Here is a 144,179-nt window from a genome sequence, read left to right as displayed (position 1 = left end):
TCTACAGACTTCAACATACCTTCCTGATAAATGAGCATGTGCTCCAAGTATGTCTACAGACTGTATCACGCATTCTTGATAAGAGGGTGTGGTTCATAAAAGAAGCCCTAGGCTGGAGTATGATGTGTACATACAACAGCACACTTAACTGATATACCCAGTTTCATCCCTACATGCATGAGCTCACAAATACAGTACCACCCAGAAGTAACGTTACAATCCCTCGCGAGTGCTCAAATCCAGGCCACGACTTGACACGATGCATGTCTGGAATACATCACATGCGAAGGCATGCGGTTATTGGAGCAGCCACCCGATGGAGCTTGCCTATCATGGCTACAGGTGGTGAGTTAGCTAGTGCACACATGCCAAAGAAATTACGAGTTGAAAATTGGCTACATGAGTGTCAACTGCTCGTGAGCGTAACGTTACCTTTGGGCAGTACTGTAGCTATAATAATATTATTGCATGGTCAAATTCTTCATGTCATGTGGAATTAGCTACGTGCTTAGGCTACTAGCATCTGGGCTATATATGGTCACCAATACCATAATTAACTCTTGACTATAGTTTTCATCCTTTCAACCACAATGACCAATTATTATTATAAGGAAGTCACATCAGTCACGCGAACAATTACATCTTATTGAGTCAGAAGCCAATGCATGCACGCCTTCCTTTGTGAGATTGTGCCACTGGGTCACGACTGTGCTTTTGTTTGAAGCCTTTTAAACATTTAATGCATAACAGTACGTTCACGATTCATCGTCCTCACAGCTGCCGTGACACACCATGCCTTCAATAATAGTCAGGCACCACGAAAGAACGAAATTTTTTTGTATAGCTAAATCCTAAATCTGTTTTATAGCAAAAGGCGCAATCCTATCATTTAATGATCAACGCCAGTTCTTGTACAGATGAGCTAATACAGAAAAGTCAATCTGACCACAACGAAGCCGCCGCGACACGCCCCACCATTGTGCTCCACCCGCAAATACACATTCAATTTACTGGTTAGCATGAGGAACTAACAGCTATATAGAGTAGTAACGGCGAAGCTCACCTTTAATGAATCAGTACCTCGTTCCACCGGAGGAGCACACTGCATCCGCAACTATTCACAACTGTATTCCAACACTTTAGTGCATACGTATATCCACAAAAGGTAAAGAATGTGAATGTGATTACGTAACATCCGGTATCAGAATACACATCGGTCACTTGCAAATAGTGGTTGGAAGTAGTCTATGAATGGGAACTGTAAGTAAAACTGACACTAACTGCAGCTGGTATAGCTATAGCTATACCAGCTGCTAGCAATAGCTATCAGAGTCTAATAGCTAGCTATGTAGTACAAGGTACAGATTGTATAATGTCATAGCTAAACATCATATACTTCATGATGTTTAGCTATGATATTATACATTCTTTACCCTGTACTACATAACTAGCTATTAGACTCTACATGCAGGTTACAATTGCATGGAGACCATTTTCTGTCACTATGCACATATAGCTATATAGATTACAGTGTATAAGCGTCTCTTCACACTATCCATCTTGTTGTCTGGCAAAAAAGTTGTTCATTCCAGAAATTTTGGTTTGCCAATTTATTGACAAGTTCAGAACGGATGCATTATGTTCATGCAAAGACTTGATTAAATAAAGCCACGTCACTGTGGCCAATGCTAACAAGCTGCCATCAAATTCAAGTCCCTTTTCAGAGTAGATGTTTAGCTATAATTCACTTAAAATTTTTGATTGATAAGCTTAATGTATAGCTAGTTCTTTAGCAGAAAATAGAAAGTCTACGAAATTCAGCGATAAAATAAAAGCCAGAAAAAGTTAGGTTATCAGGCTCGCTGCTTGCTTTTATTCTTTCTAAGCCAGCAATGTTATAAAGAGTGCATATATTCATATGTGATATGCTTCAAATGTGTTGTACATAGCGTACATTCCTGTGGCATATTTGCTTCATTAATAAGCAAATGGGAACTAGCTATCATCTCCTACACATCACACATGCTATAATAGCTACCTAACTAGTAGCTACATTATTTTTATGTACATCACATTTAGAGCTCATCACAATATGCACAAATGTAACTAAACCTGTGTAAAAGAGGTTTTATAACCTTTCTAATTGTATGTACTTAACAATCCATAACTTGACTTGTGAGTATGGCACCAGCCTGCAATTTGGTCACTGTACACACCTAACATAGCACTATTCCTGGAAGTAATTGTACATGCAACAATAGCTTAAACACATGATGAGTTATGACTCGTCAAACCTGGAAATGTAGAAAGGCTATAAGACCTCTTTTTAGAAGATCTGGTCACAAATACACATTTTATTGTAGTGCAGTTCACAACTGTAAAGTGGTGACAGTCTACATAGCTTACTACAACATGGCAAAATACATGAATTTAGTTATCTTAATGAAACAAAACCCACAATATAACTAAGGAGATGCAACCCATAATTAAATCATTTCTTGAGAATTATTGAGGAAGTTGTTTTGCGGAGCAGTGTTGTTTCTTTCTTCTTTTTTTGTCATAGGTATTATAGTCTATAGACATAGTTTGCTAATAATATAGACAAATCTACTTTTGTTGAAATATAGCTAACTAGCTATACTGGAAAAGTGCCATGGATTTAATGTTCATGCAAGTAAGCATAACTACCAGAAGCTCTTGCAACTCCAAATGTTTAAGGCAAAGGCTAAAGATTGACATAACTGATGATCTGTCATGTTAAAGATTTTGATTGATAACTTTTATTCTTAATGTAATTGTTTATTGTAATGAGCAGGACTCACAGGCATAATGCCTTTCTCTCTGTATTTAATAATAATAATAGAGATGTATATTATTCATATATGGCTTTAGTTAGGTGTTTGATGTACAAGCACAGTAGTCTTCTTGGGGTGGAATGCCAGACCCTCAGCAATCTATAATTATGAGGGTAAAATTGTTGTTAGTTATCACTAATTGATTCGACTGGGTTTTAACAAAACCAGACTTCCACACACACCCAACTCATTGAATTTACTCAACTGAAACTTGATCTCACAACATGCTACAACATAATATTATTGACCTAGATACTTTGCACATAATTGGTTATTATGTAATGACAGCTCAAAATCAAATTTGAAACTGTATGGCATATCCTACATTGAGTTATGGTCCTACAAACTTCCAAAAATCACTAGATTTGTGTGTGGAAGCCTGATTTTGTCAAATTCAGTAACAATGATATTATCGTTGACATGCATTACATTTTTGTACAAACATTGCATGCATGTTGGTCATAGGAGTTAATTCAATACCCTTTATTATTATATATTATGTACATAGAATTTTCTAACATGGCATGTTGTATGCCATGACACACCAGGAGTGTCCTATGGACAAACAAATAACTTGTTCATAGGATTCAATGTGCTCCTGTATAATGTATACGCAATTACTGTAGTTAGATCACTGGCACACAATTGACCTCAGCTAACAAATTGCAGCTGTTAAGTATGGCAAGAAATTATACAAGAGATGTAGCTGGTTATCCCATGCAGAAAGTACAACATATAACTTCCAAATATGGTTTTTATTCAAATTTCATATCATAAACTATAGCATTGACAATTTTTGATTAAAAGCTCACCTGCTGTGTTTATAGCACTGAAGGTATACATCCAAAGGCAGCTATATTGCAACACCTACAAAAAAGGAGTGCAGGATAGCACCTGCTGTTGACATATTTTTGACAAGTCATGGATTTAATTAGTTGTAGTGAACTTTGTTCTATGAAATTAAGCTATTGTACTCTCGTATTAAACCTTGCTTTACATTTAGACACTGGCATTTACCGTATAGGCGTGTACCCTAAATATTTTGAGGGAGAAAGGTTTTCACTGATTTCGAAGTTTATGGGGCCAGCAGCAAAAATTTATCCTTATACCACCATAATCCATTATACTCTAAAACATTTTGGGATTGTTTGCAAAATATTACCCCTCGAAATATTCAGGCCATATATATCTAATCAAAAACAGCCAAGCTGTAAAAAAAGATGCGGCCCCCATAAAGGCCATGGTGAAAAAAAATGTGAAATCCAAGGTGGCGGCCAAGAAATGGCTGTGATGGTAGGTTAATGGTTACATTTTAATAACAACAATTCAGGTGAATTTGGTGCCAAGACCAAGTGGCACAAAATTCACCTGAATTGTCGTTATTAAAATGTAACCATTAACCTACCATCACAGCCATTTCTTGGCCGCCACCTTGGATTTCACATCTTTTTTCACCATGGCCTTTATGGGGGCCGCACCTTTTTTTTACAGCTTGGCTGTTTTTGATTAGATATCACTTCTTTTTGTATTTGTATACTACAAAGCCGGCCTATGGCTGGCTTTGGGGCTTTTTTAACCCATGTATTTTTTTCTTTACTACAGGAAGAAGAAAAGAACTTAAAGAAGACTTTTAGTACTTCAATTATTTTTGATTTCATTAGTAATTATACAAATTATATACATATATTTATTACATGCCCATTATTCCCCACAGGATATTTTTTCGCAGCTGATCTCTCTACTGGGTGACTTGAAATGTAGCTGAACTATATACAGGATGGTTTCTTTGTAGCTGAACTCTCTACAAGGTAACCTCTTCTAGCTGGTCTCTCTACAGGGTATTTTGTTTCTAGCTGAACTCTCTACAGGTGATTTGTTTGCAGCTAAACTCTCTACATGGTGGTGTCTTTGTAGCTGAACTCTCTATAAGGTGACTTCGTCTAGCTAAACTCTCTACAAGGTGATTTTTTTGTAGCTGAACTCTCTGCAGGGTGATTTGTTTGCAGCTGAACTGTCTACATGATGGTTTCTTTGTAGCTGAACTCTCTACAAGGTGACTTCGTCCAGCTGATCTCTCTACGGGGTGATTTGTTTCTAGCTGAACTCTCTACAGGTGATTTGTTTGCAGCTAAACTCTCTACATGGTGGTTTCTTTGTAGCTGAACTCCCTACGTGATGGTTTCTTTTTAGCTGAACTCTCTACAAGGTAACTTCTTCTCTACAGGGTGATTTGTTGTAGTTGAATTCTCTACAAGGTAGTTTGTATGAGGCTGAACTCTCTACATGGCGGTTTCTTTGTAGCTGAACTCTCTACAGAGTGATTTGTTTGCAGCTGAACTCTCTACATGATGGTTTCTTTGTAACTGAACACTCTACAACGTGAATTCTTCTAGCTGATCTTTCTACAGGGTGAATTGTTGTAGCTGAACTATCTACAAGGTAACTTCTTCTAGCTGATCTCTATACAGGGTAATTTGTTTGTAGTTGAATTCTGTACAGGTAGTTTCTTTGTAGCTGAACTCTGTACATGATGGTTTCTTTGTAGCTGAACTCTTTACAAGGTGACTTCTTCTAGCTGAACTCTCTACGGGGTAATTTCTTTGTAGCTGAACTCTCTACAAGGTAACTTCTTCTAGCTGATCTTTCTACTGGGTGATTTGTTTGCAGCTGAACTCTCTACATGGTGGTTTCTTTTTCTGCTAAACTCTCTATAAGGTGAATTCTTCTACATGATCTCTCTACAGGGTGATTTGTTTGTAACTGATCTCTGTACAAGTGCGTTTTTGTGGGTGATCTCACTGCAGGTTGATTTGTTTGTAGCTGAACTCACTAAAGGGTGATTTTGCTTGTAGCTGAACTCCTTGCATTGTATCTAGTTTCTAGCTGATCTCTCTACAGGGTGATTTGCTTGTAGCTGATCTCTCTACAAGTTGATTTGTGTGTAGCTGATCTTTCTGCAGGTTGATTAATTTGCAGCCGATCTCTCTACAAGGTAATTTGTTTGTAGCGGAACTGTCTGTAAAGTGATTTATTTGTAGCTGATCTCTCTGCAGGTTGATTTATTTTAGCTGAACTCTCTACAGGGTGATTTACTTGTAGCTGAACCCCTTACATTGTGTCTAGTTTCTAGCTGATCTCTCTACAGGGTGATTTGTTTGTAGCTGATCTCTCTACAAGTTGATTTGTGTGTAGCTGATCTTTCTACTGGTTGATTTGTTTGTAGCAGATCTCTCTACTGGGTAATTTGTTTGTAGCTGAACTCTGTACAAGGTGCTTTTTTGTAGGTGATCTCACTGCAGGTTGATTTGTTTGCAGCTGAACTCACTAAAGGGTGATTTGCTTGTAGCTGAACTCCTTACATTGCGTCTAGTTTCTAGCTGATCTCTCTACAGGGTGATTTGTTTGTAGCTGAACTCTCTATAAGGTGATTTATTTGCAGCTGAACTCTCTACATGGTGGTTTCTTTGTTGCTGAACTCTCTACAGGGTGTTTTGCTTGTAGCTACTCTCTACAGGGTGATTTGTTTCTAGCTTATCTCTCTACAGGTTGATTTGTGCGTAACTGATCTCTCTACAAGCTGATTTGTTTGTAGCTGAATTCCCTTCAAAGTGTTTTGTTTGTAGCTGACCTCTCTTCAGGGTGATTTGTTTCTAGCTGATCTCTCTACAGGGTGATTTTTTTGTAGCTGACCTCTCTTCAGGGTGATTTGTTTCTAGCTGATATCTCTACAGGGTGATTTTTTGTAGCTGACCTCTCTTCAGGGTGATTTGTTTCTAGCTGATCGCTCTACAGGTTGTTTTGTTTGTAGCTGAACTCTCTACACGGTGATTTGCTTGTAGCTGAACTCCTTACATTGTGTCTAGTTTCTAGTTGATCTCTCTACAGGGTAATTTGTTTGTAGCTGATCTCTCTACAAGTTGATTTGTGTGTATATAGCTGATCTCTCTGCAGGTTGATTTGTTTGTAGCCGATCTCTCTACAAGGTAATTTATTTGTGGCTGATCTCTCTGCAGGTTGATTTGTTTTAGCAGAACTCTCTACAGGGTGATTTATTTGTAGCTGAAGTCCTTACATTGTGTGTAGTTTCTAGCTGATCTCTCTACAGGGTGATTTGTTTGTAGTTGATCTCTCTACAAGTTGATTTGTGTGTAGCTGATCTCTCTGCAGGTTGATTTGTTTGTAGCCGATCTCTCCATAGGGTAATTTGTTTGTAGCTGAACTCTCTATAAGGTGATTTGTTTGTAGTTGATCTCTCTGCAGGTTGATTTGTTTTAGCTGAACTCTCTACAGGCTGATTTGTTTGTAGTTGATCTCTCTACAGGGTAATTTGTTTGTAGCTGAACTCTCTACGTGGTGGTTTCTTTGTTGCTGAACTCTCTACAGGGTGTTTTGTTTGTAGCTGATCTCTCTACAGGGTGATTTTTTTGTAGCTGACCTCTCTTCAGGGTGATTTGTTTCTAGCTGATCTCTCTACAGGGTGATTTTTTGTAGCTGACCTCTCTTCAGGGTGATTTGTTTCTAGCTGATTGCTCTACAGGTTGATTTGTTTGTAGATGAACTCTCTACAGGGTAATTTACTTGTAGCTGAGCTCCTTACGTTGTGTGTAGTTTCTAGCTGATCTCTCTACTGGGTGATTTGTTTGTAGCTGATCTCTCTACAAGTTGATTTGTGTGTAGCTGATCTCTCTGCAGGTTGATTTGTTTGTAGCCGATCTTTCTACAGGTAATCTGTTTGTAGCTGAACTCTCTATAAGGTGATTTGTTTGTAGCTGATCTCTCTGCAGGTTGATTTGTTTTAGCTGAACTCTCTACAGGGTGATTGCTTGTAGCTGAACTCCTTACATTGTGTCTAGTTTCTAGCTGATGTCTCTACAGGGTGATTTTTTGTAGCTGAACTCTCTTCAGGGTGATTTGTTTCTAGCTGATCTCTCTACAGGTAGATTTGTGTTGATTTGTTCATTGCTGATCGCTCTAAAGGTTGATTTGTTGCAGCTGAACACCCTGCAAAGTGTTTTGTTTGTAGCTGATCACTCTAAAGGGTAATTTGTTTGTAGCTGAAATCTCTCCACAGTGACTTGTGTGTAGCTGAATTCTGTGTAACTGAATTCTCTAGAGAGTGACTTAATTGTAGCTGAATTCTCTACACAGTGCATGACTTGTTTATAGCTGAACTTTCTTCAGTGTGACTTGTAATGTTCTGAATCTCTATAGTGATATATTTGCTTAACTCTCCACATGGTGACTGTCTTCTTGCTGAACTGTCTATAAGATTAACTGTTTGCAGCTGAACTCCCTACAGAATAACTTGTGATGTAATAAAATTCTATAATGTAGTAAATAAATTAGCCGAATGCTCTATTAGGGTGACTGTTCTATTAGAGTATCTCGATCTCGCATTTGCTACACGAGTTTGCTTTCGAATCATAACTCAGTGGTTTGTAATCGGATTCTTCTGTACTACTGCAAGGACTTTCTATGGAGATTATTCCAGCTATACACCGATTTTCAGCTCATTGCTCTAAGCGGTTTGCCTAGTAGGCGTGAAAACTAATACTTTTTTATTCAAAAGAATCGATCGCGTAATTGTGACACAGGTTGGGTTTTGTGTCATATCTCCGTGGTCTTTATCTCGATTCCTTTCAAACCACCAAAAGGCACTCCTACGATGGTTACTCCATCTACATAGCAATTTTCAACTCATTCCATGAAGCAGTTTACCCTGTAGGCGTGACAACAAATCGATCTTGTTTTACGAGAATAATCAGTCATAACTCCTGAACCATTCATCGGATTTGTACTAAATTTGATGCTAGGATTCGCCGTTGGACTCCCTTTCTGTGTGCCAAATTTCAACGCGATCGGAGTACGCGTTTGCTTGTTATAGCAATTTTTGCAAGTGTGCGAAAAGACGAAGAAGAATAAGAAAAAAAAAAACGAAGAAAAAAAACCAAACTTTGGCAGCTCGTATCTCGGAAATGGTTGGAGCGATTTCCTTCAAATTTGGAATGTAGACTCCCTTGGCTGGCGGGCAACTGTGTAGCAAATTTGGTTCCAATCAGATAAGTGATCACCGAGATACAAAGGTGTGAAAATGACGTTTTCGTTCTTCCTGTCAATATACTCACGGTGTGGCGAGCCGGCTTCTTGGACCACACGACACACTATCGTGTGTCTTGATACAGTATTATTTTGAACCCAACTTTAATACAGACAAATATGGCACAATATTAATAATATGACCTGTATATATATAATCTAATAAAAAACAGCCAAGCTGTAAAAAAAGGTGCGGCCCCCATAAAGGCCATGGTGAAAAAAGATGTGAAATCCAAGGTGGCGGCCAAGAAATGGCTGTGATGGTAGGTTAATGGTTACATTTTAATAACAACAATTCAGGTGAATTTGGTGCCAAGACCAAGCGGCACAAAATTCACCTGAATTGCCGTTATTAAAATGTAACCATTAACCTACCATCACAGCCATTTCTTGGCCGCCACCTTGGATTTCACATCTTTTTTCACCATGGCCTTTATGGGGGCCGCACCTTTTTTTACAGCTTGGCTGTTTTTGATTAGATATCACTTCTTTTTGTATTTGTATACTGCAAAGCCGGCCTATGGCTGGCTTTGGGGCTTTTTTAACCCATGTGTTTTTTCTTTACCACAGGAAGAAGAAAAGAACTTAAAGAAGAATTTTAGTGCTTCAATTATTTTTGATTTTATTAGTAATAATACAAATTATATACATATATTTATTACATGCTCATTATTCCCCACAGGATTTTTTTTGCAGCTGATCTCTCTACTGGGTGACTTGAAATGTAGCTGAACTATATACAGGATGGTTTCTTTGTAGCTGAACTCTCTGTAACAGGTGATTTGTTTGCAGCTAAACTCTCTACATGGTGGTGTCTTTATAGCCGAACTCTCTACATGATGGTTTCTTTGTAGCTGAACTCTCTATAAGGTGACTTCATCTAGCTGAACTCTCTACAGGGTGATTTTTTTGTAGCTGAACTCTCTGCAGGGTGATTTGTTTACAGCTGAACTCTCTACATGATGGTTTCTTTGTAGCTGAACTCTCTACAAGGTGACTTCGTCCAGTTGATCTCTCTACGGGGTGATTTGTTTCTAGCTGAACTCTCTACAGGTGAATTGTTTGCAGCTAAACTCTCTACATGGTGGTTTCTTTGTAGCTGAACTCTCTACAAGGTAACTTCTTCTCTACAGGGTGATTTGTTGTAGTTGAATTCTCTACTAGGTAGTTTGTATGAGGCTGAACTCTCTACATGGCGGTTTCTTTGTAGCTGAACTCTCTACAGAGTGATTTGTTTGCAGCTGAACTCTCTACATGATGGTTTCTTTGTAACTGAACACTCTACAAGGTGAATTCTTCTAGCATGATCTTTCTACACGGTGAATTGTTGTAGCCGAACTATCTACAAGGTATCTTCTTCTAGCTGATCTCTATACAGGGTGATTTGTTTGTAGTTGAATTCTGTACAGGTGGTTTCTTTGTAGCTGAACTCTGTACATGATGGTTTCTTTGTAGCTAAACTCTTTACAAGGTGACTTCTTCTAGCTGAACTCTCTATGGGGTAATTTCTTTGTAGCTGAACTCTCTATATGATGGTTTCTTTGTAAATGAACTCTCTACAAGGTGAATTCTTCTACCTGATCTCTCTACAGGGTGATTTGTTTGTAACTGAACTCTGTATAAGTGCGTTTTTGTGGGTGATCTCACTGCAGGTTGATTTGTTTGTAGCTGAACTCACTAAAGGGTGATTTTGCTTGTAGCTGAACTCCTTGCATTGTATCTAGTTTCTAGCTGAGCTCTCTACAGGGTGATTTGTTTGTAGCTGATCTCTCTACAAGAGTATTTGTGTGTAGCTGATCTCTCTGCAGGTTGATTAATTTGCAGCCGATCTCTCTACAAGGTAATTTGTTTGTAGCTGAACTGTCTATAAAGTGATTTATTTGTAGCTGATCTCTCTGCAGGTTGATTTGCTTTAGCTGAACTCTCTACAGGGTGATTTACTTGTAGCTGAACTCCTTACATTGTGACTAGTTTCTAGCTGATCTCTCTACAGGGTGATTTGTTTGTAGCTGATCTCTCTACAAGTTGATTTGTATGTAGCTGATCTTTCTACTGGTTGATTTGTTTGTAGCCGATCTCTCTACAGGTAATTTGTTTGTAGCTGAACTCTGTACAAGGTGCTTTTTTGTAGGTGATCTCACTGCAGGTTGATTTGTTTGTAGCTGAACTCACTAAAGGGTGATTTGCTTGTAGCTGAACTCCTTACATTGTGTCCAGTTTCTAGCTGATCTCTCTACAGAGTGATTTGTTTGTAGCTGAACTCTCTATAAGGTGATTTATTTGTAGCTGAACTCCTTACATTGTGTGTAGTTTCTAGCTGATCTCTCTACAGGGTGATTTGTTTGTAATTGATCTCTCTACGAGTTGATTTGTGTGTAGCTGATCTCTCTGCAGGTTGATTTGTTTGTAGCCGATCTCTCCATAGGGTAATTTGTTTGTAGCTGAACTCTCTATAAGGTGATTTGTTTGTAGTTGATCTCTCTGCAGGTTGATTTGTTTTAGCTGAACTCTCTACAGGCTGATTTGTTTGTAGCCAATCTCTCTACAGGGTAATTTGTTTGTAGCTGAACTCTCTACAAGTTGATTTGTGTGTAGCTGATCTCTCTGCAGGTTGATTTGTTTGTAGCCGATCTCTCTACAGGGAAATTTGTTTGTAGCTGATCTCTCTACAAGGTGATTTTTTTTTGTAGCTGACCTCTCTTCAGGGTGATTTGTTTCTAGCTGATCTCTCTACAGGGTGATTTTTTGTAGCTGACCTCTCTTCAGGGTGATTTGTTTCTAGCTGATTGCTCTACAGGTTGATTTGTTTGTAGATGAACTCTCTACAGGGTAATTTGCTTGTAGCTGAACTCCTTACTTTGTGTCTAGTTTGTAGCTGATCTCTCTACAGGGTGATTTGTTTGTAGCTGATCTCTCTACAAGTTGATTTGTGTGTATATAGCTGATCTCTCTGCAGGTTGATTTGTTTGTAGCCGATCTCTCTACAGGTAATCTGTTTGTAGCTGAACTCTCTATAAGGTGATTTGTTTGTAGCTGATCTCTCTGCAGGTTGATTTGTTTTAGCTGAACTCTCTACAGGGTGATTGCTTGTAGCTGAACTCCTTACATTGTGTCTAGTTTCTAGCTGATGTCTCTACAGGGTGGTTTGTTTCTAGCTGACCTCTCTACAGGTAGATTTGTGTTGATTTGTTCATTGCTGATCGCTCTAAAGGTAATTGATTTGTTGCAGTTGAACACCCTGCAAAGTGTTTTGTTTGTAGCTGATCACTCTAAAGGGTAATTTGTTTGTAGCTGAACTCTCTCCACAGTGACTTGTGTGTAGCAGAATTCTGTGTAACTGAATTCTCTAGAGAGTGACTTAATTTTAGCTGAATAGTACAAACAAATCACCCTGTAGAAAGATCAGCAAAAAAAAATCACCTTGTAGAGAGTTCAGCTACAAACAAATCACCCTGTAGAAAGATCAGCTAGAAGAAGTCACCTTGTAAAGAGTTCAGCTACAAAGAAACCACCATGTAGAGCGTTCAGCTGCAAACAAATCACCCTGTAAAAAATGCAGCTACAAACTAATCACCCTGTAGAAAGATCAGCTAGAAGAAGTCACTTTGTAGAGAGTTCAGCTACAAAGAAACCACTATGTAGAGAGTTCAGCTACAAACAAATCACCCTGTAGAGAGATCAGCTAGAAGAAGTTACCTTGTAGAGAGTTCAGCTGCAAACAAATCACCTGTACAGAAGTCAGCTACAAACAAATCACCCTGTAGAGAGATCAGCTAGAAGAAATTACCTTGTAGATAGTTCAGCTACAAACAATTCGCCCTGTACAGAGCTCAGTTAGAAGAAGTTTCCTTGTAGAGAGTTCAACAAGCAAATCACTCTGTAGAAAGATCAGCTAGAAGAAGTCACCATGTAGTGAGTTCAGCTGCAAACAAATCACCTTGTAGAAAATTCAGCCACAAACAAATTGCCCTGTAGAAAGATCAGTTTGAAGAAGTTACCTTGTAGAGAGTTCAGCTACAAAGAAACCATTCTGTAAAGAGCCCAGCTACAAACAAATCATCTATACAGAATTCAGCTACAAACAAATCACCCTGTAGAGAGATCAGCTAAAAGAAGTTACCTTGTAGATAGTTCAGCTACAGGCAAATCACCCTGTAGAAAGATCAGCTAGAAGAAGTCACCTTTTAGAGAGTTCAGCTACAAAGAAACCACCATGTAGAGAGTTCAGCTGCAAACAAATCACCCTGTAAAAAATTCAGCTACAAATAAATCGCTATGTAGAGAGATCACCTAGAAGAAGTTACTTTGTAGAGAGTTCAGCTACAAAGAAACCATCATGTAGAGAGTTTAGCCACGACGAAATCACCTGTAGAGAGTACAGCTACAAACAAATTACAGAGATCAGCTAGAAGAAGTTACCTTGTAGAGAGTTCAGCTACAAACAATTCACCCTGTACAGAGATCAACTAGAAGAAATTACCTTGTGGAGAGTTCAGCTACAAACAAATCACCCTATAGAGAGATCAGCTAGAAGAAGTCACCTTGTAGAGAGTTCAGCTACAAAGAAACCATCATGTAGAGAGTTCAGCTGCAAACAAATAACCCTCTTAAGAATTCAGCTACAAACAAATCACCCTGTAGAGAGATCAGCTAGAAGAAGTTACCCTGTAGAGAGTTCAGCTACAAAGAAACCATCATGTAGAGAATTTAGCTGCAAAGAAATCACCTGTACAGAATTCAACTACAAACAAGTGATCCTGTAGAGAGATCAGCTAGAAGAAGTTACCTTGTAGAGAGTTCAGCTACAAACAAATCACCCTGTAGAGAGATCAGCTAGAAGAAGTCACCTTGTAGAGAGTTCAGTTACAAAGAAATCACCATGTATAGAGTTCAGCTGCAAACAAACCACCCTGTAGAGAGTTCAGCTAGAAACAATTTACCCTGTAGAGAGATCAGCTAGAAACAGTGATCCTGTAGAGAGATCAGCTAAAAGAAGTTACCTCATAGAGAGTTCAGCTGCAAAAAAATCACCCTGTAGAAAGATCAGCTAGAAAAAGTTGCCTTGTAGATAGTTCAGCTACAAACAAATCACCCTGTAGAGAGATAAACTGGAAGAAGTTGCCTTGTAGATCGTTCAGCTACAAACAATTTACCCTGTAGAGAGAGCAGCTAGAAGAAGTCACCTTGTAGATTGATTTGTATTTGAAAGTATGTAATATACATACAGTAAGTTCTTATTGGGTAATATGAATAGAAGTGCTCCATCCCTTAACTGCTACAGACACTCGGGGGACATTGCCAATCACTAGTGAAGATTAACATAAATATTTTTGATAATAGATTCAGTGGATGCAGTTGCATCAATAGAAAAGGAAGTTGCACTCTCAGCCCCATGAAATTTAACTTTAAACCCATACTGCACCAATTACAGTATATGCTGTGACCAAGAGCTTAAAAAGGGGTTTAAAGCTAGTCATAACATAAGTGACTATGCCTAGGGTGATCGGGTAATCAAATCAAGATTTATAAGTACATGCCTGCACAGAAAGAGTCATGGCCATGTGAGGTGATCATCATGATCTGGATCAGCCTGTATAATTTGATCTGGTGAACCCTGTTTATACACAGTATCCTATTTTTCATTATTTTCTAAATTTGATTCATGTAGCATTAAATTTAGCCTTACAATCCAACTTAGTCATATGGTGTACTATTTGCTACTTTTCACTCTCTTTACACACCTTAGAACCTAATAATGCAATACAGTGTAGTTCTCCCTTGTTTCAATACACTCATCACTCTGCATCACTATAGTTTTCTCTTATTCAGTTTACATACATGCTCTAACTACTGTAGTTTCCTTAAGGAAGTTTTTGAAAAACAGCCATGATGAATATGGTTCTTGAAGCTGTTTAAATCAAATTAATATTGTACTGATAGATGCAATGGTTTCTAAATACATGTAGAAATAAAATCTGAAGCAATAGCTACAAGGAAATTAGTGGAGGAATTTCAAACAAGAACTACAACTTTAGTCATGGTGAATAATCTAGGGTTCACTGAAGCATTCATTGAAAGTGAAGGGTAACCTTGCTCAAGCATCTCATAATAGGTTACGTAAGTTCCTAAAGTACATCTTTGAGGGTTTCTCAGTGGAGAAAATTTGATCTCTCAGTTTACATCTCAGCACTTTAAGAATCCAGAAAGGTAGCTGACAGATAAGTTATATCCCACTATTAAGGAGAAGAACTGCTACTAAGACATTGCAACAGTTTTCTGAGTGAACAAGTATACTTGGTTACACCTCTAGAGGATGTAGAGAATTAGCTAACAGTTTATTTTTAGTATGTTATATGTTGTGATCACATGTTTTAGGGAATTATTTACAGTATTGGAAAGTACATTTGGTGAATCATAGTCAATTAGCTACTTCAGTGAGCAAGCCATACCAACACATGTACAGATATCCCAGATAATTCTTTTAGAAGTTTTACACGGTAACAATAATAATAGCTCAGCCTGCAATGATGATAGTAATTAGATATCTTTATTACATCTTACTATATATGCAAAATAATACTTTATTGTACTGTGTAACAGCTAGGCTAACAAATTTATTATTATGCCTTATTCATTGGACAAGTAATGGTCTGTCTATCCATTCAGTTGGAATCTGAGTGATGTACAGGACACCTTATGAGTGTTAGCAGTGACCATGAATGTAGTTTGATGCATTAGCATTCCTGATATTGTAAATCTAGACAGAATCACCTCAAATAAAATTGTTTCCTTGTCTACGTAGACAATAGGTGAGGTGTAAGGAATCTCTTCATTGTAACTTATTGAGCTTCCTGTATTATCATTGTACAGGTAAGAAGCAAAAATGTAATAATGTTAGTATCAAAATTTTATGATGTGTAAGAAAGATTATTAAGGTGTTAGCTACCTATGAAAGAAGATTAGAATGCTCTCACAAGGCAATACATAGCTCATTCTATAATGATTGTCCGCTAATCAATTCACCACCAAACAAAACCCACCCAAAACGAATATTTTCCAATCTTAAAGCGTACAGGGAGCAAAATGAACTAATGTACTGTTCTAACAGTATCCAAAGTAACCTGACTGCTCTATTAGATTATCTTGATGTTCATATACCCCAGTCTCTCATGATCATTTAGTTTCTGTTGTTTTTCCTTTCTAGACATTTCCCTCAACTACTACAATGGTAGCTAGCTATGCTAATGAATTGATAGTCAGTAATGTCAGTTACAGGAAATCAAAAGAGAGATAAATTCACAACAACACACCTTTGTCAGAATAATTACAATCTGTAAAATGAATTGTAGGAGTGAATTTATTAAAACCTGGTACTATTGGATGTAAATTCATTGTAAGACTTCCTGTAGAATGAGCATCTAATTTCCAACAATAGATAATCCATTTAAGCACTTACTACAAGCTAGCCTACTGGTGAAGAATTCTTCACGTATATCAAGTACATGAAGTTTGTTAACATCAGTTACGTTCAGTATAATCTGATGCTATGGATAACATACAAGTTTTATTAATAGTTGTAATTTTGAACTACACACACTAAATTGAATACCATTCCATTCCTTCTAGAATCATCTTATGGTTATGGACAACAGTTTCCTTGTTTGCTAAATTACATATTAAGGTTTGAAGAATCTCTTCAGGTGTAGCTAACTTATTGGTGGTTGCAGGTAGTAAACTATTGATTTAATGGCATTGACTTCATCCTATTCCTATTTCTGATTACAAGCATTGTCACACTTTAAAACAGTCACTAAACAACAGTGCTTAATATATTTGCCAACAGCAACATTGATCTGCCACTAAATACCAGATATTGCTTTTTATAGAAAAAGTAAGGAATGTATCTTTGGCTTGTACATACCAATATCAACTTGCTCCTCCACTGCCACAAGCTCTCTCTTCACTGTTAAGACATTTCAATTAAAGTTTTCTAATCAGGTCACTGCATTATAGCAAATAGGAGATAACAAAGTTTAATCAAAGAAATCTGATGATTTCTGGGAATGCCTGAAATGCATTAAGCTATGGTGTAACAAAAATATACTCACTCATAGTAGGGATACTGTATAATTACGATCTTCATTAGACTTACACAAGGAAGTTTTTGAATTGCAGCCATTATAGTGATTATGATTTTTGAAGCTATTATAATCAAATTAACTGTATTGATAGATGAAATTGTGTCTAACTAGAAGCAATATAAGAGAATTAGTGGAGGAATTTCAAATAAGAACTACCATTAGTCAATCTAGGTGCAGGATTCACTGAAGTCCTCATTGAAAGGAAGGATAACTTTGTTCAAGTCTCTCATATCAGGTTATTTAAAGTAATTATAAGAAAACCTGAATTACATCCTTTGGAGGTTTCCCAGTGGAGAAAGTTAGATCTCTTAGTCTACATCTGAGCGCTTGAAGAATCCAGATGAAGCTACATCCCACTATCAAGGAGAAGAGCTGCTACTAAGACATTGCAACATATTTCTGAGTGAACAAGTATACTTGGCTGCACCCCTAGAGGATGTAGAGAATTAGCTAACAGTTCGTTATTAGTATGTTAATATGTTGTATGACTTATCTGATTCAGTGCATATTTTCACTTTTAGGACCTTATCAGAAGAAGTATATTGGTGAATCAGAGCCAATTAACTACTTCAGTGAGCAAGCCATACCCAACACGCAATACAGATATCCCAGATAACTTTTTAAAAAGGTTTTATACAGTAACAATAATAATAATATCAATAGTATTTATAACATTGAACTAAAAATAATACCTTATTGTGCTATGCAACAGCTAGGCTGACAAAGTTACTGTATCATGCTTTGTTCATTGGACAATTAATGGTCTGTCTATTCAGAAAAGCTTGAATTTGCTCATGCCAGATCTGATAAGTGAAGTAGAGTATACCTTAAGAGTGTTAGCAGTAACATTGAATGTAGTTTGATACGCTAGCATTCCTGATATTGTAAATCTAGGCAGAATCACCTCAAGTAAAATTGTTTCCTTGTCTATGTAGACAATAGATGAAGTGAAAAGAATCTCTTCATTGTAACTTATTGAGTTGCTTGTATTATCATTTTACAGGTAAGAAGTAATGATGCAATAATGTTAGTATCAAAATTTTCTGATGTGTAAGAAATATGATTAAGCTTAAGTGTTAGCTACCTACGAAAGTAGATTAGAATGTTCTGACAGTGCAATAACTCAATCAATAATAATTGTCCCCTGATTAATTAACCAACTCACCACCAAACAAAACTCACCTAAAATGAATACCCCCCATCCCTTAAAGTGTGCAGGGAGCAAAATTATCTAATAATAATAAGATTTCTGAACTAATCTGACTGCTCTATTAGATTATCCTGATGCTAAGCAGGAATGATCATATACCCCAGTCTCTCATTCATGTTCATTTAGTTTCTTTTGTTTTTACATGTTTATATCACCACAACTACCACAAAGGTAGCTAGCTATGCTAATGAACTGATAGTCTATCAAATAAATTCACAATAACACACCTTTATCAGAATAATAACAATCTGTAAGAGTGAATGTATTAAAACCTGGAGCATATCGATGTTAACTGAATGTAAGACTTCCTAGCCAGGAGATGTAGTGAGCAGCTAATTGCTAACTATAGGTAGTCTATAGGTAGTCACTTACTACAGCTAGCCTACTGGTGAAGACTTCTTCATGTATATCAAGTACATGAGGTTTGTTAACATCAGTATAATCTGATGCTATGGATAACATACAAGTTTTATTAATAGTTACAATTTTGAACTACACACTGTAAATTGAATACCATTCCATTCCTTCTAGCAGAAACAGAATCCTTTCATGTACAATAGTTTCCTTGCTTTCTAAATTAAATTTATCACACAAGGTGTGAAGAATCTCTTCAGGTGTAACTTATTGGTGGCTACATGTATCATTGAAGGTAAGCTATTTTTTAATGGCATTGACATCATCCTATTTCTATTTTCTGGTTATAAGCATTTCACACTTTAAAAAGGTTGTTAAACAACAGTAATAATATTTGGCAACAGTAACATTGATCTACCACAATAATTATGAAGTAAATACCAGCTATTTGCTTTTTACAGAACAAAGTAAGGGATATACTTTTGACATACCCATACCAACCTGCTCTTCCACTATACTTTATCTCACAAGCCCTCTCTTTACTTAAACTGTTAAGACTTTTTAATTCTGATTCAGAATTATGAGAGTACGGGGAATTGTACTAATTCAGCATCAAAGGAATTTGTGATCGGGCCTGTGAAAATAGGGAACGTGGGCACACAAAAACTGCCTACTTTCTCAAACTTTGATGCATCATAACTTTGTATTCCATTATTGCATGGCCATGAAATTTTCGAGACATATTAAAAATTTAGTTGGCTTTAAAATACAAGTTACAGAATGAAAATATTCTATCCTAGTAGCTACCAGGATATGAGATATGTTATGTGGCAGCTGCAGGGTGTAGTTTGTGCCCACATGCCCTATTTTCACAGGCTTGGTCACATTTGTGGTCATGGCTATAATAGTGACCGGATTTGCAAAAAGGAGTCTTCCACACACATCCAATTTACCAACTTTGACGATTTGTAACTTCAGATTGGAAAAGGCTATTGACTTGAAATTTGGTCAGAAGTGAGTACCAACATGGGTTAATCAGTGGAAAATTTCAGGTTTACATGTTACTTGAGTACCAAGTTATGGTTTCTTTTAAGTTCATGGAATAGGATGCGCGTGGAAGGCCCCTTTCGCAAATCCGGTCACAATATGACTGGGTCTGGAAAAAAACAGTTCTATTGCCCATGACAGTAAATTTGATTTTTTACCAAGAACACTAAGCCACATTAATAAACTATATCTAATCAAAAACAGCCAAGCTGTAAAAAAAGGAGTGCGGCCCTTGAAAAGGCTATGGTGAAAAAAGATGTGAAATCCAAGGTGGCGGCCAAGAAATGGCTGTGATGGTAGGTTAATGGTAAAAATTTTAATAACGACAATTCAGGTGAATTTTGTGCCAATTGACCAAGCGGCACCAAATTCACCTGAATTGTCGTTATTAAAATTTTTACCATTAACCTACCATCAGTCATTTCTTGGCCGCCACCTTGGATTTCACATCTTTTTCACCATAGCCTTTTCAAGGGCCGCACTCCTTTTTTTACAGCTTGGCTGTTTTTGATTAGATTCACTTATCTGAACACTTGTGATTCAGCTGACACACAGGTGTTCAGATATTGGAGGTCCTACTGTATTCTTACTCTACTGTGTACAGATTGGAGTTGTACATGTACCTAAACACATTAAGGGTTTACACATTTGCACACTGCTAGTTTCAGTTTGGAAACTGTTCCAATACCAGTAATATAAAAGTTATTTCGAAATGCTGCTACTCAGAGAACTTCTCTTAATTATAAAGATAATAATAATATCAGTTTTGGCTACAAACTTTATACTTGGGTTGAACCTTTTCCAGATTAAACTATAAATGTGACAGACCACACACTGCCACTGTATAAGATACCTTTAATTCTACTTGTATTGTATTTGAACATATGGTATATACGTAATCCTGATATTATGATGTTTGTCAAAATATTATGATCAAAGTACACCTTAAATTCCAATTTTCCAAAGGACTGAGATGCTGTACAATAACTTATGGTATGAATCAGAAATTCCATGCAATTTTAAGTTTCCCTCCCTGGTGAAAATAACAGAAAACTCTTTGAAAGTAGTTGCAACATAGATTCAGTAATATCGCTGGCTGTGATTTCAACTTGTATAATGTTAATAGTATCAATTGTGACTGGATTTGCAAAAGGCTACCTTTTTCACTCACAAAATTTGACCAATTTTTTGAACAACTCTTTGATCATATAATATAATTGGCTGATACTTTCCATGAGTGTAGCTACAGTATCTGGCTACATTTTGTTAGTAAGAGCAAGTTAATTAGTATAAGGAGTCAAGTGTTACATCATTTTGCTTGCTGGTATGTAAAATGTGTGGAAAAGGTACTTTTCACAAATCCAGTCACAATTTAGGTTAATAAAAAAATACATCCTACAACTTCTGGAGGATGCCTCCTAGACCCCTTAAAATTTAACTTTGTATTCAAACTGTAATAGTGCAGCACTAGTTATGTTGTGCAGGGCTGCCAAGGGGGAGGGAGGACTGGAAACTTCACCCTGGGCCTCCCGGCTGTTTCTCCTCAAACCCTGTTTAATTATTCAACCTTCAAGTCACTTGTAGCATCAATTGTAAGATATGCAAATTGCAATTATAATCCTACAGCTTCTGGGGGTTGCACCCTCAGACCCTGCAGCTACTGTATACTATAACATTGTTAAGCTGTTCATCTTCCTTGTATTAGAAATACTCCCATTGCTATTATATCCTGAACAGCTGTTAAGTTGCTTACTAACTGTCTACTTATTTCTAATACAGACCAACATGGCTGTAATCTCTGTATTGTTAGAGTCTGAGGGCATGATCCCTTAGGAAAAATAATTGCTAATGCAGATCGACCTATATAATCTAAAGGAAGATTACACTTGTCTATCACACTGTGAATGTTTAGATTGTACTGGATAAAGGCTTGCACCTCTACATCCCAAATAAAGTACTCCATTTATAGCTGAGCTAGTTACTATATACATTATACATAATCAAGTAAACAATAAACTGTAGAGTCTGTCCAGCAGCATATTGAATTTTATATAGGGAAGATCAACAGTTAGTTCATGTAACGAATTCCAGTAATTAATTACTTTGTTACTACAACAATTAGATCTTGTGAAGTGGCAGATCCAAAGGTTGGGGGCACAGAGAAATGAAAAACAACAACAACTTTGGTAGACCACAAGGTAACCATAAGTCTCTCAATCTATAGGGGCTGGGGTTAGTTCAGACCACTACCTTTTCTTTTGTGTGTGGTTTCCCACTCACACACAAAGAAAAAGTAGTGGTCTGGCTATGCGAGACTAGGCTGGGGTAGGTGTCTGATGAACTGTAGGGCACCGAGCCTATCCAGATTTTAATACTGCTCTTAAATATAACAGATTGATGATATAATGTTAATTTCCTGGTGACTGGCTAGCTAGTTTATAGCTACAATGATATAAATGGCTAGCAACATTTTGGAACTCAAGAAGTTTTATTTAATGTAGTAAGTTAGTACAAAAAGAAAATGTTCATGAGAGAAAAAGTTGGCTATTTTGTTGAATCAGTTAAATTTGTCAATTTTTACTTCATTTGACATTATAGGTGTAACTAAAAGTGTAACCTATAAATAAATTGTTCACTGACACTTAATATTGATAAGGGTATTTATTATTAATGCTTTACAGCACAAGTGCTGAAGGTCTGTAGGACACTTGCAGGGCCGGAGCCCAGAGATTTTGAGTGGTCAGGCCATTCATGGACTGCAATGTAGGTCATAGTCATGCACACTACATTTTATTGATTTGAAATTTAAATCAGATTATCTACTGTAATTTTTTGTGTGTGCTAGCTACAGCATGCATTAACATGCTAAGCTAAGGAAGTCTGGGGGGAATGCTCCCTGGGAAAAAAATTTTAAAAATACATGTTCTGGAATGGCATCTGGAAGCTATTTTACATACACGGTCTCTTTCTGCTTTTAACACCAAGAATATATCCAGGTAACTTTGAGCTACTGTATACCAATTAATTCAATTTAATATATGGCTAGTAACTAATTTTACTTTCATGATACAAAGTGAGTTTAGTTTTTGAGATACAGAAGCAATTTTGATTGTAATTGTTAATACATAACATGCATTATCAATTAGCCTATTGTGCAATTCTGTGCAGATGGTTCACTGGAAAGTAATTTGAAGACAATTAAAATGGATATATTGGCTTAGATAAACCATACTGAACCAGTGTAATAAGAGTATTGGTGAAGCTCTATCAAGACACACGGTAGTGTGTCGTGCGGCCCAACAAGAAGCCGGCGCGCAACCCCGTGAGTATATTGACAGGAAGAAAGAAAACGCAATTTTCGCACCTCCGTAGCTCTGTGCTGCCTTGATGAAACAAGACAACTTTTGCTGTGTACATTCCCTCCAACTTCAGTACTCCACATTCCTAATTTGAGTGAAATCGCTTCAGGCATTCCTGAGATATGCGACTTCAAAAATTGGCTTAGTTTCTTGGTTTTTTTTTTTTTCTTCTTATTTTTCTTCCTCTTTTCGCACACTTACAAAAACTGCTATAAAACGCGAACGCGTTATCAGATTGCCTTGAAATTTGGCACACAGAAGGGGGGTATAAAGGCGCATCTCGGTACCAACTTAGGCTGGAATACCATAAACAGGCAAAGAGTTATGAGCGATTATGCACGAACAATAACACCAATATGTTGTCACGCCTACAGGGTAAACCGCGTATGGGAAGAAGCTGAAAATCGGTGGGTGAATAGGTTAACTATTGAACCTCAAACCTTTTGTGGTTTGAAAGAGATCGAGCTAAAAACCAGGAAGATACAGCGAAAAAATCAACAGTGTGTAACAATTACGCAATCGAGATTAGCTAATTTTAATTTTTTTAATTTTATTATTATTATTACTATTATGCTTGCCACGCCTACCAGATAAATCACTTGGGGTAATGCTTTGAAAATCGCTGTACAGATGGAGTAATCATCTTAGAAAGGCTCTTGAATGGTGTAGAAGAATCAGACTTAATAGAGCAGTCACCCTGAACAGAATTCAAGAGATCAGTTAGAAATAAGTAACCTGTATAGAGATCAGCTACAAACAAATCACCCTGTAGAGAGTTCAGCTACAAACAATTCACTATGTTCAGACATCAGTTAGAAGAAGTTTTCTTGTAGAGAGTTCAGTTACAAACAAATCACCCTGTTGAAAGATCAGCTAGAAGATGTCACCTTGTAGATAGTTTGTAGATAGTACCTTGTAGATAGTACCTTGTAGATCACCACCATGTAGAGAATTCAGCTACAAACTAGTGACCCTGTAGATACATCAGCTAGAAGAAGTTACCTTGTAGAGAGTTCAGTTACAAAGAAACCATTCTGTAAAGAGCTCAGCTGCAAACAAATCACCTATACAGAATTCAGCTACAAACAAATCACCCTGTAGAGAGATCAGCTAGAAGAAGTTACCTTGTAGATAGTTCAGCTACAAACAAATCATCCTGTAGAGAGATCAGCTAGAAGAAGTTACCTTGTAGATAGTTCAGCTACAAACAAATCTCCCTGTAGAGAGATCAGCTAGAAGAAAATACCTTGTAGAGAGTTCAGCTACAAAGAAACCACCATGTAGAGAGTTCAGCTGCAAAGAAATCACCCTGTAGAAAATTCTGCCAGAAACAAATTACCCTGTAGAAAGATCAGTTAGAAGAAGTTACCTTTTAGAGAGTTCAGCTACAAAGAAACCATTCTGTAAAGAGCTCAGCTGCAAACAAATCACCTATACAAAATTCAGCTACAAACACATCACCCTGTAGAGAGATCAGCTAGAAGAAGTTACCTTGTAGATCGTTCAGCTACAAACAATTCACCCTGTAGAGAGAGCAATTAGAAGAAGTCATCTTGTAGAGTGTTCAGTTACAAAGAAACCACTATGGAGATTTCTGTAATCAATATTATGTGACCGGATTTGCGAAAAGGGGTCTTCCACACACATCCAATTCCGTACACGTTGGAGACCATAACTCAGTGTTCAAGTAACATATTAACCTGAAAATTTCACCATGTATTCAGCTATAGTGGTGCTCACCACTGCCCAAATGTCAAGGCAATAGCTCTTTCCAATCTGAAGTTATCAATTGTCAAAGTTGGCAAATTGGATGTGTGTGGAAGACCCCTTTTCGCAAATCCGGTCACATATGTATTATACAGTATATATAATTTGTACATTTACTGATAAAATATTTAAGTACATCTACTACATCTTTTCTTCTTCCTGTAGTAAAGAAAATAACATAGGTTAAAACAGTCCCAAAAGCTGGCCATAGGCCGGCTTTGGGGTATACAAATACAAAAAGAAATGAAATCTAATCCAAAACAGCCAAGCTGTAAAAAAAGTGTGCAGCCCTCAGAAAGGCTATGGTGAAAAAAGATGTGAAATCCAAGGTGGCGGCCAAGAAATGGCTGTGATGGTAGGTTAATGGTAAAAATTTTAATAATGACAATTTAGGTAAATTTTGTGAAGCGGCACAAAAATTCACCTGAATTGTAGTTATTAAAATTTTTACCATTAACCTACCATCACAGCCATTTCTTGGCCACCACCTTGGATTTCACATCTTTTTTCACCATAGCCTTTCTGAGGGCCGCACACTTTTTTTACAGCTTGGCTGTTTTGGATTAGATTAGACTATCATGACGACTGTTCTATAATAGTATAATGTGATGACTGCTTTATTAGAATATCTCAATCTTTTTGCAAACTGAATTCAAGTGGCTGAAAAGTGGTCCGGCCAATGCCGGACCGGCCGGACCGTGGGCTCCGGCCCTGAGACTTGGTCCTACAGCCTGCTCAAAGACTTTAGCTACTTAAGATGTGTTTGAAAAGTTGGAGAAAGTAGAAAAAATCCATGACTGGACCTAGGTAGGGTGTCTTTTAAATCTGTCATCACCAGTAATAATATTACTGTTATGTTAGTATAGAAAAAGTATTTGCATTTAACCTTCTCACAGGTCCCTCTAGCTAGTGGGATAGCTTTCACAGAGATGTGTATAGTGGTGAAATTAGAGCGATGTAGACTTTTGCTATGATAAATTTTTTCAATAAATAATAAAGCTTGTTAGATGCATGACTATTTTGATTAAAACCACAAAAACCTATCTAGATGCATGTTCATAGTAAACAAATACTATAGTGTTGAGAGGTCAATAGATATGATCATAGTTGTAAAAGATCACCATAGCTGTCTGCTCCTAATAACCTAATAGTGAAGCATATGTAACTACTCTAATAGAGTAATCAATGCTACAGTTTAGGACAACTTTGTCCTTACAGATATTTGGTTTTGTTTTGGATTAACCATAGTAACCTAAAATCTGATCCCAAAGCTCAAGTGGGCACACCCCCAGGACACTTAATTTTATTCCTTATCTACTTCTTTAATTTCAGAAATCTCCTTTCTTTGAAAACCCAACATCGCATATGAACTCTCTACCATGAAATGATGATCTGACTTACAGAATGCTGCATAAGTACATACAGTAATCAAAGCAAAATCTAATAGTTCTATTTCTACAAACTCATGATCAGTGCACAAGATAACATAGTTCAAAGTAGCTACTAAATATGAAAAGTGTGTATGCATGATTATTAGCGTCATTGTTATTGATCACACTGTATACATCAGTCTTCTATCTGATCCATCACCTCCAGGAAAGAATCCCGGTAGTGAGTAAAATCATCACTTGTGTTTGAAGAACTGCTGTTACATATAAACAACAACATAATACACACTGGAAACTGACTACTATTGTTTATAGTACAATTGTAACATACAGGTAAGCCATATAGTAACATTATAAACAATAAACACATACTACCTCATGTGTGATGTAGTTGTAACACTCGATAAACATGCAACAGCACAACATGCATTTTATTATAAGCTATGTAATTCTTAAGGGTTTATAATCTGGGTATTATTGTCAAGTGTTGGTTACAAAACTGGAAATGTCATAAAATATTGAGAATTAAACACTAAGTTGACATCTACAAAAATAAATTCTTAACTTTTAAGCCAACCAGATTAGCTATGTACATTCACATCACTGTAGATGATGTAATTGTATACATTATAAGTAAAGTTAAATTTGTGTGATCGTGAATGGCTGACATTGATATCTAGCTATAGTGTATACTTACATTTCACAGATAGTAGCATTCTTCCTCATATTATCATGAATGATTATTCCAATATCACCCATCGGTACCTCATTATTATCATTGGTGGTAGCAACTGGCTTAGTCTTAAAATGTGCAGCTATCTTTGTAGTAATAGTCTTGATGGTCTCTTTGTGTACTATCAGTTCCAGAGCAATGAAGGAGATCAATGGTAGAATCAGTACAGTGATAAAAGTAACTGTTGATAATTGTTGACTAACAAGTGGTATCAGTGTAGCCAGGACCACTAATAATAAAATCAACCCATCAAAGATGTTCAGGATCTTGTGGTCATAAGGTTTTAATATGTTTATCAATATAAAAGCCAATATGACACTTGAAAAGATCAATAAATATAGGTAGAGGTTATTAGTAGATGGAATTACAATGATTATTACAAGAACAACAAGTCGACAAATCATATAAAAAGCTGCAAAGCCACGATACTTGTCTTTGTAACATCCTTGAAACTGATCCAGTAAAGGCTTTATCCTGGTGAAGTTGATCTTGTGGTTAAGAAATGGCTCTAGTAGCAGTAGAAGTGGTAGACCAATCACAATCACTAGTGTACATAATACTGCTACAATAAAATATGATAGATGACGACCATGACAGTACTCTATATCAGGTGATAGGTAAGTGTAAACCTTATCCACATTATCAAATGTCAGTGATCTCAACAACAGTAATGAAGTTGTGGTCACAGAAGTATAAGACAGGAGCACAAGGAAACAAATAGTTCGGATAATTCCTCTACCAATAAATGATGCAAATTTGTGAGATATTCTTGCTGATTGACAGATTATTGCTATTAAAACTGAGACAGCTAGTGGATGTGTATAATGAATGAATTGTTGGTCAATTCCACTCATGTTGTTTACTAAGCAAAGCTGTCCTAGAAATTGTGGAGTGATTTTCACAAGGCTGGACAAAGTGGTAACAGTTTTAAACAATCCTTTTGATTGATATAAATTTTGACCCAGTAAAATATCCAGCATACTGTAATAGTATGTAATGGCATACAAATATCCAATCCCAATATGATAGTATGTCATAACAAACACTAGTATAACTATGACTATCCAGTATATCATTGATAATGTGACTACCATTACTGTCTGTCCAGTTGTACATTTGTCAACACTTACACATTCTACAGAATCAAATGAGAGAGTATAGCCTTCTTCACAACTACCACAAGCAGTACCAGATCTGTGTGAACTACACTGATTCATTCTCAGTGGTGAGAGTTCATAAAATCTTTTAATGGCTTCACAACAAGTAAAGTTGCAGTAATTGTTGGGACAAACTGTCACTGTTGATTTATTATTGTTGACTTCTCCAAACCAATAACCTCTCTTGATAAGTGATGTACTATCAGAACAAGTTATGATATCATCATCATAGTAGCATACACATTTTTTTGTTGTGCTATCATAATAAAAACCAGGGTGACATGGTGATAGTTCAATTATTAATCCTATTGAAATTGTTTTCAAGTTAGACTGACTGCCATCATGTAAAGTAAGATTCATTGTAAAGTTTGTTATATCAGAAATTTTAGATCCTATTACATTGATTCCTTGTAACCCATTATCACATGATATTAACACACTATTTGTTTCATTAATGGTGTGATCTTCATCATTACTATCCACCATAAATTGTGTTTCAACAGCAGGTTGATCAAAATAGTCCCATACACAGGCATCAATGATAATTTCTTGACCAAGCATTATGTTGTTTATATAATATTTCTCACAATTAGTGACATTTTCGTCATCAACACACACAGCTGGGTCACCAAATTCTAGTTTACTAGGAGGAGTGTAAAATTGTCCAGCAAGAGAACCAATTTCTAAAGTTTCTTTGTTAACACCAACAATGGTCCTGTTAAAACAAGCCTCATCACAAGATGTTGGTATATCTAGGTAAACAGAGTCTCCGATTAGTGCTCTGTTGTTGGTAAAGGTAATTCCTGTAGTGTTCAGTCTTAGTTTACTGAGCCCTTCATGATTTATTTCACTGTATAAAGCTCCACCATATCGATTAGCTGTATTGTGATAAAATTTGATAGAAGAACCCTGATTGAATATTGTTTTGAAGTCATCACTAATATGCATAGCTCCTCCATTCCCTATAGCTCTGTTATCATTCAACATCACCAAAGAATTATTTGCAAATTTTATGACAGACTGTGAAACACAAACAGCTCCACCATGTTCAGCAGTATTGTTTGTAAATGTCACTGGAATGTTTCCTTCTAGTGTAACATCAGAGTGACGATCACAACACATTGCTCCACCATAGTGCATAGTACTATTTGTATCAAACATCACTTCAGAGTATTGTCTTATTGTAATGCTACAATGGTCATAAGAATATAATGCTCCACCACCAGTTTCTGCCATATTGTGATAAAAGACAACTTCAGTGTTTCCTTCAAAGCTGACACTGGTATTATCATGTACTTACACAGCTCCACCATGTTGCAAGGCTGTGTTGTGAGTGAAAGTCACACTAGAGTCATCTTGAAATATTACAACTGATTTGTAAAGTAAATTTAAAGCATCACCTTGTTGCATGGCTGTATTGTTTGGGAACATTACAGAACAAGTTTCATTAAATGTTATTCTAGTATTGATAACAGAAGATATAGCTCCACCATTTTGCCTGGCTAGGTTGGTGTTAAAATATGTTGTGGATCCTCCTGTAAACCAGATATTAGAGTTATCAAGTGACAAAATGGCACCTCCACTCAGTGATGCTGCATTGTTGCAAAAGTGAACAATAGCAATATCTGTAAATATGATATCAGAAGAAGAAAAATATACAGCTCCTCCTTCAATGGCTTTGTTATGAATGAACATCACATCGGTACTGCTTTGAAATATTATTTGTTCATAGTTACCTTCAAAGCAAACTGCTCCACCTTGCTTTGCAGTGTTGTTGGAAAATATCACTGTTGATTTCCCACTAAAGGTGGCAGTATTCAATAATAATGGTACATTATAGTGATTATACATCCATAATGCTCCTCCTTTATTTGTGGCACTATTGCTGATAAATTTTACTGTACAGTATTCAGTGAATGATATAAAATAAGTACCATAATCTCTAAAATCATAGCTAGATAGTAGTGCCATACTCCTCCATTAGTGGCATGACTTCTGCTAAATATCACTGTTGAGTTTCCTTGAAATGTGATGGGAGAATTATATGCACATACTGCTCCTCCATCACTTGCATGATTGTTAATAAATGTCACTATTGAGCTGCCATTGGTGTAGATAATTGATCCTTCAGCATACACTGCTCCTCCCATGGCCAGTCCTCCCACAACATGATTATCATTAAATGTTACTATCGACTGATCTTGAAATATGATACGTGAGCCATTAGAAAATACTGCTCCACCTGAACCACGTGGCCATCTATTTTTTTCTGAGTCGGCTGAGTTCCTTGTAAACTTTGCTGTTGCATTCATTGTGAAGATCATCTTGGAATTGGCTTCTTGATAGATGGCTCCACCATTAGTACTAACTAAATTATTATAGAAGCTCACATTACACTTGTCATCAAATTTGATAATAGAGTTACTGCTATAAATACATCCACCAGCAGTGGCTTTATTATCCTTGAATGATACACTGTTATTGAGAATTAGACTGGTGTGTGAAATGTAAATGGGTACTCCTTTGTTTTGGGTAAATGTAGAATTTTGTAGTAAGGAAATATGATCATTAACTTTATTATTTGAATTAGCAATGTAAACAACACTTTCAGCTGGTCCATTAAAAGTGAAATTACAATTGTTAATTACCAGCTGTACCTGAGTACTCTGTTCAGGACTAGATGTATAGTAAATAGCTGCTCCATGACCTTTGTGGTAGTTGTTATGTGTAAACTGACAATTGTTAATGTACACATTTCCTGACATGTTTGACAGTACAACAGCTTGTCCAGTTGAGTTGTAGAAAGATGAATCTTTAATAAATATGTTGGATGAATTGTAAAACTGTATTCCTGTGTAAGCTGATAGTTTGGTAGATCCACACCTCTTCCAATTGACACCTTCAATAGTGACATTATCGCAGGATACAAACTTCACTGATCCAATATCATTACAGTTCACAGTGGGATTTCCTTGTCCAATTATTGTAATATTGTTGAGACCTTCAATTGTCACAATTGAAGACAACACAACATCAGTTGATATATTGATAATGGTGTTACTAGTAGTGACATTATTCAGTACATCATCAATTGAATACACCCCTGTAGAAAGTATTATAGTTTCAATATTACAACAAGGAATTTCATCCTCATCACTACCTGAATCACTAACATCATCTTCAGTCTCATTGGTAGTCTGATTATTGACGGAACAATTTGGGATGTCTTCGTCATCACTGACTAAGTGCACACATATATTATCCTCATCACTACCTGAACCACTAGCATCATCTTTAACTCCTTTGACTCCATCAACTTTCCAAATAAGGAATATCAGTAGAAATATTAATCTTATCATTATCACAGCAACAAAAAATGCTAGAACTGTTAGTTAAACAGACTTGAACTATTTTATAGGCACAGGAGTACAGGATGTAATGATGTAATGATAACTGCTTAAACATTACAACATAACTGTATGATGTCATAAGATATTCCAATACCAGTACCCATACAGGATGTATGGCTAAACTGAAATACACACAACATCAAAGTGAAATAATTTAGTTGGATTGGCTAGTTACTTGCCAATGTTTACTTTAAATACCAGTAAATCATCTGTTTCCATTCTGTACATGTCTTTTAAACAATGGAAAACATGTCACCAAGTTTTACATGTTGGTAACACTTACACTGACAATGTGTAGCATTAAATAAAGTGTAAGTGACCATACTTCTTAGTGTAATGTTATGGTATATACCATAGGCGGCAAAAAGGGGGGGGGGGCTACATACTAGCCCGGGCTACATACGAAATGTAGCCCGGGAAGTTCCTTTGATCTGAGGTGTGAAAGTGTTACATACAAATATGTCAAATTAATAAGTTAGAAAAGATGCAGAAAGAAGAAGAACTCCATGACTCCACCTGGGCAGCTCAAACCTGCAGCCATCTTATTTACACTTGAATGCTTACAGGAGTCTACCAGGTGGTCAAGATGTTTAAATTTCCTCTTGTCAATTTTAAGGTCTCACCAATGCATGTTTGCAAACACTAGTTCAATGGTTTAAGACTTCTCATGAACTACTTAAAAACCCACAAACACTACTGAACATAGCTAACATGATTTAAAACTACTGTAGGATGGACATGTTTAGGGAATTTATTCTTGTCCCTTGTGAGGTATCTGTATTTAAGTGGTGTATAAAGTTATTGTTGATTTGAAACCTATAGAAAAATGTCTTCCATGAAGTTGGCATGCACATTAGGAGTGTCCTATCAACTAGGGATTTCACTGTCAAAGTGGATTCTACAATAATGCATGGAGAGCAACAGGTAATTTTGAATCTGATATTGGAAACAGTATTTACTCATTATTGTCTTATTTCCTTGTTGCATATTTGCTTTATTCTTAGCAAAAAGATACTACAAGCAAATTGTACGAAGAGTTTTTAATAACAAAGACTGTACGCCTGTATGTCCTGTATTGAGTATGAGGTTCACCGTAAAAAAAGAAATTTTGTTAAAAATAAATTAAATATCACCCAAAAGTTCAGCTGTAACAATTTTAGTGGTACAACAGAAAACATGTGGTTAACGAAGTGACATTTAACTTTACAATCAAATCTTTAATTGGAATTAGCCATTGTTAAGTTACGTTTGTCTGCAAAATTTGTCAGTCAGTCCACCCAGCAGTCTGTTTGTCAGTCAATCAGTCAGTCAGTCAGTCAATCAGTCAGTCAGTCAGTCAGTCAATCAGTCAGTCTTGTGCTGTAAAGCCTTAATAAATAAAATAAATAAAGCATTATGGTATAAAATTCATAACCTTCTAGGAATCAATAAAACACATCCTGATTAGCTAACAGACCAAAGCATTACCCAAACCTGATGTCATGAACTGTATTGTGAGGTTTTTATTAGTGAATATGTCAACACAACAATAATTATCTACTTTGTAATTGTTCATAATTTAAGTCTGTGATTGTGTCTGCATGACTTGCAGCTAATAAATAAGATGATACTACGTATTAAGAGGGAGGTATAAACCATCCTCCTTCTATTGGTACCTGTTACTCTCAGAATGTGTCATGACTACATAGTAGAAGTAACTAGTGTCTTGTTGGCTAGGTCAAGGAGGTGTTGGCTTGACTGAGACTGTACAGTTAAACAGATCTTCTTATGAACACATGATCTGTGTATATTATTGTAACATCTACTAACTTCCTGACTGTAGTTAGAAGCCATAGTAAGTTTAATGAATCATTATAAGTCACTGAACATAATATACAGTTTTTGAGTTCTTACACCGGAGTGTCTTCCATTAGTTTTGTGGTGCTACAGAGTTAATGGAGGGTAATAACTGTCAGTGTGCCTCAAATTAAGTATTACTGATCTTATTCACCATCAACCAAATACTAGTTGTTATATATGTAGTACTGTAACTACTGGTTCTTTATCTTATGATGAACATCTAAATAAATAACAATACTAACACATTATTGAGTAATCTGTTAGTATCTCACTGTACTAGCTAAAGACTATCCACAGAATCACATTGTGAACAGTTGCAAAGATAACAACATATTGACATATTCGGTAATAACACCCACACAATACAGCTCATGACATCAGGTTTAATCTGGGTAATGTTTTGGTCTGTTAGCTAATCAGGATGTGTTGTTAATTCCTAGAAAGTAATCAATTTTATTTTATAGCACAATTTAAGGTTTCATCATGCATGTTTGCAAATTCTACTGTAGTTCAATGGATTGAGAGTTCTCATGAACTGCTTAAGAACCCACAAATGCTACGTACGAACCATACGTAAGTTGAACTCTAGGATGGAAATAATTCCTGCAGAATTTATTTTGTGATAAAATTAAAGTGGAATCCCTAGTTAATGTGACACTCCTGAACGTGGGCACCCACTTAATGGATGTCATCAGTCTAGGTTTCAGGTTGACAATACTTTATACGCCACTTAATAAGGATAACTTTAGGGACAAGACTAAATTCTCTTAAGATGGAGAACAACAGGTTTAAATCTGCTATTGGAAACAGAAATGATGGACAATTACTGTTTTATATATTTTATTTACTCACTGTAGTCTTTGTATCCCTTTTTATTCTTAGTTTGTGTTACTGATAAAGCAAAATGAACCCATTGATATGGCACCCATTAAGTGGTAGAGTCAAATAAAAAGAAAGAAATACAAAATGCATGGGACAAAAATAATCTATAAGATATATTGTAACAGCTTTGGAACAACAAAAGGTATGTGGCAGGCCAAACTGACATTTAACATTAATATCAAAATCAATCATTGCTTGTCTGGAACCACCAGTCAGTCAGTCAGTCAGTCAGTCAGTCAGTCAGTCAGTCAGTCAGTCAGTCAGTCAGTCAGTCAGTCAGTCAGTCAGTCAGTCTATCACTGCTTAAATTTTCCCCAATTACAGGGGCGGATTTAGGGGGGGGGGGGGGGGGGGTGCTAAGGGGGCTGTGGCCCCCTTTCCTTTCCAAGTTAGTACTTGGCCAATAAAATCCTAAATCTTCTTTCTATGTGTATCAAAAGCAGACTTATTTCAGGAACTGTGCATCACTACCAACAAAAATAATGTCTATGTAACTATACCTATTGTTCAACTCTGTTCCAGGAGAATATAGTATTCTTTTCCTCAAGAGTTCTTCAAAAACAAGTTTCGATTGTGGGTTGCATATCCAGTTACAAAAGTTTTAATTGTGGGCTTTGTTTTATTCAGATGATTAGCAATGTAATTTCCATTATGGCTATAAGAGGTATTATTTTTATAATCTAAAATGAATTATATGATTCAAAAAGTGTTAGTTGGTTTAATTGGTTAGATTTATCAACTTCAGTATAATATGTAGCTAGTTACCAACTCAGCCATTTAGCAAACTGTAGTCTTTTGGTAATTTGCAGTCTCATAAGGCAGCTATAGTATATTCACCCACTTTTGTCTTTCAATATAAAATCTGTATCAGTTACCTTCTGATATGACCCCATGCTGTGGGTTATGGTCCTGGCATTTGTAGCTAGCCTATAGTTCAGTTTTCATAACCCGGCAGATACAATAATCTAATCCAAAACAGCCAAGCTGTAAAAAAAGTGTGCGGCCCTGAGAAAGGCTATGGTGAAAAAAGATGTGAAATCCAAGGTGGCGGCCAAGAAATGGCTGTGATGGTAGATTAATGGTAAAATTTTAATAACGACAATTCAGGTGAATTTTGTGCCAAGACCAAGCGGCACCAAATTCACCTGAATTGTTGTTATTAAATTTTTTACCATTAACCTACCATCACAGCCATTTCTTGGCCGCCACCTTGGATTTCACATCTTTTTTCACCATAGCCTTTCTCAGGGCCGTACACTTTTTTTACAGCTTGGCTGTTTTGGATTAGATTTCACTTCTTTTTGTATTTGTATACCCCAAAGCCGGCCTATGGCCGGCTTTAGGGCTTTTTAACCTGTCATTTTTTCTTTACTACAGGAAGAAGAAAAGATGAAGCAGGGTAATTTCTTTGTAGCTGATGTCTCTGCAAGGTGATCCTTCTAGCTGATCTCTCTACCGGATGACTTGTTTGTAGCTGAACTCTCTACAGGGTGATTTGTTTGTAGCCGAACTCTCTACAAGGTAACTTCTTCTAGCTGATCTTTCTACAGGATGATTTGTTTGTAGCTGAATTCTCTATAGGGCGATTTGTTTGCAGCTAAACTGCTGAACTCTCTACAATGTAACTTCTTCTAGCTGAACTCTCTACGGGTGGCTTGTTTCTAGCTGATCTCTCTACAGGGCGACCTGTTTCTAGCTGAACTCTCTACAAGGTAACTTCTTCTAGCTGATCTTTCTACAGGGTGATTTGTTTGTAGCTGAATTCTCTACAGGGCAATTTGTTTGTAGCTGAACTCTCTACATGGTAGTTTCTTTGTAGCTGAACTCTCTACAATGTAATTTCTTCTAGCTGAACTCTCTACAGGGTGACTTGTTTCTAGCTGATCTCTCTACAGTGTAACTTGTTTCTAGCTGAACTCTCTACAGGGTGATTTGTTTGTAGCTGAATTCTCTACAAGGTAACTTCTTCTAGCTAATCTTTCTACAGGGTGATTTGTTTGTAGCTGAATTCTCTACAGGGCAATTTGTTTGCAGCTGAACTCTCTACATGGTAGTTTCTTTGTAGCTGAACCCTCTACAATGTAACTTCTTCTAGCTAAACTCTCTACAGGGTGACTTCTTCAAGGTGAACTCTTTACAGGGTGACTTGTTTCTAGCTGAACTCTCTACAGGGTGATTTGTTTGTAGCTGAATTCTCTACAAGGTAACTTCTTCTAGCTGATCTTTCTACAGGGTGATTTGTTTGTAGCTGAATTCTCTACAGGGCAATTTGTTTGCAGCTGAACTCTCTGCATGGTAGTTTCTTTGTAGCTGAACTCTCTACAAGGTAACTTCTTCTAGATGATCTTTCTACAGGGTGATTTGTTTGTAGCTGAATTCTCTACAGGGCAATTTGTTTGCAGCTGAACTCTGTACATGGTAGTTTCTTTGTAGCTGAACTCTCTACAATGTAACTTCTAGCTGAACTCTCTACAGGGTGACTTGTTTCTAGCTGATCTCTCTACAGTGTAACTTGTTTCTAGCTGAACTCTCTACAGGGTGATTTGTTTGTAGCTGAATTCTCTACAAGGTAACTTCTTCTAGCTGATCTTTCTACAGGGTGATTTGTTTGTAGCTGAATTCTCTACAGGGCAATTTGTTTGCAGCTGAACTCTCTACATGGTAGTTTCTTTGTAGCTGAACTCTCTACAATGTAACTTCTTCTAGCTGAACTCTCTACAGGGTGACTTGTTTCTAGCTGAACTCTCTACAGAACAATTTGTTTGCAGCTGAACTCTCTACATGGTAGTTTCTTTGTAGCTGAACTCTCTACAATGTAACTTCTTCTAGCTGAACTCTCTACAGGGTGACTTGTTTCTAGCTGATCTCTCTACAGTGCAACTTGATTCTATCTGAACTCTCTACAGGGTGATTTGTTTGTAGCTGAATTCTCTACAAGGTAACTTCTTCTAGCTGATCTTTCTACAGGGTGATTTGTTTGTAGCTGAACTCTCTACAATGTAACTTCTTATAGCTGAACTCTCTACAGGGTGACTTGTTTCTAGCTGATCTCTCTACAGTGTAACTTGTTTCTAGCTGAACTCTCTACAGGGTGATTTGTTTGTAGCTGAATTCTCTACAAGGTAACTTCTTCTAGCTGATCTTTCTACAGGCTGATTTGTTTGTAGCTGAATTCTCTACAGGACAATTTGTTTGCAGCTGAACTCTGTACATGGTAGTTTCTTTGTAGCTGAACTCTCTACAATGTAACTTCTTCTAGCTGAACTCTCTACAGGGTGACTTGTTTCTAGCTGAACTCTCTACAGAACAATTTGTTTGCAGCTGAACTCTCTACATGGTAGTTTCTTTGTAGCAGAACTCTCTACAATGTAACTTCTTCTACATGTAGCTGAACTCTCTACAGGGTGACTTGTTTGTAGCTGAACTCTACAGGGTGATTTTTTTGTAGCTGAACTCTCTACAAGGTAACTTCTTCTAGCTGATCTTTCTACAGGGTGATTTGTTTGTAGCTGAATTCTCTACAGGGCAATTTGTTTGCAGCTGAACTCTCTACATGATAGTTTCTTTGTAGCTGAACTCTCTACAATGTAACTTCTTCTAGCTGAACTCTCTACAGGGTGACTTGTTTCTAGCTGATCTCTGCAGGGTGACTTGTTTCTAGCTGAACTCTCTACAGGGTGATTTGTTTGTAGCTGAATTCTCTACAAGGTAACTTCTTCTAGCTGATCTTTCTACAGGGTGATTTGTTCGTAGCTGAATTCTCTACAGGGCAATTTGTTTGCAGCTGAACTCTCTACATGATAGTTTCTTTGTAGCTGAACTCTCTACAATGTAACTTCTTCTAGCTGAACTCTCTGCAGGGTGACTTGTTTCTAGCTGATCTCTGCAGGGTGACTTGTTTCTAGCTGAACTCTCTACATGGTGATTTGTTTGGAGCTGAACTCTCTACAAGGTAACTTCTTCTAGCTGATCTTTCTACAAGGTGATTTGTCTGTAGCTGAATTCTCTACAGGGTAATTTGTTTGCTGACATGGTAGTTTCTTTGTAGCTGAACTCTCTACAATGTAACTTCTTCTAGCTGAACTCTCTGCAGGGTGACTTGTTTGTAGCTGAACCCTCTACAGGGTGATTTGTTTGTAGCTGAACTCTCTACAAGGTAACTTCTTCTAGCTGATCTTTCTACAGGGTGATTTGTTTGTAGCTGAATTCTCTACAGGGCAATTTGTTTGCAGCTGAACTCTCTACATGGTAGTTTCGTTGTAGCTGAACTCTCTACAATGTAACTTCTTCTAGCTGAACTCTCTACAGGTAACTTGTTTCTAGCTGATCTCTCTACAGGGTGACTTGTTTCTAGCTGAGCTCTCTACAGGGTGATTTGTTTGTAGCTGAACTCTCTACAAGGTAACTTCATCTAGCTGATCTTTCTACAGGGTGATTTGTTTGCAGCTGAACTCTCTACATGGTAGTTTCTTTGTAGCTGAACTCTCTACAAAGTGACTTCTTCTAGCTGATCTATCTACAGGATGACTTGTTTCTCTCTACAGTGCGATCTGTTCATAGTGGAACTTTCTACTGGGTGATTTGTTTGCAGCTAAACTCTTTGCACGATTGTTTCTTTGTAACTGAACTCTCTACAAGGTAACTTCTTCTAGCTGATCTCTCTACAGGGCAATTTGTTTGTAGCTGAATTTTCTACAGGGTAATTTATTTGAGCTGAACTCTCTACATGATGGCTTCTTTGTAGCTGAACTCTCTATTAGGTATCTTCTTCTAGCTGATCTGACTACAGGGTGACTTGTTTGTAGCTGAATTCCCTACAGAATAACTTGCAATGTAATATAACTGAGTAAATTATAAATGCAGCTGAATGCTTTATTAGGGTGACTGTTCTATTAGAGTATCTCGATCTCGCATTTGCTGCACGTAGTTGCCTTTCGAATCATAACTCAGTGATTTGTAATCCGATTCTTCTGTACTACTGCAAGAACTTTCTATGATGCTTATTCCAGCTACATACTGATTTTTAGCTCGTTGCTCTAAGCGGTTTGCCTGGTAGACACGAAAACTTATAGTTTTTTTATTCATAAAAATCGATCGCGTAATTTTGACAGAGGTTGGGTTTTGTGTCATATCTCCATGGTCTTTATCCCGATTCCTTTCAAACCACAAAAAGGCACTCCTAAGAGTGTTGCTCCATCTACATATCAATTTTCAACTGATTCCTCCAAGAGGTTTACCCTGTAGGCGTGACAGACCTTCGACCTTATTTTACGCAAATAATCGGTAATAACTCCGTGGATGTTCATCGGATTCCTACCGCAGTTGGTACGGAGATCCGCCTGAATGAGCCCTTTAAATGTGCCAATTTTCAGCCCAATCCGAGCACGCATTCGTGTTTTATGGCGAATATTGCGAAGTGTGCGAAATGAAGATGAAGAAGAAAAAAACGAAGAAATTAAAACGAAATTTTGTTCGCTCGTATCTCGGAAATGGCTGGAGCGATTTTCTTTAAATTTGGTATGTAGATTTCCCTAACTGGGCGGCACGTCTCTAGCAAATTTGATGCCAATCGGATAAGGGATCACAGAGCTACATAGGTATGAAAATTGCGTTTTCTTTCTTCCTGTTAATATACTCACGGTGTGGCGCGCCGGCTTCTTGGTCCGCACGACACACTATCGTGTGTCTTGATATTAAATTTCATTATCAAATCTGCTAGATTTGAGTGATCTGCTTTTGCTGGCAGGCACAGTAATTAACCATACGAGTGGTCTGGGGCCCTAGTGATATGTGACCGAATTTTGGAAAATCACCTATATGGACGCATTTGACACCTAAAATATTTAATGATCAAATCACAAACATTATAGTGTAAATCTACTTGTTGATGGTTTTAAGCCATTCTCAATACATTAAATTACAAGAAAATTCTTGAAATATTTTTAAACCTGTTACCTGCTCTTATTAGCAAAACACTAAACATGAAAATTCTAATTATTTCACGCGCGCCCATATGGGTGATTTTCCAAAATTCTGTCACATATATCTTATAATTTGTTACATGTAAAATACAGTGTGGCACTAAAATGCATAGCCTGTGCAATGGTACTTCCCTAACATACTCAATACAAAGAAAACAAATGTAATGACAAAAACAGTTGTAATACAAAACAAAACAGGTCAGTTATGAAAAAGTGAAATCATTAAAGAGCTTTGACCAGTCTGAGAATGCCTGTAGTGGCTGTACTCCTGTGCTGTAAATGCACTTTCATTTTTAGCAGCACCTTGTTTTGTAGTTATGTTTGAGATTATAATAATAGTTGATAATGAATGAGTAGCCAGCCAAAGCTTAAAGTAGCTAGCACATCTGTTGCAATATACTCTACAAAAAGATGAGTGATGCAATGTGAGGTATACAGAATGTGATGCAGTAAAGTGTATGCTGTACATGCTTTGTTAGTTACAAAAAAATGCCATATCAGTGAAAGTTCAAAGTTGGTTACTATGGTTTCAGTAGAAACCCATTTTCAGTTCAGTGGAAGACTATTATGGCTAGCTTCATTATTGTTCCATTGACAATTCATATTATGGTAAAGCAACTACAAGTACATGCACAGTAGTTACAACTGTATTTCAGAAAGCATAATAATACAGTAACTGAATTTAACTGACATCTATTTGATATAGCTATAATCAAGAGTTCATAATATATATATTTAGGAGAGTATCCAACGCCTGTATTACCCCTTCAAAACACACTGCGTAATAATTGTGCAACATTGTGTAACATATCTGAATATTTAGTAAAATTTCAGTAAACTCCAACTCTAGGCTTCTCCATGAAAGACTTGTTGATAGGCATTGATATACCAAAGCGAAGACCTGCAAGTACTTCAAGGCCCTTATCGCTCTTGAAGCAAGTTAACACCTTTGGTGATGATGACTATTGCGTAACATTATTACACAGTGTGTTTTGAAGGGGCAATAATTATAGTGTTGGATACTCTCCTAAATAATATATATTATGAACTCTTGCTATAATACAGTCTGGGGCTATTTTGCATTACCCTTGCATGCAATATGGTCTATAGTTTATTTTATGTCACAGAAATGTTTCTCCATACTATGAACTGCTCAAGGACCTCTGGATATTAACTCATAAAATTCTAGTATTCAGGTCATTTCATTTCAAGTTACCAGAGAATTCAACCACTTTTAAAATATCTTCAAAACTTACACAAAGACAGTGCGTCATGAGACAAAATCACAAAACAATTTTCATTTGGTTCTTTCCATCATTTTACATGTTATGGCTGTTCGCTTTAATTAAATTTATAGGTATTTTACTGCATTCATGATTGAGAAAATCTTTTACTACTCAACTATACAGTTAAATCTGTCTAATCACATTATGTTACCTGACTAAACTGACTATTGCCTAATTATGCCTAAACTTACACACACACACACGCACGCACGCACGAACGAACGCACGCACGCACACACGCAGCTGACTGCTGCATGACTGACCTAATATAACTACACATACCAATGCTGTTGAATAAATGCAAATAAAGAAAAAGATTAGTTTAACAATATGTAAGAAATATAGGTTGCAGCAGGAATGACTTGTCAAAGGTTGTTAATTATAAATGCTAAAATAAACTGTAAGCCTTGCTTATATGCAATGGAACCTCTAAATACAGTGAAGACAAACTCTGATTACAGATTCATTATAGTGTATGCTAACACTGTATTCTGTTTGTATAAAGTACTTGCACATGTGTTGCAATGTACATGTGTAGTAGTAGCTATAGATTAAGACAGTATAATGCATGTGACTGGATTAGTGAACAAGGCTAGGGTCTTTCACACATCCAATTGCAAATGCATGAATTAAGAGGCCATAACTTTGCATCAAAGCAACATATGAATCAGTGTGATGTTTTCTTCATCCGATGTTCTATGATATGGATCATAGCTGACCAAATTTTAATCAAAGTAGTTATCATTGACATTGGTCAAATTTGGTGTGTGTTGAAAACCCTTTTTGCATATCTGGTCACAAAATACTCTAATATGTTGAGCACTTTTTGATATCTTATTGAAAGTTCTCTTTTTCATGCTAATTGCAAAGTTACCAAAATGCCCATACAAGGAGCAAAAGTAGGAGAAGCACACGTTATAGAATTTGGTTTGATGTGCAGTTCATGATCTCACTATGAAATTCATACTAATGGCCGAAGGTATGCTACCTGCAGTCACTTAGTATGATGCACATAATTCAGAAGCATGATCATCATACTAAGTGACTGCACCATTAGTATGAACTTATACTTTTGAATTTACAGTGCTGGGATGATCATAAGGTACTATGACTGAGATCACTAACATAAATTTGTCACCAAATACAAACAGACATAACTTCTGAATCAGTACAAATGTAACGAAGGACATGTTGTGGTCTATTTATTGTATACATATAAACATTGATGAAGAGGTAGGCACAGTCATATAACATGATTATAATGTATGAACATAGCCTAGCTAAATATTATACAGCAACTAGAGGATCTCTATGATACAGTAATATTGCACATATGTATAGCTACTTTAGCTACAGTACAGGTTTTTGCAATTGAATTCGGCGACTTTGCAATTGAATTCGTCCCGTTTGCAATTGAGTTCGTCGCTGTTGCAATTGAATTCGTCCCGTTTGCAATTGAATTCGTCGGTTTTGCAATTGAATTCGTCCCGTTTGCAATTGAATTCGTCGCTTTTGCAATTGAATTCGTCGCTTTTGCAATTGAATTCGTCGCTTTTGCAGTTAAATTCGTCCGTAACAAGAATGGCAGCTGGAGCGAACACGAAAACATGATGTAGCAGCTGCTACAAGAACTTGTTCAAGTACAACGGTAGTAAACAACTCTTTATAAGGCAATAATTCTTCCTCTACAGCCTATCCAGCAACATTCCAAACTCTACTACGCCATTCGCGATGGGTGTGATCACTCACGAGCAAGTTAATTAACTTGTCAGACAGCTATCAACTTCGCGTACTACCAGCTTCAATTACCTTCTAGTGTCTCAAGTGTAACTCTCCAAGGCATAAATAGTTCATCTCTTAATGAACGGGTTGGTTTCTTGGAGCCGTTTTGTTTATGACGAATTGTAATGCAAACGCGACGAATTCTATTGCAAAACCGACTAATTCAACTGCAAAACCGACGAATTCAATTGCAAAACCGACGAATTCAATTGCAAACGGGACGAATTCAATTGCAATACCGACGAATTCAATTGCAAACGGGACGAATTCAATTGCAAAAACCTGTAAAAATGTTTGCTCTTTATGGACTTTAGCTATAGCTAGATACAAAAGCAAAAAGATGCACTCCAGTACCACCAGAGAGTCAAGACACACTTGATTCTATGATAATGATATAGCTAGAAGCCTCTGGCAGGAAAAGATCAGAATTTAAAAAGTATATTAATGTGAAATCCAGGGCCAGATCTAGAAATATTCAGAGGGGGTTTCAGGTTCTATGGATAAAAGGTCACTACTTCGTTTTGAAGGCAAATTCAAAGGAAAAAGTATGAAGTATTGCCAATAGAAATAGCCATAATATAATACAGTATGTATAACTCTTTGTAATTTTTCATCACCCAAACGAATTGTAGGGGTGCACGTTATTTCAAAGGGGTTTCTAGAAACTCCAGAAACCCCCCTAAAACTGCCCCTGAAATCCCTACCAGAAAAGTGTATAGTGTTTTTAAAATCTAGTATTAGTAGGAATGTTAGTTCATTTTGTTCTGCAACTGTCAGGTTTAAAAGTAATGCGGGTATATCATACTGTAACAAGCAATTATTTATGTCATTTAATAATGATGGCTCTCATAGTCAAGAGAGCAAGTGATGACAATTATTGGGACACGCATAACTTCAGTAGCTATAATGATGCCTTCAGGAATTTATCGGACTGTTTATTACTTAGCTATTAATTAGCTACTCAGTTTTGGTTATTGTTGCTTTTCTTTGCTTTGGTATCAATTGTTATACTTCAGATTTGCTATATCAAAAGGGGTACGGTAGTACTGTTTATTAAGTATAGGGATCACCCAGAAAAGTTCGCGCGTTGCCAAAATTTTGCCTATAAAAATCATTAAAATAATCACCCTAGAGACATTTTACGCGACGAAAACCACCTTTACGGAATAGTACTATAGTGCATTAATATAGTATAACAAAACACTTACAGGTGACCCGATATAGATTTTTTTTTTAATTGCCAAGACTCAAACGTTTTAGTCTCACTGCCTCACTTACTGATCACAGTCGCAAGGCTACAGTCCCAATGAAGCAGCGCACGGCCACCATTTCATGTCACAATAACAAACTCACTAGTGGGGGTTCCGATGAGTGTAGGCCCTCTGCGCGTCGTCTTTTCCTTCATCTTTAATCAGGCTGCTTGTCTTCTTCATCCAACGAAACCATATCAAGGCATTAAATTTCCAAATCAACATTTTCTTTCGACAACATAATACAGAATTATTTCATAGCTGGATTTCAGAAGCGCTTCAGTCCCGGTGCTGCTACTACTAGCTATAGCTAGATGTCTGCAAGTTCGCAATTGGGATCCCGTTCACGATAGGTTCGGGACCACGCCCATCAATTAAAGATCTAGGTGGACTATTAGCGATAGAGTACGGAGACCACTGACCTCTTAACAATCTAGCTGTTTCTTAACAGTAAACCTCGGTCTAGCTAGAACTACACCTCTTTGCTGACTCGAGAAATGCTCTAATACAACAGTCACTCAAATACAACTGTCATTCATGATATTCTAATAGAACAGTCACAAGTTACATTGTAGCTAGCTGTGCTAGAGCAAACAACTAGTATTAAAAAATGCTAATGTAAAAATTAAGTAGGGATCTCTATGCAATAAAAAGTAGTGAAACAAGGGATTAATGATGGAATTACAGAGCATAGCTCAGTGGAAAAGCCCTACCAGTACTTTGGAACCTTAGCTATAACAATTATTTTTGCTTGATGCCAAAGTAGGGACTTTCCCACTGAGCTATGCTGTAATCCCATCGTTCATCACTTGTTCCACTTTATATTGCATAGCTAGATCCCTATTTCATTTTTAAATTATCGATTTTTAAAATACTACTTATGATCAAATTAGTACGTATAATTATATCAAACTACTTTAGGTAGTATTGAAACCCACAGAAATTATTTTGTAAAAATGTATGTAGCTAAAAATGTAAAAATGCTTTATGTATTATTTATTTACTTATTAAGGATTAACAGCACAGTCAAGTGCTGAAGATCTGTAGGATACCTGGCCCTACAGGATTAAAATAAACTATAGACCATTTTGCAAGCATCACCCTGCTGTTTGATTATAGCTACCTTTACTTTTCACCTCCCACTGCATTAAAAGGGGTAAATATATTCTCTGTGACAACTTTAATTATGTTAACCGAAATTCAAAGTTTAGATCACGTAAGTTACATACGTATGTAGCTATAATTCTACTGCAACCACGCATTGCTCTATCGATACTGCGACGGAAGTTCAAAGATTAGGTCAAGTATGTAGCAGAATTCCTTCAACCCATATATATGATGCAAACACAAAGTATATAAGTGAAGAATATTGACATGAATAGCTATACATCTACAGTAGTTAAGGTTATGGAATCCATTATTAAAACTAATATACTAGAACATCTGAACTTCAATAACTTGTTGACATCCCACCAGTTTGGCTTTTTAGAGGGCCATTCATGCACTACCCAATTACTTCATGTTATGGATATTTTAACAAAATCACTTGATCGTGGAGTACCTGTTGATGTTATTTACATGGATCTGCAGAAAGCTTTTGATAGTGTGCCACATAGCTAAACGTTTATTGTATAAGATTGAACACTATGGAATTACAGGCAACCTTCTTAGATGGATTGATGGATTTCTATCCAATAGGAGACAGCGCGTTGTTTTAAACAGGGAAAAATCATGTTGGCAAGATGTGAAGAGTGGTGTTCCACAAGGATCAATTCTAGGACCTCTTCTCTTCCTTATTTACGTTAATGATATGCCAAAATCCATCTCAAGTCATGTGTTTTTATTTGCAGATGATACCAAGCTTATACGAACCATTTCTACTTTGGCAGACCATGTACAACTCCAAACTGATTTAGATAATCTAGCCAAATGGTGTGATGTGTGGCAACTGAAGTTCAATGTTACTAAATGTAAAGTGATTCAGTTTGGTCGAGCCACACACAGCTTTGGAGGCTACTATCTTAATGGTGTCTCATTGGACTCAGTTAATTGTCATAAGGACTTGGGTATTATTATATTTGATGCGAATTTAAAGTTCCACCAACACGCTTCTGAAGTAGCTATGAAAGCGAACAGGGTATTGGCTTGTATGAAAAGAAGCTTTATCGATTTGAATGAATTTGTACTATCACGGTTGTATAAATCAATGGTTCGACCAATATTAGAATACGGAAATGTAATTTGGAGACCCCATTACGTATTAGATCAACGTAAACTTGAGGGTGTGCAACGGCATGCTACAAAACTAGTACCACCTTTAAGAGACAAGTCTTACATAGATCGACTGACATCAATGAATTTACCATCTCTTTTGTACAGGAACAGACGTGGTGACTTAATATTTCTTTTCAAGATGTTGAACGATTACTTTAATTTGGATCACTCCAACTTTTTTACTTTCTCCCACAATACACAAACTAGAGGTCATGCATATAAATTACTTAAGCCCCCTGCCCATTTTTCATGTCGGGTCAACTATTTTGGTACTAGAGTAATTAATGATTGGAACAATCTTACGAGTGATATTGTAGGAAATTCTTTATTAAGTAATTTTAAATCAGCAGTAGATAATTACTTTTATGACTTTAGATTTATGTTAATGTAATAATTATATTCATAGTCAATTTTTGTTCATTGCATCTAATTTATGTATGTATATGTATGTAATTGAATGGGTGTACAGGCTTCTAAGCCTCAACCCAAATCACATCATAATCATAATCATAATCATATACGTAGCTAAACAGCATTACTGCAAACTCCTGAATTTCGTTATCAAACAATTGAAAACTTGAACTCTTGTTATCTATCGAATTGACTTGTCACGCCCTGCTTTTGACAATTTGAACGAGTCCACCCCTTATTTGTGTTCATTTTGTACATGCACTAAGCAGTACAAGGAAATATGTGATCTGAAGGAAACCGTAAAAACACTATCTAATAAACTAGCAAAATTAGAAGGAGCTCAAGAGCCTTTACCAGCCCCAATCAATGAAACTACTCCACCTGTTCCTACAAAGCCCAGTGAACCAAAAAGCCAGCAAGCAGCCCCACCTGAAAGAAAATTAAATGTAGTTGTGTATGGCCTGGAAGAAAACCCTTCCAATACTACTAGACAGGACAGGCTGCAAATGGATGTTAAAAGTATTACATCAGCTTTTTCAAAACTAGAAAGTCCTCCAATTGATGAAAGCTCAATCAAAGACTGTTATCGTTTGGGGAAATATAATCCTGAGGCAAACAGACCCAGACCTGTCCTAGTCAAGTTCTTAAGATACACAGATGCCTCCAGCATCCTGAACGGAAAGAGCAAGCTTTCCAAACCAGTTTTTGTGAAGCCTGATCTTACTGCTGAAGAAAGAGTAGCAGAATCTCTTTTGCTAAAAGAAAGAAGATGTTTGATAGAAAAGGGAGTAGCCAGGCAATTCATAAAGATCCGAAATCAAAGCTTATTCGTACTTAATAAACTTCATGCAACAATTCAGAACCAACAATTGCAACTTATGAACAGATTATCTGCAACTGCTACAAAAATGCCACCTCCTGACCAAGCTTCTAATTGACTACCTGCAACATGTAATAAGACTTCTAATCATTTAAAAATTCTACTTATAAATTTTCAATCAATCTGGAATAAAAAACCTGATCTGATAGCTTTGATTGATAAAGAGAAACCAGACATTCTTGCTGGAACAGAAACGTGGTTAACCCCAGATGTCATGAATAGTGAAATAATCCCACCTGAACTTGATTATAATATCTTTCGCAAAGACAGGCCTGATGGGTATGGAGGAGTGCTCCTGGCAGTTTCTAATAAGCTCTCATCTGTTGATCTACCTTCTCTCAGCACGGACTGCGAGATCATATGGGCAAAACTAATAATTTCTGCCTCCCCATTGTATATAGCAGCATACTATAGACCACATATCAATGATGAATACTCTCTCACCCAACTAGACTTATCATTACACCAATTAAATGAAACTACGAACAACCCCACTATCCTATTAACTGGTGATTTCAACCTACCAGGTATCGACTGGTCAGAAAGCCTCGTAAAACATAGCTCATTGTTCAGAGCAATACATTAGAAATCCTGCAAGATCATGGACTTCAACAGCTTGTCACTTTTCCTACACGCGATTTCAACACACTAGATTTAGTATCTTCAAATAAACCTTCCACCATACTCAAATTCAAAGCATAGCTGGAATTAGTAACCATGATATCGTTTGCTTTGAAGTAAATGCTAAAGTAGATCATACCAGACAAATCCCACGATCCATCTACATGTACAACAGGGCAAACTGAAATGCACTCAAAGAGGAACTTTACACCCTTCTCACATCCGACCACGTTGGCACTTTTGAAGAGACAAATGTAGAAGAGTTGTGGTCAAAATTTAAGCACTCCATTTCCCAGGTTGTAGACAAATATATCCCGCATAAACATACAAAAGCACGACGGGGATTGCCATGGATGAATCAAAACATCAAAAGACTGATGAGAAAACGGGATAGGCTGTATAAACTATGTAAAAATTCATTTTCAGAAGCCAACTATGCTGAATTTAAATCTTTGAAACATCTTGTCCAGAAGGAACTAAGATCTGCATACTGGTCTTATACAAATAACCTTATTTCTCCTGAAGGGCATCCTCACTCAAACCAGAAAAGGTTTTGGTCTTACATCAAAGCTCTAAGGAAGGAAAATACCAATATACCTGTGCTGAAATGTGATGGCACTAGTTATGAAACTAGTTTGGATAAGGCTAAAGTACTAAACCAACAGTTCCAGTCTGTGGTCACTAAGGAACCAAAATCCTCACTACCAGACAAGGGTCCCAGCCCCCATCCAACAATGTCTGATGTGAACACATCTGTAGAAGGCGTTTACAATCTCTTGCTTAACATCAACCCCAACAAAGCTTGTGGACCTGATCAAATATATGGAAGAGTACTTAAAGAAACAGCTGATGTTATATCCCCCTTCTTAAGAACATTGTTTCAGTGCTCCTTAGACTCTGGAGTCATTCCTGATGAGTGGCGATCTGCAAATATTACACCAATCTTTAAGCAGGGTAACCGACAACAACCTTCCAATTATCGACCAATTTCACTAATTTCCATTGTCTCTAAATTATTTGAACAAATTGTAAACTCAAACATCATGAAACATTTAGAAACCAACAACATCCTAAGTGATCATCAGTACGGCTTTCGTCATTCTCGTTCTTGTGAAACATTACTTATCACACTATTACATGATCTATCCTGTTGCTATGATACTGGAATACAGACAGATATTATCTTCATTGACTTTGCAAAGGCTTTCGACACAGTACCACACCAACGTTTGCTGTACAAATTAGACTGGTATGGCATTAGAGGAAATTTGAAAAACTGGATCTCCTCATTTTTGAATCATTGAACGTAGTGTGTTGTGCTAGATGGTATTTCATCTCCCAGATGCCCAGTACTGTCTGGTGTCCCTCAAGGCACAGTCCTTGGCCCTACTCTTTTCTCCATCTATATCAATGATCTACCGGAATCCATTTTACATAGTTCTATTAAACTTTTTGCTGATGACTGTATAATATATAGGGCTATCCGTACCCCTGAAGATGCTGAGAGATTACAAGAAGATTTATGTGCGTTACAAGAATGGCAGCAGAGATGGCTGATGAGACTAAATGTATCAAAGTGCTTTACCATGACTGTTTTACATCCTAGAAGAAATAAAATCATTACTCCCTACAGACTACACAATCATTTCCTCTCACCTGTTGAACATTACAAATATTTAGGCATCATTATTCAGAGTGATTTGAAGTGGCACCTACATATCCAATCTATCACCTCCAAAGCAAATCAGATGCTTGGTCTACTAAAGCGTAACTTGAGGACATCATCTATTCACCTTAGAGAGAGAGCCTACCTTAGCCTAGTACGCCCTAAACTTGAATATGCAACTACAGTCTGGAACCCTCATTTAACAACTGACAAGATCGCTATAGAAAAAGTTCAGAGGCGTGCTGCACGATATGTCAAAGGTATATACTCCTATCATGCTAGTGTAACACAGATGGTTAACGAACTTAAGTGGGAATCACTACAGTCTCGAAGAGAACAGCTCTCCTTAACTATGCTATACAACATTCTTAAACAAAATGTCTATTTACCACCTGAATACATACCTGAGTTTCATCTACAGACATCACAGTACCAGCTACAGACCAGATCATGCCATATGTTCAGACTCATCGAACCATTTTGTAACACTGACACCTACAAATACTCCTTTATACCATCAACATCAAGGCAATGGAACGTACTACCTCGCTACATCTTTGAAGCGGAAAACACTGACATATTCAAATCTCTGCTACGTAACTATTATTTTGCAATCAATAGCTAACATTATTTATTATTATATCTGTGTATATTCTTCTGTTTGTGAAGTTTCACAGCAAAATTAAATAATAATAACAATAATAACTTTACAACTGAAGCTACCCAGGTATTATAGCTAAGAGGTGAGTGCTGTAGCTACATAGCTTTGGGTTTATCTTAGTGGTCAACTGTATTAGCTAGCAGAGTGCGTAATGAAAAACTCGACCCTCTTTAGATTAACTTGTAACTAACTCGCCTGCTAGTCTAATGGTTTAGTTTGGAAATGGCGGGTTTGGTAGGTGGGGACTATTCTACGGAACGGAACGGAACGGAATGATGGACTAAACCAACCTAATATCATACGAACATTTAGAAGGATGTTCTAAACTACAAAACCCCGTGATTTTGGAATATTGTTCTAAAGTTATGGGGCGGGAATTATGGAAGGATGTTCTATATTTTCTGGAGTAGTATACTACATCATTATACTGACACCTCACTGTTTTACTAAATACGCGGATCTTCTATGGGTGGTTGTTAGCACGTGTGCCCATTGCGAATTCTTGGCTATAGCTGCTACACCTATGGATTTCGACCTGCCTCAACAAACTAGGTGTCACAAGAAAAGAAAATCGGCTGATGAAGTAATGAGGTACGCATCAACGCTAAAATAACTTGACGTATATTTTCGTATATTTTAGTATTACCTAGATACGTGGATAATTGTTGCTTACTATTTACCATACCTAAATAACTGATAATTTATGCAATGACTGTCACACTCTGAACAATGTTAAAATCAACTTAGGATACCTCTAGATTCATGCATGGTACTAGACTCCTTTACCATGATTATGCTACATAATTATGCTGAACACGTTTTGTGCAATTTTGAATGAAGTAATCCCTTCGATATGATAAATTTAAGTTAGGAGGTCACACTTAATTTATTATTTTACTGTAGCACCATGATTTTCTTGGGCAACATGACCGTGAGGTCTGCTTCCCATAAGGCCAGACAAACTTGATTAATTGTTTTTCATTCCTGCCCGCATCACCTTTTATCCCACTGCCTCTAATTTTATTATTGCTAATATCAGTCATGTGCACACGTATTTTAATGCTGAAAAAGCTGGTTCAGGAACGTCTCTTGCAGCTCAACCAATGCAATGATATGTAAATATTTAGCTAAGAAGGCTGTGGCTATAACCCACATAGTAACAATTAGCTTGTTTTTGTTGTGCTTTAGAACATTTCTTTAATAGGGAATAACAGAAAGAACTTCCCGCCCGCATCTAAATCCCGTATTTTGTGGATGAGAAACAAGTAATCAAGTTTACTTGGCTTAAGCTAAACATCATGCATACTATTTGTGACCCGCTGAGTGAAAACCCAATTTGTTAGCATAATTTTGTTACTAGAATTGGAATAAATTGGGTAAAACATAAATAATGTTATGTAGGTTTTAATTGCTTCAATAAACAGTAAAGCAATAACAGAATTGTTATAACTGATATGCCATTGGATTTACCTTTCCGTGGCTAGTAAGAAAATCTTTGTTTTGTTTCTGTACTATAAAGCAAACATGAGTTATTGAAGTTTGTTTACGTATGTTATTGTAAAAATATAACTTGTGTGTCCCTGTTTTTAAGGTTGAACAGCCTTCAACTTCAAAAACATGGAATGATATACAGTACAAGCTGTAGTCATAACACTGTACCTTGGTGAATTTCCTAGTTCATGATGAGCGCAATGAGACAAATCGCAATTCCGTAGCTCATTTCCTTCATGAGTTATGAGGCGCCTGTAATTTATTTTCTCCATAGTCACTGTACAAATCAATTATTTTGCTTTTCCAGCTTTCTATTGCTATAACTCCAAAAGCATTTACCATACAAATCACAGCACATTAGTTTTCAACCCTAGATAACAAAGAATCAATTAAAATGAAGTTTTAGAAATGTGCAAACAAGTCGGATTTTCCCTCAGCGGGTCAAGTTTAGATGTAGACATGCCAGTGTTGTGTTTGTAGGGTGATAAGTAATTGTTGATATGTAGCTATTACTTCTGTGCGTGGTAGCTGGTATACAAAAGTTTGTAACAGTGTATACTGGTTATGTCATTGCTTGATGTGGCATCGTGTAGATTTATTGTAGCTTACACAAGTTGTTTGAAGATCAAGTTTCAGGGACTATTATTATTTTTGTTGAATTTATAATTCCTATTAAGCTTGGTTTTCAATGGGTCAGCTAGTGATTTGTAAAAATCATGTATACAGTTTGGCATCTGCTGCATATAGTACCACTACTTGTTAAGTTGGACACAGTGGTATAGTCAAATTTATTGCAGCTTATATGTCAAGATACTATTGAAAGTATACTTTATTGTGACATGTTCATTGGTTGAACTAGATAAACTTATTTGCATAATCACATTTAAATGTTTTGAATTTTGGTTTTTGCTCTAGAGACCTTGATTTACAGCTGGAAAGCTCTAGCAAGAAAAAAACACCAAGTCGACTACCCAAACAGTCATATGGAAGGCAGTACACATACTGTGGTGGGTCTATGTTGAGGAAAACACATAATGTTTGTCATTGCAAGACTTTCAATTGTCCCAGCAATAATAGTGACGGTGAGATAACAATAATACACCATTTACACCCAGGAGTGCATTAAATCCTATGCATTTGCATGGTAGTACTGTGTAAGTAAGATATCCCCAAAAAGTGGCACATGCCCACAAAAAGTGCTGTCAAAAACCAACTTAGAAATATCATGCACGATGAAAATCACATTTACGGAAAAGTCTTAGTGCATCTAGCATCAAATCAAGTGTTAAAAGCAAGTAAACAATTACAGGAAGCCGAATACTGAATTTTTAAAAATACTAAAATTGTCTGCCTGCCAGCCTACCTAAACAGGGTCACAAGGCTAGAGGCCTAACAAAACAGCGTACTGCCATCATTTCTTTCTAGAATAAAAACTCAAGGCTGGCATGTGCCTTTTCTGATTCCAACAATCTGCACTTTGCTTTTCTTTTCATCTTTAATTACACAGTCATCTTGTTCTTCTTCAAGCAAGGAAACCATACCGATGTGCTAATTTTCCATATTGACACCTTCTTAGTGGAGTGTATTTAGAAGTCACAAACTGTTTTAAGCGTTTAGCCACTACTGGTACAGTAAGAAGTGGTGCTGCGCTGATCAACCTATCAGACTGAGATTATGATTATTATTTTTCTAAGTTGCCATGCCCACTGCAAATTCCACCACGCTTTAAAACGATCACAGTTAGCACAGCCTCCCACTCCTTCAAAGCATGGCGAGCATTCACTTGCACTGTAAAAGCAATAAATGGCTATCTGGATTATAGCTATTACAACATACCTATCTGGGAAAATCACTACTTTAGTGGTAAACAAATGGTGGTAATATGCCAAAGTAGGGATTTTCCCACATAAGTATGTTGTAATAGTTTTCATCATTCATATAATTATCTTGTTTCACTGCTTTTCGCAGGAATCCTACTTCACTTTTCAAATTTATACAATATTCAACTAGTATATCTAGTGTAGGCATGCTACATTGCAAATAATGTATTATTCTGTAGTTGTAGATGTGTTGGGAAATTAATTGCAAGTATAGAATAGTTGAATTATATTTCTTATAAATACTGACCATGTTCTTAGTTCGCTCTAACTTATTTGTCTTGTACGTGTGTTAGTTTAGTCCATAAAACAATATATAAAATATTTGTTTTAAGGTTATATGCTTCTAGCAATGATATGTGTGCAGCATAGCAGCACTATATATGTTAGATGTGTTAGTAGCAGAAGTGTGCAATGTAGCACTATATAATGTGCATCAGCGTTGAAACTGGCTCACTATAACTGCTGACTCGGATGATCCACTGGCCTGGATTGTATGCTATCCCAATCATAATTCATGCAGAAACACTCAATAGTAGGCTTGACTCCTTGTAAATTTTGCACTGATAAGCATATGCATGGATTTCCATATGTTATAATCATACCACAGTCAGTTAGTGGGCATGGCTCAATTAATGTAAATGGAGCTGAATTTGTGCATACTTACAGAGTGCATTGGACATACTGATAAGTGGGTGTGGCTTCATGTATGTTTACATATAGTTCCACAAAATTCCTGTAAAAGGGCGAGGCTCACTAAAGAAGCTAAGATGCAAAGTACGATGTGTTCCTACACTTCCATATTAATTTGTGTCACATGTGAGGTCAAACCTGGATATTTAATAAACCAGGTCTGACCCAGATGACTCAGATAAAATGTGACCAGTGTGAGCCAACCCAGTTTCAACACTGATGTGCACTTGTCAATTGTTAGTGTACTTCTTCATTTTATTTCTCACCAATTGCTGGGCATAGCATGAAATTAACACTGACTCTAACAACACCGCAGTATGATGTGGTTTGACTTGACCTAGTAGTCAAATAGTCGTTCCTAGTGTACATGTATTCTGTACATGCAGCATTATATACAGCACAGACACTACTAAAAAACAAAATACTGCACAGCATTATCTTAGCAGCTTTACAGATACTGCTATATGCTCGTATAATATATGTACCATCTGTATGGTTTTATGTACATATGTGTAGCAGTGATACCAACCCATGCACTGCAAAGCAATTCTGAAGATCATGAGACATACCAACATGAAGATGGAGCTGTACAAGGTACAATACTATTTGTTTTGTGTTCCATGATTAATTTTGTGTATGCATTTTTTCTGCTGTCACCTTTCCTTTTATCATTTATTATCAGAAATTGCACAATATATAGCTTGTAGGCTCAATAAATAATGAACTGTTTTGTAGGTGCAGCCTTTCATGAAATTATGCAAATAAAAATTTGGTTGTATTAATTGAGCGTTCAGCAAGCTTACAATGTGGATGGTGTGGTTTGTGGTCACTAAGTGTAGATACTATAGACATTTGGAGTTGTGGTTCTGTAGTATATCACTCTTGATAGGTAATATTTAGAGGAATTCTGTATTCTGTCTGTTTAGTTGGCTAACTATTGATCAAGGTTTTTAATTTGTTGTGTCATGTGAATAATAGCAAGTATAGTAATTTCACGAAGTGGTAAGCAAGTTTAGCTGAATGGTTTTTAACTGTACGTTATGGAAATACAGTACTGCACACTTCCTTTTTGACCTTGCCCATGCAATGGTCTTGCTTTGTACCACTATAATACAGTCAGGCTTTCTTACATGAGATTGGTACATGTGCTATTCATTGCATTGGATTCTATGAAATGTCACTTTGTGAGATTTTCTTGTTTGTGTGATATGGAAACATGCGTAGCTTTATTGCAAAGGTGCATGTTGATATAGTCCAAGAGTCCTTTTCACCATAATGTGCAATACTGCAGATAATGAAGGATTGAGTCAACTATATGATGACATTTCGCAAGAGCTGAGGTCAGGACAGTCATCAGCCAGAGTATCAGATTGGCATCAACGTATGGAGAGAAGGGAAGATAGTTGGAAGATAATTAGGCAACAGATATTCGAGCACGTATTGGCGAATGAAGCCATTTCTGTTATCAATGTGAGTCTAAAGAATTAAATAGGATAAATCTACCTGTAGTATTTGAGTACACGTACAACGTAACTTATTATTCAGAGCTTGTATAAGACTCAGATAAATGGGTTTAATGCGTCAGGTTTACAAATTTATATATTCATATTTTACGCATGCAGTCAGTCGACTAAGTAGCAAAAAAAAATGCTGGGAGATTGTGCTTGAACAAAGCTATGTTGTATAAGAGATTTGAAATTGCTCAGACATCAAACATAAAAAAAACTGTGAAGCATTGTTGAAATTAATGTGATATGCATTTTTGTCTGAGTAAATTTTCTAAGTAAAATTAAAGTATGATAAGACAAGGATTAGTACGTATGTCCGACCAAAATGGAGCATACTCAGACGACCACTAAGTTTGGTTTGAAATAAAATGTCAGTTATCTGCATGAGCATTGTTTTAAGCACTATGCAGTATGTACATAAATTATGAGTCTACCAGACATAGTTCAGCTAGCATTGATAGTGTGTGGTTGACAAAACAATCAGGCACAGATTTTTATTAGTGTTTCAATTATATTATTAGTGCAACAATTTATCTAGAGCACAGTAAGCTTAACCGTTTAAGTATACTTACTGTAATGCAGAAACTCTTGAAGAACTTAAATGTTTATAAGGGTAAACTAGGGATGAGACGATACAAGATTCAAAAGTATTTGATACATATATCACGATACAATGATACATTGCGATATCACAATGCAATGATTACATGTCAAATTTTCTTAACTGAAAGACACACAAAATATGGCAATGCTAACGTGGCTGTAAAGTGGCACCTGCATTTCAAAAATTCAAAATTTTATGCCAACATGGCTACTGTATGTGTCGATACTCTCAATATATTGTGATATACAATATATCAATATACAATCGATTACAGAATTATTGAAAAATTATGCGATACCGTGAGATTTCCATAAGTCCCCTAGTAAGTTAATGTTGCTATGGATTTAACAGAAATTGAACCACAGTTATTTTTTTCTTCAGTCCAGCTGCTCCAGCGTCTCTACAAATAGGTTTGTAGCCCATGGAATGTTTACAGAATTTACAATAATTCTGCAATCAACTATAATAAAATTTGTATCAACATGTGTATCACTCTCTTGCATATTGCGATACAGCAATATATTGATATGTCATCCCATCTCTATGGTAAATTGAATAAAAGGTTTATTCATGATGGTAAAAGTGGACTATAATTAAAAGATTTCCAATGCATCAAGGAGCAAATGTGTTAACAACCACAAGTACTTACAGTACTGTAGGTTTCAAGGAAGAAAATCCATCCCTTCTGCAGGACGCTAAGCATGGCACCTTATCAGACATTCATGATTGGGTAGCCCCTTTTGCCCTTTTCTGTTTTACCTTAGTATCAAGGTATTTGTATTGTCTGTTCCTAAGGTTGCAGCACAAATTGTTGTCAGACCTTCAGTACTGGCCACTTTAAAATGTTAATATCATACAAGTTACACATACAACCATTTCCAGATATGCATTTTATTTATTTTTAATGAAACCTACTCCTACAATAGTTACTTGATATGTTCTCTATTAGGAATGTGCATTATGTGGAAGAGAAGCTTTTATTCGATGTCACCATTGCACCCCATCAGTGCTGATCTGTACTCTATGTGACGAGAATATACATAATAACTTACCACTTCACGATAGGGAAGCATGGACAGGAAGATGCTTTATTCCCATGTCACCAACAACTGCCATCGATCCACAATCACTGCAACTCAAGCCCATCAGTAAGATGTTACATTTACAAATTTTCGTGATTACATGTTGCCAAAATATGTGGCATTTTCTTATGACAGGAAATGTTGACTAATTGAAGGTTAATGTTGATGAAAATCAAGGTTCTAAATTAAATGACGGTTTTTTAGGGTTCTTATCAAAGTTTGGTGATTATACATTTAACCAATTAGTCAAATTGGTTGAGTCACAATCACCTGTTTTAAGGTTGCTGGTTTGTAATTTTTTTTTCAAATTTAGTAGGGTAATTTGACTTCCTTTGATAATTTTAGTTTGTTCTAACCACAATCATTTTTACGCTAACAAAATGACAATATCACTGCCACGAGATGTCTATATCAGGAATCTGCAGGCTAACAAGTTTCGTACCTTAGGCTTGTCTGTATTCAAGCCACACAGACCTGCAATAGCCTTGGAAAGACTCTTGAGCATTTGAATCATGCTATTAGCTTGGAATTTCTGCATGTGTCTTACATCTCTATTCATTTGTATCATGTATGGCAGCTGTATGTATCAAATATTATACATGTGTAGGACGATTCTGGCCCTTGAAGCTACCTTGGAGATGTCCAAACTGCAAGGCAGAGCAAAGTTTATACCATAAAGCTACCGGTGTGGAGAAGCGTGTGCTAGTTACCAGTGAAGGTAATGATATGCATGCACTTTTAGCTTCTATTATCAATGTGCGTGATGTGTAATATTTGGAATAGGAAGATTTGATCTTGACGACTGCAAAGCTGAATGTCTGAACTGTAAATTCGCATACGGTGATTCTCTGTGTGACGTGATAGGTTCTGGATTCTGGCCAAGCAGCGCTTGTTCCTTTAATTATTTGTTTTCTTGCCAGCTGCTAAAACTATTTGACTATGTGCAGAAATTTGTACCAGGAACATCTGTGAATGGATTTCTTAGTGCACTAGAGGAAGTATCAGCCCACAATGGAAGGGTAATATGGAGTGTTTTACTGTTGCAATTTACATGTGGTTTGTAGATTTCCACCATCAATCAATCTGCTTTTATTAAAGCGTTTGAAGAGTACCGTTACTGTATGATGGAATTACTCCAGTTGGGTAGGCATCCTATTTTAGACTGTCCAGCTTGCTATGGAAACCAACACTCCATTCATGTTGATGGAAACAGAAAGCTCTACAGGTTTACCAAGGTACCAAGGTAAGCACGTGTGCTTGTTGTACTCTTTGATATAAGCAGCATATAATATCTTGTTTATCAAAAACCTCTTCATAATGTATGATTTGGCATTTAGAGGGGTGAGGAGCTCATATTATGAAGGAACGTTTATTGTAAAGAATACCGAAGTTGATAGTCACCTGAAGGATGTTGGATACCATTCAGACAATGTAAATATTCATTCATCTTAATAAATCTATGCAATTTATGTGCATATTTAGGTAACAGGTATATGCGGTACAAGTCGTTTTAAAGCAGCAAAGGCATCTTCAAAAACGATGAAAACACTGGATGAGACTGGACTGGTTGTTGCAGGATGTCGCCATGTAATAGCACAGAAGGCTGTTAACATGTTCAGGGGTGAATTGTAAGAGAATCCTATTCCCATATTTGCAAGCATATATGTACAATACCTACTACACACATGTAGTATACATTATACATGTACCTGTAGCATAACTGCATAATATATATACATGTGACCGGATTTGTGAAAGGGGGTCTTCCACACACATCCAATTTCCTGACTTCGACAATTCATATCTTCAGATGGGAAAGAGCTATTGACTTGCAATTTGGTCAGAAGTGAGCACCAACATAGCTGAATACATGGTAAAAATTTCAGAATGTTATGCTACTTGATCACAAACTTATGGTCTCCCAAAGTTACAGAATTGGATGTGTGTGGAAGACCCCTTTTCGCAAATCCGGTCACATATACTGCTGACTATAGACCTATTGACTAGAATAGAACAACCCTTTGATAGAGGCTTTTTCCCTTGTGTTTGTCAATTTTTTGTAACAATTTTTTTAGGTTTTGTTATTACTATAAACCTGTCTAAATAGACCACAGTATGATACGTTCACTTGTCTAAACTGATCATTGTAGAAATCCCCCAATCATTTTTTACAAAGTGACCTGTCTAATATGGCCACCTGTTTCATATAAGGTCTGAAAACTTTGGCTCCATACTGACTACAATATACCAATACTGACTACAGTATACCGGTTTCACTGTACTAACATTGTGGAAGTTATTAACACCCCATCAAAGGAAATAATAGAACCAGAGGTTAGAGGTTATACTTGTACGACAAAATGCATCCTCTAAATGTTTTTCAATTCTCATATTTTTTATAGAACTTTCCACCAGCTCATTTATTAAGCCTTTTTGATTTGCTTGTAGATTTGTACTGCCGTTAACATGAAGAACAATGTACTAAGTGATCCTAGAACACATCCATTTACTTGGATTTTTAGAGGTGTGTTGCAAATATTATCCATTAGCTGCATAGTTATGTGTTGACAACACACAAGATAAATGAAGTGTTACTGCAAACTCATAAAGTCCTTGACATTCTATTCTACCCATAAATCAACAACACCTTGGCATTGCAAGCAAAAACAAATATATATGCAATGACAAATGTAAGTGTATGATATGTGCAGTAAATATAAAATGATCCCTTGTATATAGTGTATATGAAGTTATACTTTTTTGAAGGCATCAGTTCTTTAATTGCACTGTGACATACTCGAGCTTGATTACCTACCTACAATGCTGTTGTGATAGCAGTGCAAGGGAATTGTGTTCTTTAAAGGAAAGCATATGCATGATTCCTACTATATTATACTACTATACTGTATGATATACTGTAATTATTGCATTATATAATACTTATTTCAATTCTTATAGGTTTGGATATACTCATTATTTACATATGAATGAGTTTGTATCCAGAGGAGTAAACTATTTCTTCCATGATGTCATTTGTCAGTACTGGCCATGGGCCTCTCGACAGAATTTTCCTTCCCCTGCAGGTGCTTTAGAGATAGTACCATGCCTTCCTGCAATGCACGCAAAAGCTCATTCGTGGCACTGCAGTGTATGTGGTCATTGTTTTTGTGTCGGTGTGTTTAATTGTTTACGCTACATATTAGGTTTTATGGGGAGGGCGTTGGCAGGATGAGTCAGGAGCTGGATCCGGAGAAGATATGGAATTGCTCTTCAGTTATCTTTCCAGATGGGGTTTGACTAAGTATATGCTAGCTTATCGTAAGCATGTTATTGTAACAATTATATGCTGCATAGCATCATAAGGGATTATTTTTAGGTAGGGAAGAATTTCTAACAGAAGCAGCTGTGTTTTGGAATGTGAGAAAAATTAGAACAATACCCAAAATGCTGAAGCAAAAATTAGTTAAGGTAATGATATTATTATAGTTTGCATGTGTATGCATATTCGTATCATGACAAGACTCTGACGTGTTATTGCACGTGTTAGAATAATTATTGTGCTGTACATTTTGCACATCATATTTTTATTGTGATGATCAATTATTGTACAAAATAGTTGTGGGAATGTTTTGTCTAAGCTGTCATGGCATTTATGTGTTCTTTTATCTATGAACATTAGTAACATACAGTATTAGTGTTTTAGACAACACTTGAAAATGCGTTAATATCTGCAAAGTATGTACTAAGTGAGAAACCGGTACACTTGTGAGATAAGATGCACTACCACAAGCTCTGACTCGCTATTGCATTGCAGTGGCCCTTACATATTTACATAATATATCTACCCTACTTCAGTCAAGCTCTGGAACGATTTACCGCAGCACATTGTCGGCCTAGATGACTTTATAAATTTGATCAGGAGCATACTGTAATATCTAGATCACAACTTTATAATCTTAATCATGTGTGATGATAATATTAATTATTATATGTGTACAAATGCTCCACAGACTACAGAAAAGCTATTGAAACTAGAGAGTAAACTAAATGAAATTAGATTACGGACTGGGTGTACTTTAACAACTGATGAATTGGATTCTCTTAAACAGCAGATACAGCGTATTGCACGAAGTTAGTACACCAGTATAGTTGGTCACTGGTCAGCAGCTTAACATTTGTGCAAATGCCTGTGTGCTATAGATGAACTACATAGTGAAGAACAACATCTTACTGATGACAAAGAAAAGTACTTTTTGCTGTGGAATAATTCTGGAGTTGCTGCACAACTGAGGGAGTACAATGCTAGCAATACATCCATAGACAGTATTGTAACAGGTTTGTTGTAACCTACATGTGTACAATATCACCTGTGTATTTATGAATGTAGTGGAACCTCTCTATAACAAACTATGACCAAAATATAATGTAGAGGTTTTCCTCTTTAGAATTTAATCCGTGGGAACCAAAGTACTTTGTCGTTAATATACAGAGGTTTCCTTGATTTAGAGAGTTCTTTGCAAGAGGCTCCACCATACTGTAGCTACTAAATCAAGTGTATTTCTTATTGTAGAGTTCCCTTGTGACCTTCTACTGTAAGATATGCAAGCAGTCACTTTCTGGAGTAGCTATACATACTCTCATGCATACATACAGATGCATGATTGAGTCTTAAAGGATGCATTATGTGTTGCCATTTTCATCATATTATACACTTAGTGTCAGGACCTGTACAGAAACTGACATTTACATTTACCATATTTGAGTATTATCGCTTTATACAAAATAATGTAGTGAGGAGTCCTCATAGTATGAATCACAACACGCTTCACAAATGAGAAGTATACACTTGCTACAATGCAGGCAGTTGATTCACGTTGTATGTATATAGCTGCTATAACTTTTATTTGTTTGTTTATTTTTTATTATTTTAATTGTAGGTTGTGATAATCTGTACAAAGAAGTCAACGAATTGGTTTCCAGGTCAGCTGAAAGTCTAGCCAAAATGCAGGCTTTAGAAGAGAAGCTTTGCATCACTAATGAAGAACAGAGGCAACAGTGTTTAAGGGATGGAAAGATTCTAGCTGTGAAAGGAAAGCTTGAGAAATTGCAATCTCAAATGGAGATGATTTTTTTAAGCATAAGGAAAAAGGCTAAAATTATCCAGAATGAAGCATGTAATTTTACATGTTAACTATGTGATGTTTTGTGCTTGCTATTTAAGTGTGTTTTGCTTTCTTTGTTCATATTATACATATACATATATGTACATCATCAATATCCTACGTACGTAACAATTGTGATTTGTAACATCGATGTATCTAACAAACTCAAACTCAATGTACCTTTAAACTCCTCTCTAGTTTTTCCAACAAATTGGTATTTAGAAAATCAAAAAAGCATCTATTTCTTTATTTTCACCACCCAACATTTCCAACATAAAATGTTACTAATATTTCACGTATTAAAATTCAAAGGCATGCAGTTTGTATTTCCAGATTTCATGCTGATGTTTATTAACTTTTACATTGTAGTTTTGGGATGCTAGCTGCTAGGTCACTATGTGTAATCTAAGACACATTTGTACTATATGAAGACAAGCTATTTGCAATCATAAATGCAGTGGTGTTGCCAAGGCAACAGTTAAAAGTAATGAAATGTTAGGGAGGGAGAGGGGGGCTCGATACTTGGGTTTTATTTCTGTAACAGTAAAATTGTTAGTTAAGTTTGATTACTGTCACACAAATCAGCTGACAGTATGTAAATGTGTTTGTCAGTAGTCTGTAAGTACTCGTGTCATTATTTTATAATGCTTATTTGATGTGTGTGTATAGCTTCAAGCAAGCAGCGATCAAGTTTTCGCCGCAGTATTTCAGCTGAAAAAGCCAAACTTGGTATATGTGTAACTAATTACAACCGCCTAGTGGAAATGGTAGAAGGTTTTGAGAAGACAAGTGTGGGTGATGTGATAGATGGAGATTTTCCTTAGTCTCTTTTAACAGGTATAAAAAGTGGAAGAGTGGAAGTAATATATTTAGGAGTATAATTGTGCTGCATGGCTTATACATTAAAGATCAGGTTATGGTAAATAATGTGTGCTATCCAAGAAGTACTTAATTGTTGCGAATGCAGTTCGCATATGTAAACTACAAATAAGTATGTATCATGAGTTCACGCTATAAAAAATCTGTAAAATAAATATCACAATCCCTACTGTGAAGCTGACATTTATATATACTAGAGCACTTGAATTTCATTAATTTGCTTACAATGTAACAGTGTAAAGCTACACTATTTTTCAATTAAAAGCTTTAAGAAAAAGGAACTTTTCTGGATTTGTATGATTAATTGTATTTCTGGATACTATTTAACCATTAATTTAGTCTTAATTATGCCTTGTGATAACCGAATATGGTGACCAGTAGTAATACCTTCTGCTCATCTCATCGGGGATAACTATGTGGGGCATACATTAACTTGTGATGACCAGTGTTGGAAGTAACACGTTACTTATGTAACGTGTTACGTAATATTATTACTTTTGTGGTAACTAAGTAATATAATGAAATACGTTATAAAAACAGGTAATATAACTCAAGTTACTTTACTTACTAATGTAACGCGTTGCCTAAGTAATATAGTTACTGTAACGAGTCTAATATTACATAATATTACTACAAGTAACGAAGTTACTAATCTCGTTAGTAATCCACTGAGTAATGCCTAGCCACAATGAAGTAATGAAGCCTACTGAATGAAGCTTATTCACCAGCTTCTTACTTATAACCAAGATTTGCACATTTCCCAACAACGAAATCATATCACGTGATAAGGTGGTAGTTGTACACATGACAGCTTAAGGCTGTGGACACAAAGTAATATAATATGTAATATTATTATAGTTACTTTATTTTTTGGGTAATATGTAACTGTAACTAAATAGTTCAGTTGTAAATAATATGTAACTAGTTACTTTTACAAAGTAACTGTCCCAACACTGGTGATGACAATAGATTGTGATTGTGTTTACAGTTTAGGATACACATGTAACGGTTGTATCTACAATGTGCTAAATGTTATCTATCAAAGTCTTTCTTTGTATGCTTTTTACACTAATTTTACTGCGATGTTAGTAATACGTGCACTCAGTCCACTTGACAAGTAAATTCACCAACATTTCTTCATTGTGTGTAATGAAATCATTACCTTACTGTACAAACTTTTCTTTACAGGAAAACGCCGCAGTGTTGAAATGCAGCACAAGTTAGAAGCAACAGAATTGCATAATGAAATGCAACGCAATCGTGAAGAGAAGGTGCTGTTGGTTAATGAAATGAAAGCAGTTCTGCATTATTACCAAGATTGTGTAATTTCAACAATATCTAGAGAAATTTCAGGTCAGTGATATGAGCAGTAATGTGTCGTGTACATAGAATTGTACTTAAACAATTTTCATTGATGTGTATTTTGTCTTAATAGTTTGTTTTAGTACGTATGTTAAATTTATAATGGACTTGCATGTTTTTTTAGACATAGATTCTACACTATCATGTGCTACTGCTGCTGTTTATACTGGTGAAAACACTGTACGTATGCATTATATATAACAAGGGCATGTGTATTGCAATAATAATGACATATTGTAAATGATAAAGTATGGAGTGACTCAAGTTTGGCGAATTGGCAGATCAAAGAATTGGCAGATCAAAGGAAATTTTCCAAACTTTGATCACCAATTATCTAGCTTATACTGTCTAATATTTATGAATGCACCAAACTTTTATCTACCAACCTGCTTCATGTGCTAAATTTCCAAGCTTGAGTTTCACCAAACTTTCGTCATACATGCATACTATTATAATATATTTCTTTATGGCCTTGCCATACATAGATGCGGTATTCATCCCAATCTGTTGCCCTGGACTTTTTAAAAGGAAAGAAAGCATTTCTATTTAAAAGTTTGACCCAGGCTACAGATTATGTAACTTCAGCTACAGAAATGTTCAATAGTGATACACATTCTGCTGATGATAACAATGATGATAACAATGATGATGGTGACAATGATGATGGTGACAATGAAGAGGATGAGTATTCCGAAGACGAAGATTTAGGAACTTTTGAAGTGGACACTGACTCTTACAACAGTAGTGCAAGCGATGACAGCTAGTAATAGCAAGAGTACATAATATATATATTTAGGAGAGTATCCAACGCTGTATTGCCCCTTCAAAACGCACTGTGTAATAATGTTACGCAATAGTCATCATCACCAAAGGTGTTAACTTGCTTCAAGAGCTATAATGGCCTTGAAGTGCTTGCAGGTCTTCCCTTTGGTATATCAACGCCTATCAACAAGTCTTTCATGGCGAAGCCATGTGTTGGAGTTTACTGAAATTATACTAAAATATTCCGATATGTTACATAATGTTGCACAATTATTACGCAGTGTGTTTTGAAGGGGTAATACAGGCGTTGGATACTCTCCTAAATATATATATTATGAACTCTTGGTAATAGTGATCAATGATTGTCATTAATAATTACAAAGTAAAACAAAAATTAATCGAAACCAAATCATGACCAAATCATGACGCACCAAAATCACACCATATATCAATACATTAGCACTGAACTGCCACCTGTGCAACAGTCTTCTGCCAATGCTTTTGTCTCTTTATGGTGGCCTACCCCCTTAATTAAAGTACATTAGGAACAAAGAACTCACTTCAAATGTAGAGTCTCACCCAAAAGTCTTTGACTTGTATCCTTGCAGTTCAGCAGCTGTAAGTATTGGGGTTTATTTAACCACAACCACTGCTGTTATAGTTTCTACCACATACATCTTGTGTGAGCCAAGACCCACAGAGATAGAGTCATAGAAGACACTTTGACACAGTGCTTTGATTTTATAGTGTTGATTTGAACTGCAATTGATTTATTGACAGTCGATTCATCATTGTGTTTATTTGATAGCAGTAGTGTAACAGTAGTGTTAAGGTTTCCATTAACTTCATTGTTTTCTTCTGTGCTAATATAAATAATTTCTCATTTGTATCTGACCAAGGTTTGTTTACTGTATGTAAATCATGTCCCTATATAAATTCTGCTTCTATTTAAGACATGTTTACTACATTAACTTCATGCATGCCCCTGAACAATATTGAATAGGACATGTACAGTTATCATCACCCTTGTTCAAAATTAGTAACGTTACTAAGTAGAGACTAGTGTAGCCACAAAGTATACCTTAGCTATGTTTGGGGCCTACTTACTTTACATGGTCACTACAATGAGGTGGTCTTATTATTGAGGCCATGAAGTACACCTTAGCTTGTTTGGGACCTACTTGACATGGTCACTATAATGAGGTGGTCTTACTAATGAGGTCATAAAGTACACCTAGCTGTGTATGGGATGTGGTCACTATAATGAGGTGGTCTTATTAATGAGGTAATGAAGTACACCTTAGCTATGTTTGGGACCTACTTGACATGCATATGGTCGTTATAATGAGGTGGTCTTATTTTTTAGGTCGAGAAGTACACCTTAGCTGTGTATGAGACCTACTGGACATGGTCACTATAATGAGGTGGTTGATCTTATTAATGAGGTCATGAAATACACTTTATTAGCTGTGTATGGGATCTGGACCTGCTCAACATGGTTACTATAATGAGATGGTCTTATTAATGAGGTCATGAACTAGCGCTGTTTGGGACCTACTCGACATTGTCACTATAATCGAGTATGCGTACATGGATATGTAAATGAGGTTTTATTCTACCTATAATCCAAATGAATATTATAATGCATCTAGCTAATTGTAGGCATGGGTGGTATGTTGTACAACAACCTGGCATCTCCATGGATGTGATCCAACACTGACACTATCCATTTTTTGATGTGCTTAAGAGTTAAGAGGTCAGCAGCTCAGGATCCCAACTATAGTAACATTCTCTGACCTACGTACAATACCTGTATTCTGTTTGTAGTATTTGTACCAGCCAGTGCCACAGTTCATTAAGGAACAATGGAACCGTCTTTTATATATAATAGCGGAAGAGTTATATAATAATAGACCATTTTGTCACATGCAATTCTTAACCATCACATGTACAGTATGGATATTTTATTAAAGTAAACAAAAGGAAATCAATCTTAACTAAAACAGTGATTATTACATGTACAGGTACACTAGTTCAAATTTATACATTTCCTCATCATACAAGCCCTTTTCAATGAAGGGTGAAAACAGTATTTGCAGTTACCACATTTTGTGGCCCTGCAGCCATCACACTCCCTGCAGCGTTTTCTTCTTGCTACATAATATGATTGATTACAATAATTCAATGAATATCAAATACATCTTACCTTGATTCTGTGTCTGTGACAACCCTATTGAATGAATTATTAAATAACACACGTCGCTAATGGTAACATCTTACCTTGAATCTGTGTAGCTGTCTGTGTCAACTCTACTGAATGAATTATTAAATAACACACGTTGCTGATGGTAACATCTTACCTTGACCCTCTGTAGCTGTCTGTGTCAACCCTACTGAATGAATTATTAAATAACACACATCGCTAATGGTAACATCTTACCTTGACTCTGTGTCAACCCTACAGAATGAATTATTAAATAACAAACGTTGCTAATGGTAACATCTTACCTTGACTCTGTGTAGCTGTCTGTGTCAACCCTACTGAATGAATTATTAAATAACACATGTTGCTAATGGTAACATCTTACCTTGAATCTGTGTAGCTGTCTGTGTCAACTCTACTGAATGAATTATTAAATAACACACGTTGCTGATGGTAACATCTTACCTTGACCCTCTGTAGCTGTCTGTGTCAATCCTACTGAATGAATTATTAAATAACACACATCGCTAATGGTAACATCTTACCTTGACTCTGTGTCTGCATCAACCCTACTGAATGAATTATTAAATAACACACGTTGCTAATGGTAACATCTTACCTTGACTCTGTGTAGCTGTCTGTGTCAACCCTACTGAATGAATTATTAAATAACACACGTTGCTAATGGTGACATCTTACCTTGACTCTGTGTAGCTGTCTGTGTCAACCCTACTGAATGAATTATTAAATAACACACGTCGCTAATGGTAACATCTTACCTTGAATCTGTGTAGCTGTCTGTGTCAACTCTACTGAATGAATTATTAAATAACACACGTCGCTAATGGTAACATCTTACCTTGACCCTGTGTAGCTGTCTGTGTCAACCCTACTGAATGAATTATTAAATAACACACGTCGCTAATGGTAACATCTTACCTTGAATCTGTGTAGCTGTCTGTGTCAACCCTACTGAATGAATTATTAAATAATACACGTCGCTAATGGTAACATCTTACCTTGACCCTGTGTAGCTGTCTGTGTCAACCCTACTGAATGAATTATTAAATAATACACGTCGCTAATGGTAACATCTTACCTTGACCCTGTGTAGCTGTCTGTGTCAACCCTACTGAATGAATTATTAAATAATACACGTCGCTAATGGTAACATCTTACCTTGACCCTGTGTAGCTGTCTGTGTCAACCCTACTGAATGAATTATTAAATAACACACGTTGCTAATGGTAACATCTTACCTTGACCCTGTGTAGCTGTCTGTGTCAACCCTACTGAATGAATTATTAAATAACACACGTTGCTAATGGTAACATCTTACCTTGACTCTGTGTAGCTGTCTGTGTCAACCCTACTGAATGAATTATTAAATAACACATGTTGCTGATGGTAACATCTTACCTTGACCCTCTGTAGCTGTCTGTGTCAACCCTACTGAATGAATTATTAAATAACACACATCGCTAATGGTAACATCTTATCTTGACTCTGTGTCTGCATCAACCCTACTGAATGAATTATTAAATAACACATGTTGCTAATGGTAACATCTTACCTTGACCCTGTGTAGCTGTCTGTGTCAACCCTATTGAATGAATTATTAAATAACACACGTTGCTAATGGTAACATCTTACCTTGACTCTGTGTAGCTGTCTGTGTCAACCCTACAGAATGAATTATTAAATAACACACGTTGCTAATGGTAACATCTTACCTTGACCCTCTGTAGCTGTCTGTGTCAACCCTACAGAATGAATTATTAAATAACACACGTTGCTAATGGTAACATCTTACCTTGACTCTGTGTAGCTGTCTGTGTCAACCCTACTGAATGAATTATTAAATAACACACGTCGCTAATGGTAACATCTTACCTTGAATCTGTGTAGCTGTCTGTGTCAACTCTACTGAATGAATTATTAAATAACACACATCGCTAATGGTAACATCTTACCTTGATCCTCTGTAGCTGTCTGTGTCAACCCTACTGAATGAATTATTAAATAATACACGTTGCTAATGGTAACATCTTACCTTGACCCTGTGTAGCTGTCTGTGTCAACCCTACTGAATGAATTATTAAATAACACACGTCGCTAATGGTAACATCATACCTTGACTCTGTGTAGCTGTCTGTGTCAACCCTACTGAATGAATTATTAAATAACACACGTCGCTAATGGTAACATCATACTTTCATTCTCTCCTGCCGTTGACAATCCTACTGTAATGATGTAAATATTGTGCATAGCCAATCAATGACCATGGCTTATTTTACGTAATATTTTATTGAATTTACGATCACTAACCTTGAAATGTTTTTTAACACTACTACAGATATACATACCTTGATGATTACTGTTTTGTCCTAAGGCAAATAAAATGTGAGCGGTACATATGAAAGTATACTGTTTATGCACATGTTGAAAAGAACTGTTGTTTTGTATTCATATAATAAACCACATCTGCAATGTGGTCTAATTGAATGCAACATTGCAGTATTATTAGACAGAGGAGGTACGACATGTACATATAGTACACATGCTATACTTCAATCATACTTTTATCAGCCATTCCTTTAAGCACACATTGCAGCAAGCTAGTTTTTTAAAATTGTTTTTTATAACAAAAGTCTTTATTTTTTAATGGTTGACACACCTAAGAGCTACTTATGGTATAAACATTGTCCCCAAATAGTTGCCACCCCCAAATGGTAGCCTAATCAAGTTTTGATTCTAAGCTAGTGGTTTTTGATCAAGTGAATATGCATATGGATTGTGCCTTGGCTTGCCAATAGGTACAGAATATACTGTGCTAAATTGCAAATACAAAAATGCAATGTGTTCTTATATAAATTAGTTGTATGATAAGTAGTCAATACACAATAACAACTCACACCTCGTGATTTTGATGAGCAATATGTTTTCCACCCCTCAAAAAGTTTAGGGTAATCTTTAACAAATTCTTTAGCTATACCAGGTGTCGTAAAATTAATATGAGATGGGTTGACAGCATTTCTCTTGTGCCCGAGGATAAAGATATCATATCCCAGCTGATTGAGCTGGTTGGCCTGAAAGACAAGCACACACAGTAAAAATACATATCAAACCATACATTTAACACTCTTTGTGACCTACATATAACATACAGTTACTTTGTTTGTAAACACTTGACAGCACACTACCACCTTGTCCACATGCAATACATCTGTATCCAATTATTCACGTTTAATCTACAAATCAACTACTCACTATTTAGAGAGGAACAGTGGAACCTATTTATGATGGTTATCTTTGGGCCAAAATTTCGCAGCCTTAAATAATTAATAAGCAGGTGGTTGCTTATACAGTTGGATTAATTATAGTATGTTCACGTTGAGCTGAATTCTGAAAAAAAGCTAAAAATTAAAAGTGGATTTTTTTCTCAACAGAGTTAACATTTCAGCCAAACAGATGATTATTGGTAACAGCAAAAGTGTCAACAACAGACATGTACAGTTTGGCTTCATAACAAGTTCACGAAAGGGCTGTAATGGACAGTGTACTTATATGGCTTCCCCATAGGAAATGTATTGTGAAAATTTTGATTGGCCATAAATATTATCTCAAACATTTGAACAAAAAGATTTTGAAATATTTTTAGCAGGTCAAGCAGTACTACAAATGAGCCAAATTTCAAGATCGTGTGTAATTGCATCCATGAGTTATTAAATGTTTTTGAGGATTCAGCTCAACGTGAACATACTATAGTGTATAAATGTCTCAGTACTGATATTCAAGAGTGGCCTTTATAGAGAGGCGGTGTATTTATACAGGTGGCCGCTAAGACTGGTTCCACTGTATAGTCCTATCCCATCCATGACTCATTTGTGATTAGGAGGTAAATGAAAATGATGAAATAGGCATTTGCTGCATTATAAAATTGGATGTATGCATTGAAAACAGAAATACAGAATCTAATGAGAGGGTCAGATACTATATGTATCTAGCATTATTGTGAAATAGCTGTACTGCCAATGCACAAATGGTCCGAACATACAAGGTCCAGGTGAAGCATAATGGTCCGCTTCCAGTCCACCACAATACCACCCTCCTCTATATATGCACCCGCCAAACATGCTGGCGTGATTACTGATACAGCTAGGTATACCTGAAGCATAAAGCATAATGCACATGCTCACCGTACCAAAGTTTACTACTCCACTGTCGGTGTCACAGTCATTATACATGCTGCTACACTATACTATAGTCACTACTTGCTGCCATTATAGCTATTACTAGAGTTCTTGCTGATACTACTAGCTCTTACTTGCTAATACAACTTCATCCACTAAAGGTCTAGATGGCTAAGACATTCTCTTTCCTTGCTCTGCTCTTAGTAGTTACCAGTTCTCTGATGAATCCATTCACACTAAATTGTACCACACTTTTAGCCATTGCAATTGGTTGCAACCTTAGGGTAGTTGCCTCTTACTGTAAACATTTACTTGGCAGAGATCACACAAATTGATTTTTAAAAAGAAGTTTCTTAAAGTAAAATCTATCCAGTAGCTAGTCCTCTTGTGCGAAATCCCTCATAGTCTAAATTCTCAATAAAGTTTTTTAAGTGTTTGAAAATCTCTCAAATGCAAGTAGTGACAGTGATATATAATATCCATATCCAAGTATACTGGTTCCACCAGCACCCTTGTTCCAAGATAAAGTTACAGGTATTTGTACTGTGTACATTTCATTTTGAAAATGCTATGACAACACATAAACGTAGGTATTCATATTACTACGTTTGTTATAGTAAAAGCACTGCCGTGTGTGTGTGTGTGTGTGTGTGTGTGTGTGTGTGTGTGTGTGTGTGTGTGTGTACAGAACACGAGGGGACATGTTGAGAGACTAATACAGCATGAGGCAAAGCCAAGTACTGCATTAGTCTTGAGACACACCCCAAGTGCTATATTTTTGTACACACAAGCAGGTGGTGCTAATGGTGTCATATTGTACTTCCTGGCCTGCCTTATTGTTTTCCTCAAAAGAGCACTCATCTTGAGTATTCAGATCACTTCAATTTTCGGATATCATACCATCAGTAGTGCTTGTATGGTCATAGAACAAACTGGAGGATTGACTTAGCTAGTTTTAGTGATTTAAATTGTCGTGTACGTGATCAATCATGCTGGTCCAACTGGGATTGGTTTTGTAACATTCCTTACATAACTGTTCTGTATGACTGTACTGTATTTGCCAAAGTGTTCTGTATGAGGCAGATACAGTACTGCATGGAGAATACAGTACACTTGCCAAAGTAGAAGAGCATTCATTATCCTTTGCCCATTAAAATTCTTACTTGTTTACTTTGCACTTAGCACATGCTTGAGTAATATTATCCATCATATCTAAGCTTGGATATTTAGGTTTCATGTCTGTCATAATTCCTTTTACAAACTTACAAAATGTCTTGTACAATGTAATTGAGCTAGCACTTTCAGAATGTACTTGGCTACCATGTTCGATTGTGTAAATATAAGGTTCATCAGTGCCTTTGTATACATGAAGATGGAGGTTAAGAAAAGATGACGATAAACTTTATTTTTATCGCATCGTAAATCTGGGTGGTTTCATGTGTATCCTGTCCTTAGAACATGTCATCATTATATCTCTGTGTTCTAGCACATAATAGTAGTGCTTAAACAAATATTAATTAACATAATAGATGAACTAAAAAGCAGTTAATAAGATAGTACAAAGCGTTATTTGCTTTCAAAACAAGTTGCACCTACTTAGCAACAAAATAATGGTAAGTTATGAAATACGAAATAATTCATGAATTACAAAATAATTTTAATTATACATTAAAAACAAAATCATGCTGCAAGCTTAATGCAACAAAACAAGAGGAAATCTGCTACTAATTATACTTAGCAATTGCAGAGGTTAGCATTAACTGCATGGGCGCCTGGTTTTAGAAGTAGCTCAACATCGACTTGTTAACTTTAAAACTTTATGGGGCACAATTTACCTCACAAAGGAGGTCAAAGGTAGCTGCCTCCTTGATGCATGCATTGTAAGTGCTTTGGAATGGAATATTTATAGGCACCTGTTGAGGTGAAGTGACATCTAACAGTAAAAAAAGCAAGCCTGTAGCCTTGGCAGTTATCAAGTTATACTTGTCTGAAGGCATCAGGCAGTTAGTCAGCTAGTTAGTAAGTAAGTTAGTCACTCATTAGAAAATTGTCAAATAACTTCAAAATTCTGTAGCAACTCAATGGAAGGGTTTTTGACTTGATTCTACCCAAGCAATACTGCAAAGGCATCACAAAGGTATTTTGAGGCTGGTCTATAGTCGATATTTCGCACGAGAAAGTCTCAAACAAATGATCCATAATATACAGTTACTACTGTACTATTATTTAATAAATATATAATGGAGACAAGTGCGTGTATATCAGGCAAAGCATGAGTACATGTTATGCACCACTCACCTAATAGGTGAAAAGATATTATGTGGCAGCTGTTACTTTTATATATAAAGGCCAAGTTTCTAATATTTATTGTGGGTGCCAGGCTGTACATTGCAGTTACATTTTACTATGCATCTCAGAGTACTCTGGAATATTACATATATCTCTACTAAACAGGACTTTACATGGGCTGTGGTGCTACTGTCATCAACTGCATGCCCAGTATACAACATCACTCGATTCTCCATGATTAGTGTATAAACAAAACCAACTAATACTTTCTATGCTAACTAACCTAAGTTTTAGTGGTATACATATATATATATATATATATATAATAGTTATACGGTTACAGCCCGGGGCCTTAGGGTTTATAAATTTCATAGACTCCACATTGTGCCTGTATAACTGCTTTAGACTCTATTTCACATTACACTCAGATTACTTACCTCATCCACGGCTGTTTCTGCTGTAGGCTCGGCAAAAGCGGTGCGATAATACTAGCGCTATGGCAACTATACGTCCTCAAGTGACAAAATAATAGTGCTCATTAAATCACTGCACGTGAACAATGCATAGCGATTGGATAAACCTAGATTTTGAGTATATGTTATATTGTGCCTGAAGGCGTGGAGTATATTAGAAAATAAGGTGGAGTATATGAGATTTATTACCCACCCAAAACAGCCTAAATAGAGTCTAAATATACATATATGTTATACTACAGATATCATGGTATTCGAAATATATACCAAAAGATATACAAATTACTTAGAAAAGATGTTATAGTGCGAGGCAAAGCCTCGCACTATAGCACCCTTTCCTAAATAGGTATATCTTTTGGTATATATTTCGAATACCATGATATCTGTAGTATAATTATGTTAATATAACATCTCGTATCCCACTTGGAAGCAGTAACAGCAATTTCTCATGTTTTTACACCATTATTAGTACTGGTAAGTAATTTCTTGTGATTAGCATGCTGAAGGAGTATGCACATGTGTTGCAGCCTGCAATCTTCTTAAAAATTGGTCCAACAATCAACAGCAACTATTGCTAGGCAACTAAATTTAAACCTGACCTAGGAATATGCCTTTGAGTGGTTGCTTAGCAACCGTTGCTATGCTGTCAAAATCATTTTAGAATTATTAGTGATTGCCTAGTTGCTAGGCAACAATGTTGTTGCTAGGTGACATGTATTGATTACTATGGTACCACTAGTTGTCAAGTCGGATATGCCTAACTGGTAAAACAACTAAACACTATTAAAAATTTTTAGCCAATCAAATGTGTATATCAAATGTACAAGTGATATACTGCATATACACATGCTGTGCATTAGCGTAAACAGGCGTAAACACTAATTGGCGCTACATTGTTAACATAAATTCTAGCCAATGAAATTGCAATTACAGCTTTTTCACTACTACCAGTGAAATACGGGATAAATTTCACTGCTACTATTGAGACTTTTGTATGGGCAGTGAAACAGGTATGGTATTAATATATATACATATATAGTTGCAAAAATTGACTGTAAGGGTGAGAATAAACTTGAAATCGGAAACCATCCATAGACTGGTAAATATCCATTAGCATATCTGCAGGTAGGTGACCTTCCCTGTTTCTTTACTTTTTATTTCTATGATTCCCAATGTACGTAATATAACATTCCTAATCTTCAGGCTCAGATGGAATTGCTCTGGTAAGGTATGTAATCATGTTGATAAGGTGCATGTGGGGTAGGGTTGTGGTCACTGTGTTTATTACCACCCCACAGTGCAAAAAAGCAATTGGTGTAACATCAGCATGTTAGGCTATGAAAGAGCTGAAGTTATAGCATCTTTCAACCTATTAGGTGAGGTATCATTTGTATATGTATGTATCTATGTATGTAGGTACGTATGCATGCATGTTGTACAGTACATATGTATAATTATACATATGTAACTATGTACACACTGTATACACCCCTTTGTGTGGGAAATTCAAGGATGCTGCCATTCTCACAATTGGTACATGATACTGTTGCAGGCCAAATCAAAAAGAAGAACCGCATCATTACTAGTGGAAAACGTCGTTAGTGGTTAGCGTGATAAAATAACCACTAACACTACTCAACGCTGTCATGTATGGCGTTTACAAGATTCGAACACGTGCTAGCGTGCTCCCAACTATCAATTATTGAAAAGTGTAGTGGCAGCCATTATGCATCGTTCCCAGCTATGTTTAGCGCACTACATAGCATTTCTACAGCATGACAACTACCTCTACAAACAACCTAGTTGCAATGGGCACTACAGCCGATTTCTGATATAAAGCTACTGTGGGAAGCCATCGTGCGCTACTACAAATTGACACCTTTTGCTCTAAGTGAAAAGAAATGGGACAAAAAAGCATAAGGAGAGGACCCATGATGTATGGAGTGTACATAGAGTGGTGTGCCAAAGGCAACTGTCCAGCTGGAGCAACGTCTTACAGTGAAAAATTCAAGCCCATAGACCTAGCCGTTATCGATCGAGTTATGCTTGTCAGAAGAAATCAGGTAGTTAAATTTGTCTTATAAATTAAAAAAACATTAATTTCGTATCAACTTAACAGAAACAATTATGGGAGTTCTGAAGAGCTTGATTCTACCTGCCAAAACATCATGAAGGTACAGTGAGGCTGGCTTCTAGTCAAAAAATTCTTGTGAGAAAGCCCAAAACTTCATGAGCCTTAATAAACAGTACTGCCATACTGTATAATATAAGTATGTGTATAGTGCACTATAACAAAGCAATGTAAACAAATATCAAACCTTTTTCTGCATTATAGTAACAAGACTTGATGGATGCTGCCTAACAGGTCCATTTGCCTGGCGTTTCAGGCAATCTGGAAAATTCTCATTGCAACTGGGGCAGGATCTGAAGGCAATTGCACATTGCTGTCCACAATGCTGGCACTTTTTGGTAGGGCAAGTAGAAACTACCTCTGGAAAAAAGATATAATTGGTAGAAAAATGCATGGTACGCAATATATGTATAGATTTTTACATAGAAATATTATGAATTTGAGTAAAATACTAAATAAAAGTTGCATACTTTGAGTTTCGGACTGACAGGCATCTCATTAATAGGTGACATACATTAGAACTTCAAAAAATGTGATGCTCATTACTCATCAGAGTTAAATATAGCTGTTTGTCTTAGCAATCAGAGATCTGGCTCTCTTTTAGGGGTACATTTGTACAATATTTTTTGTTCATATAAGACCAATTAAAACAAACCATAAAACAAATACAGGTCATCATTTGTGAAAAATCATCAAATTTAAATTCAAACTAATCACTCTAAGACTGACAGGCAGGATGGCTGGAAGACCAGCTCCATTGTCAATACCCGCAGCCAACCTCCAAACCTTTTACTGTATTTCCCTATAAGAAAGCTAACCAACACTTATACACAAACTTTGAAGGTTAGAAATCATTATCCCTATGCAAAGCAACAGCTGTACATGTAAGAACTTTCAAAGCTGACTGTTCAACAAAAGTATGCAGAGCAAAAAGTAAGCTGATTTGGGATGATATATATTGTAATATTAGACTTAAGCTACACTATACCAGTACAGTTGCTAATTTGGTCGTGTTGAAAGAGGGTGTGGTCCAATCCTTTAATAAAATTGCTAAATAGGAGATTTCCTAACTGCTGAAACAGACGTTTAACCACAGAAAAACAACACAGATAGCTTTTTTAACTAACTAGAATTTAAGTTTCTTCTCCAATCAAACAGAGGTGTGTCCCCTTTGTACGTGAACAAAAATCATGAATAGCCTTGAGGCTTTCTTTAGAGAATTTGCACAACATATCATGATGGACTAACTATAAAACAGCTAAGAAGACACATGTGTAATAAGCAGTTTAAAAAGAGCTATGTTTTCAATGTACAGTAATTGATTACTCATAAAGTAACAATTCAGTGAATTACAACAATCTGTTCTGGTAAAAAAAACACACAAACAAGTGTAACAAAAAAATTCAATGTGTATAGGGATCAAAATTATAAAAACTGTTGAAAGAAGGGAGATTATTGACCAACAGAAGCCATGCTATAAGTTGCCGAGACTCTACTGAAGTAGGAATTATGAGTGTGCTAGCATGACTTTTGGTGATAGATACAGGTAATCTCTATTCTTTCAGCACTTTTATTACTTTAAACCCTACTCATATTGAATATTCCTTACACTTGTACTAAAATGCCTATTTTATATTTGCCTACTACTATACCACAATACTATAATCGAACTCGACTAGCAAGTACCACTACTGATGCATTTTGGCAATAAATACCATCAAAACCGAGTCCTATATAAACATTGAAAGTACCACACGCACCTGTCTTTGTGATTTCAGATTATACAAGCTGTGCATTACAGCGTTGAAACCGGGTCGGGTCATCCGAGTCACAATTTCTCCAGGCCATCTGGGTCCGACCCGGTTTACAAATTATCCGGGTCTGACCCGGATTGGATCACGTGAGAAACAAAATTGTTCGTTTGACGACGTGGAAACTTATAAACGCTATCGCATAGCTCTTTCATGAGCCACGCCCACTTATCGCGTTACCAACATACGCTCAGCTACACCCATTTATTAGTAAGTGCAGTATGTAGTACGAAACTGAGGGTATCTATGGCTATTGTCAGTAGGTGATGACCTTTTTTTTTTTTTTTTTTTTTTTTGTTTTGGTCTTCAACCTACAGCTAGGCTGAAGTTGCAATATTTACTCAACATGAATCAAACGCTCAAAACGTAGTCTCGCTCGCTCACTTGAGACTAGCCGAAACATAGCTCTTATCGCACGTCTCGGCTTTAATTAATCCGGGTCAATCCGGGTCACATCCAGGTCAAATCCGGGTCAGTGGGTCATCCGGGTCAGCAGTAGTGACCCGGTTTCAACGTTGGTGCATTAATGCCTATTGTACAACCTTGTGCTGTTCGTTTTCCATTTGGAAGCGCTCAACACAAAAACACCACTTTAATAGATGAATAAGGTGAGGTAGTGTACAGTCGATCATGATTTTAAAATAGAACATAATTTTGTTTAGAAATACTTTGGATGGAGACCCAATAGCTTCCAATATATATATTAAAAAACTTGTAATGTCATGCATTGTGGTCAGCACATATATAATTACTCAACACTGAAATTGTACTGCAATACCATCCCACAGAACCATACTATCTTTTAACTTTTAGTATAGCGCTCAACACTACTACTAGCTATCTTAGAGCACTATGGTTTATAAATAATTTAAATACTTACTACACCTCAAGCCATCATAGCACGATCAGCTAAATATGTCACATCTATGCCTAGCGATGCTGACTGTGTACAGTGATGTCATAATGTATGTATAAATATAAAGCTCTATACGGACATAAGAAATTCTCTATTATATGAAAGTTAAATGCACAGTTCCCTTTACAATGACAGTTCTATGAGAGGGGTAACACCGTACTTGCTATAAGGGGTAGTTATACTACAAATATGATCCTGCAGAACCATTTGAGACTGGGATAAAAGTTGAGTCAAGCAATCAAGATGCTAATTTACACTGAATGAAGGGATCAATCAAAGCATCCAAAATCGGACAATCAACCACCTTAGCAAACAAACTTGCAAATGAAGCACAAATTTACAAAGCTTATGTGTCAAATTGTCATGCAATCAGGACACCTTTATAGATGAAATCAAGCAATCAAGATAATATATTATCATTGATCAAAAATCTTGATCCCAGTTGCAAATGGTTCTACAGGATTATTGGTTGTGATTACCCCTTGTACAATAATGTCATGAGGTGATAATACCAGGTTGGACAGAGGTGGGGATTTGTAATTGCTAGATGACAAATTCCCCACCACATAGGGACAACTTCCGAGTTGCAAATCGCCTACTAGTAACCCAGGAATCATTGACAATAATTATGGTAAAGTATGGCTATTCGTGTTGCATATGTCTCTACCCTGGGGACGAGTTAAGGCAACAGATCCCCTACTAATCCCCACCTGGGTGTAGGTGGGGCATGACAGTGATAAGTGCACAATTATTAGCCATCTGTGAAACAATGAGAAAAATGTAGACAAGAGGAAAAAGTCCTCGGTCACATGCAACCACACATGTACAGTGGTGTTAAAGCACCCATGTGGGCATGGCAAGGGGTGAAAATACATAAATGAAAAAAAAAATTGCTAATCAATTTAGTTTAGCTTGGCTCTGGATTTATGGTCACTATCAGCGTTTCTCTGTTAAAAAATGTAATGAGCCTGTTGCTCTTTATCCATAATGATTTACCACTGACGAAGGCCTCTGTGCAACAAATATTAGACCTTGCTACACAAAAAAGCATTTCAAAGAATAATGTTTATGGCTCAAAAATGCAATGCAGCAATGGAGGTAGGTGGAGCATGACATTGACAGGTGCATTACATGCTTGAGCTACACTGTAGTGACGGCACACCCGAGAGAGAAACCATCATTATTGAAATAACTGAGACACATACAGACTGAATAAGTTCTCAGTCACATGCAACCACCAAAGCAGGGTTTGGCTTAACACACTGTACTACAAGATGATGTAATGGACCTAGACAACTAAATCATGCACTTCCTATCTCCTATTAATCACATTAATTTAGATGCTAGTGGTTAGTTTACTAGAGTTGATTTTTTCTCACGTGACATAGACAAATCACCACACTGTTTAAAATATCATGAGTAAAATACCCTTTTAGTTAAGTACATACCTTCCATCATAGAATAATCTGCCATCTGCCTCTCTACTAAGACGAGACGATTAGGAAACCACCTCCTCGAGTATCTCCCGCGTGCTTTCGCGCTTTACAGTAAAACAACGTGCTGTCAGTATATGATGTAGTATACTACTCCAGAAAATATAGAACATCCTTCCATAATTTCCGCCCCATAACTTTAGAACAATATTCCAAAATCACGGGGTTTTGTAGTTTAGAACATCCTTCTAAATGTTCGTATGATATTAGGTTGACTAAACCACGGAACGGAACGCTTTCTCAAATTGAAGCTTGCAACTTACCATTGCTGAAACTTCCCTTATAAGTTAGCAGTGGCATCTCCAGTGGGTGATTAAACATAAGATAAAAAGAATTAACGGATCGATTGTGGTTTTTTGTTGGTTGTCATTAGTAACGAAGTATTATTGTGGGATGAGCTGTATCAGTGATGTTCATCCATACGGAAGGGAACTTTATGTGAGCTGTTTTTCTTATTTAGACTTTAGAAAACAGTCTGGGCCGGTCTTTCAAGTCAAAAGTCAGCGTATAAATAAAGCAAGCAGGAAGATACTGGTAACAGGAAAGAGCCAGCTGAATTAAAACTTGAAGAATTTTGTGCAGTGTGTGAGGAGCAAATATTTTGGCAGACCGCAAGGAGGGTATATTCTGCAAACATCACTGAAGTGTATGCATGGAGTTATTTATATATTAACAGCTGGTGCAATGGACTAATGCCGTATTCAATAGTGAGCTGATTTATCTGTTGCACAATTCAAGGATGTGTCTGACTGCTAGCCTTGAATCAGGCTAAATGCCAAAACTCCAAGATCAGCCAAATCTCTATTATAAGCCGCATGTGAAACCATGCCCGTAGCCACCAGGCAAACATGATTTGGACCAGGATGTGTGTGTGATTTCAATGTATCTAGTCAGACCTGAAATGGAACACTCACATTAATTACATGCCACCTAAGAATCCTAGGATTTCTTAAGTGTAACATTTCACATGCTTCACTTCAAACAAAACAGGTTAATTTGTTCGTCTATTTTCAAGTGATTCCCAGTCCAGCTGGTCCATGAAATTACAATGGGATCACATGTATTTGTTAGAGTGCGGGCTGTCCTGTGTTGGATCTACTCTAGAGTTGAGATTTCAAGGTAGACTCACTGCCAATGTACTGACACTAGTACTGTTGTAGCATGTTTAAGTGGAGGACAAATGAAATAGTAATGCTAGATTATTTATGTATACATAATGAAATTGATATCCCATTTTGATTTGTACTTCCACTTTGCAACTGAACGTATTCAAGAACAAGAAGCTACCACACTTAATCTCCAACCACTGTCATTAATTAACCAAGATCTCACTAGTCTGTAATTCACCTTACTGTAGTGATTGTATTGATTCATCTGTATGTTTTCTTCATTTTCCTTTGAAGTTGTACCAAGAGTTCATAATAAGGTGGAGAGTGTATAACTTGAATGCATTCACCAAACACCCTGCTAAAAGTAACACCTCGGCCTTATTTCAGAACAAAGGCTTTACCTTCTTCAGCAACACTAATCAACAGTTTTCTATCCCCCAGTAAAGGTGTTGATTTGATGAAAGGTGAACTTTATGCAGGGTGTTTGTACAGGCCATACTGAGAGTTAGACACTCTCCCCCATACAAATCAGTATTACGAACTCTTGGTTGTACAGTATAGGTAAACAAAGATAAGTTTCTCTCCCATCTTATTCTAGGATTTCTATTGACAAGGAAAATTCAATTATTTGTATACAGGCTCAAAATTGAGAAAATATAAAGAAAGTGAATTAATATTATACAGTCAGTTTGCTTTTGGATATTTAATGTCTCCAACCACAACAAAAATTCGATGAATCCATGCATCTCATCACTGGTCGTCTGAACATTCTGAAAGTGATACCTCATTCAATCAACCATATATTCTGTTTATTAGACTGAATAAAGTCATGATTACCTAAACAATCACTCAATTAATGTTTTATAATTATCCTATTCCATTTTCCTGGAGGTTCCACTGATAAAATGCAATTTCAGCAATTATAGCAGCTAGCCAAGCTGCAAGTTGATTCAGAAAGCATTCCATTCTGTAAAATAGACCCCATCCAGAATTCAACTCAGTACTCAGGCTGAGATATCTGACAATAGTCCACTACTCTGTTAATGAATCATTGATGTTCACACAATATAGCCTCCTTGTGGTATCTGAATGTTTGCTCCTCACACACTGCACAAAATTCCTTTAGATTCTGCTTAGACTGAGTTGATTCAGCTTGTCACCATACTTGTTTCCTTTGTAGTGTAGCTATACACATACTGATTTATGCCGATTAGAAAGGCTGAGCCTCAGACTGTACATTCTAAAGCCAAGTAAGTAAAAATAACTCACATACTAGTAAAAACAAGTCATGCATTAAGTTCCCTACTTGATATATCCGAAGATGAACACACTGAGTCAGCTATTCCCACAATTAGTACTTCGTTACTAATGACAACCAACAAGAACCCACAATCGATCCTTAAATTCGTTTTATCTTTCTTGGGGTACGTTTGATTACCTGCTGGAAGTGCCACTGATAACTTGTACAGCAATGGTAAGCTGCAAGCTTCAATCTGAGAAAGCATTTCGTTCCGCAGTTTAGTCCATCATTCCGTTCCGTTCCGTAGAATAGTCCCCACCGGTTTGGTAGACGTAGAGAGCAAATACATCATGTGACTAAACTATATGTATAGGGCTAATAATATTATAAACTAACTATACTATATATATATATATAGCCTATTGTAGATAGATAGCTTTAATGTGTGCAGAATGATAGCTTGGCTATCAACTCTGTGTGTACTGTGGCTATCGTGTTTTTGTATTTGTACTGTAGCTAAAATGCAAAGTAGTCAAGTTTCGTTCATGGCCATTGCCTTGTTATGTCTGTTGGGGAAGGAGGTTTATGGTCAAATACCAACAGCATGCAGTGATGCTACAAGTCTAGAAAACTTGGAGTGTTGTCCAGTTACAAGTGATGGTGTGTGTGGACAGGATGCTGGTAGGGGACAGTGTACTGATTTGAACTTGCCTGGATATGACAGAAACAGTAGTGATGTCCGTCGCAATTCGCCTCACTACTTCACCAGGGTTAGTCCTGATGCTTAAGAAAATATCTCACTATAATTGAATATTATATGGCTACCAGTTAACAATAGTACATGACTGCTATGCTGAGCTGTATAATTATGATTTCTCTTCTTTCAATTCACAGGTCTGTGAGTGCAGTGGAAATTACGCAGGATATGACTGTAGTCGGTGTAAGTTTGGTCACTATGGACCCGATTGCTCTCAGTCACAAGCTCTTCCCCGACGTGAAAGAGGCCTGTTATAAATCTATGGTAAGACCAGTTGTGGAATATTCTAGTGTTGTACGATCACCATTTACGAATACAAACATTAATTTAGTTGAATCATTCAGTGCAGCATAGAGCTGCAAGCAGTGTACATGTCTGCATCGGCATTTCTTAATGTGTTCCTATTATACATATTGAATCACTTTGATTGTGCACTGAGTTATGCAATACAGCGTTGAAACCGGGTCGGATCATCCGGTCACATTTTCTCCGGGTCATCTGGGTCTGACCCGGTTTACAATTTATCTGGGTCTGACCCGGATTGGATCACGTGAGAAACGAAATTGTTCGTTTGACGACGTGGAACTTATAAACGCTATCGCGTAGCTCTTTCGTGAGCCACGCCCACTTATCGCATTACCGACATATGCTCAGCCACGCCTATTTGTTAGTAAGTGCAGTATGTAGCACGAAACTGAGGGTATCTATGGTGAGGGGTAGCTATTGTGAGTAGGTGAAAACCTTTTTTTTTTTTTCTTGAGGTTGCAATATTTACTCAACACGAATCGAACGCTCAAAATGTAGACTCGTTCGCTCACCCGAGACTAGCCGAAACACGTCTCGGCTTTAATTAATCCGGGTCACATCAGGGTCACATCCGGGTCACATCCGGGTCAGTGGGTCATCCGGGTCAGCAGTAGTGACCCGGTTTCAACGTTGATGCAATACACTGTTGTAACAGGCCTTCTCAAGTGCATAGTCTTCACTCCTACAGCAGCTACTTACTTTAAGCTTTGACTAGCTACTCAGTAGACCATGCATATAGCTAGCTATGTAGTTATATCATCTAGCAATAAAGCTCTTGACACTGTGAAAATATTGCACTAACATCTGCTGAAACACAATGTCATACATACATATCATTTACCATCCTGCGTATTACAAACAAACAAAACCCCTCAAGATGTTGTTACTATATGAATGGTGAGGTCAGTGTCTAACGCAAAGTATTTGAGAGTTATTCTGGATGAGCATTTAACATTTAATGAACATATTAAGAAAATTGTTAATAAAGCTAACCAAGTTAAAGGTTTTTTACAAAGAAGCATTGGTTCTTTCCCAGCTAGGGTGAAAGAGGCCTGTTATAAATCTATGGTAATGCCAGTTGTGTAATATTCTAGTGTTGTACGGTCACCATTTACGAATACAAACATTAATTTAGTTGAATCAGTGCAGCATAGAGCTGCAAGATCTGTGACCGGTGATTTTGGCTTTACGTCTAGTGTCACAGGGATGTTGAACTCACTTGGATGGACGTCTTTGTAATGTAGGCGAGAAATCTCACGGGTTATCATGCTTTTTAAAATTTGGCATAATGAAATTTCCATTCCCAGTCACCACCTTCCTATGTCAATAACTACATGTACAAGAGGGAACTCTCAAAGATTCAGACAGGTGTCAGCTCACTTAAACGTTTATTCTCACTCTTTTTTCCTGCCACTATTAATATATGGAACAGCCTCCCAGCTACTGCAATTGAAGCAAGTAATATAGATGACTTTAAGAAAAAGATTGTAGACTATTTTTGTATTAACCCAGCTATAGACTAAAATGTTGTATGCTTTGTGCTTATATATGTTTGCTTGTGTGTATCTGTGCTTTATACTCCCTAATGGAGGCCTGCACAGTATCAATAATAAATAAATAAATAAATCCCTGTGGAATGCCATACCAATTCTAGACTTAAACATGTCAGTTTGTTTGCTGAAATCTACACTGAAATCATATCTGTGGGATCATTTCTTGAGAAACTTTGATGAGAATAGCAACTGCACTCTACATGACTTAAGTCCTTGCTCCAGATGTCACCAAACTAAACTTCCAACTACGTACCAATTTTAACCACTTATAATGTACTATTATTATTGATTGTTGTGCAGACCTCAAAAGAGTATGGTGCACAAAAAAGGGTACAATTGCTACTGTCAATTACAAAAGACAAGCAAACTTATATAATTATACAATATTTACTATACACAAGACCATATATACACATTGATAAATTATTAAACAGTTACTAGTCCAGCTAGGCTGTGCTTGAATTGGTCAATCTCTGTTAAATCAATCACGTGTTGGGGTAAGGAATTCCAAATATTGATTGCAGAGGGGAAAAAAAGAAAATTTATAACAGTCAATTCTAGTCATTGGGGTTAAAAATCTCTTATCATGGCCTCTGGTGTGATGTAGGTTAGTAGAAAAAAGGAAATCATCAGCATTAATATCGATTTGGTGAGATATAATTTTAAATAACATTGTAGCCTACTATGTAACTATGTGATCACTTAAGTATAATTGTACGTATTTTATGGCTGTTGATTGCTACCAACAGAACTTTGGTGCTCTTACACCATAAAGCCTAAATAAATAAATAGCTAGCTATAGTATAGAGTATGAATTATTAGCCGGCACTATCCCACGAGGGACCTGCAAAGAAGGTTACTGAAAGCCTGTGTTGCAGGGAATAAGAAACATGACCATCATGAAGGTGATTCATATCATTGCACTTTGCAAATATGAGGAGATATTACATCGCATTATAGCTATACACACCATTTAATAATATTATGGACTAGCTATACGTCCGTCGAACCTACGGACAGATGTATTCCTATATCTACTGAATGAAATAGCTATGGAGAGACTGCATGCGATATATTAATTTTGTATTGATGGTAAAAATTCATTCTTAGTTAGCTACAGTGTGACCCTTTACTTTTCATCTCCCACTGCATTAAAACCGCAGAGATACATAGCTACTCTATGATTTTTTTGTTAGCGGAAGTTCAGTTTAGATCACGTAGCCACTTGTATGTACTGTACTACACGTAGCTGGATGTTCTACAACTAACGACGGAAGTTCAAAGTTTAGATCACGTAGTTAGCTATGTAGCAGCAGGATGATGTCCTCCAACCCACCTATATTATGATGCAAACACTGAGTATATAAAGCGAGGGATATTGCATATGAATATAAACAGCAGCTACTGGAAACGTTATACGTAGCTATCAGGCAATTGAAGGCATAGCTAACTGAATTCTACTGCTATCTATCGAGTGGACCTTACTGAGCTACACTCAGGTACGTCACTAGGTGAGTCAGTGTAGTATCTATGATATCGTATCGATTCGTATGTGTCTCTTTTACTGGCTGCAGTATTTATAGGCAATTTTTGCTAAACTAGCTATCCTTGCCAGCCACCCCGTAGCTAGCTATTAAATAACTAACTGTATTTTTTATTCATGATCACTTAGCTGGGTATACCAGGGGCGGATCCAGAGTTTGGAAAGAGGGGGGGCACCTTGCTGAAAAACAGTTGAAGACCAAAAAAAAAAAAAAAGGGTCACAACAATAATAGCTAGTGATCCTTTACCAAATTTATCACGTCTGTTATGTAAAATAAAATCCTATTTATAGCTTCATAGGTAAGCTACACTGCCTCATGAACATTGTGACTGCTTTATTAGAGTAACTGACTGCTCTATTAGAGTATCTCGATCTTGTATGCAATTTCTTGAAGGGGGGGATTTGCCCCAAATGCCCCATCCTGGATCCGCCATTGTATACGTAGCTATACGTATTTTATAGCGTTTGCTAGTTTTGTTAGTTTTATTCTTACATCAGTTATAGCATAGATACTACACCCCCATTTTAGTTAGACAACATAAAGTCATTCGTATAGCTATAGCTGCTGCAAAATTAATTGCATTAGGCCTTGAGCAATAACTGAAGGATAGCTAGCTAATACTGTAGTTATAGCTAGTGTGGAAAAACTGGTCTTAGCTAGTATAGCTATCGTCTTTTAAAACATCGGCTTTAGCTAGCAACGTACGTAGCTATAGCTAATTTTAGTATTTTGTAACTCGCCAAAGGTTAAAGCTATATGTGTAACCATTCAATCTCTCACATTTTACACCATTTCCTTACCTTCCAGAGCATCCAATGTACATTGCTATAAGTAACCAACAATTACCTTTAAAAACTTCCCGACGTTTTAGATAGTTTGTATATAGCTATTTCTTTCTCCTCGTATTTATGACTGCATTTGCTTTCTATTACGGAGCTATGGCCTACTGAGAAAAGGTAGCTATATAAACCATTAGTTGCTGTCAGATCTTCACTGTAAAGCAGTGAAAATACAGCTACATAGGCATGTAGATATACAAGTATTACTGTAAAGCTAATCATCATGACATGTGAAAGTATAAAATAATATAGCTATAGTTAATAACCTAGCTAACTGGCCATAGCTGTGAAGTGTATACATGTGAACTATCAACTTCATATAGACTGTTACTATGTATCTTACTTTGGCATTCTGTAGCTAAGATGCAAAGTGGTCAAGTTTCTTTCATGGCCATGGCCTTGTTATGTCTGTTGGGGAAGGAGGTTTATGGTCAAATACCAACAGCATGCAGTGATGTTACTAGTCTAGAAAACTTGAGTGTTGTCCGGCTACAAGTGACGGTGTGTGTGGACAGGATGCTGGTAGGGGACAGTGTACTGATTTGAACTTACCTGGATATGACAGAAATAGTATTGATGTCCGTTGCAATTGGCCTCACTACTTCACCAGGGTTAGTCCTGATGCTTAAGAAAATATCTCACTATAATTGAATATTATATGGCTACCAGTTAACAATAGTACATGACTGCTATGCTGAGCTGTATAATTATGATTTCTCTTCTTTCAATTCACAGGTCTGTGAGTGCAGTGGAAATTACGCAGGATATGACTGTAGTTGGTGTAAGTTTGGTCACTATGGACCTGATTGCTCTCAGTCACAAGCTCTTCCCCGACGACCACTTGCTACCTACACTGACAGTGACTGGACTGCATTCATTGATACTATTGTTCAGTCACGTTCATTTGACTCAGGGTACATGGTTGTATTAGAAGAGGCAGTTCCAGGAACCACAAATCTCCGCATGAGTAACTTTTCACTTTATAATTTGTTCGTGTGGCTTCACCACTATGCTTCAAAAGATTCTGCTACACCAGGTAATGTAAATAAGTATGTAATAAGCATACATTGCATCTGCATGTGCGTATGCATGTATGTGCTGTAATTTGATGGCTCAAAACTTGAGTTATGTCACATACATTTCTGCACTTGTTAATTGACTTTTTATGTACTTACATCAATGTCATATTACATTTAGATGTATCAATTCGTTTGGATTATGCTCATGCTGGACCTGCATTCACAACTTGGCACAAATACTTTCACTTGTTGTTTGAGTGGGAATTACAACACATGTTAGAGAGCATGGGACACTTGGACTATCACACTTTCAGGCTACCTTACTGGGACTGGCGAATTGAAATTCAAAGATCTACTGGAATACTCTCAGATGATCTCTTTACTGAAAAGAGGCTTGGGGCAACAAGGAATGTCAGTGGTTTTCCTCGTGTATTTGGGGATATTGTTGGTGACGGATGGAACACAATATGTTGGCTAAAATTCTTTCAGATTTGTGATCCAAATGTTAACACTGGTCCCCTTCAACGTTGCCCATTCACAGGAACTAACCCTTGCAGTAGCAACAATCCTGACTGGCCTACAAGTCGGCAAGTAAATCGTGCCATGACTTTTAACAGATATGAAAGACCACCTTATAATTTTCTATCGCGAAGAAACTATCGAAGTTTTGTTGATGCTAATGTTAACTTTAGAATACGTAGGTGCCGTAGAAACAGAATGTGTTTTTGTTCTCCCACTTTTGACCCAGAATGTTCCCCCAAAATTTCAAATGGCTCTCGGATGATTGCACTTCAACAACAAATGCATGGTGCGGTAAGTACTGTATGATTACTATCATTGTTTATTTTATAATCTAATCCAAAACAGCCAAGCTGTAAAAAAAGGGTGCGGCCCTCAGAAAGGCTATGGTGAAAAAAGATGTGAAATCCAAGGTGGCGGCCAAGAAATGGCTGTGATGGTAGGTTAATGGTAAAAATTTTAATAATGACAATTCAGGTAAATTTTGTGAAGCGGCACAAAAATTCACCTGAATTGTCGTTATTAAAATTTTTACCATTAACCTACCATCACAGCCATTTCTTGGCCGCCACCTTGGATTTCACATCTTTTTTCACCATAGCCTTTCTGAGGGCCGCACACTTTTTTTTACAGCTTTGCTGTTTTGGATTAGATTTCATTTCTTTTTGTATTTGTATACCCCAAAGCCGGCCTATGGCCAGCTTTGGGACTTTTTTAACCTATGTTTTTTTCTTTACTACAGGAAGAAGTAAAGATGAAGTAGATATACTTTAAATATTTTATCAGTAAATGTACAAATTATATATATAATACATATGTGACTGGATTTGCAAAAAGGGGCCTTCCACACACATCCAATTTGCCAACTTTGACAATTGATAACTTCAGATTGGTAAAAGCTATTGCCTTGAAATTTGGGCAGTGGTGATTTCTTTGCAGCTGAACTCTCCACAAGATGGTTTCGTTGTAGCTGAACTCTCTACAAGGTAACTTCTTCTAGCTAATCTCTCTACAGGGAGATTTGTTTGTAGCTGAACTCTCTACATGATGGTTTCTTTGTAGCTGAACTCTTTGCAAGGTAACTTCTTCTATTGATCTCTCCACAGGGCGATTTGTTTGTAGCTGAACTCTCTACATGGTGGTTTCTTTGTAGCTGAACTCTACAAGGTGATTTTTTCTAGCTGAACTATCTCTTTCCATAGTTGCATGAACTCCCTACAAGGTAACTTCTTCTAGCTGATCTCTCTACAGGGTGATTTGTCTGTAGCTGATCTCTATACAGGTTTCTTATTTCTAGCTGATCGCTTGAATTCTCTTCAGGGTGACTGCTCTATTAGGATGACTGCTCTATTAGAGTATCTCGATCTCGCACTTGCCGCACCAAGTTGGATTTCGTGTTATAACTCCGTGGCTTTAAGTCTGATTCTTCTACACCATTGATGATCCTTTCTAAGATGATTACTCCATCTGTACAACAATTTTCAAAGCATTACCCTAAGCGATTTATCTGGTAGGCATGGCAAACAGTCGTTTTTTTATTAGCTGATCTCGATTGCGTAATTGTTACACACTGTTGGTTTTTTCGTTGTATCTTCCTAGTTTTTAGCTCGATTTCTTTCAAACCACAAAAGGTTTGAGGTTCAATAGTTAACCTATTCACCCACCGATTTTCAGCTTCTTCCCATACGCGGTTTACCCTGTAGGCGTGACAACATATTGGTGTTATTTTTCGTTAATAATCGCTCATAACTCTTTGCCTATTTATCGTATTCCAGCCAAAGTTGGTACCGAGATGCGCCTTTATATCCCCCTTTTGTGTGCCAAATTTCAAGGCAATCGGATAACGCGTTCGCGTTTTATAGCAGTTTTTGTAAGTGTGCGACAAGAAAAAGATAAAGAAGAAAAAAAACCCAAGAAACTGAGCCAATTTTTGAAGTCGCATATCTCGGGAACGCGCGAAGCGATTTCGCTCAAATTTGGAATGTGGAGTGCTGCAGTTGGAGAGAATGTCCACAGCAAAAATCGTCTTGTTTCATCAAGGAAGCACAGAGCTACGGAGGTGCGAAAATTGCGTTTTCTTTCTTCCTGTCAATATACTCACGGGTGTTACGCGCCGGCTTCTTGGGCCGCACGACACACTACCGTGTGTCTTGATATCAGTTTTCTTGTTTAGGTTCATACCATTACTGGGGCAGGTGATCTCGCTACAAATCTTCCATTTGATAAGAGAGGACAAATGGATGATGTGGTGTCATCACCAAATGATCCTCTTTTCATGCCTCACCATGTTATGGTAGATTGTATGTTTGATGAGTGGCTGGAGCGACACCCTGATGCAGAGTATCCTAATGATATACCAATGACTGTTTCCACTACAGGACATCAGCCAGATGACTTTATGGTTCCATTTTTCCCACTCAGTACCAATACTGACATGTTCACACGGTCTCGTAATTTTGGATACTATTGTGACCTACCAAAGATTACAAAAGGACGTCCTAAATAAAAAATACCATTTTTACAAAACAAGCACTAGTATAGTAACAGCATAGTACAGTATATACTTATGCATAATTCTTAACTCCAGAAGTGATTTGAAATGAAAACATAGTTTTGCATTTTTTGTTGTACAGATGCATGTCATCACTATTTTGTATATGCTAATTGAAACAAAGTAGGTAAATAACCATAATTTGCTTGCTACATGAAAACTATGAATATTTTAATCGCTTTGGTATGTAAAACTTTAATCAATAAAACCTCAGTTCTGCCTGTTCATGGGGAGTACGAAAATCTTTGAATTTGTTTCATGTTTGTACAGCTTAAAAACATGAGTTTATTTGCAGAAATAAAGTTTACCATCATCATTTAAATGTTGAAAATGCTTTCTTCTTTGTCTGCATGGAAACATACGTACAAAGAAAACACTATGCATTGATCAATTTACCAGTTCATGGTGGACAACAGACTGAGCTTAATCCCCTCTTTTAGCTTGTTTCAGTCTTGAGTTATGATCCATTAAATAAGCGCCTGTGATATATTGGCCGTATTGTTGCTGTATAAATTGAGTTCATTCCTGTCTCATTATTATGTCTAGAGCTATAGCTCCAAAACCATTGATCACAAAATTGAGGAATGTGCAAAAATGACCAGTTTTTGTTCAGCTGGTCACATATACAGTGTCGTAGCACATAATTTTGAATGCATGGTTCTTGCATTTTTTGTTGTACATATTGTCACTTTTATACAGATTTTAGACAATCACAACAATTTTATACGGTGAAAAACATTTGATGCTATGAACCACATGGTGGCTATCTTCATTATAAGAACTTTAGAATTGTTCCTCAAAACATATATATATATAATAAATTTAGCTATAAGGATTTCAGTACAGCAATTTGTAGAAGTAACACTATTTTTATATGTTTCTTCTGCACAGACTGTGGTGAGATTAGTGCGAACAACTAAACTCTTTAATAATCATGACATCAGCTATTGGATTTGTCACTTTCGTAACTAATATAATTTATGAAAAGACACATATAACTGTTAACTAACACATACGTACAGGCTGCTGAGTAATTGTGAGATTATTGGAGCTCCAGGATAATGCCATAGCATGGTGAATTCAGAATGGAAATTAGGCCAGCCTATTTAGCATTTGAAATTGCTAATTATCAATTATTGCAAATTATTATAGTAGCCATTTTTAGGTTTTTTCCACAACAAAATTTGTGTAATAGCTTTCAACAACTCCCTTTATGGGGTGCACTGTGGTTGAGAGGCATGTATATGACAGAGTTCCAAATAAATCTATATGCATCAACATTAATTTTGACATTAATTTCAAATGCCATACAAAATAATTTTGTCACTGTTGATTATTATAAAGTTTTAAAAAGGCACATATCCGTTAGCTAACACATGCACGCTAGGGATAAACAAATATATCTGTATTATCCGTATTATCCAGATATCTGGATATAGTAATTTCAAACCATCAGGATAGTAGCTAATAGTTTCATAGTCATTTTCTTTGATTCAAATTGTGACCAGATGTGCGAAAATGGGTCTTATAGCCTTTCCAAGTTTCCACGTTTGACGAGTCATAACTGATCATGCGTTTAACTCATTGTTTTAAAATTACATTCAGGGATGGTGCTATGTTAGGAGTGTATGGTGACCAAATTTCAGGCTGGTATCACCCACACTCACAAGTCAAGTTATGGATTGCCAAGTACATGCAATTGGAAAGCATTACAATTGTGCATTGGTCATACATATTAAGAGAATAATAACTGGATCTGCAAAAAGCAATCTTATAGCCTTTGCTATACGCAGCCAATCATGAAATGTGCACAGTGTGAAATTTGGTCCTAGCCTAGTACTCTTTAGGGACCCGCTGATTATGCTGGCATAATTATGAGCATAATAGGTGCCTGAAAGCATTGAGCATAATGCTAGCATAATAGGTAGAATATTTGTATAATAGTATGAATTCTTGCTTATCAAAATAGCTATCACGGAAAGATCGATATACTCTAATAGAACAGTCAGTAACTCTAATAGAACAATCACATTGCTGACTGTTCTATTAGAGTATACCGATTTTTCTGTGATATGCATTTTGACAAGTAAGTTTGTGCTTCAGCCACTTGTTATTTATCCATAAACTGAATATTATTAGCAGAGCATGAGAACTGAGGCATAAATAATTGGGCATAATTTGAGCATAATAGGTAAGTATTGAGCATAAATTTAAGCATAATAGGTAAATATTTGAGCAGTGCAGCATAGTATAATAGGTAAAATTATGAGCATAATCGGCGGGTCCCTAGTACTCTTTCTGAGTGTAATTTGAAGGCAATACAGTATGTTAAACACAAGAGGAGTTATGATTAGTGAAACTTGGAAGTATGAAAAGGCTATAAGACCCGTTTTTGCAGACCTGGTTACATAACTTACATTTATAAAGAATTTTGAAGCTTTCACCAGAACATCAGTGGCATGGTCATGGCTAAATCTTTTGACCAATAAATTTTGACATCTTGCTTGTTATTGCTGGAGCAATACTTTACTGATGCTTTATGTAAGGCAGAATCACAATTTGTGACCGGGCCTGCAAAAATAGTGTATGTGAACATATAAAAATATTATTTTATTATTATTATTGTTACTGAGCAGACAGCACAGCTGATATGCTCAGGAAAAAAAAGCAATCATAAAATGAATTTAGCTACGTAGTTACAAAGATTACAGTTATTGAGTTCCATACAATGTTTGCAGTTCCGCTGAAAAAGAGTCAATATTGTTGCTCTCAATGATGGAAGATGGTAAGTTGTTCCAATCCTTAATTGATCTGGAGAAAAAGCTCTGTTGGTATGAATAGGTAGATGAATTTGGTAGAATAAAACGATGTGGGTGATATATTCTGGTGGTTCTTGTCATTGAAATAAAATGAGGAGGAATTGACAGTGAATAATCTTGATGTATAATTTTAAAAAGTGCTTGCAATCTGGATATTTTACGTCTCAGCTGAAGGCTTGGCCAAGAAAGATGCTGTAACATAGCTGTGACAATTATTGATGCATCATAACTTTGTATTCCATTATTGCTTAATTTTCAGCATTTATTCAACATTTAATTGGCTTTAAAATTCAAGTCACAGAATGAAAATATTCTATCATAATACTGAGACATGAGATGTTATGTGGTGGGGTGTAATTTGTGCCCACATGCCCTACCAGTCACATTTTATGTTGTTCCTTTTATCTTTCCTGAAATTTTGGAAAATAGTTATAGTTTTATTAATCTTAATCACATAGCAATGTGGTAGAAATGAAGGTTTGGTAACATACATGTACAGTACTTTACGTAGTTAGGGAATTTAAAAAAAATGTAATTAACTTTTTGTGGTCAATTGCAGGTAGCTACTGTAAGTGATACAGTCTCTTAAACACAAGCACAACATGTTTCAATAAGGTAAATACAAAGTAGGCACTTTAAAGGTTTACGATGCAATTAACTTGAAATAATGTAACAATTACATCAACACAAATGTGTGCTTAGCATATTTGTGACCCGGCCTGTGAAAAGGGGTCTTACAGCCCTTCCAAATTGTCAAGTTTGACTAATCATAACTCCTCATGTTTTCATCCTACTACCTTCATAAATAAATACACCAAGCTATCGTGCTATGTTAGGGGTATATGGGGACTAAATTTCAGGATGATACCACATTCACAAGTCAAGTTACAGGTTGACAAGTACATGCAATTGAAAAGGCTATAAGACCACTTTTCGCAGACCTTCACAGACCGGGTCACATTTACTATTGCAATGAACAAATATATCAATTGGTCAAATAAATGGTTCCTGAATACTGTCCCGTAGAGATGCAGCAATTATGCTTGCATATGTGACCGAATTTTGGAAAATCACCCATATGGGCGCATTTGACACCTTAATGTTTAATGAACTAACTACAAACTTTATAGTGCAAATCTACTTGTTAATGGTTGTAAGCCATTCTCAATACCTTAAATTACAAGAAAGTTCTTGAAATATTTTTAAAACTGCGCCCTGCTTTTATTAGCGACCCACTAAACATGAAAATTCCAATAATTTCATGTGCGCCCATATGGGTGATTTTGCAAAATTCAGTCACAGTATTAATTTTTGGCACAGTAGGCATTATGCCACTGTGGGAATTATGATGGAATTTTGAGGTAGTTATAAAGTCTCAACTCTGCAGATTGTGATTGAAAAAGTTTAATGGAGCAGTGAGGAATTTAAGGTATAGATATTCTAATAAAACAATCACGTAGAAAATACTCTAATACAGCAACCAGCTAAAAGAATGGAAAGCTATTTGAATCTGAAGCATTGATGTAGTCCAATACAGCAAAAACTGACATTACTGGCCAAAGATGGTGGCTTAATTTTGAAATTCCCAAAAGCATGCATGATGGATGATTTTTGAGCACTGCCCAAAAGCATAATTCCAAAGGTTTGGAACATAATAGCCCCTGCAGCACTAAAATTAATAATCATACTCTCTATAATATTTACTTGAGATCCTTGTAGTGCATTATGAACATTAATGTTATGAAAGGTGACCAATCAAACTTCTGTTGTATCGGTACCTGGTTATATACATTGAGCCTACACACTGTACACTGACTTTGGATTAGCAGTTGAGTATATTCCACTATGAATTTATATGCCTTACAAATATAATAAGTGAAGAAATTAGTGATAAACAAAAATTTGCTTGCAGTCTGGCAATATTTCTTGGCCTACTTATTTTGATATCACACCTTTGGACTGCTTACAAGCCATATATTTAGTAACTTGTACTTTCTAGGGCTTGCATTTTTTACAGCCAAGGTGCTTTTTTAGGGGATATAGTTCCTTTTTAAAAGAAAAATAATGTTAAATATGTATTAATTTAGGCTAATGTCCACCCACCATAATACTTTTACTGCATATGCCAGCACTCCAAATAGAATAGTCCATTGAACTACTACTATATGCAGTAGGGATGGAGGACTACTACACAGCAAAGCATCAATGTAAGCACAGTAGGTATTTCATTCATCCTAACAATGTGGCTTCCCTAGCTAAGAAGCAATTATGCTAAATTAGACTATTTAGGCTGTTTTGGGTGGGTAATAAATCTCATATACTCCACGCCTTCAGGCACAATATAACATATGCTCAAATTCTAGGTTTATCCAATCGCTATGCATTGTTCACGTGCAGTGATTTAACGAGCGCTATTATTTTGTCACGTGAGGACGCATAGTTGCCATGGCGCTAATATTATCTCAAAGAAAACCAGCCGCTTTCGCCGAGCCTACAGCAGAAACAGCCATGGATGAGGTAAGTAATCTGAGTGTAATGTGAAATAGAGTCTAAAGCAGTTATACGGGCGCAATGTGGAGTCTATGAAAGTTATAAACCTTCAGGCCCTTAGCAGGGGAATTGGTAAAACCGGGAGGGGAGCGGGAGCGGGAGAGTGCTTGGTAAAATCAGGAACCGGGAATCGGGAGATCACGTGCGACTTCTCCTAAATATCTCACTTGTAATCACGTGCAAACTAAATCTCTCACTTGCTACGAACGGCAGGCGTGATTTTGCAAGTATAGCGTTGCAAGTATAGAGCTGCACGTAGCTATAGTGCGGCCGCGCATGCACAATGGAGGAAGATGTGCTATGTGTTCCTGCAGTAGAAGACGCTGTCTATAACTTGACATCTGCGGAGGCGCATAATTACTTCTCGAAAGCTATCAGTGGAAAGCTACAGATTAGTGTAGATCCTCCTGTTCAGCCAAAAGGCGGCAGCTTGTATATCTACAACCTCGGGCCTGATTCGGACAAATGGGAACAAGAGAAGAAAAAGCTAAGGTTAGGGTCTAGATATTAAAGAGTATAGTTACAATATAGCTAGCTAGCTTGTCTCAGTTTAACAAAACAAGTTTACATAACTATATTTCTAGAGTCATACAGTAATTAAATAAATTGTACATTGCAATTATTATAGGTGCGATCAATACAGATGGGTACATGTAGGATCTTACAATGTCAAACATGGAGGATGTGAATTCAAGAAAAAAAGTAGTACCATTGATCTTGATTCTGTGGATAAAAAGGGTGATAACCGATTCAGAAGATTTGAGTTCTGGGGTATCGGGCAACATTTTATGCTACACTACGTTGGGGATGACACCTTATATCAAGGATTTAGCCCTCGGAACAGTAAGAATAATTCCAAGTCTTTTGTGAGATCAGCACCACATGTGAAGGATAAGGTGAGCAAAAAAAGTCTTGTGAATCAACTCACATTTATAAGCTATAGTAGTTTGCATTGTAAAGACCCTCTGAGTGTAATGTGCATAGTATAATTGATAAGGTATATAGCTATATTGCTTTTGTTTGTGTTTACATTATAGCATGTGCATGTGCATTGTGTATATGTTGTGTATAGCTCGGATGCACTGTACCTCAAGAGCAAAACTGCTAATTTTGCTCTGCTCTTGAGGCGCTTCATTTTGCTCTTTATCATATTACACTACTACACTCGTATCTTTTAAAAGTAATTGCTCAAAGCAACACTATGCCTTTTAGTTAAGCTTGGCTAAAATCTCTCTGAATTTAAAATAAACATGTATATGTTACCAAACCTATAAAGGAGGCAACATGGACATATAAAATTTGCCTACCTTTTATGACACATAAATTTTCTGCAAGAAGGTTATGTCATGAAATTCCAGTACTTTTACAAATTTGAATGGCCTATGTTATAGAATGCAAATGTTATTTGAGTGGTGAGATTTGATTTAAAGACAAAACGTGCGTATGATCATATGCAATATGCTTTTTAGATATTACAGTGCATGTAATATCTAAAAAGGAAAGTTGGATTTACCGATTTTTTTTGCAGTGCATGTACTGTACCAGAATCTCTTCCATGGATGCACAATGAATACACCAACACTTGCACTTCTGATAACTTCCTGACAATATTGTCACTCCACTGCAAACAGTACAAATCTTTCTTGGATACCTTTGGTGACAGTGAAGCTGAGAACTCTCTCAAAGCAGCAATTGTATTGATGAATAAAGGAAAGCTGGATGAAGGAAAAACACTATTTTTGCATTTGCTTCAATCAAGATTAAATCTTACAATTTCTCAGGAGAATAATTTGAAATATGATTGTTTTGGTGGTGAGAATAATAAGTGTCTTTGCTTGTTCACACATATCTGGAAACTGGTAATTAAACTTAAATGTACCTCTGAGCATTGCCCTAATCATAACACGGAGGTAACAAAATACCCTTCTACGTTTTCCTTCAGCTCTGGATTAGATAACTTTAATGAAATTTTTCCTATAGCTGGAGATATGGTTGGTTACTGTGGTGCAGAATTTCATTGCCAACCACCAAATGAATCTCTCCATGCAGTTACTGACCGATTAAATTTAACTGGCAGAAACAGAGAAACATTTTATGAGTGCCGTGGTGTACCACAGGTAATGGCATCGTCATTTCTTAATCGAGTGCCTTGGATGATCCCGATTGATATCCAGTCCTTGACTGGTAGATCAATATTGACAATTCCAAAAGTTTTAACTATATATGGTCATGGATATCAACTAGCTGGCTGCACTGTTTGTAGTGACAATCATTTTACTGCAGTTTGCTTCTGGTATGGTCATACATTATATTATGATGGCATGAGAAGCCACAGGATTCAACCTTTTAAACTTAATGATTTCCAGAACAAAACTGGGTCATATGCATATTACTTTAGGCAGCTTTGATGTTACATACTGTATGTTGTAGCTAATTAACACTTTATGATTTATTAATGTGTTTTGTATACTCAGAGAATAATTATGCTTGGTGTACTGTACTTCAGTCTATCCATTGAAAGTCTGCTGGCATTCAAAGTCTGATGGGAAGTCTAATCACGTTTAGTTGAATGGATTTTAGATTGGTAGGGTGCATGAACTTTAGTATAGACTGGGGCAGAACCATGTAGCTAGGACTGGAGGCCTGTTGCTCATCATTCATTATTGTAAGACAATCCAATATGCCAAATAACTGCTGCATGTATTCACTGAAATTACCTTTCAGAAATTTTATGTCCACTAAAATAGCCACTTTGTGAATTACTGTGCTAAAAACCCACACAATACAATTTTATGCATTCACTGCTAATAACTATAAAGCTCTAATGAAAGCCTTTAATATACGGCCATCATGCAAACTTTATCTAGCTATAGCTATTTTTCCCCTCAAGCTCATAATTTACTAGTTTATATTAGTTTCTTCGTCACAGCACTGCAGGCGCTCTAGCTACGTATGTGTGTTACTTGTGACAGCAAAGATTGACACGTGATCTCCCGATTCCCGGTTCCTGATTTTACCAAGAAATCTCCCGCTCCCGCTCCCCTCCCGATTTTACCAATACCGCTTACCAGCGCCCTCGCTAGTCTCGCGTTGCCAAACCAATACGCGTCAGGCGCTTATCGCTATCCTGATTATAAGCGCCGGCTGTAATTGGTCTGGTGACAATACGACTCATTACCATTTCTACTGGAATGCAGGGGCGTGCGCAGTATAGCGGTGGCGGCAGCTGTTTCCATTGATACCTATTACGCAGAGGCTCCAACCTTGGATTTCTCTTAGGAGTGAGACTCTTGACAAAGGTGAACAATGGAGATGCAGTCCTTCAGCCACACACATGCAATTCAACAAAGTTATATTATAACCAGCACTTCAGGATGTCATGACATTATAATAGCATGGCCTCCTTGTGCTAGCTAGTTATATTTGAAAGTGTTTGCACATACAGTTACACCATTGAGAAGTTGTGTATTACTAGCTTCTAGTGTAAAATATTAATAATTGCAAGGTGTGTGTACTAGCTACTGTACATTACATTATGATTGCCATGACAACCACGTGATCTGCTGGAGCACACACTTCAGTAATAATCTTCTGTGTCCATGAATTTTCTTGCCAGTTCAACAGCTACCTAACTTCTAATCATGTCCACACAGGTTGTAACTATCTTGCAGCAACAAAACCCCGGGAATAAAAATAAAAGGAATCACTGAACTTCACAATTTATATCCCACATGGATTCCCAGTGGACTTTCAAAATTCCAGTACACTGCTTGCACACTCAGTCGTTGTCTAAAAGGAATCAGTAAACCGCCATTGAGAATTCCGACCACCATTGAGAATTCTGACCGCCATTGAGAACTCCGACCGCCAAACGAAAGTTTGAATGAGAGATCACGTGATTGCTGAAGCATAAATTATATAGATCACACGGCGTGCGTCGCAACCTACTTAGCCTCAGGAAGTCTTGAGTGAAGCAGTCAGTGCTAGAAAATTCGAGGACTGAGGATTACTTGTAGGCGTGAGAATACAAATGTTGGGCGTGAGAGCGTGAGAGCTTCAGAACCTGTAAGTTAACTACAACTTATTAAATTACAATTTCACTTGTTCTTATGTTCACAATTTATGTTAGTTACACTTAAAATCTTAAAATATAGGTATGGTAAATGTAATATAGCCAGGATGAGTGGTATTGATAAAACAGGGCCTCAATGAGAAGTTTAGGCCACTTATTGTTAATTTTATGCTCAGATCAGGAAAGTTAATCTAAACCAATGCATGCAGGTGGCTCATTATTAACTACAATAATATATTCACTAGAATGGTTTATTAGAATTAGCTGAATTTAAATATCTTCATTTTTTTATTAATCACCATACCACTGATCTAGCTTATTGAGAAGTTAAATGGCCAATTCTTCTCCTAACAGTGAGACTGGTCTTCAGCCCATCTAGAGTCTTCCTTTCCCTATACCTAGTTGTGTAAAAGCAAATTAGTTTATTCCTTTTTATTTATTTATTAAGGCTTTACAGCACAAGTGCTGAAGGTCTGTAGAACACCTGGTCCTACAGCCTGTTTAAAGTTGTTACATAAAGTATGTTTGAAAAGGTGGAGAAAGGAGAAACAATCCGTGGCTGTACCTGGGCAGTTTAGGTCAGACAAACTTGATTGCAAGTTTCCTGTTTGTGCCTGCATGCCTTTATAGAATTGCCATAAAAATTCAATATATGGCTATTTCTGCCACATGGGTTTTCAAATATTCACCAATATTTTCATTATTGTAATAATGGGTTTATTTTAGTGGTTTCTTCAAGGTTTTGGCCATAATGAATAATGAATAATGACCTTCCACCCACATGATATTTTGAAAATCTTGAAATAGGAAACTAGCAATCAACTTTGCTTGGCCTTATAACTTCAATATACGTATTAAATATGTAGTAGTCAGTGTTGGGCAAGTTACTTTGTAAAGGTAACTAGTTACATAATACATAATACTTGCAACTGAACTATTTAGTTACAGTTACATATTACTCATAAAATAATGTAACTATAATAATATTACATATTATATTACTTTGTGTCCACAGCCTTAAGCTGTCATGTGTGAAACTACCACTTTATCATGTGACATGATTGCGTTAATGTGCAAATCTTGGTTATAAGTAAGAAGCTGGTGAATAAGCTTCATTCAGTAGGCCTTGTTATTTCGTTGTGGCTAGGCGTTTCTCAGAGGATAACTAACGAGAATAGTAACTTCGTTACTTGTAGTAATAATCTAATCAAAAACAGCCAAGCTGTAAAAAAAGGTGCAGCCCCCAAAAAAGCCATGGTTAAAAAAGATGTGAAATCCAAGGTGGCGGCCAAGAAATGGCTGTGATGGTAGGTTAATGGTAAAAATTTTAATAACGGCAACTCGGGTAAATTTTTGTGCTGCTTGGTCTTGGCACAAAATTCACCTAAATTGTTGTTATTAAAATTTTTACTATTAACCTACCATCACAGCCATTTCTTAGCCGCCACCTTGGATTTCACATCTTTTTTCACCATAGCCTTTTTGGGGGCCGCACCTTTTTTTACAGCTTGGCTGTTTTTGATTATATTTCATTCCTTTTTGTATTTGTATACCCCAAAACCAGCCATAGGCTGGCTTTGGGACTTTTTAAACCTATCTTTATTTCTTTACCACAGGAAAAAAAAGATGAAGCAGATGTACTTCAAATATTTATGATTTTATCAGTAAATGTACAAGTTATATATATAATACACATCTTTATTACAGAACTCTCCATGGTGGTTTCTTTGTAACTGAACACTCTACAAGGTGACTTCTTCTAGTTGCTCTCTCTACAGGGTGAATTGTTTGTAGCTGAATGATCTACAAGGTAACTTCTTCTAGCTGATGTCTCTAAAGGGTGATTTGTTTGTAGCTGAACTATCTACAAGGTAATTTCTTCTAGCCGACCTCTCTACAGGGTGATTTGTTGGTAGCTGAATTCTGTTCAGGTGATTTGTTTGCAGCTGAGCTCTTTACAGAATGGTTTCTTTGTAGCTGAACTCTCTACAAGGTAACTTCTTCTAACTGATCTTTCTACATGGCAATTTGTTTGTGGCTGAATTTTCTGCAGGGTGATTTCTTTGCAGCTGAACTCTCTACATGGTGGTTTCTTTGTAGCTGAACTCTCTACAAGGTAACTTCTCCTAGCTGAACTCTCTACATGGTGTTTTCTTTGTAGCTGAACTCTCTACAAGGTGACTTCTTCTAGCTGATCTTACTACAGGGTGATTTGTTTGTTGCTGAACTCTCTACAAGGAAATGTCTTCTTGCTGATCTCTCTACAGGTTGATTTGCTTGTAGCTGAATTGTGTACAGGTGATTTGTTTGCAGCTGAGCTCTTTACAGAATGGTTTCTTTGTACATAGCTGAACTCTCTACAAGGTAACTTCTTCTAACTGATATCACCACAGGGAAATTTGTTTGTAGCTGAACTCTCTACAGGTGATTTGTTTGCAGCTGAACTCTGGTTTCTTTGTAGCTGAACTCTCTACAAGGTAACTTCTACTACCTGAACTCTCTGAATGGTGGTTTATTTGTAGCTGAACTCTCTACAAGGTAACTTCTACTACCTGAACTCTCTGAATGGTGGTTTATTTGTAGCTGAACTCTCTACAAGGTGACTTCTTCTAGCTGATCTTACTACATGATGATTTGTTTGTAGCTGATTTTTTTACAGGGTGATTTGTTTGTAGCTGAACTATCTACAAGGTAACTTCTTCTAGCTGATTTCTCTACAGGGTGATTTGTTTATAGCTAAATTCTGTACTGATGATTTGTTTGCAGCTGAACTCTCTACATGGTGGTTTCTTTGTAGCTGAACTCTTTACAAGGTGACTTCTTCTACTACAGGATGATTTGTTTGTAGCTGATTTTTTTACAGGGTGATTTGTTTGCAGCTGAGCTCTTTACAGAATGGTTTCTTTGTAGCTGAACTCTCTACAAGGTAACTTCTTCTAACTGATCTTTCAATAGGGTGATTTGTTTGTAGCTTCACTCTCTACAAGGTAACTTCTTCTAGCTTATCTCTCTACAGGGAGATTTGTTTGTAGCTGAACACTCTACAGGTGATTTGTTTGAAGCTGAACTTTCTAAATGATGGTTTCTTTGTAGCTGAACTCTCTACAAGTTAACTTCTTCTAGCTGATCTCTCTACAGGGTGATTTGCTTGCAGCTGAGCTCTTTACAGAATGGTTTCTTTGTAACTGAACTTTCTACGAGGTGACTTCTTCTAGTTGATTTTTCAATAGGGTGATTTGTTTGTAGCTTCACTCTCTACAAGGTAATTTCTTCTAGCTGATCTCTCTACAGGGTGATTTGTTTGTAGCTGAATTCTGTACAGGTGATTTGTTTGCAGCTGAGCTCTTTACAGAATGGTTCCTTTGTAGCTGAACTCTCTACAAGGTGACTTCTTCTAACTGATCTTTCTACAGGGTGATTTGTTTGTAGCTGAACTATCTACAAGGTAATTTCTTCTAGCTGATCTCTCTACAGGGTAATTTTTTTGTAGCTGAATTGTGTACAGGTGATTTGTTTACAGCTGAGCTCTTTACAGAATGGTTTCTTTGTAGCTGAACTCTCTACAAGGTAACTTCTTCTAGCTGATGTCTCTACAAGGTCACTAGTTTGTAGCTGAACTCTCTGCATGGTAACCGAACTCTCTACAAGGTGACTTCTTCTAGCTAATCTTTCTGCAGGGTGATTTTTTTGTAGCTGAACTCTCTACAAGGAAACTTCTTCTAGCTGATCTCTCTACAGGGAGATTTGTTTATAGCTGAACTCTCTACAAGGAAACTTCTTCTAGCTGAACTCTCTACTTGTGATTTGTTTTCTGCTGAACTCTCTACATGATGTTTTCTTTGTAGCTGAACTCTCTACAAGGTAACTTCTTCTAGCTGAACTCTCTACATGATGGTTTCTTTGTAGCTGAACTCTCTACAAGGTGACTTCTTCTAACTGATCTTTCTACATGGTGGTTTGTTTGTAGTTGAACTCTCTACAAGGTGACTTCTTCTAGCTGATCTTACTATAGGGTGATTTGTTTGTAGCTGATTTTTGTACAGGGTGATCTGTTTGCTCTACATGGTGGTTTCTTTGTAGCTGAACTCTCTACATGGAAACTTCTTCTAGTTGATTGTTCTACAGCGTAATTTGTTTGTAGCTGAATTGTGTACAGGTGATTTGTTTGCAGCTGTGCTCTTTACAGAAGGGTTTCTTTGTAGCTGAACTCTCTACAAGGTAACTTTTTCTAACTGATCTCACTACAGGGAGATTTGTTTGTAGCTGAACTCTCTACAGGTGATTTGTTTGCAGCTGAACTCTCTATATGATGGTTTCTTTGTAGCTGAACCCTCTACAAGGTAACTTCTTCTAGCTGAACTCTCTACATGGTAGTTTCTTTGTAGTTGAACTCTCTACAAGGTGACTTCTTCTAGCTGATCTTACTATAGGGTGATTTGTTTGTAGCTGATTTTTGTACAGGGTGATCTGTTTGCTCTACATGGTGGTTTCTTTGTAGCTGAACTCTCTACATGGAAACTTCTTCTAGTTGATTGTTCTACAGCGTAATTTGTTTGTAGCTGAATTGTGTACAGGTGATTTGTTTGCAGCTGAGCTCCTTACAGAATGGTTTCTTTGTAGCTGAACTCTCTACAAGGTAACTTCTTCTAACTGATCTTTCAATAGGGTGATTTGTTTGTAGCTTCACTCTCTACAAGGTAACTTCTTCTAGCTTATCTCTCTACAGGGAGATTTGTTTGTAGCTGAACACTCTACAGGTGATTTGTTTGAAGCTGAACTTTCTAAATGATGGTTTCTTTGTAGCTGAACTCTCTACAAGTTAACTTCTTCTAGCTGATCTCTCTACAGGGTGATTTGCTTGCAGCTGAGCTCTTTACAGAATGGTTTCTTTGTAACTGAACTTTCTACGAGGTGACTTCTTCTAGTTGATTTTTCAATAGGGTGATTTGTTTGTAGCTTCACTCTCTACAAGGTAATTTCTTCTAGCTGATCTCTCTACAGGGTGATTTGTTTGTAGCTGAATTCTGTACAGGTGATTTGTTTGCAGCTGAGCTCTTTACAGAATGGTTCCTTTGTAGCTGAACTCTCTACAAGGTGACTTCTTCTAACTGATCTTTCTACAGGGTGATTTGTTTGTAGCTGAACTATCTACAAGGTAATTTCTTCTAGCTGATCTCTCTACAGGGTAATTTTTTTGTAGCTGAATTGTGTACAGGTGATTTGTTTACAGCTGAGCTCTTTACAGAATGGTTTCTTTGTAGCTGAACTCTCTACAAGGTAACTTCTTCTAGCTGATGTCTCTACAAGGTCACTAGTTTGTAGCTGAACTCTCTGCATGGTAACCGAACTCTCTACAAGGTGACTTCTTCTAGCTAATCTTTCTGCAGGGTGATTTTTTTGTAGCTGAACTCTCTACAAGGAAACTTCTTCTAGCTGATCTCTCTACAGGGAGATTTGTTTATAGCTGAACTCTCTACAAGGAAACTTCTTCTAGCTGAACTCTCTACTTGTGATTTGTTTTCTGCTGAACTCTCTACATGATGTTTTCTTTGTAGCTGAACTCTCTACAAGGTAACTTCTTCTAGCTGAACTCTCTACATGATGGTTTCTTTGTAGCTGAACTCTCTACAAGGTGACTTCTTCTAACTGATCTTTCTACATGGTGGTTTGTTTGTAGTTGAACTCTCTACAAGGTGACTTCTTCTAGCTGATCTTACTATAGGGTGATTTGTTTGTAGCTGATTTTTGTACAGGGTGATCTGTTTGCTCTACATGGTGGTTTCTTTGTAGCTGAACTCTCTACATGGAAACTTCTTCTAGTTGATTGTTCTACAGCGTAATTTGTTTGTAGCTGAATTGTGTACAGGTGATTTGTTTGCAGCTGTGCTCTTTACAGAAGGGTTTCTTTGTAGCTGAACTCTCTACAAGGTAACTTTTTCTAACTGATCTCACTACAGGGAGATTTGTTTGTAGCTGAACTCTCTACAGGTGATTTGTTTGCAGCTGAACTCTCTATATGATGGTTTCTTTGTAGCTGAACCCTCTACAAGGTAACTTCTTCTAGCTGAACTCTCTACATGGTAGTTTCTTTGTAGTTGAACTCTCTACAAGGTGACTTCTTCTAGCTGATCTTACTATAGGGTGATTTGTTTGTAGCTGATTTTTGTACAGGGTGATCTGTTTGCTCTACATGGTGGTTTCTTTGTAGCTGAACTCTCTACATGGAAACTTCTTCTAGTTGATTGTTCTACAGCGTAATTTGTTTGTAGCTGAATTGTGTACAGGTGATTTGTTTGCAGCTGAGCTCCTTACAGAATGGTTTCTTTGTAGCTGAACTCTCTACAAGGTAACTTCTTCTAGCTTATGTCTCTACAAGGTCACTAGTTTGTAGCTGAACTCTCTACATGGTGGTTTCTTTGTAACTGAACTCTTTACAAGGTAACTTCTTCTAGCTGATGTCTCTACAAGGTCACTAGTTTGTAGCTGAACTCTCTACATGGTGGTTTCTTTGTAACTGAACTCTCTATAAGGAAACTTCTTCTAGCTGATCTCTCTACAGGGAGATTTGTTTGGAGCTAAACTCTCTACAGGTGATTCGTTTGCAGCTGAACTCTCTACATGATTATTATTATTATTATTGTTATTATTGGTAATACTGTGCAGACCTCTACTAGAGTCTAGAGTATAGTGCACAGGTCACAACATACATACAAGTATACAAATTTAAATAGTTGCTAATTTTTGCTTGAACTGATCAATATCATTGGAGTCAATCACATTTTGGGGTAGACCATTCCAGATCTTGATTGCCGATGGGAAAAAGGAGTACATATAAGAATCAATCCGTGTAATCGGTTGCATAAATCTCATATTATGACCTCTGGTCCTATGTACAGTGGTTATGGGTGTCAGAAATGGATTTGCTGGGATATCATGATGGTTTCTTTGTAGCTGAACTCTCTACAAGGTAATTTCTTCTAGCTGATGTCTCTACAAGGTCACTAGTTTGTAGCTGAACTCTCTACATGGTGGTTTCTTTGTAGCTGAACTCTCTACAAGGTGACTTCTTCTAGCTGATCTTTCTACAGGGTGATTTGTTTGTAGCTGAATTCTCTACAAGGAAACTTCTTCTAGCTGATTTCTCTACGGGGAGATTTGTTTGTAGCTGCACTCTCTACATGATGGTTTCTTTGTAGCTGAATTCTCTGCAAGGTAACTTCTTCTATTGATCTCTCTACAGGGCGATTTGTTTGTAGCTAAACTCTCTACATGGTGGTTTCTTTTTAGCTGAACTCTACAAGGTGGTTTCTTCTAGCTGAACTATCTCTTTCCATACAGTAGTTGCATGAACACCCTACAAGGTAACTTCTTCTAGCTGATCTCTCTACAGGGTGAATTGTTTGTAGCTGATCTCTCTACAGGGTGACTTATTTGTAGCTGATCTCTATACAGGTTACTTTTTTCTAGCTGATCTCTTGAATTCTCTTCAGGGTGACTGCTCTATTAGATGACTGCTCTATATTAGAGTATCTCGATCTCGCACTTGCTGCACCATGTTGGATTTCGTATTATAACTCCGTGGCTTTAAGTCTGATTCTTCTACACCATTGATGAGCCTTTCTAAGATGGTTACTCCATCTGTATAACGATTTTCAAAGCATTACCCCAAGCGGTTTATCTGGTAGGCGTGGCAAGCAGTCGTTTTTTTTTATTAGCTAATCTCGATTGCGTAATTGTTACACACTGTTGGTTTTTTCGTTGTATCTTCCTGGTTTTTAGCTCGATTTCTTTCAAACCACAAAAGGTTTGAGGTTCAATAGTTAACCTATTTACCCACCGATTTTCAGCTTCTTCCCATACGTGGTTTACCCTGTAGGCGTGACAACATATTGGTGTTATTTTTCGTGAATAATCGCTCATAACGCTTTGCCTGTTTATCGTATTCCAGCCAAGGTTGGTACCAAGATGCGTCTTTATACCCCCCCTTCTGAGTGCCAAATTTCAAGGCAATCGAATAAGGCGTTCGCGTTTTATAGCAGTTTTTGTAAGTGTGCGAAAAGAGGAAGAAAATAAGAAGGAAAAAAACGAAGAAACTAAGCCAACTTTTGAAGTCGCATATCTCAGGAACCCTTGCAGCGATTTCGTTCAAACTTGGAATGTGGAGTGCTAAAGTTGGAGGGCGTGCACTGCTTGAAATTTCTTTGTTTACTAGAGTGGTATATCCCCAGTATATGGAACAGTTAATTGTTTGGTATTTTAGTAGTTTTTCAGTAAACCTGCATTCACTGATGTTTTACTGAGAGTTTAAAAACTTAGTGAAACAATTATGTTCCATATACTGACATTTTACTATCAGTATAACTGGGTACAGCTACAGTAAAGTACCTTAACAAATCAGTAAACTAAGAACCTTCAAACAGTGGTGTCCACAACAAAAATCGTCTTGTTTCATCAAGGCAGCACAGAGCTACGTACGTGCGAATATTGCGTTTTCTTTCTTCCTGTCAATTTACTCACGGGTGTTGCGCGTCGGCTTCCTGGGCCGCACGATATTACATAATATTAGACTTGTTACAGTAACTATATTACTTAGTAACATTTCAGCATAACTGAAATGTTAGTGGAATTAAAATGGCCAACACAGGAAGATTGTAGGAAACAGGCATGTCTGATGCTGTTGTTTAAGTTTGTAAACAAATTAATTTATGTTCCAAATCAGTATCTGCCAGTGTTATCTCCTGCAACAAGTACCAGGGCAAACCATCCCTTGAAGCTATTACAGTTGTATGCCAGAACAAATCGATATAGTAACTCTTTCTTACCAAGATCAATACCAGACTGAAGCAATTTAGATATGGAAGATCTTGACAATATAGACTTACTTACTTTCAAGAACCGTTTGCAAAATGCATAGACAATAAAATTTTGTTTTTGTACATTAGCGATTTACCCAATGGGTTTTGCTAATCAATAATAATAATAATAATTAGGTAACATGTTACATTCGTAAGCAAAGTAACTTGAGTTATATTACCCGTTTTTATATTTTATAGCGTGTTTCTTTATATTACTTACTTACCACAAAAGTAATAATATTACGTAACGCGTTACTTATGTAACGCATTACTCCCAACACTGGTAGTAGTTGTAACATGGGCACAAGTGATTTTCTGGAAATATACGCACAAGTATGAGGACGTCAGGCAAATTACAAGTGCCCATGTTACAAATTATATTCCACTCGGGTGGCGCCTGCAAGTGTGAGAAACTGCAGGAATACTTCGTAAGTGTATTTATATGGGACCATGTGAATGTCGATTGTGGATAACATTGTAAGAGCAATGACGAGGTGCTGCTGAGATGCCCAACATAAGTGTATCAACACGAGCATGCAGATCACTTCGATTGTGGGTACGCAATTAAACACAGGAAGCCCAAATGCAAGTTGAACAGAGAGAAAGACCATCATTTTATTGATGAAAATTGAGTGTTCATAATGAAGCTTAAGTGCACTATTATAAAGAGCTTACTATACTAGCCATGAAGCAATGAATATGTTTACAGCACTATAATGGCCAAGTCAATTAATTGCCACACCTAGTCACTAAGCGAATGTCAGTGTGACATCGTGCCAGGTGTCACAACAGCAATATAAGACGATTCAAGTGCACTAAAGTAATCACTTTACTATAACCATGAATAAACTGAAGTAGTGAATATGTTAGCTAACACCAATGGCCAAATAAATTAAGCGCTACACCCAGTGTCTGGATATCACCACATCAATGCAATCAAAACAGCAATATAAACTAACCTGTGACTTTCTTAATTCAGTAAAACAACAAACTATCTTCTTTCCCTAGTCCATGATCTATGCTTTGGCTCACTTTACAAAACTAAAACCCACTATCAATCCTGCGAAGTGTCACTATGATAAAGCAGAGGAGACCACACTGTTTCATCAAAGAAATCAGATGATTTCTGAGAATGCTTGGAATGCATTAATATGTAGTATATACAAGTTATATCCCTCCTAGGAGGGATATAACTTGTATATACTACCTCCTTTTCTCATTAATGCATTCCTGAGCACTGATAGCAGTGCTATTATACCACTTATACACCTTCTCTTCCCTTTGAAGTGAGGTGTGAAAGTGGTACATATATATTATAATTATTAATTACAAATATATTAATTACGTATTAAACAGTAAGATGATGGAATAATGGTGAAAACATGCACGATGTCATAGCAATGACCAAAATTAGGTGATGAGACATAGCAATGTGAGCAGATCATCTGAATTATATTAAGTGGCCTTATTGATGAGGTCAAGAATCACTGCATGGGGACTTTCAATATGTACTCACTATATTGAGTTAGTTAGGCCAGGCAAGTAGATTCCTTGTTTCTCATCGGCCACTTCCTCAAATTTGATGTGGGCCGGCATTGTTCAATATGGCATCATATTAATTATACCGTACAGGGTATGTCACAGTCAAGAATCATGTCATGATAATTAACAAACCATGCAAATATTTTTATGCAACATATATACACAGCTGCCCATCCATGGTAGTGGTGAGACAAACAAACACCATTTTTAACATGAGGTGTATCACATGTGTTAAGATCTCGTGTAAAATAGGGGGCGTGTCATACTAGAATGTAATAATGAAAGTTAAGATGGCAGTGTTTTAGTAGAAGTGGGAAGCTGATGAGAAACAAGGAATCTACTTTGCCTGGCCTTATAATATAAAATTGCTTGTTACTAAGTGTAGGTTTTAGTACTTTTTATTATGTGGCTACAATAACATTAGATAATGGTATGCATATTATGCTTTGATCTTAGGAAGATAATGAGGTCTTTAAAACTGCTGAAAACCTGTTAGCAGGTTTCTAACCAACTATGTTAGAGACCTACTAGCCGGACCTCAAGCATTGCAAATCTCACATTCAATCATTGATTTGCTATGCTCTCCCAAGCACATTCAGGCTAATAGCCTGCAGTGGGTGACCAGCCATCTAAGCCAATGTGAGTGTAACCACTGGATTCCTTTTATAAAAATTCCTAAAAGAATTCGATTATACGACATAAATCTAATGTTGTAGCTATATTTGTTATGACAAATGGACAAATCCAGAATTTTATGGAAAATTCTATTTATATAGTGCCTAAGTGTTTTATGCCTGTTTCATCTTCGACAATTATCGAATACTTATATGGGTAAGCTTTCTTGTGGAATGTTTTTTTCTGTTATCTGTAATGTGGGTGTAGTTCATAATTGGAACCACAACAACTGTTTGTCAGCCATCATTATTCTGGTACTCAAGCCTTGATTGTCTTCAAACTGTAACAGGTTCTATACAACTGTTCTTCACACTGCTGTGATGCCATGGGCACTCGACAACTTGTAACTTTCTTGTTGACACTTAGCCACGTATTTCACTATAATAGTAGCTACTGCTGTCAGTTCCAAGGAAGCAGCGATAAGGTGCAAGCTTCGATTTCTCCAGCTCTTAGACAAGTACATGTTTGGTATTCCGCACTTACTGAATTATAACATTGCATACTCTTTTTTCCATGCACCATTCCTGAATGGAACCAGTTGCCTTCAGATATTGTTCATGCCAATCAATTAGATAGTTTCAAAACTTTACTGAATAGATACTATAATTCATATCTGTAATTGTATTTGTAAATTAGTTCCATGCCCCAAGTGGACTCTGCTAATCAAATATATAATATTAATAATAATAATAATAATAATGACTATTTTAAAATGGCATCCAATCCCACAATGACTCCACCTATGTACCTATATAAAAATAAACCATTATCTATGTCATTTAGAAACCACACCCTCGATTCTTCATGGTTCAGAAACCTCAGTTTGCTTGATTTCTAAATCCAAAAAGAACCTCAGTCTGGGTTCCTACCCTACATGTTATAACACTCTTGAGAGGGATATAAACGATTCAGAAATTTACATATGACTCCTAAGGGTTTGCAATACTTGAGGGAGAGTGCGTCATATACCTAGTAATTATGTGATAACTATTATGCTGTACGCCAGTAGATGAAGCGAATAGGGATAACATTTAGGAAACAGTACCTAATAGTGAAAGAAATATTATTGATAAAATCATTAAGTGGATTAGGAATTTCAGAATCTTTAGTACTGCCACTCTCAACTACTCATGTTATGAAGTTCATTGATGCAATGCAAATAATAGTTGGTTAATTTAGGTGATAGACCAATTTTTTGTTGGTACGGACTTTGTGTAATGTATGAAGTTATACCATACTAGTTATAATAAGCTTAGCCACAAAGTCACAAACCATGGTGCATCACTTACATACCACAGTTATATAACACAGTGCAGCAGTTTTGATCTTCACCACAGGTGTAGTACGGTTAATATATTATACACTATTATGCACAGCGCATAATTGATTCACACAGTAAAAAAATAACTACTAAAGGTCACTACTAAATGTAGTGAAGGTCACTACTAATGTCTGCCACAATATTCACTATTTTTGTGTAGTCACGTTCACTACAATATAATGATGGTCACTATACAAAAGTAGTGAACGTCACTACACAAAAATAGTGAGTATTGTGGCAGACATTTAGTAGTGAAATTCACTACAAATCTTTTACAGTGAATCTTTGTCACAGTTTGCTGTATAAAGACTTACATTTCCATGATGTCACTACCATAATGTTACATACTTACTATTTCAGGTACTAGTCCGGGCCAATGACATTCAGTGACATAAGAAGAGGAAGACACAGGGTCACTGTGAAGGCTACTTGTCCTAATGATGGTGACACTGAAATATTACAATTGAGGTTCAGAGCTCATCGTTAGTTGACAATCTCAACTGAAAACTGACTGACAATCTATATAAGCGTTTGAAATTTAAGTGGACACAATAGCTAGTATTGTTGTAATAGTATAATCTTGTAGTTGCTGAAAAGACTGCATTTAGAATCTTATATTATTCTCTTGCCATAGTCCTGCGAGCATCTATATAGTATGTAGATAATTGTATAACTCAGATTAGTCAGTATATGATACAATAGAAAGCACATACAAGATAATGACCGAAGTCTTATAACTAAATCCCTAACATTGCCAACACTAAAAGTTGGTGGAGATAGGCTGCATACAGTATTCTTCTGAGCAGAAGAATCCATTGGCTGTTGCAACTGAGGTGACCTTTTCACAACCTTTTCAAACAGTGTCATATATACTTCCATAGCAGTGTATATCACAAAATATTATGTAGAATCATACAACTAGCTAATGTAGCTATAATAGTAATAATAGCTAACTAACTATATAACTAACTACATGTATAGTAATACAAATAGCTATATAGTAAATATGTACTTTCCTATGCTATGAGTATAGTAGCTAATGATTGCTTTGTCCTGGTGAGTTGATCCACTTTTGGACATGGCTTCAACTCACCTACTCGACTGAACTTCAGATCAACTGTTACATTGCTGGATACTCTGCAGTATAACTCTGTCCCCATATAATTATGCCCTTCATTACAATTAGGTGTCTATTAAATTAATAATGTCTGAATTGTGATTTGTAGGTGTCTACCAGTCTTGATCATCAGAAATAACAACACATCACAACAACAACTACAACACAAAGTGTATAATAAGGAATGGAAAGAAATCAGTGAAACACAATAAGTAACAACACGTGGTCAATCAAATCCATGGTACTTATACCCAATGCCACTCACCAGTTTCCAGAAGTTGTCTATAAGGTATCTTTAATCTTTATAGAGGAGGAATATCTCCCACTTACATATAGTTCAATTAATGCTCTGTGGCTATAGCTAGCACTTCATGTAAAGTACAGCATGCATGGGTGTATTTGAGATATATATATATATATATACATATATATCCAAGCTATGTTAGCATTGAGTCCACACTCAATGCTATAGCTATAATATATGTATAGAACACATGTGGTGTCTTAACCAGTTGTACTGGATCATAGTCATAATTATTGGAGCTGTGATTGCAATAATCTACTCAGTAAACTACCGATTACATAATTATGCGCCTCTAATACACGAGGTGCCTCAGATCAGCAGTCTATGAATGTGTTATGAATCGATTGTTAATGTATAGCTAATATGTGACCCGGTCTGCGAAAAGGGCTCTTATAGCCTTTCCAATTGCATATATATGGTAACCCATAACTTGACTGGTGAATATGGTACAAGCCTACAATTTGGTCACTCAACAACCCTAACCTGGCAGTAGCTGTGGGTGTAATTACATGGTGATAGCTTTAGTAGATTAGGAGTTATGATTAGCCAAACATGGATAATTGGAAAGGCTATAAGAGCTCTTTTCGCAGACCGGGTCACATATATAGATGTGTACACAAAACATATGTTAGTGATTACTAGGAACAGTGGACTGGTAATTTTTTAGTCAAAACGTATTCTGCATGGTATAGGTATAGCAGTGGTCCTGTCTAGTAGCCAATCAGTGAACAGTGTCACCCATACAAAGCATGTATAACATAATATTAATATGGGTGTGTATATTCTGCCAGGTAAACATGGATATTTCCTATAATGTTGTTTGTCTAAAGAAATTTTTAATCCTATCATAGTCTCCATCTATGTGGGGATTATACAGTAGTTAGATGAAGTGATCAGGGATAACATTTAGGAAACAGCACCTGTTAGTAGCGTAAGAAATTGATAAAATCATTCTTAAGTGGATTAAGCATTTCAGAATCTTTAGTATTGCCACTCATCTTTACTATTTGAACTAATTACCTTTTTGGTAAGGATTTTGTGGAATCTGTGGAGTTACACCATACTTAAGCTTAGCCACAAACAATGGTGTATCACTTACATACCACAGGGATATATCAGTAATATACCACAGTGCAGCAGTTTTGATCTTCACCATGGGTGTCTTAATATAATATACGGACTCCACTAGTTAGTCAGAAATCCCTGCAGTTTTCCTCTTAACTGCATGGCACTTGAGCTATCTTGAGGTCTTTACTTTTGACAATCATAGCAATATACAGCACAAAAAGTACTTACTTCAAACACTAGTAGCTATCTGACAAATGTTCAGTGTTAGGGACAAAACTTTTAGATGCACTTAATACGGATGGAGAAGATGTGAAGCTATTCTGGGTGAAAGTCAGGTTGATATGTATTGTTTCTCTATCAAACGTTGCCATTAAGCAAATGTTAAGTATAGTGTGTACATTACTTTTAGTTTTAACTTCATGAGTTTAAGAGTTTCTTTTAATTTTGTTTAGCCAAAAAATGGTGTGGTGAGGCTTTGGTCTCATTGGTCGCACCTACTCTGACACCCTTGGCAAGCTACAACACACTAAATACTCAAAACCAGCATTTTTCAATACTTGATAATTATAAATCTGGTTTTCCAGACTAGGTCGCATATACTTGCTATGGCCATAATAGATAAATATGCTTAGAAGCCATGGGTAGTTACATTCACCCTCTATTATTCCCATGAGGGTGTATAGAGGAGAGAAATAACATTGATAAGTGAATTTTTAGCCTGTGTGAAATGCATTCATAAAGAAATGTGGTTAGGTATGTAGCCATAAGCACCGATCTTGTTATAGCTACACAGTGTTCAAAAAGATAATGACCATTCTTTATTTATTGTCCTTTCCAAATAAAACAGCATAGTGTTTTAGTAATTTGACCCTCAGTTATCTGACCCTTGTCAATCTGTGACCTCACTTACCATCCTAAATTGAGAACAGAACACATTCAGCTAGATTCCTGTAACAGTAGCTTCTTATCTTTGAATGGAAGGCAGAGCCATAGGCAGTATAACTTACATACATAACATAATAATTGGCTTGCATGATTACTTATCTACGTGTAAAAAATGCTGGTATATGAAGGAGAATGGTGCACATAGGAAGAATTTGAAGTTTCCTACTAAGAATACTTAGCTAATGCTATCCCTGTAACTTTGCACAACAAAATCAACCATAAATTACAGTATATAATTTTGCAATTCTCTATAAGCATTGAATGAGATTTGAAACATAGTCAAGAACTACAAACCAGTGAATCACATCATCCAAAACAGATTACAAGTATTCCTCCAGGTTTGAATGACTACAGTGTATCTCCGCATCATCAGCATGCAAATCAAAAGTGGAATATTTGACAACAGTAGCAAGGACCTAAAATGGATACCTGAGGCACACCAATTGACATTGTTCCCCCATCAGAAAGGTCACCACAAAACAAAACTCTTTGCTGACAGTTAGTCTTAACTATTATATCATGTGCTGCCTTGCAATTACATAATATAGTTTCATGCAGAGCTCGAATTGAGGGTATATGAAGTATATACATTGTTAATTTTTTTTCAGAAATAGTACATATTGTTAGCTGCTTGGCAGGCTGCAGCAGTTTAAAAAACTCATGAAATGGATAATTCTGTAGTTAATAATCTCAGGTGAAAAGTGAGAGCTATCCCAACGGTGTATGTATGGAAGAATACAGGATCTGGTCCCAGATCAATTTACTCTAATAGAACAGTCATACATACATTCTAATAGAACAGTCAAGTAAAAATACATGTATACTCTACTTATATAGAACAGTAATAATTTTCAAGATACGTAGCCTACAGGAGATATGTTGTCATATTATCTACTAACTGCAAGCATCCAAGAGCTAGATTTAAGACTGCTAGTTGTAGCTAAACTACTGACTGGGCATAGGAATAACCTGTGCTTCGCACTTGTAAGATACCGAGACAAGCACCATACATATGTACTTAAAATATTTTATGACTTAACATCTGATTCACATGAAGAAGGCTGTTTTAACTTTTTTCACTGTTGGTATACCCTGTAAGAGTTCTACCAGCAAACTAACGGATGGGACACTTCAGTTTGCCTTGTGACTTACTTTAGGATATACCAACTAGTAACTGTTAGCTTACTATGGGGTAATTCTTAGCTTACTCTGAAGTATATAAGTCACAAGGTAAACTAAAGTGTCCTTTCTGTTAGTTTACTGTTAGAATTCTTACAGTGTATACTAACAGTGAAAAATGGTAAAACAATCTGATGTAAAACTCAGATGGTTAAAATTACAACTCTTGAAGTGTTAGCTAACTTAACCCTCCCCGCAGTCTTCATATACTGCAATTCGAGCACTGATGAGATGTATTTATCAGGTAGATAGTCTGTCTCTGCTGTTGTTTGTACTTGTATTAATGCCACTATCTGGTATTTTGAACAACACCGACAAGGGATTTATTTTGGATTAAAGTTGAATCACCTACTTTATCTTGATGACCTTAAGAGCTGTTTGCAAAAAGTAACGATGAAATGTTGTAGTCTTTGTTAAATGTTGTCAAACTGTTTAGTAGTTCTGTATGTAGGGCTTTTGGACTAAACAAGTGTGCTACAGCTTCAATTGTGAGAGGTAAGTTTGTTGAAAGTACTGATGTGACTTTAGTTGATGATGTTACTATCTAAACATTAAATGTTTTAGTGTTTCTGACTCTTACAAGTATTTGGGAATGTTTGAAAATGAAATCATCAAAGATTCAAAAATCAAGTTAATAGTTATACATGTATTTTGAAGTCTGCTCTTAATGGTAGAAATATAATCACTGCTATAAGCACTTGGGCAACCCCATTTATTAGGTACACAGCTGGAATAGTAAAATGGACACAAGCAGAAAAAAAAGCTTTAGATGTCTCCACAAGGAAATTGCTGACACTGCACAAATGCTTTAGTATTACTGATGATATCAACAGACTGTATGTCCCACAAACACATGGAGGATGTGACCTTCTATCAGTAGAAGATATTGTAGCCCAGGAAAAACTGACTCTTGGGAGATACGTAAATACCTAGAATCTAGTACTGAGCCTTGGCTTCAGAAAGTGTATACCTGCTGCAGTGATTTTGACTGTAATGAGTCTCCTTCTGACTACAAGAACCGACAAATTCAAGAAAATGTTGTGATGTGGAAATCTAAGCCATTACACAGCCAATTCCTTAGAGATATATCAGATACTGTAGATTACAAATTTCAGTGGAGCTGGCTCTCTAAAAGTAACTTTGGAAAGGAAATTAAAGATGGCTTGCCAGGATCAAGCCATAACAACCAATGCAATTAAGGTTAGAATTTTTCATCAAGCTGGTTCTACTAAATTGTCATTTGCGTGGGTCACATGATGAGACTGTTGATCATTTGTTGACTAATTGTAGTATAATTGCTGAGTCATATTATCAGAAGTTCCATGATGTAGTTGCTAAGATAATCCACTGGGAGTTAGCCAATAGAGGCGGATTTGAGTGTGCTACCAAGTAGTAGGAACATTTCCCACAGCCTGTAATACAGAGTGATCATATGAAACTTCTATGAGACTTTACTGTTCAAACAGATAGATATTTGCCACACAACAGTCCAGATACAATGTGTCCATTTTACAAAGAAACATGCTTTCCTTACTAACATTGCCATCCCAGGAGATAGTCGTATACCTCAAAAGGGTAACGAGAAGTACCAATGATATACTTGTAGTTACGAGTACCTATTGGTAGTATTTTATGGTCATTGGGCTTGCATAGTTATACAAAACCAATACTGCTAAGGTACCAGGATGGTAATATTGTGAAGCTGGTTTTTGGTTGATATTTTTGGCCAGAAAACCCCAAACCTTACGATCCCAGTACTACCACACTGTATGATACATACAGCACTGTAGCTATGATGTGTTTAAGGTGAGCACTGTTATTCACAAGTCTACCATTATTACCTGTAGGAAAGTCTAGCTGATGTACAGTAGCATACAAAAACTGATGTGACAGATCGTAAGAGAGTTACGTACCAGCAAATAATAATTGAGTAGGTACAATGAGGAAAATATTATGGCACTCCCTTGTATGCAGTAACCTATATGACCATAGTATATTTGGGAATGTTATTTAGATTATTATTAATGTGGGTCACACATCTTATTAATAATATGGTTTCTATTGTATTTCAATTTCCCTATACAAACAAGCTATAAACCATTATCAACACCTATGTTACATTAACTTGATATTAAGATGTGTAGCCTCAAAGAGTGCCCAATGCCAAAATTACTTTAGTATAATTGAAGGGAATGATGGATTGATACAGGAACTTGTGTGGAGCAGTGATGATGCTGATATAGATGCTAGACAGTTTGCCAGGAAGGACACAGTTTTGGTGCCTTTTGGAGGCTATTCTGTCATCAGGCTTATAGTAGATAATCCAGGATGGTGGTTTTTCCATTGCCATATATAAACACATCTGTTAAAGGGTATGGGTGCTGTTATCATGCTGCTACAAGTAACTAGTAGCTAATTTTATATTAAGTACATGCACACACGCACACGCGCACGCACACACATATGTAATGCTTTTCCCTATGGACTGGGAGCCGTATTATCACATCAACTGGGATCAGATGAGCAATCAATTGCTTTTGCTTCTTGTTCCTTAGCTCCAGCAGAAAAAAAATAATTCACAAATTGGAAAGGAAACCTTAGCTTTGGTGTTTGGTGTCACCAATACTTGTTTGGAAGAAAATTTATTATCAAAGCTGACCACAAGCCATTAAAACATTTGTTTGGTGAAAAGAAAGACATTCCAGCCATGGTTTCTGCAAGAGTACAGTGTTGGGCGCTCACCCTGAGTGCTTATGATCACAAGATACAATAATTATGTCCCAGGAAAAGACAATGCATATGCAGATGTGTTTAGCTGTCTTCCCTTACCTGTGCAGCCTAAGGAAGTACCCATGCCAGAGGAACTGGTACTGTAGGGTATATGCGAAAGTAGTTCCTTAGCATTAGGTTTAAGGTCGGATTCAGCTTTGGTTTCTTCTTTGGCACTCTAGATCTTATTATATGGAAGTCAGTTCAGATGGACGTTTATAATGTAGAAACTAAGGCAGGTGGGTAGCTGCAGCACTGGTGGTATAATGGTTACAAGTATAGATTATGAGTATGGAGCCATCGCAAACTTGGGTTCAAGCTCCAGCTCAGTCAACTTTTATTTCTCACTTTCTTAGGTTTTTGTCTAAGTTTTTTTAATGCACATGACTGCCAGCACTATATAACCTGCCTTTCGTTTATCAGACAAATGTTAGTAGAGTGTCTCACTATTGTATTGTTTTCTCTAATGGGCTGTCTCTGCCGACACTTTACCCACTACTGTCAGTTTTCAACATCAACCCATGCAATGTGATGCAGAGTGTTTATTGTGTAATTCCACCTGCCTTACTACAGCAAATGTTTTAAATTGGAAAACTCATTTTTCCATCAATCATTGCTATGTGGAACAGACTACAAACATCAATAGTTAGAGCAGAATCTTTAATCAATTTAGGAACTATTTTATCTCTAATTAATTTGTACATCATGTTCATACTGAGTTCTGTACTTTAACAACTAATAATAAATAAAATCAGTATAAATACACTTACTATCACAATAAGGTGCTGCATATAGGTACAAAACTCATTGAAATTTTTGCTAATTTTTAGTATATATTATGTAGATGTGACCTACAGCTACATAGCTACTGAAGCACCTTAAGCAACAAGTCTAATATTCATACTAGCAACATGTTGTCGCCCAGATAATATTCAATCCACTACTTTGAAAATGTAATGTTAGAATTGACTTGCCCTCTGGATTTTGTATATCGGATACAGTCAGCCCTTTCCAGGAAACAATCCAAAGTAGAGTACTTTCAATTGCTGTAGAGATTTAAAAGTATAGTAGCTATTAAGTTACTATGAGACAATTGAAATTAAAGTGCTTGGCCATTACCAGCCAGTCTCCATGAACAATCTACTGAATTAACAACATCTTCCACATTGTTTGTCAGGAAGATGCTACATGATGCTGTATGTATATAATAGATTTCATCTTCTGAAAGAATTTTCTTAGTTCAATCATGCAAAGAGTGGGTGGACCATCCAACCATACTTATTGTAACTGTATTTTACTGATGTAGCTAAATTTTATTTTTGTAACCACACCATGCCCACACAGGTCCTTTATGTTGTAGTCCTGTTTGGTCACATGCGTCCAAAAATTTGCCTGTCATTTAATTCTTCTTTTGTACACATTCAGCATGATTAATGTATCAATGATTGCATCATTATTTTATCAACGATGGTTTCATCTCTTATAATATTATGTGCTATGGGAGTGTGGGGAACAAATAATTTGAAAGGTTTTATTTCCTCCCTTCTATTGACTTCATTGACCATATGGAATTTCACTTGAACTATTTAATCATTTTTAAAAGGTGAGGTTGTGCTGCAAGGAAGCAAATGGCTACTGTAGTTTATTGAAATATTTATAGCTACCCTCCCAGTTTGCTACCCTGTACAGAAAGGTAGCAACACACAAGGACTGTGTATTGTTACAAGAAGATTTAAACTGTGTATCTGATTGGTGTAGGCTCTGGAAAATGAGCTTGAACCCACAAAAATGTGAACTTTTGTGTATATACCTCTAATAAGCAATCACGTCCTAAATACAAGATCAGTTAAATTGGTGCAATTCTGTTAAATATTTGGGGATCACTGTTGAGGCAATTACTTTATAAAAGTAACTTACATATTACATATTACCAAGGGTTCATAATACATAATGTATTTATATATGTGACCGGATTTCATATAACAAGGCTTCCACGCACACAAAATCAAACTTACGATTTTACCAGAAATGGATTGCTGGTCTAATATACTATCATATTTCACACTGTACTTCCTTCAGCACTGGCAAGTCTGGTTTCTGTAGCAGCTTTCTTCCGACCCTGTCAAAGCCACGAGTGTGAGATTTGCACCATTAAATGGCCATGGCTTTGTGATAATGGTGTGTAGTGAGCTGGGACTTCACAGAGAGCTCGCCAATAGTGTTCTCAGTCAATTTGGAGTAATTTGAGGGCCATGGAGGGCCATGGAGAGCCCAAACTTGGCCTCTGGACTCCAATCGTCTTCTTACTCCATTTTATACCCGTATATTAAGACTTACATATTACATATTACCAAGGGTTCATAATACATATGTGACCAGATTTTACAGAACCGATCCAAATCGCACATCAGGCAAAATCAAACTAACACCACCAGTGGATAGCTGCACTATCATTATTATTATTATTATTGGGGGTACAGGTAAGGAGGCAAAGCCTGTAAAAACCTGATCTAAACAATCAAACTACTACAAAAATAACTATACAATATCATACTGGTAATCATAATAAAATCTATCGAGGTGTGTCTTAAACAAATTGGTTGAATGAACATTAACTGAGTCATATGGGACTATCGTACTACAAGTTTTGACCCTCAGCACTACTCAAACTACACGAGGCTGGTTTTTACACACGTCTTTTCTGGGTGGTGTGGAGTGCTCAAATGGCGGTTTCAGGCCTTGTGAAGGACCTGGCTTGGCAAGAGTCAGTGGTTTACTGGTGGATAGCCTTATAATGTTGGCCAGACGTGTTCTCTGCTGATTTTGCTACATATCAGCCACTAAGGAGCCAGCACAGCCCTGTAATCTGGTGTCTGGACTCCAATCGTGGTCTGCCTCCATTTTGAGGTCTAACTTTTGCCCTCCCCGCCACCCCCCAGACTCCACCCCTTTGTGAGCACTCGTGATACTGCTTCGCTCGTCCAACTGCTCAGATTTTCTATCTTATTTGGCGGGAAACTGTACAAGCAGCTACAAGTACTGGAAGTGGCTTGAAAGGTAACAGATTGATGCATCTTTTGTGTAAATTTCATACGCGTGCTTGCTATCCTTGGAGAGTTATGCTGGCTTGAATTCTTTAAAACCGTTTATCTCGGAACTTCTAATGTGCGATTTGGATCGTTTTTCCAAAATTCAGTCACATATAGCAGATCAAACATCATTCAGTTCCCAGTTGTAACTATGCTGTTGTTCGCCATCATTGGTATTCTTTTGTGGGCTACATTCACATGCCAAGCTGAAGGCAATGGAAAAGTGGTCATGGTGATGAATTATTTGGATTCAAAAATCCTAGCTGCTGCCAGTGGTGAATTTCAAAATGTATGCTGCATTAACGGAGACTGTGATTGCTATTCTTTGGATCATGCTCTGTCCAAGCTCACCAGCAACACACTGATTAACATCACAACTGATGTGGTGCTGTCATCTTTTGTAGAAATACAAAGAATACAAAATATCACAATAATTGGACACAATTTTCCAACTGTGCGCTGCAGAGGAGAAGCTGGTGTGTGCTTTCTAAATTCTAGCAATGTTGTCATTCAAGGCACCAGTTGGGTTGGTTGTGGTGCTAATAAAAGTCCAATAGCACACATCCAACATTTAACGAATTTTCAACCAGGAATCACACTATTTAATTCAGCTAAAATAATGATTAACAAGTGTCATCTTAAGCGATCCAGAGGCCATGCATTGTTAATAGCAAATGTTTCAGGGTATGTAAGCATTGTCGGCAGCTTTTTCATACACAATGAAGGGTTCAATAGCCATGGAACAGCCATTTATTACTCAACCAAAACTGACTATCACTTGCAATCCAATTTCACCATTAACAATTGCTCCTTCAGAAATAACACGGGTGACAGCATAGTGTATCTTGAAGGAAAGGAAAGAGATGAACATATCCAATTCTTGGTAAACTGTGCATTCACAAAAAATCATGGTGTTCCATTATATGTAACAAAGCTAAGCAACATCCAAGGTGGAAACTTTTCATTTGTTAGCAATACTGTAGAAAATGGTGGAGGTATTTACACCACAAATTCAATACTTCACTTTCATATAAGTTCTTATGTAAATTTTAAGGACAACAAAGCAAACAACGATGGAGGAGCTATATTTCTTGGAGAAAGAAACATCATTTTATTCAAACAAAATACAACCGTTGAATTCATAAACAACCAAGCTATGCATAATGGAGGTGCTATATTTGCAACCATAAATGACAAAAACACAGTCTCTAGAATTACATTTGAAGAATGTTCAGTAACTTTTTTACATAATATAGCCCATGATGGAAGAGGGGGTGCAGTGATGTTGTCTCCAAATACTTATTGTGTTAGCTTTATTCATATAGAGTTTATTAACAATTGCAGGGTAAGCTTTACCAAGAACAGTGGGAAAAGTGGTGGAGCTGTTTGCTGTGATGAAACTGTTTACTGTGACAATCATTCACATGTAATTTTTACAGACAGTTTGTCTGTACTCTTTAGCAAAAACAATGCCAGTGAGGAAGATGGAGGTGCGATATATTCTCAAAATTGTCATATTAAATTTGACTCAAATAATGAAGTACAGTTTGATGACAATCTGGCAAAAAGAAGTGGTGGAGCCATACATTCTAAAAGTACATTTGTGACCAGATTTGCAGAAAGGTACCTTTTCCACACATTTGACATACCAACAAACAAAATGATGTAACGCTTGACTCCTTATACTGATTAACTTGCACATAGTATTAAAATATAGCTAGATGCTGTAGCCAGTTCCATTGAAAATTTCAAGTAATTATATGCCATGATCAAAAAGTTATGAAGCTTTAAAGTTCAAAATATGGGTCAAATTTTGTGTGTGAAAAAGGTACCTTTTTGCAAATCCGGTCACATTTGTTTTGTTCAATTCCAATGCTTTAACAACATTCTGTCATAATAAGGCATTATATGGTGGAGCTATATACCTGTATAATGAAGAATGTAACGGCAAATTTTCAGAACAGTTCAATTTGCAAAAAACACATGCTGAGCCAGAACATCAGTATGAAGGTTATGCACAACATTTACTTCCTGCACATGACTATATTCTATTGTCAGATGATGGATGTAAAAACATTTTAAGGTTTGAAGGAGGATCAATAACATCAATAATATTTGATAGTAATCATGCCACTAACAAAGGTGGAGCAATCTTAATTCAGGGAACTTACTGCATGTTTAAAGGCAGTGTAATGGTTACATTTAAGAATTGTTCATCTCAGCTCGGTGGAGCTATACACTGTTGTTCAACCGCCTTTGTTTTGTGTGAAGGTAGATCAAAGGTAAACTTTACTAATAACAATGCCTTTCTTCTTGGAGGAGCTCTGTATGCTTCATGGCTATCAGGTATCACTATGACAGGTAGTTCCACTTTAGTATTCCACAGCAACATAGCCGGAACAAATGGGGGAGCTATTTGGTCAGGTAATTATTCTGCTGTCATGTTTATAGAAAATTCTACTGTCAATTTTGTTGCTAACATTGCTAAGAGTAATGGGGGATCATTGTTTACAGATATCAGCTACTCGATTTTTATGAATACTACAGAGGTTTCATTCAACTTCAGTATTTCGCAGGATGGTGGAGCTCTGTATTCCATCAATACCTCTGCAGTTATATTTACTGATGATTCCACTACAACTTTTAGCAACAACAAAGCTAGTAAGAATGGAGGAGCTTTATATGCTTATGACAATTGTACTGTAGCTTTGAAAAACAACTCTAGAGTTAGTTTTGTCAGCAACATAACTGCCACAGATGGTGGTGCTGCATATTTTGATGCTAAGGCTAATGTCATATTAAATGAAGCAATAATGTCAACTTTCATAGGAAATAGCGCTAACAATGGAGGAGCAGTTTTCACTTCAAATTCAAACATTACATTTACAAATAACTGTAGAGTAAACTTCAAGAACAATACAGCGTCGCTACATGGAGGTGCAATGAGCTTTGGTCAACATTACAGTGCGAAATTTATGAATAAATCTAAAGTCACATATTATAATGACAACACTGCTGACAGCAATGGTGGAGCTTTTTATGCTAAAGTTACCAGAAATAATCTAATAAGTATTGAAAATGACAATGTCTACTTTCATAATAATCATGCTAGAGTAAATGGTGATTCAGTGTACATAAATGTATTCAGTGGGTGCAATAAAACTTGCTTAAATATTAGTGTCATTGTTGCCACTACAGAAGCTTCAAAAAATCACTTCATTAACCACATCATGTCTCCACCAAATAAACTAGTACTAAAACATCCGGCTCACTGTATTGGCTCTGACCAAGAGGGGAATTGCGTCGCATACTACATCAGCAACATCATGTTAGGTCAAGATATTGCAATCGATGGATGTGTTTTGGATTATTACGGTCAGGTTGGTAATGTTGAACAGTTTATTATCAGTGCTGATACTAACAAAAATTACCACATTAATGGCTCACAACATATTTTATTTTCATGTAATGTGGTTCATGAACTAAGTGTGCTGGGGGCTAAAGCTGAAACAAATTTTAATTATTCAATGTTTTTAAAATTGTACAATATTCAAAAAGTTGACTGGAAGGTATTTTCTATTAACCTAATAGTTGAGGTTACACCTTGTCAAGCTGGTTTCTCATATGATAATAAAACACAGAAATGTATTTGCTTCACTGCTAACAGCATTATAGAATGTTCTGGAGGACACTCAAATATCAAGAGAGGTTACTGGTTTGGAATTGTAACTGGAAAACCCACAGCTACCATCTGCCCTATCAATTACTGCACTGTCACCTGCTGTGATGCTACTAATGGATTTTTTCACCTTTCACCACAACGTCTTGATCAATGTAGAAAGCACAGATCTGGTATTGCTTGTGGTAGTTGTGAGGAAGGCTACACTTTATCATTTGATTCTGTAGAATGTGTAAATGTTGACAATTGCACAACTGGACAAACGGTACTGGTGGTTTCATTAACAGTGTTATACTGGATGGTTGTTGTTGTAGCAGTCTTTGCTATGATGTATTATAAAGTTGGCATAGGATACTTTTACAACATAACTTATTATTATAGTTTGCTAGACATTTTGCTAAACGAGACATTTCACCTTTCTGATGGACTTTACACCACTGTCAGTATCGTGTCAAGCATGGTGAAACTAACCCCACAGTTTCTTGGTAGACTTTGCTTTGCCAAAGACATCAGTTGAATAGATAAACATTTTATTCATTATATCCATCCAATGGTGGTGTCTTTGATGCTAATAGCAATGTGGCAATTTACGAAAAAGTCTCACAAGTTTTCCTTGTTCGTCAGTAAAAACATTATCCATTTTATTTGTTTTCTTCTGCTATTATCATACACGTCAGTAGCTATTACTTCACTTTTGTTGATGAGATCACTAGACTTCTACGAAGTGGATAAGGTTTACACTTACCTGTCACCTGATATAGAGTATTTTCACGGTCGTCATCTACCATATGCCATTGTTGCAATGTTCTGTACTCTAGTGATTGTAATTGGTCTACCACTTCTACTGCTGCTTGAACCATTCCTGAATTGCAAAATCAACTTTATTAGGATAAAGCCATAGTTGGATCAGTTTCAAGGATGTTACAAAGACAAGTATCGCTGTTTTGCATCTTATTACATTATATGTCGACTGGTGATAATAATAATTACCATTACTACATCACCAGATGATTTCACTTCAAGGTACATTTTAATCACTGCTTCAACTACCATTGCCTTGGTACATTTAATAGTTCGACCATACAATAGCAAGCATCTTAACACATTTGATGGATTCATTTTGAATTTGATGGTTTTAGTCACTGTCATACCAATTTTTGAATATTTTAATAACTTCAGCATAGACTTGGTATTGACCTTGTCGTTTATTTTGATATTTCTACCAATCATAGTCACTGCCTTACTTGGAGTGACAAAAAATAAAGAGAAATTTACAAAACTTTTTCAAAGTTGGTTACATTTTGGTATTCTCCATTTCACGTTCCACAATAAGAATGTTGAAGTATCCAAGGGTGATGTTGGCATTACAATTGATGACCAGTTGAGGAATAATGTTAAAGTGACAGTGTGTGCCATGTAAGTGAGAAGTATAAATGTACTGTACTACACATTACAATGTAACTCACAGACACAAACTCTACAATAGCTTCACAGCAATGTGACAAACTGTGCAGCTTGGTTAATTTGATGTCACATTATTTTGCAAATTATTTTAACTATGCACAAAAGCAGATTACAAACTTCACATCATATATTAATTATATTTTTTGCAACTGTTGTTGCTTATGCGCTCTTACAAGCTAAAGCCTTCTATCATGGCCAGTTTTAATGACAGGTGTTCAATCCAGAAGTTTATGATGTCAGGGATATAAGCTACGTACTTTATCTTTATAGTTTTAAGTATGTGAAAATTAAGGCATGTCGACTAGCATGTATTGCACATGAATATTGGACGTTAGACCCACTGAAGTTGAATTTGAGAGCAATAACAACAGCAGTTAAATGATCAAACACCATAATGCTTTGTGTTTATGCTTAAATGTTGTATTAGAGTGATTATTCTATTAAGGTGTCTCAATCTTGCTTTACCAGATCCGGAAACTTTAGAAACCCCTGGAGCTGTCCAATCCTATGTACTTCTACCATTAGTTTGTATGGAGTATTATCTAACATTTAAATACATAATAATTATATCTATATAACAGTTAAATGTCACCGTTGTGATATAGAATACAAAGTATGGTAATTTAATTGCAGAACTGGAAAATTAGATTATACTGTACTTTGTAGATTTTTACAATCTATATATACCCCCAGTAGCTACTGTACTAGATAGTATCTATAATAAATATTTGGACACATACAGTACTTCATTAGAAGAATTTTCATATCAAATAAATAATTATATTTATATGTTTCTTTCAATAACAGTGACAGTGGTCAGCATAAAAGTTCTGATGATGTACACTATCGTGATTCTTTCATGGAGGAAATGGAAGATTAGGGGAGTGAAATTATAAAATTTATTCAAATGTTTACTATAGTGTATAACACATTGATTTGTCACAGTGAAAGTTCAAAGTTGGTTACTATGATTTCAGTAGAAACCCATTTTCAGTTCAGTGGAAGACTATTATGACTAGCTTCATTATTGTTCCATTGACAATTTATGTTGTAGTAAAACAACTACAAGTATATGCACAGTAGTTACCACTGTATTTCAGAACGCATAATAATACAGTAACTGAATTTAATTTACATCTATTTGATATAGCTATAATCAAGAGTTCATAATATATATATTTAGGAGAGTATCCAACGCCTGTATTGCCCCTTCAAAACACACTGCGTAATAATTGTGCAACATTGTGTAACATATCCGAATATTTTAGTAAAATTTCAGTAAACTCCAACTCTTGGCTTCTCCATGAAAGACTTGTTGATAGGTATTGATATACCAAAGCGAAGACCTGCAAGTACTTCAAGACCCTTATAGCTCTTGAAGCAAGTTAACACCTTTGGTGATGATGACTATTGCATAACATTATTACACAGTGTGTTTTGAAGGGGCAATAATTATAGTGTTGGATACTCTCCTAAATAATATATATTATGAACTCTTGCTATAATACAGTCTGGGGCTATTTTGCATTACCCTTGCATGCAATATGGTCTATAGTTTACTTTATGTCACAGAAATGTTTCTCCATACTATGAACTGCTCAAGGACTTCTGGATATTAACTCATAAAATTCTAGTATTCAGGTCATTTCATTTCAAGTTACCAGAGAATTCAACCACTTTTAAAATATCTTCAAAACTTACACAGACAGTGCGTCATGAGACAAAATCACAAAACAATTTTCATTTAGTTCTTTCCATCATTTTACATGTTATGGCTGTTCGCTTTAATTAAATTTATAGGTATTTTACTGCATTCATGATTGAGAAAATCTTTTACTACTCAACTATACAGTTAAATCTGTCTAATCACATTATGTTACCTGACTAAACTGACTATTGCCTAATTATGCCCTAAACTTACACACACGCACGCACGCACGAACGCACGCACGCACGCACACACGCAGCTGACTGCTGCATGACTGACCTAATATAACTACACATACCGATGCTGTTGAATAAATGCAAATAAAGAAAAAGATTAGTGTAGCAATATGTAAGAAGTATAGGTTGCAGCAGGAATGACTTGTCAAAGGTTGTTAATTATAAATGCTAAAATAAACTGTAAGCCTTGCTTATATGCAATGGAACCTCTAAATACAGTGAAGACAAGCTCTGATTACAGATTCATTATAGTGTATGCTAACACTGTATTCTGTTTGTATAAAGTACTTGCACATGTGTTGCAATGTACATGTGTAGTAGTAGCTATAGATTAAGACAGTATAATGCATGTGACTGGATTAGTGAACAAGGCTAGGGTCTTTCACACATCCAATTGCAAATGCATGAATTAAGAGGCCATAACTTTGCATCAAAGCAACATATGAATCATTGGGATATTTTCTTCATCCAATGTTCTATGATATGGATCATAGCTGACCAAATTTTAATCAAAGCAGTTATCATTGACATTGGTCAAATTTGGTGTGTGTTGAAAACCCTTTTTGCATATCTGGTCACAAAATACTCTAATATGTTGAGCACTTTTTGATATCTTATTGAAAGTTCTCTTTTTCATGCTAATTGCAAAGTTACCAAAATGCCCATACAAGGAGCAAAAGTAGGAGAAGCACACGTTATAGAATTTGGTTTGATGTGCAGTTCATGATCTCACTATGAAATTCATACTAATGGCCAAAGGTATGCTACCTGCAGTCACTTAGTATGATGCACATAATTCAGAAGCATGATCATCATACTAAGTGACTGCACCATTAGTACGAACTTATACTTTTAAATTTACGTACGTATGTTACTCAAACACTAAGTTATGGCCTTCCAGGTTTACAGAATTGGATGTGTGTGGAAGACCTCTTTTCACAAAATACTCTGCTAACAAATAGTCAAATGAAATTGTTTTTCTGTATCCTGCAATGTTGCCACTCAGATCCCCCTACTGTTGTGTAAGATAGTTGTTGAAGCCATTATTCAAGTATGTGGAAAGAATCTGAAGAATATTTACTACAATCATTACTTCAAGAGTTCATTTTCAGTTACACACAAATGAACTCATTCTATGACATGTGGAAAGGAAACCATAATATGATATCAAAATCATATCATTATTATTTTTACAACATTTTCATTATCCTTACCATCATAATACAAAGCCATTATGTGATACGTTGTTTACACAACACTCCCACAATATTTCAGTTTCTTAATGAAAAATATTTCAATTACCTGACACAGAATTATACTATTACATACTACACAACAAGGCAAATTTCCTATAACATATAGGGAAATGTTGTCCTGTTTGTGAGTGTTTCCAAATGAGGAAATGTAAATATTGCAAGCTTTTGCTCCAGGATAGCCAGTACATTATAACCAGAGTATAGCCATTTCAGTCTTTAGAAAACGAGTTGCATTTAAATTTGAGCCTAACGTTTTTGAATATTGCAATTGTCTAGTTTGAGCAACGCTCAAGATTTCTTGATGTACGTAGTTATCTCAGTAGCCATTTTTGGCTTTCAACAGCTTTCTTAAATTGAGGAGCATAAGTATAGCAAGCAGTGTGCCATATATATATGTGCACAAATCTATACATACTGTATGTATATCATTTCTTAATGTGATCCTATTGAACGTGCAATGCCACATGCTATTGTAACTTACAGTAGTCCCATCACAAGCTGGGAATTCTCTCCTCAGGGGAGTCTTTACTCCAGTTGTAGTTACACAGTACAGACATTCTAGCTACTTTAACCTAACTACTCAGTAACTAACAACTATCACAGTCTAAAACACATCATTTAACTGCAACTAAACAAACGTACTACATATATGATAATTATAATTATATACTCTATAAAGGATAAGTGATGTAAGGTACAAAGGATGTGATACCGCAAAGTATATAATATGTGCATTGTCAGATACAACAGCAAAACTGCCTTACAGCATGATCTATCTACACATAGCAAAGTATCATCTCAGCTCTGACTCACAGATTATAACTAAACAAACGTACTACATATATGATAATTATAATTATATACTCTATAAAGGATAAGTGATGTAAGGTACAAAGGATGTGATACCGCAAAGTATATAATATGTGCATTGTCAGATACAACAGCAAAACTGCCTTACAGCATGATCTATCTACACATAGCAAAGTATCATCTCAGCTCTGACTCACAGATTATAAGATGTGTGCAACAATTTCACTTCAACCTATGAGAATATTCTAGTACAACTAATTAGCACCTGCTACTGTGACTGTTCAATTACTTTCAGTTTGTTATGCTACAATTTATCGCTTTGATGAATGTATACTTTTAACAGGGGTCATGATGTGAGCCCATTACAATACTCAATCCATTCTTCAATGAATTTTTCATTGAGAAAAAATGTACGCAATAATTATGACAAATCTCATTTAGTTACAGTAACTACTGCTTGTGCATTGTGGGTGTGGATATGAATGTAGCTACGTATCTACACCTGTATGTATTATATTCATGTGTGTTTTTCCAAAGCTGGCTAACACAAATCCATATAATGTACCAACAGTTACAACAATAATGGACATGTCTTTTTGTACCAATGGTGAAGGCATTTTAATTCTGACTATTATTCAGTAGTTATCACATAATTATATGAGTTGGCCTGTAAGAACAGGGCAAGTTTGCACAAACCACACCACAATGGCACAACTGGTCTATCTCAGTAATAGAACAAACCGATTGCATTCTGTAACTTGTATCGTGTATATAGCATGCAAATACTGAAATGCCTAATAAGGGCTGAAATTTGCATTAAAATGGCACAATGGCATAAAGCATTATAAAAATAGACAAATTTTATTTGCCTATACACGCCCTATTTGTACAGACCTAGTAACATATATACTGTGTGTAGAGGATCACATTATAAGGTTAAATACACACAGTCACTCACATGCTGGCCCCTAAGCTATATAGCTACCCCTATAGTAACATGGTTGTTGTAGGCTATTATTCAAATTATGTATGTGGAAACACAAACTGAAAATGTCTACTGTGATTATCACATCAAGAGTTCATACCCCACATAATGAATTCATATATGCCACATGGAAAGGAAGCCATTATGATCCTTACCCACTTTTCCTTATCCTTGCCATACAAAATCATTGTATGATATATAAGTGAAACTATCATTTACACAATTAAGCTTGCCTAGAGTAGTACTATTATACTGACTGCAATTATTGCAAGTAGTAATTTCTTTAGGAAAGAGTCGCAATCAGATCTGAACCAATATTTATCATACTTTTGAAATTGCCTATTATGGTATGAGCAATGCTCTAAATCTCTTAATGCAATTAATTAAATAGTAACCATTCTTTGGTTTCCAGTACCTTTCAACAACTCTCTTATATTGAGGGGCATGTGTGTAGCTAGCAGTGCAACAGATTAATCTATAACTACATTATTTCATATTATACTGTATATAATTCTGCATGTGATCCTTGAAGTACAATATAATGCCATACACTATTGTAACATAGCCCCATATGTGACAAGCTGGGCTCTGCATGAGTCTTCATACAACAGAACTGATGCAGCTACTTCAGCACCAAGCTTTGGCTATAGCTACTCAATAATTAACACAATCTAAACTCATGATACAACAATGTGCTGCGTGTTAATGACATAGCTACTCTACAAATGGCATGTAAATAATGTAAAGCACACACAGGATGTGATGCAACAAAGTGTATGCATTGTCAGTTACAACAATGAAATCATTAAAGCATGATCTACTGTATACCATGCATCAATCATCAATCTTACTACACATAACAAAGTCTCAACCTCAACTCTCTGCATAGATCATAAGATGTGTGCAACAATTTCACTTCAATCTACAAGACTATTCTAGCACAACTACTTAGGTCATGCTACTGTGACTGTTCAATCACTTTCAGTTTGTTATGCTACCATTTATCACTTTGATGAAATCCAGTAACATAGATTACATAACATTGCAAATATCACTTAGTTGACTACTGCATTGTGCATAGTGGGTATAGCTATTGTATTCATGTGTATCTCTCCAAAGCTGGCTAACAGAAGAAATTCATATAATATGTACTGATAAATTAACTAGTGTCCATTTGGTTCTACTTGGGTACTTAGAGATAATGAGTCACTCTCTAGAACTCCTATGGATATAATTACATGATAAATAACAAGAAGAAAACATCCTGACCGCCTGGTAGACTCCTGTAAGCATTCGAGCATAAATCGGATGGCTGCAGGTTCAAGGCTACCTATAGGTCCAGTCATGGATTTTTTCTCCTTCCTGCAACTTTTCAAACACACCTTATGTAGCTAATGTCTTTGTATCTAACGTCTTTGAGCAGGATTTAGGACCAGGTGTCCTACAGACCTTCAGCACTTGTGCTGTAAAGCTTTGATAAATTGACAGTTACAACAATGTACATCTATACCAATGGTGGGGGAATTTTAATTCTGACTATTATAGCTATCACATGAGTGTGCCTGTAAAGGAAAGTTGACACAATCCACACCACATTACACAACTGGTCATATGTCAGTAATAGAACAAACTAGTTGCATTCTGTAACTTGTATTATTGAAATTAATGCCTAATAATGGCTGAAATTTGCATAGCCATGGAACAATGGCACAAAACATTATGAGTCATGAGAGTTTTAAAAGTAGACAAATTTTATGTGCCCACGCACCCTACTTGTACAGACCCTGTATGTATAGGATAATTATGAGGTAAGGCAGTACGTCACACTACCACTTACTTGCCCCCCTCCCCCAGCCACTATAAGATCGGTAGCTGTTGAAAGCCATTATTCAAATCAGTTATTTTTGTGGAAATTGAAACTAACTTGTCTAGTGTGATGATATGCATCAAGAGTTCATACCCCACATCAATGAGCTCATTTATGTCAGGTGAAAGGAAGCCATTGATGAAATCATCCTGCTCACTATTCCTTATCCTTAGCAACCACATGAAGCCGACTACTGTTTATACATTAAGCTTGCCATGAAGGACACTGAAACCTCTCTAATCCAACTCAGCATATACGTACCTACACCTGTACGTAATTATGTCTATTATCTGACGTTGTTTTGTACCTAAAGGACTTTTTCTATGTGATCTACCTCAATAATTTGACATCTGACATAATTTTCTTCTCCCAAATTCCCCATAAACATCGGATTAGGGATGCTTCGCTGTATTACAGCTACTGAATATGAGTAGTCATATTTCTTTAGGAAAGGATGGCAATTAAATCTGAGCATAGATAGTATTTGGGGTTTCATATAATATCTACCTATACTTTTGAAATTTCCTATTACAGTTTGAGGAATGCTCCAAATCTCTTATGCAATTATTTCAGTAGCCATTTTTACTTCCAATAGCTGTCAACAATTCTCTTATATTGAGGGGCATGTGTGTAGCTAGCAGTGTGCCATACATAGCTATATACAAGTCTTCTTTCATAATGTGATCAAGATCCTACATATTCTGCTCAATGTGCAATTCCATACACTACTGTAACATAGCCCTCAACTGGAATCTTCACTCTAGTTGCAGTTACAACAGCTAGACTAAGTGCAGCTAGCTACATTTTAAGCTTTGGTTAGCTACTCAGTAGCTATTAATAGTAACTACGTAGCAGCTATTATCACAATCAATCAAGTCACTCAGTACCTGGTCTGGGATTTTTTTTGCATTCAACCGAATTTTTAAATTAGTAACATGTTTTTGACTCTCTGCTATGTAGGCTTTCGGCAGTCTTTTTATGGGCCCCAAGTGGGATAGTAACTATCATAATCTCAAACACATCACACTACAAAACAAGCTAGGTGTTGCTTACAATATATACTCTACAAAAGGTAGGCAAAGTGCATATCTATGACAGATGTGCAATGATGTAGTAAAATGTAGCTACGGTGTTACTTGAAACAAATTCATGTTTCATCAGTGGCAGTTTTAAGTGGGTTTCTGTGGTTTCAACAGAAGCCTCCCATTTTAAAATTATTTAGTTCAGTGGCAAACTAAAAATTAAAATTACTGTTACTGCTCTATTGACAATTTATATAGCAAAATGTCTATATGTAGCTATCACTGCATGTATTTTAGTAGCCAGCATATGCATACAATTGCATGAGGTTTGAACAGCTGCAATAGATGTTAGTTAACTAAAATTAAACGCATTATATTTTTATTTAAAATAAATAAAATTGCATTTGAATACATCTTTTAGCTAGTATAGCTGTTCAACCATTTGTCATGCCCGGTTTCCGCGAGATTTTCTCTAATTTTAGTAGCCACACCAGTGGTAAAGTACACGATGATTCAGCTAAATTATGAAATCTTTAACCATGCTGTATAGGACCAGGTGTCCTAGACTTCAGCACTTGTACTGCTAAGCCTTAAAATCTTATGTTGACGGAAGTTAAAATCAGGGCCGCCCACAGGGGGGGGTCAACTGGGGCATTTTGCCCCGGGCCCCAGCCTGAAAGGGGCCCCAGGAAGCCCCATGAAGGGCCCCCTGAATACCTGTTTAAAAGATCGATATACTCTAATAGAGCAGTCAGATCTAAATACTCTAATAGAGCAGTCACAGTATTCTTCAGAGGAGCAGTGTAGCAAGCTTATAGATAAGGAGATATAGTTGGTGATGGGTAGTTATTGTCATTGCCAGAAGGTTGTGACCTTTTTTTTTTTTTGGTCTTCACCTTACAACTTGGGCCAAGGGCCCCACTTTAACTCTTTGCCCTGGGCCCCTTAATTTCTCTGGGCGGCCCTGGTTAAAATTAAAGTTTCAATCACGTTGTCATGCAACCCGCACGCACGCACGCACAGGGCCGCCCACAGGGGGGGGGGGGGGAGGCAACTGGGGCATTTTGCCCCGGGCCCAGCCTGAAAGGGGCCCCAGGAGGCCCCACGAAGGGCCCCCTGAATACCTGTTTAAAAGATCGATATACTGTAATAGAGCAGTCAGATCTAAATACTCTAATAGAGCAGTCACAGTATTCTTCAGAGGAGCAGTATAGCAAGCTTATAGATAAGGAGATATGGTTGGTGATGGATAGTTATTGTCATTGCCAGCAGGTTGTGACCTTTTTTTTTTTTGGTCTTCACCTTACAACTTGGGTCAAGGGCCCCACTTTAACTCTTTGCCCTGGGCCCCTTAATTTCTCTGGGCGGCCCTGCGTACGCATTACTCATTACTCCGGCTTTGCGACGGAAGTTCAAAGATTAATCAAGGCTCGGATTAATTAGGTGAGGTAGGTAGCAGGATACCCTGAAACCCACGCATACAATGCAAACACTAAGTATATAAAGCGTGGAATATTGCACAAAAGCATGAGTACAAACTGCAGCTACTGAATTCATTATCGCGGGCAGTTGAAGCTTATTACTCTCGTTATCTACCGAGTAACTTCAGAAGCTATACCCAGATAGCTACTAGGTGAGTGCTGCATATGTATATGGGTCAGTCTATCTCAGCATTTAGACTACAACAAGTTTGATACTGAAATTTGATTGGCTGAAAACGTGGTCTCTAAATCTCGTAGAGCCACGCTCATGTCCAATAGAGACCACGCTCTGAGGCGATACGAAACACGATAATTACGTGCCTGTAACATTGGCAACGCATGGGCGTTTAAATGGCTAGTAACAGCCGTACTGAATTAGAGGGAGGTGTAATGGGCTTGTTTGTACTAATCAACACCACATTACTTGCTTACAAGCAGCTGTCGAGGCACAACAACAGCAACAATGAGTTGTAGTCCAGTCGCTGAGTCCAGTACTTCGATACATAGCACGCGCCTGTAACATTGACAACGCATGGGCGTTTAAATGGGTAGAAACAGCCCCGCTGAGGTCCCGCCATGTAGGGAGGTGTAGAGGGCTTGTTTCTAGTAATTAGCCATACATTTCCCATTTACAAGCAGCTGTCAACTCAAGGTACAATAACGAGTTGTAGTTAGACGTCAAGAACCACTGGGTTCTTGACGTCTAACTATTATTTAGAGGCCATCTCTACTAATTAGCCTTGCCAGCCACAATAATTATGCACTAATGAGTAATGTGCATAGTTAGCTATTATATAACAATGCATGTGAAATTGTATCAGTTATATCAACACTGGCGTAAACAGTATTGGTCACTGTAAAGTTCTATTTTTAATCTATTATTTATCTTGTTTTTGTACACTGTAGTTAAAATGCAAAGTGGTCAAGTTTCCTTCATGGCCATTACCTTGATATGTCTGTTGGGGCAGGAGGTTTATGGTCAAATACCAACAGCATGCAGTGATGCTACAAGTCTAGAAAATTTGGAGTGTTGTCCAGTTACAAGTGATGGTGTGTGTGGACAGGATACTGGTAGGGGACAGTGTACTGATTTGAACTTGCCTGGATATGACAGAAGCAGTAGTGATGTCCGTCGCAATTGGCCTCACTACTTCACCAGGGTTAGTGCTGATACTTAAAAAGATCCTATGCATGACCCTACTATAATTGACTGTTATTATAATAATTGCACAATTGCTAGTTGTACTGACATGTGTATATTGTGGTTTCTCTTCACAGGTCTGTAAGTGCAATGGAAATTATGCGGGATATGACTGTAGTCGGTGTAAGTTTGGTCACTATGGACCTGATTGCTCTAAGTCACAAGTTCTTCCCCGACGACCACTTGCTACCTACACTGATAGTGACTGGGCTGAATTCATTGATACTATTGTTCAGTCACGTTCATTTGACTCAGGGTACATGGGTGTATTAGAAGAGGCAGTTCCAGGAACCACAAATCTCCGCATGAGTAACTTATCACTTTATAATTTGTTCGTGTGGCTTCACCACTTTGCTTCAAAAGATTCTGCTACACCAGGTAATGTAAATAAGTATGTAATAAGCATACATTGCATCTGCATGTGCGTATGTGTGTATGTGCTGTAATTTGATGGCTCAAAACTTGAGTTATGGTCACATACATTTCTGCACTTGTTAATTGACTTTTTATGTACTTACATCAATGTCATATTACATTTAGATGTATCAATTCGTTTGGATTATGCTCATGCTGGACCTGCATTCACAACTTGGCACAAATACTTTCACTTGTTGTTTGAGTGGGAATTACAACACATGTTAGAGAGCATGGGACACTTGGACTATCACACTTTCAGGCTACCTTACTGGGACTGGCGAATTGAAATTCAAAGATCTACTGGAATACTCTCAGATGATCTCTTTACTGAAAAGAGGCTTGGGGCAACAAGGAATGTCAGTGGTTTTCCTCGTGTATTTGGGGATATTGCTGGTGACGGATGGAACACAATATGTTGGCAAAAATTCTTTCAGATTTGTGATCCAAATGTTAACACTGGTCCCCTTCAACGTTGCCCATTCACAGGAACTAACCCTTGCAGTAGCAACAATCCTGACTGGCCTACAAGTCGGCAAGTAAATCGTGCCATGACTTTTAACAGATATGAAAGACCACCTTATAATTTTCTATCGCAAAGAAACTATCGAAGTTTTGTTGATGCTGATGTTAACTTTAGAATAGATAGGTGCCGTAGAAACAGAATGTGTTTTTGTTCTCCCACTTTTGACCCAGAATGTTCCCCCAAAAATTCAAATGGCTCTCGGATGATTGCACTTCAACAACAAATGCATGGTGCGGTAAGTACTGTATGATTATTATCATTGTTTATTTTATAATATCAGTTTTCTTGTTTAGGTTCATACCATTACTGGGGCAGGTGATCTCGCTACAAATCTTCCATTTGATAAGAGAGGACAAATGGATGATGTGGTGTCATCACCAAATGATCCTCTTTTCATGCCTCACCATGTTATGGTAGATTGTATGTTTGATGAGTGGCTGGAGCGACACCCTAATGCAGAGTATCCTAATGATATACCAGTGACTGTTCCCACCACAGGACATCAACCTGATGACTTTATGGTTCCATTTTTCCCACTCAGTACCAACACTGACATGTTCACACGGTCTCGTAACTTTGGATACTTTTGTGACTTACCAAACATTAGACATCCTATATATAAAAGACCTTATAAAGGCCGGTGGTGGTGACAGTATCATAACATTATAGCAGCATAAATTGTATATTACATGCAAATAGTATGCATATATTGTATCTTAGCACATAATTCTTGACTCACAATAAAATAAATATATATAACAAGCATAATTCTTCTGTTTTTTGTATATATGCAGTTTTTAGACAATCATAATTACTTATGTGCTAAAAATTTGTTGACTCTATGAATTGCATTGTGGGAACTTCAAGACAACAACTTGGCGAATGCTTTCTCGAAAGCCATATCATATTTATAAGGATTTATTAAATTAATCCATGTATTAACCTGAGGTTGTGGTGGAGATGAGCATTAACACAAAACTCTTTAATAATCACCACACTACTGGATTTGTCACTTTGATAAATATAACTTATAAAAAGGTACAGTACTTGTTTGCTAATGCATGCTGTTGAGTATACAATATTTTAGGCAGTGGATACTGAACCGAAAGTTGGTTTTATAAGCCATACCAGCTACTGAACCAGCAGTAAAACTTAGACAAAAAGGGCTACTAATAAAAACAGGGGAAAAAAAACAACACAATACTCATCCAGGGAACCTGGACTTCCAGTCTGTTAGACCAGTGTGCTAACCAGTGTGCTACCACTGCTAGCCACTCACCTCCTATACTATTCTATCTTATAAATGTGACTTACGTAAGAAGTAAGCTGAACCCGGCCCTGACACTAATTGTACCCCAAAGTCGAATGCTCGGGGCATACCAACCCAGACATACAACTACGTGGTTGCTTGATACTTGTGTAGATGGACGACTGTCAGTTATTTTGTGTCATCCATGAAAAAGAAAAAAATTACCTTTTAGTTCAGTAACTACTTCCAGTATTTCATTGCAAAGCTATTTATATGAAACTAATCACTTGATGGTACAATATAACAAACACACATGAAACAGATTTCAACTTTGAGATGGACTCACCAGAGACAACATGTCAGTATCAACAAACAGAATAAATCAAAGCAATGAATGTAGTATACAATATTATATCATCTTCTTCCACTACCTTTCCATGGCATTTATTTTTATTATTCTTTACTAAAGCTTTAAAATTGTACTGCTCAGTTGACTATTTACTGTAACCTGTTGAAAGGAAGGACTCAATCCATTGCAATAATTCCCTATAATTTATTA

The 144,179-nt window shown here is 36.7% G+C and overlaps 9 protein-coding genes and 1 long non-coding RNA gene across 58 annotated transcripts in view; 6 read left to right on the top strand and 4 right to left on the bottom strand.

Moving 5' to 3' along the window:
* Positions 1-1,165, bottom strand: part of LOC136247431 (uncharacterized) — a 9,008-nt gene extending 7,843 nt beyond the window's left edge. Inside the window, exon 1 of the mRNA XM_066039151.1 lies at positions 1,064-1,165. Within this exon, the coding sequence (XP_065895223.1) occupies positions 1,064-1,108 (45 nt within the window). The 5' untranslated portion in view covers positions 1,109-1,165. The remainder of the gene's footprint in view (positions 1-1,063) is intronic.
* Positions 1,166-26,174: 25,009 nt separating this feature from the next.
* On the bottom strand, positions 26,175-29,463 carry LOC136245522 (uncharacterized). Its single transcript, XM_066037055.1, has 2 exons — positions 26,915-29,463; positions 26,175-26,471 (listed from the first exon to the last, which is right to left on the bottom strand). Exons 1-2 carry the CDS (start codon positions 29,341-29,343, stop codon positions 26,396-26,398), a joined length of 2,505 nt encoding a protein of 834 aa, XP_065893127.1. The 5' UTR covers positions 29,344-29,463; the 3' UTR covers positions 26,175-26,395.
* A 539-nt stretch (positions 29,464-30,002) lies between these two features.
* Positions 30,003-31,466, bottom strand: LOC136248126 (probable outer membrane protein pmp9). The gene has a single exon (XM_066039940.1). The coding sequence runs from the start codon at positions 31,464-31,466 to the stop codon at positions 30,003-30,005; it is 1,464 nt and encodes a 487-aa protein (XP_065896012.1).
* A 19,876-nt stretch (positions 31,467-51,342) lies between these two features.
* Positions 51,343-66,516, top strand: LOC136247430 (uncharacterized). 3 transcript variants are annotated; one of them, XM_066039150.1, is made up of 20 exons: positions 51,343-51,641; positions 53,457-53,548; positions 55,628-55,705; positions 56,403-56,581; positions 58,173-58,371; positions 58,913-59,023; positions 59,089-59,324; positions 59,370-59,548; positions 59,643-59,736; positions 59,788-59,933; positions 61,264-61,453; positions 61,509-61,623; positions 61,682-61,773; positions 62,316-62,436; positions 62,506-62,640; positions 63,243-63,479; positions 64,137-64,304; positions 65,535-65,699; positions 65,833-65,888; positions 66,194-66,516. In XM_066039150.1, the coding sequence occupies exons 1-17, from the start codon at positions 51,430-51,432 to the stop codon at positions 64,289-64,291; spliced, it is 2,571 nt and encodes an 856-aa protein (XP_065895222.1). In that variant the 5' UTR covers positions 51,343-51,429; the 3' UTR covers positions 64,292-64,304; positions 65,535-65,699; positions 65,833-65,888; positions 66,194-66,516. The 3 variants fall into 3 exon arrangements, with proteins under 3 accessions (XP_065895222.1, XP_065895220.1, XP_065895219.1); XM_066039148.1 differs by having other exon boundaries at positions 53,457-53,623; positions 55,631-55,705; XM_066039147.1 differs by having other exon boundaries at positions 53,457-53,623.
* A 1,903-nt stretch (positions 66,517-68,419) lies between these two features.
* Positions 68,420-82,320, bottom strand: LOC136247426 (uncharacterized). 47 transcript variants are annotated; one of them, XM_066039097.1, is made up of 27 exons: positions 81,935-82,319; positions 77,947-78,119; positions 71,591-71,762; positions 71,040-71,060; positions 70,887-70,916; positions 70,807-70,839; positions 70,727-70,759; positions 70,647-70,679; positions 70,567-70,596; positions 70,487-70,519; positions 70,407-70,436; positions 70,327-70,356; positions 70,247-70,276; positions 70,093-70,122; positions 69,533-69,565; positions 69,453-69,485; positions 69,373-69,405; positions 69,293-69,325; positions 69,219-69,245; positions 69,139-69,171; positions 69,059-69,091; positions 68,979-69,011; positions 68,911-68,928; positions 68,831-68,863; positions 68,751-68,783; positions 68,677-68,700; positions 68,420-68,624 (listed from the first exon to the last, which is right to left on the bottom strand). In XM_066039097.1, exons 1-27 carry the CDS (start codon positions 81,957-81,959, stop codon positions 68,500-68,502), a joined length of 1,194 nt encoding a protein of 397 aa, XP_065895169.1. In that variant the 5' UTR covers positions 81,960-82,319; the 3' UTR covers positions 68,420-68,499. The 47 variants fall into 47 exon arrangements, with proteins under 47 accessions (XP_065895169.1, XP_065895170.1, XP_065895177.1 ...); XM_066039098.1 differs by having other exon boundaries at positions 68,751-68,780; XM_066039105.1 differs by having other exon boundaries at positions 68,831-68,860.
* A 2,066-nt stretch (positions 82,321-84,386) lies between these two features.
* On the top strand, positions 84,387-85,321 carry LOC136245517 (uncharacterized). Its single transcript, XR_010695911.1, has 3 exons — positions 84,387-84,562; positions 84,845-85,098; positions 85,223-85,321. It is a non-coding gene; the product is annotated as an uncharacterized lncRNA (long non-coding RNA).
* A 2,974-nt stretch (positions 85,322-88,295) lies between these two features.
* Positions 88,296-93,372, top strand: LOC136248125 (tyrosinase-like). Its single transcript, XM_066039939.1, has 5 exons — positions 88,296-88,455; positions 89,687-89,939; positions 90,064-90,364; positions 90,526-91,160; positions 93,040-93,372. Exons 3-5 carry the CDS (start codon positions 90,247-90,249, stop codon positions 93,370-93,372), a joined length of 1,086 nt encoding a protein of 361 aa, XP_065896011.1. The 5' UTR covers positions 88,296-88,455; positions 89,687-89,939; positions 90,064-90,246.
* A 5,407-nt stretch (positions 93,373-98,779) lies between these two features.
* Positions 98,780-115,889, top strand: LOC136245506 (uncharacterized). Its single transcript, XM_066037040.1, has 3 exons — positions 98,780-99,278; positions 99,415-99,682; positions 115,612-115,889. The coding sequence occupies exons 1-3, from the start codon at positions 99,070-99,072 to the stop codon at positions 115,639-115,641; spliced, it is 507 nt and encodes a 168-aa protein (XP_065893112.1). The 5' UTR covers positions 98,780-99,069; the 3' UTR covers positions 115,642-115,889.
* A 9,984-nt stretch (positions 115,890-125,873) lies between these two features.
* LOC136248124 (uncharacterized) lies at positions 125,874-129,918 on the top strand. The gene is made up of 3 exons (XM_066039937.1): positions 125,874-126,198; positions 127,162-127,317; positions 127,781-129,918. The coding sequence occupies exons 1-3, from the start codon at positions 125,874-125,876 to the stop codon at positions 129,916-129,918; spliced, it is 2,619 nt and encodes an 872-aa protein (XP_065896009.1).
* Positions 129,919-140,293: 10,375 nt separating this feature from the next.
* Positions 140,294-143,208, top strand: LOC136247424 (tyrosinase-like). The gene is made up of 5 exons (XM_066039096.1): positions 140,294-140,382; positions 141,137-141,390; positions 141,509-141,809; positions 141,972-142,606; positions 142,665-143,208. Exons 2-5 carry the CDS (start codon positions 141,142-141,144, stop codon positions 143,019-143,021), a joined length of 1,542 nt encoding a protein of 513 aa, XP_065895168.1. The 5' UTR covers positions 140,294-140,382; positions 141,137-141,141; the 3' UTR covers positions 143,022-143,208.
* Positions 143,209-144,179: the final 971 nt, after the last annotated feature.

This window comes from Dysidea avara, chromosome 2 (assembly GCF_963678975.1).
Source record: "Dysidea avara chromosome 2, odDysAvar1.4, whole genome shotgun sequence".
In the NCBI taxonomy this organism is placed as follows: Eukaryota; Metazoa; Porifera; class Demospongiae; order Dictyoceratida; family Dysideidae; genus Dysidea; species Dysidea avara.
Note: the sequence above shows the minus strand (reverse complement) of the source record. Positions and strands in the feature narration are given on the sequence as shown.

Coding starts and splice junctions, on each gene's coding strand:
- LOC136245506 (XM_066037040.1), top strand. CDS start 99,070: ATGGAGGAAGATGTGCTATGTGTTCCTGCAGTAGAAGACGCTGTCTAT. Junction 99,279..99,414: donor CAAGAGAAGAAAAAGCTAAG/GTTAGGGTCTAG, acceptor CAATTATTATAG/GTGCGATCAATACAGATGGG. Junction 99,683..115,611: donor CACCACATGTGAAGGATAAG/GTGAGCAAAAAA, acceptor TTACTATTTCAG/GTACTAGTCCGGGCCAATGA.
- LOC136247424 (XM_066039096.1), top strand. CDS start 141,142: ATGCAAAGTGGTCAAGTTTCCTTCATGGCCATTACCTTGATATGTCTG. Junction 141,391..141,508: donor GGCCTCACTACTTCACCAGG/GTTAGTGCTGAT, acceptor TTCTCTTCACAG/GTCTGTAAGTGCAATGGAAA. Junction 142,607..142,664: donor AACAACAAATGCATGGTGCG/GTAAGTACTGTA, acceptor TTTCTTGTTTAG/GTTCATACCATTACTGGGGC.
- LOC136248124 (XM_066039937.1), top strand. CDS start 125,874: ATGCTGTTGTTCGCCATCATTGGTATTCTTTTGTGGGCTACATTCACA. Junction 126,199..127,161: donor GCGCTGCAGAGGAGAAGCTG/GTGTGTGCTTTC, acceptor TAATTTTTACAG/ACAGTTTGTCTGTACTCTTT. Junction 127,318..127,780: donor TGGAGCCATACATTCTAAAA/GTACATTTGTGA, acceptor TTCTATTGTCAG/ATGATGGATGTAAAAACATT.
- LOC136247426 (XM_066039097.1), bottom strand. CDS start 81,959: ATGGCAGATTATTCTATGATGGAAG. Junction 78,120..81,934: donor AGATTATTCTATGATGGAAG/GTATGTACTTAA, acceptor TCTTTTTTCCAG/AGGTAGTTTCTACTTGCCCT. Junction 69,566..70,092: donor GACAGCTACAGAGGGTCAAG/GTAAGATGTTAC, acceptor TAATTCATTCAG/TAGGGTTGACACAGACAGCT.
- LOC136248125 (XM_066039939.1), top strand. CDS start 90,247: ATGGTTGTATTAGAAGAGGCAGTTCCAGGAACCACAAATCTCCGCATG. Junction 90,365..90,525: donor AAAAGATTCTGCTACACCAG/GTAATGTAAATA, acceptor TATTACATTTAG/ATGTATCAATTCGTTTGGAT. Junction 91,161..93,039: donor AACAACAAATGCATGGTGCG/GTAAGTACTGTA, acceptor TTTCTTGTTTAG/GTTCATACCATTACTGGGGC.
- LOC136247430 (XM_066039147.1), top strand. CDS start 51,430: ATGGAAGGATGTTCTATATTTTCTGGAGTAGTATACTACATCATTATA. Junction 55,706..56,402: donor TGAAGATGGAGCTGTACAAG/GTACAATACTAT, acceptor GCAATACTGCAG/ATAATGAAGGATTGAGTCAA. Junction 61,624..61,681: donor TAAGTATATGCTAGCTTATC/GTAAGCATGTTA, acceptor GATTATTTTTAG/GTAGGGAAGAATTTCTAACA.
- LOC136248126 (XM_066039940.1), bottom strand. CDS start 31,466: ATGATAAGATTAATATTTCTACTGATATTCCTTATTTGGAAAGTTGAT.
- LOC136245522 (XM_066037055.1), bottom strand. CDS start 29,343: ATGGCAGAAACTGGTGGTGGAGCATTATATTCTTATGACCATTGTAGC. Junction 26,472..26,914: donor AATGCTACTATCTGTGAAAT/GTAAGTATACAC, acceptor ATGTAACAGCAG/TTCTTCAAACACAAGTGATG.